Below are 121891 nucleotides of genomic sequence, written 5' to 3'. Positions count from 1 at the left end.
TCGTAAACGATGACTTATCGACTGTTTGCCAAGCGGAGGCTGGGGGAAATGTTTCGTGAAAAGCACTTTTCACGGTGTGCAATCATTAATAATCGGCTCATCTAAAAAAAACTCCATATATGTGTATGCTGTTAAAAGTAATTAATTTCTATATGTTTATTAATAAAACTAGCTTGGAATAATACACAATCGTTGTATGACCCAGAGTTCTGGTCACATCATGACGACCCAACAATATGTGCCGAGGTACATTTATTTATAAGCCGCGGTAGACGTATTCCCGAATAATGTTTCAATCGTGACACCCATTCCGCTCCACAAATGTTCACTTGTCCACAGTTTCCTGCAAAATATAATAATTACCCGCAATATTTGTGCAACAGACACGACATTTTAGGTCGTTAAAGAGTCTGTGAGAAACACAGCGATAACGCGTCAAGTGCAAACTTTAAAAAAACGCCATCTTGTAGCAATTTACTCAACTTTTCTTTTAATAGGAATTAGTTTTTGAAGCTTCTCACTGTGACAAGTAGTGCACCACTTGTATCAAGGTAAATGCTAGTAGTATAATGAGGAATAGTGAATGGAATAATATAACCGAACCGAGAGGTACAAGGATAACACGTTTGTTGGCGAGGCTGAGGAGTGAGAAGGCGGATGGCGCCGATTCTTCGAATCCTAGACTCCCAAACGAGGCTCCAAATCGGAAAACGGTTTTCGACGTGTTTGATCGGATATCGAAACTTTCACAGGTTTGGATGCTGCTGTCATTGTTATATCCAAAAAAGGTAAAAAAAAGCTATGTCACAAAATCATGTCTCATTGTCGACAAGTAGACATTTCCGATTTTAAACACCATTGTACAAACTCATTCCTCTTTGACGAACAAGGAAACGTTACGTAACTACTTACCGTGTTCTAGGTAAATGTTATTGCAGCGTTTTATTTTAAAAGGTGGTGTAAAGATGCCGTCACACCAACCTTGACTTCACCGTAACCCCGACTTGCACTTCCCGGTTATTTTTACCCGCCGCCCACGCGGCTAAAAAGAGCTACTCGCTCTGCACCGTGTCAGTAGTCGAACGTCGTCCGGGTCATACTAGCACACGGGCAGCCACTGTCTGCTTCCGGACTAATGTCATGTGGTTCTAGATAGATTTTCACGTGCTATTTTGGGTTGAACTTTTAAAACAATATTGGAAACCTAAAGCCCAGAAAGACTTCCCGGGAAACAACCTGAATTTGAAGACTCCGAGCGAACTTGGCCGACATTCAAAGTTTCGCAAAAAAATTGGCAGATTTCAAAATTACAGATTGTGAAATTTCGATGAATTTGTTACTACATTGAACCAGATTTTTCGAATTTCCGGGGGTCTGTAGTCATGTTGATGATGTTGTTAATATAAATCTTGGCATATTTCTTAGATTGTCTATCCTATTCTTTAAAAGAAAAAAGCTGTTTTCCTCTCTACAGATTTGAGACTGGTACATACCCCGTTCAGCTGGTCGTGTGCCCATTTTACGACGAATATAATACCCATGACGTACTTTCTTAATTAAATATAGAAACGAAATCCCATTATTTGCGATATTTTAAAAACAATTGATTCGACTTGTACGACCTTCTGGGACGGAGGTTTAAGCTTCCCTCTCGCAGGACAGTAAAGACTGAACTCGGCGTCAATATATCAAAATTGGCCGCTAGTATTTTCTGCCGTAGGCTTAGCGAACTTTCTGATTTATAGCAGGCAATTACGTTAATGCATGTAATGTATCGCGTGATGACGATATTAATTGTGTTTATTATTGTATTAGACTGAGAAAACGTGCTTGTATCCTAATTCGAACCAAACCAGTGTAGTTCATGACTTGAACAATGAGTTCGGTTGAAAAAGTTGAGAAACATACGGATGGTATATCTGCGTATTCTTTCCTGGATTCTGGTAAGAGGGCTGTGTGGGTGAGCCTGCCGCATTACGAATCATGACTCACTTCACCGTGGTTGGGGGAAAGTCAAAATGTCATATTCTTACTTCGAAATAAAATTTGCTTGTAGAATGGCCAGGAATTAAGTGACAGCATTACTTTTCATTTATGTAAAACATTTTATAGTTTCTCTTAACTCGCTGCCACTTGGACTGTTACCGAGTTCATAGCGTTCGTGTTTTCTGCATCCCGTCGTAAAACACACGAACGTTTTTACGTGCCCAATGGGAACCCCCCTGCAAAGGACATTGTTCTCGCTCGCTGTGGTTGAGAGGCTAAGTTAAAATTTGAATGTGGTGGTCATGTTGAGTACGAAAGATTACGAATAATGACGACGACGATGACGACGATGATGATGATGATGACCCACATACCTAAATGCTGAAATGCCTGTCCCTCATTCCCTCTCTCTCCCTCCCCCCCCCCTCTCTCTCTCTCTCTCTCTCTCTCTCTCTCTCTCTCTCTCTCTCTCTCTCTCTCTCTCTCTCTCTCTCATGTAAAACAAGTAAAATTCAACATAGCCAGACTCCGTATTTAACAAGCACAGCTATTGTAACACATTCCACTCATCAAGCATCCCAGTAATATCTAAAAGCTATCACGCATCTGAAATCAACTTTAATCCGGTATCAGGAAACATATTTTAATGCTTTGTAAGTGATTTGTCTAGCCAATATCAACAGGCAGCACCATTCATTTCGGGTGAAAATATACATTGATTGTCAACATCCTTTCCAAAAATCAAGAGGAGCTCTTAGTACAAAATTGTCTTAATAATACCCTTTTTTAAACAAACGGAAGTTAGTTTCTCACCAGGTGATGTAATGCTCGGTTTCCGGCATACAGGAAGGCTGTCTCATTCTAATTTCGAAGAAATACGCAAACTTATCTATGAGGTAAAAATGTCTGCAAATTCAGACGACAAACCTGACCAAGGGTTCAATGTAGATGCACGTGTGCGGGGTGATATGGTAAATATCAAATATGCAGCGAGGGAGGGGGGGCTTACTTTCGCACGGGGAGTATTGACTCTTCCGACGGAAGCCGGAAGATATGTTTCACCTGACACTCAATATTGCCGCTCAGAGACGGCAAGCCGTATTTGGATCGTTCGCCAGCGTCAGCAATGCGACGGCCAGCAGGAAAATAACTGACGCTGTGCTTAATTCTAATGCTCCGGTTTCAATATTGTAAGCACAGCAAAGGGGATAACAAAACGATTTTAAAAACTTGAATATCAAAATCTCTTTTTCATACCGGGGATAACACACACACACACACAGACGGCCAATATCGGAGCCGTAGATATTGAGACAAACAAAGACAGACAAACAAAGCTCGTCGCGATTCGGCCGGGAAGAGTTTTCAAGAACGCAGTTTCAATTATCGTTCGCAAATTTGCACTAACTAAGCTTACTTGTCATGGAAACTGTATGTATGAGGGAAACTAAATAATTTGCCATATTTTAAAAAAAAAACGTTTGTTATTCACAAACATTTTAACAGTTTAAACTTCCAACAATCTATTTCAGAGATTTATCGTGTTTGGGGAAGTATTTCTTGGCAGGAAACAGCAACATCTATAAATTGTGTAATTCGTAAGTTCAATATGTAAGCCTCCAACAACTTAACAGGAAAACTGTGAATAACGCTGTGACACATGTTATTCAACTTTTCCAATAACCTAATTAATTATAGCATATGGATTAAAATATTAAAAACGTAACAAGATCCGGAATTATATTAATGGCTTCATAGAGGTCTGACCTAGAATCCATAAAAATTTGTATGACATTTTCCAAAATAGCATTTCTGTTTAAGGTTTCTTCACTCTGTAACAACGCCGGTTTTTCTATTATCAAAACTGTATTGTACGCGGAACGCCGTTATTTGTGGTGGATGTGGTTGGGCATTAATATGTGCTTACTGTTTACCTTGTCAGTAACCTGCCTGTATCTTCACATGTTTGAAAGCAATTTGTCATGGAACATTTTAGAAATTAAAGTCAATCTCGATAAGATTCATATTCACTTAAAAGACTCAGCAATGTCAGTATTTTCCAACATTGCATCGCCCGCTCCAGTACAGGATCATCAAAATTCTCGCTGTCGTGATCAATAGACGCCATTACCTGTTGGGACCGATTCAAAGTTCGACTGTTGGGGGAATGGTTATATATCGAAGTACCCGACCATCTCCGAGTTTATCCGACCGAAGCACGAGTCGCCACGATATCTTCTGTTCTGCGGCTGTACTTTCGCAAATGTGCAATAATGGACGTTGAAAGTGCAAACAAAAAAATCTGTTATCCATTTCATTTTGTGAAATATTGGTTGGTTTATAATGCTACATTAACATATCATATTTTTATGTAATTAAGCCCGATATAGGAATTGTAGTAATTTCATGTACTCTGACATATATTTTATATGTCAGCACAGGAACCGCCTAATCACATGAATATCGTAAATAACACGAAACCACTGCAGATTAAAATTTGATACCTCATTGACAAAATTTAATTTTAGTTAACTACAAAAATGCCACTTTTGCGCCAATTCATTTATGTTACATGTACTTCGCCATTTGAGTGAAGATTTATATAGCAGGATGGCGTTTCTTCGACAGCTTTCGCTGCGGATGTCCACATGACTGACATGACAGCCATTTTAACATCAATTTTACCATTTCAATCGAAAAAAACGTCGCATTTCGCGAAATTCACTTTATTTTGCAATACTTCCGCCACACCTCTGCAGCTGTTAGCAGCTGAGTATTGGCATGGTTACGTTCCCCACTCTCGGGGCCGGCACCGCAGACTTTGACCGCCTTGCTGTTCCACTTGGTGCAAGAATCGTTTTCATCCGGGCCAACTTTATGTTTCGCAACCCGAAAATTGTATTTTCCCCATAGAGTTAACACAGGGATGGCAGCCATTTTGAATTTCAAATATCTGTAAATTTAAGGTAATTAGTAAAATATTGTACTGTGACCCCCGCCCCCTGGTTTTATTTTTTATTTAGCGACAGAATGATTGAAAATTTCACATAGGAAAGTTTTAGCAAGAGTTTGAGTATTTCACTTTCGAGGCGCATACGACCTTCAGTTATCCCAAAATGGACAAACATTGTCGGGTGAAAATGGTATTAAAGATGAATATTGTGAATCCTCAGACAATACTTGCCAAGTAAAGGTCAGTTCACAATTTTTGTGACTGTGTTTCTGCGTCATGAAATACTTTGTGCAAATCAACATGAGCTCATATAATGTTGATTGTGACATGATAGTGTAGCCCGGATGTAACTCGAAACCCTTTCTGCACTACATGTGTAGGTTCAATCCACCAATATATATTTTTGTTAGAACCAGACATTAGTCATTACTTTCCCATCTGTCTATATGTAACGAGGGTTAAAATTGAGCTTTTGTCGCCTACCAGAGCCGCACTTTCAGCGTATTTCAAGGCCGTGGCCTTCTTCTCAACGACATAAAGTTGACAAATGAAAATTTAGTCCCTTTCATTAGCTACCGACCGGTAAATATACTCTGAGAACAGTCTCTCACTCACTTGAAGATCAGACTTGAGAGAGATATGACCAGTGAAAAAATTATGACAGTGATCAAATTTACACGAAACTTTTGATTTTGTCTTCTTTTTACACTGTCATTCAACGAAGAAAGAGGATTTTTAAAACATGTGTTTACAGGTACACCGAAAGAATGTATATAACCGGGGAAACTGGTGTGTAGATGGAAATTAAATTGGGGAAATATTATTCGAGCTACAGAGGTTTGGTATTTACGCAGTCCCTCGTAGTTGGACATTGGTGGTGTTTTGAAGACCACACACGTATTTTCGCAGGCGACCCAGTTATCATAATTACAAGACTTTTTATGACTCACACCATTTATCATAACACAAATTAAAATGTGCGGCTGCGGTTTTCAGATGCTGCGCTTTTTCACAGCTGTAACCGATCAGTGCCATGAACTGCGGAGGGGTGACCCGAAATCCAACCCGCGTAACGGATACGGTGTCGTCCCGTCGCTGTCTCGATGCCAAGTGCCACGGTGAAAATTCCTCCGGCTCTCCTATTTTGAGATTTTGTTTGTGTAAAGTCACACACTGTTTCTTACACATGGGGATCGAATTCGGCCTATTTGTGATGTTCACGGGTTTTTTTTCATCCGTCAACTCGAAAAAAGGATACCAAGTGTTTTCGTTCAAGTTCGAGACAATCTATCACTGTCGTGGGCTGACCGGAAATATTCTGTGACGTCGCCAGACAGCGCCTCCCACGGTGAGATCTCTACTTAGGTTATCTTTACACATTTCCTATAGTGTCGCGTCAAGTAAAAGGTTCGGCGAAGCTTTATGATTACTAGCACAGTCACAGGGTGGGGATTGAGAATCTTGTTATTTGTACTTGAATAGGGAATTTTGTGGTACAAGATAGACGTTTAGTGAACATCAATTAGTGTTTCTATTCTTGCCAACGTCCTTGTTCATAATAGATATAACCGGTTCCACCGAGTCCCGGTCACAACTCACCAGGGTACCTCAAACCACACTCACCAATCCTTTGGTCGTATTTGAAACGCTGACCCTAAAGACGATTCACTCGCGACTTTTGTTGCGTTCCCTGCGCGGCGAAGCGTGGAAAAACAACGGTTCAGGGACAGACTGAACACGAACTCCAACGGCTACCTTTTGAACGTAGGGTTGATGACCGAACGGAAACCATCTGAACAGATACAGTAACAGAGATGACGCTGCACGAGAGCGTTACGTGGCATGATTGAAGAATCAGGCTAATAATTACTCCGTGTTGAAAAGACGATCTGTAATCACTTCCTCCGTTTTTAACGAGTAACCCAGCCAATGTTCGCACGCGTACACATTGCATAAATATATGCGTAAAGGGCGAAAACTACACCATACAAGGAAAGTTCGTGCGCATAGCGACGACTTAGAAGATACCTTAAGGGCGATACGAAGACTGGCCGGCCAGCAGAGACATCTTGTCAGCTCAAGCATACACGGTCCTACTATCGTCCATAGTTGATTTTTGCCTAACGCCAACTGCTTTCCGTTAACTCAGGCAATCACGAAGGGGTAAGTGACAGATCACCGTCAATTGTTTCCAGCATTGACAATCGGCCAGTGAATTTATAGGGCTGCTTTCTTTTTGATAGGTTTTTCTTTAAAAAAACACGAAAAAGTTGGTTCCAGGTAGAGGAGTAAATTTTCAAAATTTATTGCCTGAGGAGTATGATGTGCCATCTTTCTTATTGTGTTACGCGCCATCGACTCAAACATGATTTAAAATAGATAACTCGTTCTTTTTGCTGTTAAAATATTTTTTCCGTCAGATCTCGACAAAGTATTATTTTGTCGGTTTTATTGGAAACGGCCTACTAGAGTTTGTGTTGCATATGTCGTAAGAGGGAAACGAAACAAAGCCGATGTACATTCCGTATCTAACTCACGTGACGTCATGAAATCCATTGCGTGACGTATAGGTTATCATCGCGCTCGTGGACACACGTTAGGGTTTACTTATTTCCCTTTCCCTGTTGCGGCAAATTTCCATTTCTAATACTGTCTCCGTGAAATATCGCCAAACTGTTTTGCTCTTGGTCCATACACGTATGTATGTACTATGTATGTATGTATGTATGTATGTATGTATGTATGTATGTATGTATGTATGTATGTATGTATGTATGTATGTATGTATGTATGTATGTATGTGTGTATGTGTGTATGTGTGTGTGTATGTGTGTATGTGTGTATGTATGTATGTATGTATGTATGTATGTATGTATGTATGTATGTATGTATGTATGTAATCACATTGTATGTATGTATGCAGGTATCTATGTATGTATCTATGTATGTGTATACGGTATGCATGTATGTTTACGGTATGCATGTATGTATGTGTGTGTATGCTGGTGTCGATCAGTAATGTAAGTACGTTTGTATAATTATGTGTACTACCATCTATACGCGTCTGTAATCTGTCAAAACGTGAAAGTTATGAAGGAAAAGGACTTAAAATGCTACCACTGTGCTTGGCTTCGAATTCTCCTATACATATTTCAAAGTAAACTACTTTTAACGTGGAAAATGATACCGCGGTACCCGATGCTGCAACATTTCCACGACAGTTTGTGTTGTCTGTGTTATTGTCACGGAATTAATGATGATAAACATTGAAATGATTCTAATGATACAGCAAATTTATGTGTCGTTCCTCCAGGCTTTCAAAAAGATTATAATAAGGCCTCGGTTCCAACTGCTTGAATTCAGAATATTATTGCTATGCAGTTCCCCTTGGTAAAATAATAAACTCAAATGTGAAAATGTATCCTTTTGATGGCAGAGCTTCTCGGGAATGATACCTATACAGAACAGATGACTTTTCTGTTTCACCCGGGCAACGAAGGGTATTGAAGTGCGCATGTCACTCCATGATAGCGTAATCGCCTCTTACCGGTGGCATACCATGGTCATTCGAGCAACTTCGCGTGTGCATGATGTGACCGCAGGCTCGTAACGTTTAATAGTCTAATTAACGGCGACGGGCCGCAGCCTTTGAACTTCTGCTTCAGGTTACCGGCGTAACAAAGGGAAATCTCCACAAATAAACAATGTACGCAACAGTTTAAACCGCTACAGATTGGTGTCAATTTCACCTTTTTACTCACTTGGGAGCCGGTCACCATGAGATGAAGCATGCCTCTGATGTAGAACTACACAGATGTTGAGGTTCGGCACTTTTGACAAGTAAACCGCAAATGGGAATCCGTTAATACCCCAACGTGTCTCGATCGGCCGAAGAAAGTGTTTTGATTGTTTATCTCTAACATGACTGGATCAATTAGCAAGATATTTTTCCCCGTGAACGACAACAAATATTAAGTGAAGGGGGTCGATGCTCCGTGGAGCAGCACTCAAGGACAAATATCGAGGGATGTGACGATTACGGTGTCTAGAAACTGAGATTGTTAAGAGACGTCAATATCACGACAAAAGTTGTCAGTTTTCCTTCTTTACAAGTGTGTTTTTGGAACAATTGAATGACGTTTATTAGACTAGTTCTACGGTATATTGTGTAATATGAACTTGTTATGAACGTCAACACATAACGCTGGCCACCCAAGATGCAGAATCGTAACCACCGTCTGACGCAAATGCCAATTTTCGTAATTGTCTAATTTCGGACGTAACTTGCCCTCTTTTTACCAGTTCTATGTATAATCGAGAAAAAAGCCATTGTATTGTAACTTTGAAGACCGTCATATATCTTATTTTAGCTCCCCGACGGTTTCTGCCAGCAGATCAGCCAAAATAACACGTTCTCACATTTCGGAATGATGTAATGAGGACGTCACAGACAGGAGGCTGTCAAGGCCCAGGCGACGGCATTAACTGCGCATGCCTTCATCGAGTCCGTGTTTCAGATAATGTGTTGCCCTGACCGAGTAAATGGTCACAGGAAATGTGCTACACACGATTACTCTGGCACCGGAGAATGGCAGATAACTCAACTAATGTCATCGATGTATCAACAGATTATATGACAGGCAACTGTGAGCAGTATATATGCCTACATTGGACGAGAACGTAAGACTTTTAGGAGTGTAACATTTGATATCTTGGGGGTCTTAAAGATTTTATTTGGGGAGGGAGATTCCAAAAGGATACTTTTAAAAAAATCTAGCCAAGGGCGACAGGAAAAATAAAGAAAAATTCGAGCAGATATGAAGTAAAAAAAACTGGCTGACAGTTAGTCTCTGCCATTGCTTTCATTTCGGTGCGCCCGTCTACATTTTCAGAAGACCTCGATCATTTGTTCGTATTTTAACCCACAGTGTGACCACACTTTCTCTGGGTTTTTTCTCGCGTATTTAGTATTTCGATTTGACATTTTAATGGTATTAGTTGCCTGGTGTAGTTCTGCGTGTACAGTTGCTCTTCCTTACTGCCTAAACATGCTGGAATATTGAATTCAGCTTGCTCACATAACCTGCATCGGAGATATGATGTCCGTCGTTGTTGATGGGCCAAGCTTATCATGACATATCCACAAAAGTTTTCGTTGCACATCAAGGGGTTCCTGCACAACCTCCAATACTGAATGTTTCCAAAACTTCCCTTTTTTCAATTTCAAAGTTAAAACGTAAAGAGGATGGTAGAGAAAGTTACAAGAATTTGCCAGCTTGAAAAAAATAATTCCAAGTGAATCAGGGGAAAACAAATAATACTCATCAGTCAATCTTCCAAGGACCCCCCCCCCCGGAATATCAAATGGTACACCCCTAAGCTGACATGTTTTGACAGCGAACGGCAAATGCTTGTCGACATCGGGGCGAAACAATAAAAATTCTGCTTAATGCAACGAAATTACTTCGATTTCATTAGAGTGGATGGCAGGCTAGTCGGACACGATTGAAGACTGTGAGGACGCTTTTAGTGAATTACAAAAGGGATGGAAGGGGAGAATGTGGTTTGTGTATGTCCTCTAAAATCCGCCAATCTACTGTCCCTCTTTGTAAAATGTGCCATCCCCTCTCTCCGCAAGTTTGCAAACCCTGCACAGCCATTGCAATGACTATCAGCATAAGTTAAGCGTCTGGTACATTCCGATCCGGTTTTTTTTTTCGCAGGACAAAAACTCTTATCAAAATAGTTTTTAAAATCGAAGAAAAATTGTCCGTCATATATATGTGTGGCATGTTGGTCTGGATATCCATAAACTTTAAGTCAGTTGATCTATCTACATCATACACCCTGTGTCCGATCGATCATTACGTTTCCATTGAAAAGTAGGCTATCATTTAATAAATTTGCATTTTACCTTCTCAAGAAATTGTATATAAAATGGGTAGTTTGCGTTTGAAGGAAAGGAGGGAATAGTCGGAACTGTGATCAAAGGTCGTAGGGGACCCATACGGCCAATGAAAACACCGTAAAGCCAAGGTACGTTAGGGACTGATGTCAGTTTAAACATGTTTGTTATAAATAGACATCATAAAATTTAAATGTTGCAGCCAAGTCGACTTGATGTGTCTAGATAACGTGCATGAGATACATTGTAAATATGACAACCCTCTCCCTTTAAAACTATACAGTTAGCTTGTGCTAAAGTGACCCTCCTCGCTCAAAAAGTCAGGTGTTTAACAGGTGGCCATCGCTCTGAGTCAGCTTTCTGGAAAGGTGACCCATCGACTGACCCGTCCCTTCGTAATTACTGAAGGCACCCTATCAAAAGGACGGAGTCCATATCAAACCAGCGCCTTATACCATTTTAACGGAATAATGGCTGATTGTACTACAGTTTGACCTTTAAACGGACAGTGTTGTGTGCGAAATGTATAAAGTATTTAAAAGACGGTCTTGTATCTCATTTCGACAAGTTACCTGTTGTGCGGCCTTTAATCAAGTTCTCCCTTGATACAAAACTTTGTAAGACGGCGACGACTTTGAGCTCTACCCATCAACGGGATCGGAGCTCTTTCACGAGTATAATAGCACGTTACGCGCGATCAGTATGACTGAAATATTTAGAGGCTAATGAAATGACTAGTATAATTGCAGCGATAGACGCAGCTCGCCATGAAACTGCGACCGTAGACATGGCAACGGAACGCATAGCGTATATATTTCCACCGTCTTGAAACGCCAATTGTCCGCTGCGCACTAATTTGGTCAGTCGGTCGGATCATTCACCAATACAAACGTTTTGTCGATGGTTTCTCGACTTTACAAGAAAATCGGTCGACAAAAGAATCCGATAACTTTTTACTGCAGCGTGTCGGCGAATTCTCACATGAGAACTTCGATTTGTCTGAGGACATCTCGAAAAAGTTGAAGTTTTTGCTAAACAGGGCGCGAGGCGGCATGCTTAGTATTAAACTATACATTGCTATTTCATCAAAGAACCCCAGTTTTTCAGGGTACAGTTATTATGTCTTGATATATCGCCAACCTGTGTTCTGTCCGAGAACTCCCCCCCCCCCCCAACCAAACTACCCATTGATTCCGTGTGCATGCTCACTAACACTGTGAAGGAATTCAAACAGACGCTATGCTCATCAAGACTATGTACCATACGTGTGAGAGTGATATATTACCTCCGTAATGATGAAGCTTTCATCCGATGATTCCGGACAGATTGTGGATGCAGCACGTGAATATTTTTGACTTGCTGTTAGAGTCTGGTATAGTTGCTTTCTCGTCGGCTTTGTCGAACGAAACTGAGTCGCTCCGTTTTGTGAAACTAGTCTCTTCTATGGTCGCGTGAGCGGAAAGCGTCACCTTATCCGGCTCTGCTTTTATTTTCAGGGGAGTTTGTTTAAATATTTACACAGAATGGTCCTTTCGCTTTGTCAGTTCAGGACGGTTTTTACTTTGCCTTGACTTCTTACTTGTCACTGTGATATATTAACTCCTAAATGTCGACGTTTTTCATAACTCTTTGAGGCAGTTTGTATATGTTGTTTGGCGTGCGACTATACTATGCATGTGTGAAATTAATACAAATCGTCTTTCGTACGACCAAAATAAATGGCTCAGATACGATACTATACGGCACGATGCATGCATCAACTATCGTCGTCTTTGTCGTCAGCTATGTGTTATTTTCGATATCGTCGCCCTTTACACCATCATCATTGTCACCATTATCATCATCATCATCATCATCATCATCATCATCATCATCGTTCGATGCTGGACCAAAACCAATCGCCGTCGCCTTCTTGATGTCTGTGACGCCAATAATCGCTGTACGTGCGCGAGTGAAAAGATCAATGTTTTATTCGTATGGCACACAACGTTATGCCATGGGAGTGTATTATGGCCCCAACGAGAAAAGGTGATCAACAGCTCCATTGCCGGCTATCAGGACACCATCTATCATATGTAAGAATTGTCTCCGAGAGATATTTCATCTCTTTACGACTGTCGGGGGCATCTGTTCCCACGATGACAGCTGTCCAATGTCCATGTACTCGGTACCATACACACACGTTGTATACATTTTGCATTCAACAGCTGCTGCGACGTTCTGTCAAATGTCACTTTCAAGGACGATCGTTCCGTGTCGGCTCTGCACAGAGAGAGAGAGAGAGAGAGAGAGAGAGAGAGAGAGAGAGAGAGAGAGAGAGAGAGAGAGAGAGAGAGCTTCGTTCAACTGAAGCAATCCTTCGGCGCCATCCATCACTTGGTGTTTGCAAGGAGTGAGAATATTTGCCGTGGTGGTGATGATGATGATGATGATGAAGATGACGTGAGATTCCTGTCGTTGTTGTTCTGATGATGATGAGGATGGGTAGGAGGGGAGGGGTAAGCAGAGTTAATTATACTTACGATGATGAAGATGCACTGAAATCAGTCTGCTCAATATTCTTGGATTGTACCGGCATGTACAAGTCTCGTGAAATTACAAAAAAACCAACTGATATACGGGCCATGAATTCGACCAGTCCTTCTTGACTGTTTTCACGATCCCCGCCAGATTGCATGCCATCATATCTCATCGTGTCGCTAATTGCATTCAATATCTTGTATCATTTCTGAAGTGTACGTCTAGACTCGTCTGGCCAACCTTGGCTACTTTTATTGGTATCATGTGAAATAAAAGAAGTCATCGATTCGGACGCACTTTCGTTAGCAATCGATTTATTGAGTCCTCTGACGTCCTGCATCGCGGACGATCACCTGCTCTGTTTTTATTGAAAAAAGAACACCTTCGCAAATTACCCGTTTGAGATATTGTCAATAGATTTCGCGCGAGGAGTGGCATTTTCTTTTTCTTAAAACTGGCAGTTCTTAATAGCTGCCGTAGCCCGCCGGAGGTCATGTAATCAGTAATTCGAGTGAAAAAATTACGGTGAACTATCATTTTTACGTTTTTCGCTAAGAATGAAGTAGCTATACTTCTACAGTGCGATGGATCACACTACGTTTTCTGAAGGTCCCTTGTAATGCGGTTGATCAGCTGACTATATGCACTTTGTCAAGGTTGACAAAAATGTGCAGCAATCCTGAGCGATGAATGTGAAACCTTACCGTCATCCTGTTGAACTTTAACTGTCTAGCAAATGCCGAACAAAAGCTGACTTTCGTTGCGAGACTGTTCAAGCGGGCCTATCAGTAAAAACGTTGGCGTTGAAATACTTTTCCTGACGTACTTGAGGGTTTCGTCTTACAGTAGAATGTCTTGTCTCACGCCTTTATCGCAGTAAAGGATGCAGAAATCACATGCAATAATAATGACACATTTTATTGGGGGGGGGGGATTCACCTTTCTCATTTACGGTCAAAATGAAAATAAAACTAGCATTAATGTAAGACGGTGTCACTCTCGAAGCAGTCTCAACCACGTGATTTCGCACAGTGGGGAAAGGGGGAGATTGCAGCTTTCCGAAACATTGCCTGTTGATCTGTATCATGGCCAGTAAGGTCATGACGCTCTCGGTCGGTTCACTTGCGTCAAGCCACGCTATATATATATTGTTATGTAGGTCATTTACCCCACACTCATCATGACCTGAGTTCAATTAGTCTAGAACATTCTCAAGGTCACTGCCCTTGATGACCTCACAACCTTGAATTCAATTAGTCATGTTTGGAATGTTCTGGAAAGTTGATTAGTTGTGTAAGGGAGATAATTTTAGAACAGTAATTAGCATGTCAATAAAAGTTCTAGATTGTTCTTATATGCCTTTATAAAAGGGACGTGCACAGCTTCCAGTCAGACTTTTGGGATCGTGTCTCTTGTGTGTTACTAAACTCCAGCAGTAGTCATTCTCAAGACTTTTCAAGACCTTCACTGCCAACGCTGGATTTATACTGTGGACTTTGTGCAGCTTCAAGCCTGCAAGCCAAAGGACTGTTCATTCATCCAACTGACTGTTACAACTCTGAGACTGGAGCTTTGCCGTCCCAGCTGAGATAAGTAGTCTGTACACTTTTAAAGCTTGTATCCTATCCCTAACTTAGCAATTAGTTTTATTTTCGTAATAAATTTTGTTTAAACGTTAACTGCTGAGTTCACCCTTTTGTTCGTTTTCTCTGCACGTAACAAATTGGGGGCTCGTCCGGGAGTACGAATATTTTGAGCCGTTTGACAACATTTTGCCTGCCTTTTCAAAACTACTGTATACTGTGAACTCAGCGAAATTCAATCATGGCGGAATTTAAGCCAGACGAATTTATGGATGACCTTGATCAGGACACATTTAATCCCTCAGAAAAGACAACCTCATAGCACTGGCAAATTTCCTTAAAGTAGATGTCAAAAGATCTATGCGCAAGCGAGAAATACAGTTCAAGATTGCAAAACATTTAGTTAATTCTGGCCATTTTGAGGAGTCTGCCTTAAAAGATTATGAGCCTGAGTCTTCCTTCGAACTCAAAAAATTAGAATTAGAAATTCAGGCAGATTTGGAGCTTAAAAAATTGGCATTAGAAAAAGAAAAAATACAAATGCAATTACAAATGAAAGAAAAAGAATTGCAAATGGAAGAAAGACAGAAAGAAAAAGAAAGGCAGGAAAGATTAGAAATGGAAGAAAGACAGAAAGAGAGGGAATTGGAAATGAAAGAAAAAGAATTGCAAATGGAAGAAAGACAAAGGGAGAAAGAAAGAGAGGAAAAAGAAAAGGAAAGAGAATTAGCTGAACACCGACTGCAGTTAGAAATGAGACGTTTAGAGCTTGGAAAGTCAGGAAAATTCTTCCCTTCAGACAATTTTGACATCACTAAGCATTTCAGGTTAGTTCCCCCTTTCCAAGAAAAGGATGTTGATAAATATTTCCTTCATTTTGAGAAAATTGCTCAGAGTCTGGATTGGCCTAAGGAGTCCTGGTCTATGCTTTTGCAGAGTGCTTTGGTGGGTAAAGCCAGAGAAATTTACATTCAGTTGTCAGTAGAGCAGGCTTCAGATTATGATTCTGTGAAGGAATTAATTCTCAAGGGTTATGAGTTGGTGCCTGAAGCTTACCGTCAGAAATTTAGGGATTGTGAGAAGGTGAAGGATCAAACTTACGTTGAATTTGCTCGAACAAAAGAACAACTGTTTGATCGTTGGTGTTCTTCGGAAAAGGTCAGTCAGAATTATGACAAATTACGACAACTTGTTTTGATTGAGGAATTTAAAAGGTGCATCCGGAGTGACATCAAGACGTTTATCAATGAACAAAAGGCAGATACATGGAGGTTGCTGCACGTTTGGCCGATGATTATTCATTGACCCACAAATCTTCATTTCTCAGCAAACCATCCCAGTCCTTTTCATACAGAAACAATGCAGGTAAATTTAACTCGTCCTTTTCATCCAAGAATTTCTCAAAGGACAGCAGAAAATCAAATGTCAACAGTTCACAAAATTCAAGTAACACTCCCACATCATCAGATCCCAAGTCTCAATCTCCTTCTGAAAAACAGTTTGGTACACTTTCTTGTAATTATTGTAAGAAAGACGGCCATTTAATGTCAGAGTGTTTCAAATTGAAAAGAAAACGTGAAGGTCAAAGTGGTCAAAGTGGATCTAAGCCCACCGCTTTATTTCTTCATCAACTCAATTAGAGTCTAATAATGTGTGCAACACATTTTCTGAGGTTAAACCCCTCTTATCCCCAATTAATGAGGTCAAGGTCAATTCTTCTCAAGATAGCATTATGGGTATTTTCGAACCATTTATTCATGATGGTTTTATATCACTTTCTAGTGATTTCTCTTCCGCTACCCCTGTCAAAATTTTAAGAGATACCGGGGCTTCCCAGTCTCTTTTGTTGGCAGATACCCTGCCGTTTTCTGAAAAGTCATTTTCAGGTTCTAAAGTTCTTATTAAGGGGGTAGATTGTAATGACTACATTCCTGTTCCTCTCCATAATGTCTATTTGTCTTCGGACTTTGTTTCTGGACCTGTGGCTTTAGGTATTAGGCCTTTTTTGCCTTTTGAAGGGATTCACCTTCTTCTTGGAAACGACCTTGCTGGGGACAAGGTCATTACTAATCCACTTGTGACTGATAATCCTAGTTTAGATCAAAATCCAGAGCCAATAGAGGAAGACATTCCCGGCCTTTTCCCATCATGTGCCATTACTCGAGCCATGTCAAAGAAAACTTCTGAGAATCAAAATACTCTCAAAAATAATGTCACAGATGTTGACTTAAATGACACCTTTCTCAGTCAGGTGTTTGACACGGAGCATTCCGTTATCCCTCGTGGATTTGAAACTTCCAGTAAAACTTCTGCTGACCAAAGTCAGACATTTTCTAGATCAAATCTCATTGCAGAACAACACAAAGACCCAGATATTTTGTGTTTGTTTGACAGGGTAGATGATGAAGATAAAACTTCAGATAGCTCTGTTTCCTATTATACAAAATCTGGTATTCTCATGCGTAAATGGAGACCTCCAGATGTCTTGGTTGATGACGACTTGGGCTATAAAACATCAAATTGTGGTTCCAAGCCCTATCGTGCTGAAATATTGCGCCTGGCCCATGAAACGCCCTGGGCTGGTCATTTAGGAGTAAGGAAAACTTATCACAAAATTCTCAGTCACTTTTATTGGCCTAATCTCAGGCAGGATGTAACACATTTCTGTAAAACTTGTCACACATGTCAGATGGTAGGAAAGCCGAATCAGACCATTCCAAAGGCCCCTTTACAGCCAATTCCTGCATTTCAAGAACCATTTAGTAGGATTCTAATAGACTGTGTTGGGCCCTTACCAAAAACAAGATCAGGAAATGAGTACATGCTGACAATAATGTGTACATCAACTCGGTTCCCAGAAGCCATACCACTGAGAAATATAAAGACAAAGACTATAGTGAGAGCTTTAGTCAAATTTTTCACTTTATTTGGCCTCCCTAAATGTGTCCAGTCCGATCAAGGCTCCAACTTTATGTCTGGTATTTTTCAACAAGTAATGGATCAGCTAGGCATTAAACAGTATAGGTCATCCGCCTATCATCCAGAAAGTCAGGGTGCTCTTGAGCGATTTCATCAAACTTTGAAAAACATGATTAGGACCTACTGTTTTGACACAGAGAAGCAGTGGGATGAAGGAATTCATTTTCTGCTCTTTGCTGTTAGAGAGTCAATTCAAGAGTCTCTTGGTTTTAGCCCATTTGAGCTTGTATTTGGACATACAGTCCGTGGCCCACTTAAGCTCGTTAAAGAGAAATTCCTATCAGACGATGATGATTGTCTGAATATTTGCAATATGTGTCAGATTTTCGTACAAAACTCTCTAAAGCATGTGAATTAGCCAGAGAAAATCTTGAGTCATCTCAGCAGTCAATGAAAACCAGATATGATAAAAGCACCTCAAAACGGAAGTTTGAACCAGGTCAAAAAGTTCTTGTTCTACTTCCAATTCCTGGCAAACCACTCCATGCTCGTTACTTTGGGCCATATCTAATTGATAAGAAATTGAGTGATTTAAATTACATCATAATAACACCTGACAGGCGAAAACAAAAACAGCTATGTCACATAAATATGCTTAAGCCATATTTGGATAGGGATAATCCTACTATAACTCAGCCTGTCAGTGCAGTCAGTTCAAACCATTATGAAGATAGTGATACTGAAACTGACTTGAGTGAAAATACTCTAAACTCAAAGCTGGGCTCGGTCAAGCTTCAGAACTCAGAAATCCTGGAGAAGCTGGAGTCTACAAAGTTGGCACACCTCCAGCCAGAACAACAACAACAGGTAAAGAACTGCTCCACGAATATAAACACCTGTTTCAAGATGTTCCAACGAGGACAAACGTCATCTATCACGACGTTGATGTTGGGGACAGTAAGCCTATAAAACAACATCCATACAGACTGAATCCAACAAAAGCGAAATATCTCCAGGAAGAAGTCAAATACCTGCTGGACAATGACTTTATTGAACCCAGTAAAAGTAACTGGAGTTCGCCGTGCATACTTGTTCCCAAATCAGATCACAGTTATCGTATGTGCACGGACTTTGGAAGGTCAACACTTTAACAAAGACAGACACTTTCCCAATCCCGAGGATTGATGACTGCATCGACCGAGTGGGAAAAGCCAAGTATGTGACAAATTTGACCTACTGAAGGGATTTTGGCAAGTCCCTCTGACGGATCGTGCTCGTGAAATATCCGCCTTTGTTACACCAGACGGATTGTTCCAGTACAAGGTGATGCCATTTGGAATGAAGAACTCTCCGGCAACGTTCCAACGGATGATCAACGACGTCATATCCGGGCTAGACGGGTGTGCAGCTTACGTTGACGACGTCATCCTGTATAGTGACACCTGGGAGGAACACATCAAGCTCATGCGGAAGTTCTTTGAGAGACTGAGCTAAGCAATGTTGACTGTCAACCTTGCCAAATCTGAGTTTGTATGGGCAAGGGTAACTTACCTCGGACATACTGTAGGACAGGGTGAGGTAAAACCTGTTGATGCCAAAATCAGTGCCATTTCAAGTTTTCCCATACCAAACTGCAAACGACAACTGATGCGCTTTCTCGGTATGGCTGGTTACTACAGAAAATTCTGTCCAAATTTCTCCACAATTACTGAGCCTTTGACTAACTTACTTAAAAAAAAGTAAAGTTGTTTGGTCAGAGCAATGCCAACAGGCATTTGATACACTTAAAGCCATACTGCAAAGTGCCCCAGTGTTGTCTGCACCAGATTTCACTTTGCCATTCAAATTAGCTGTAGATGCTAGTGATACGGCTGCTGGTGCTGTTTTATTGCAAGAGGATAGTCATGGTGTAGATCATCCTGTTTGCTATTTTTCACGCAAATTTAACAAATCCCAGAGAAACTACTCTACAATTGAAAAAGAGTGTTTATCTTTGATATTAGCTTTACAGCATTTTGAAGTTTATGTTACTTCTTCAAATCAGCCAATAGTGGTTTATATTGATCACAACCCTCTTGTTTTTCTGCAGAAATTTAAAGGCAAAAATCAGAGATTGCTAAGATGGAGTTTAATGTTACAGGAGTTTAATCTTGACATTAGACATATCAAAGGCAGAGACAATTTAATTGCAGACTGTCTCTCTCGTATTTAGAAATTATTGTTGTTCACTTTCAAGAAAATTTATTGTTGTTCACTTTCAAGAAATTTTACTTTAGAGTAAAACAAAATTTTGAGTACTTAAATCCTTTTCAAGATTACATTTGCAAAAGAAAGATTTTTCTTTGAAAAATTTTCTTTTTTTTGAAGAGGGGGTGTGTTATGTAGGTCATTTACCCCACACTCATCATGACCTGAGTTCAATTAGTCTAGAACATTCTCAAGGTCACTGCCCTTGATGACCTCACAACCTTGAATTCAATTAGTCATGTTTGGAATGTTCTGGAAAGTTGATTAGTTGTGTAAGGGAGATAATTTTAGAACAGTAATTAGCATGTCAATAAAAGTTCTAGATTGTTCTTATATGCCTTTATAAAAGGGACGTGCACAGCTTCCAGTCAGACTTTTGGGATCGTGTCTCTTGTGTGTTACTAAACTCCAGCAGTAGTCATTCTCAAGACTTTTCAAGACCTTCACTGCCAACGCTGGATTTATACTGTGGACTTTGTGCAAATTCAAGCCTGCAAGCCAAAGGACTGTTCATTCATCCGACTGACTGTTACAACTCTGAGACTGGAGCTTTGCCGTCCCAGCTGAGATAAGTAGTCTGTACACTTTAAAGCTTGTACCTATCCCTACTTAGCAATTAGTTTTATTTTCGTAATAAATTTTGTTTAAACGTTAACTGCTGAGTTCACCCTTTTGTTCGTTTTCTCTGCACGTAACATATATATGTGTAAACTAACTTCTACCGTGATGCAGCATCGAAAGCTCCTGGTCGGAGTCGTATTGCTGGAAGGCAGTGACGCAAATTGGAAGATCCATGCGGTCAAATAGGATGACAGTTCGCTCGTATTTATTGCTATCATGGTCCGGAAGCATTGGGTTCCTCGCGTAGCGGCCTTTGACCCCTGCCGTCGTAAATTTTCGGTGTGCTCAATCGGCTCGTGTAGCAGGAGGGTGTTTCTGTCAATTTACTACTACAGTGAAGGTGCGGTGAGCTGCGGCGTGGTTGCTCTGTGTTTGCCGGCCATTTGGAATCTTTTTTTCATGCAACGAGTGCTGGAGCCAAGTGCCTTTTATTGAAAAACATCGGATAAGTTTTGGGTGCTGAAGAAAGGAAAAAATCTTCTCGAGCCGGTAAGGTGAAGTGAGTAAGATATACTCCCTTGAAAGTCACCCTCTGTTTATGTGTGTTGTGTATATATTATTTATAGTTCATTCGCAGATCTACCAGCATTTATATAACGTTGCATTTGAACAAGAAGTCCCATTCGGTCGATTTTTACAAGCTTGCAATGTGTATTGGCTTGACGAATACCGCCATCCCTTTGACACTGATAGTCAGGGATAGTTGCTGTCAGATTGAGCGGGCATCTAGGAATGTCAAGACGTGTATCTTAGCAGACACTTGGCTGAAAAAAACGAGGTGTTCGGGCAATTAAGGGTTGAGTTGATTTCGTATGCATGGAATTCGGGAGAAAATTCAGTGACAGCATTTGCTTCGGCTTTGCGCCGCAAGTTGAAAAGTCGTCGTGCTGGAAAGACGAGGGCGACTACCTCGATCGTGCTGCACGTCGTCCAGAATGCAGATTTACCTTCGCCTGAAATTGATTTGTTTGATCTGGTAAATTGCTCACACGAGCTCGAGAATGCGCGGGTCTGTTATTATTTAAGTTAAGAATGGAAGTTATTTCTGACGTCACTGGCAGGCTGCGCGCTGCGAATGGAGAGCGTCAACCCCGGATTCTCCATGGCGCATGCGACGAGCCAATGAACTTGGCTGGTGAACGTGCGACTCGGGGCTCTTACGTCTTCTGTTTGAAACCGTTATCTCCCTCTTAGTATGTATAGATGAATAGGGTATATACAGTTTAATAACCCGGAATGTTTTGCGAGCCGCGGTTTTGCTAAAACGCTTAGGCTGTTTTGAAAGGCTAAGCCGTTTTATTCGACGAATGCTAAATATGTTTGCGACCCCGCGTGTCTCTGATAACTTACAAGGGTACCCTTCTTCTCAGCTGTTATTTTTTTTTCTGAGCCGGTTTGGTTATTTGTGTGCTCTATACACGTATACCATTTTGATCCATACAAGCCTGTATCATTACTGCGGCCCTGTCTATTCTGAAATGTCCCCGAACTACTTTTTCCGGGAGGGAGTGCAGTGAATCAGCTATAGGCCATAATCAGCTATCTACCCTTGTTCATAGTTATTATCTGCTAAATATTTCTGTGCTCTTTTACTTTAGGGGGTTAGACGAGACAACAGCCATCATGACAATCATCTCTTTTCCGCTCCATGTTGATAGCCCCAGTAACTTTAACTGTCGGCAATTTATACTTCGCTATTTTTTGTCCACTGTCATATATTGCAGGGACACGGAACAAAACTACTGAAAAACGCTGTCAAAAGTTACCGAGCAACACGCCCCAACTCTTTGAATTTGCCAGGTACGCTCACAATCAATCTTTACAGACCATTTTTGTCCACCAGTTCTTGTTTTGTTGTATTTTACGTGACTGTGAACTCTGTTCCCTGTTGCGGGGTTACTAGACCATTCTGTCAGTCCAAAGATTTCGCTCAAAGTCTGGGGTGCTGATCGGCAAATGCGGGGCGAAGCGTTTTCGTCACAGTTTTGTGGCCGACATCACCCACCGCCGGCATCATCATATTTTCCTTCAAAAAGTAACCCTTGAAACGCTAGCAAGTTACTTTATCTCTTGTTTGCAAAATCGTCTATCAACACTTGAAATTGAATAAAAAGGTGACGATTGTCTAGTCTTGAAAAAAGTAGTGATTTATTCTTGCTCTTTCAGTCCTATTTTAGATGCTAGACCAGTGTGGCTCGACTGTACGGAGAACTTTTGGGTGGAAAATTCCCACCCAGGGATAAAAAAATACATAAATTTACCAAAGTAGAGACAAACTGTGTGTTTTTAACCAAAAGGGTCGGCTTGCATGGAGCCAGTCTCCATGGTTACGGATGTTGCGTTGAGTCCTGCGCAAGACGAGCCAGTACTGACGTTCATTCATCCCAGGGTACGTTAGAACAACACTTTGGCATTTCTCATTTTAAACTGTGACATTCCTTTGTATAAACTCTACGCTATCGTGTCATCAAAATATTTCACTGTGTTGTCGGACAAGTGTTTAAATGCCGCTATTCAATCGTACATAGGATCTCTCAGGGGTGGACGTCCGAAATACCGAGTCAGCAGAGCACGTTCGCAGCGTTTTCTCGGTCTCTCCACAGAGGCCGAGGGTTAACTCCGGGGGTCCTTCTCTGCGTTAACTCCTACCGATGTGAATGAAATATGCCAAACGTGCACAAGACCACTTTTTTGTCATTGTCCTTTTGCGGCTTTTGGCTGCAGCCTTCTCCCAATCAAAGGTATTCGGCCTGACAACAGACTGCGGGGCATTCGGAGCGTACGTGCTGATGGCCACGTTCGGGGCACACACCCCGGACGGGAATTATCCCTGACAGCGGCACGCGGGAATCATTGCCTGGGAATATTTCCTGTCAACGTAGACCTACAGTCGATGAGGGGAAAGTTTACACACAAACGTCTCAGCGGCGTGATGGAAGTGTCGTGTATTTTTCTTAAGTTCCGAACGGGGTTTCCGGTTTATGTTCCGGCTCGTTTGCGGCCATTGCGTTCCGCCGTGTCTCCGGTTATCATTTGCCCGTGTTTAAAAAGACCCCAAATATGTGTTTGGATCGAGAGTATCACGTGCAGAAACTCTCAATCAGCGTGAGAGGAAGCGAGATACTTGAACCGTGGCAAGATTATTCCAATTATTCCATTTCGTTTCTGTTTACGACGTATTCAACGTTAAATGTGTGCGTGTTTGAGATCTTGCGAGCTGGCAAATGAAAAATCGACAAGTGTCCTATTTCGACCAATGAAACGTTGTGTTCAGTCCCCGGGTAAAGTCGCGATGATGATTCACGGTATAGAATAGGGTTGCCCAAAAAAGTGACCTTTACCCTTTGCGATGGTGTGAACGATATAGACCCAAACTTGTCTAACCAGGTGGTTTTTTTTCGGAGTTAAATAAAGTTCACTTTGACGGAAACTTGGATTACACTCGTGAACCCTCGAGGTGGCGTTTCCGATATACAAACAAAACTTGGGTGAAATTCCAACTTTGTTTTCTATACTATGCGTTACATTTGAAATTGTTGGTGAAATTTAATACTCAATTGGTCAGCATTTCGACTCCTGATTTGCAGAAGTGTTCAAATCGTTTTGAGTACTGGGTTACGTCAGTTTTTAGGGGTTTTTTGTTTATTTTGTTTGCCTTTTTGTTTCGGAAGTATGACACGATTGTCACGGCAGCTTTATACGTTGGGGCTGCAACGTACCGGTGCGAGGCAGACAGACTGTAACTCACGCTATCACTCATCTTGATCATAATGGCAAACGGCAAAATTATGATGTTCAGGAAGGCTGAACACTCCTCGTGGAAACATTTTCAGAGATGTATCGTCAAAAGGATCTTACCACTTTTTTGTCATAATAGCCCATCTAAAGTCTTGCCATTTTTTTGCAAGTACAAAAATACGACAAGGTTAGAGTTTCAATAAACTCTTTTTCATGAAAATCGATTGAACTCAATGTTTAAAACGGAGAATGAACCGCAAGTTTCATTTTATATGCATGAAATCTAAGATGATTCTCCTGTTTAGTTGTACTTGATAATGGAAGAGAAAAGTTCCTTGTGCAAAACGTGAGCAAACAGCCGCACTTGATCATACCCGCAATCGTATAGATAGAACCACTTTAGAGGGTGACAAACCAATTGATTGGTTGGTTATTATCAATCAAAGAAACCGGGTCATAACGCATAGTAAGTCATTATATATATAATATATATATATATATATATAATATATATATATATATATGGGACATATTCTACGTTGAACACGCCGTAAAAGGCCGTGTGAAGGGTGATCCATACGCGTTCAATGACTTTTCTACATGTGGTACAAATACTGCAGAGTGGAAAGGTAACCTGATTCTGTTGAACCCGTTCTGCGAGTTTTCAAGTATTGCAGAGCGGAAAGGAAGTTCAATCCTGATAAATACAACAAAACTAGTTTTATAACTCATATTTCATGATTTTTAATATATATTTTGCGTGGACCGTAAATGTTTCATTAGCCTGTGTCGGATACCGTAACCAAGATCGAGGGTTGTGTACGTTGCAGTTTGAAACTAAAAGCTGGCGGTTGGTAATCGGTGGACTCGAGGTTAGCTGGCCCAGTTTGAATTGGGACGTATCACTACAACTTAGCCACAGTTTCGTGCTCGATTGTGAAACTGCAGCTAGATTCTGGGCCAGGATATAACAAGGCAGCAGTCTCCTGAGACTACGCAAATTTCAATATGTAATTCAAGCGTCTCAGAGTTTTGAAAAGTAAGCCAGAGTCCTGAAACGATTGCTCTTCAGACTTTTAATCAAATCATTCGATGAGGTCTCATACATTTAAGCCATCGCAACTCTGGAACGTAGGCCAGTAAAACACAAAGAACTCGCTTTTATTCCTGTACGTATTTGCAGATCTGGGAAGTGCAAATTCCACTCAGTACACGTTTTACACGTACCATTTTACCATTTTCCGGTCAAAGGAATGTAAAACCATGTTGAACCCAGCCACGCAAAGGATGTTGCCTTTATTTGTTATTCGGTATTTCGTGCACGGCGAACATTCTGTAACATTAGTCCATTACGGTCTCGGAGTTGGCTTTTCGATCGGCATGTCCAGCTTGGCTCGGGTCAGCTCGGTCAAGTTCACTTTTGCCATTAAAGAAAAGGCTCGGAGGACCCGTCCTCATTGATATAGGTTCGCTCTTCGGCAATGCTGTGTACATACCGAGACGACCAGTCAAAATGCCGAAAGATGCACAGCATGTGATTCGCGACAGAAGAACACGCAGTACAGCACAACTCGTCACAGCATAATATAATAAAACATGACCGGCCCAGACAGCAAGGCATAGCACAAACACATAGCGCAATATCTTCGTCCTCAGTCTGTTTTGCACTACACGCGTCATACGACATGGGACACATTATTGGTAACATGACACCACAGCTCGTCTCATCGCGATGATGTACGGTCTGGTGACATCATCCATGTTTTCAAGGGTGGCATCATCCCAGCACTCACTATAAACACCTCAAAGACACAAAGAGATGGGCACAGAAAACAACATTACATCGCATTACACAATATCGGTACAAATCTCTCCCTCCCCCCTCCCCCCCGTCATTTACGTGTCAGGAAGCATTCTTTATTTTCTGGAGGGGGCCGGTGGGATTTAATTAACGTAAGACATGTAAAAGTTGACCCCTCAAATATTCATACTAAAATATGACCCTGCTCAATTGATAAAATGTGATCCCCCAGTTAAAATTATTAATCTGATTAGATTAAAATAAAAATATTACTATAACCGTGGTAACGGTGATGTGTCATCAAGATGCGGCGCTGGAATTTAACGGCACAACCACACACAACTTTGCACCACTATATATCTTTTTGCTTATTTTCATCATTTTGCTCTGTCTCCAATTTCCTGTTCTACAGAATCCTAAAATATCCCGCATATTGATGGTAAACAAAGTCTCCACATGTGGCACGACCATTGTTATTGTCGACAAACATTAATTAACTCAAGATCGAACTTGAATACACCTTTGAATCTGCTGAAAATCTATACACTTGGCCTTTCATCCTGCTGTTTTGAGTTGATCGAGAAACTGAAGCTGATACACAGAACACAGAAATACTGAAACTAGCTGTACGGCACAGATACTGTGTAATCTGCTTGTGCTTGGGTTTATGATATAGCCGGGATTTGTGCAGTTTGTTGTTTGTTTATCAATTCAACCAGCCCTGTTGCTGATAGAATCCTATCTATATTGTTTCATACTTCACACAGACTCAACCATATTCTGTTCCATTATTTTAACATTTTCGATTCTATTTTGGTCATGTCATAGTTCCATGAAAATCTTTCGGAAAATATAATCCCTCACCAGACTGTCTTTTGTAAAATTTGACCCCCCCCCCCTCTGTAACCGTTCGTTTTGTGAAACTCAATCCCCGGATTCCCCCCTCCCCATAAAATGAAGGCTCCCTTACGCGATATCTTCATCTCTAAAATACACCCGTATTGCCAGTTGGAAAAAAATATCAACGATCAACATGCGTTTCCATCGCGAAAACCTCCTTACTCACTCAACAGTGTATAAAGAAGACTTCATGTCGCTGAACCTGGTTTATGATTATTCCACCGGAAGGAAACAAATCAATAATTTATCGACTCGATAGTTTAAACGCCGCTCATGACATTCGTTCCTCACTTTCGTCCTTGCGAGGCCGGCCTCCACGTTTATGACTTCCTCGTCTACCCGCACATCAAAGAAAACACCGTCAGATGTTAAAGACGCCACAATATCAATAATGTAGGTAAACTTGGCCAATGAACTTATAATAGTTATTGTAAAGTTTACAAGCATAGACAGTCTTGCTACTGTCTATGTTTACAGTTACGACAGGGGAGGGAAAGAGAGAAAGAGAGAGAGAGGGGGGAGGGGATTTGCACTTGCTTTCCTCTGACAGTATTTTTCTTGAAAGCAGCTAGCTTTTGACAAGGACGTGGGAAAGTGCATGTGTGGGAATATATGAGAGCGCTAGAAAGCTTTGGTGATCAAAACAAACTCTTTGTTCCGGTGGGATCTTGGTTTTCTTTCATCCCATTCAATCATATTCGAGTTCATTCAACATTCCACGGTGTTGCCCCGCTGGGAGGAGACAAATGCGGTTTACCTTACGGGGTCATACGCATACTCTGTCGCGCGTCGACGATGTATTTCGTCGATAACGCGGCGTGTGTACTCTTATCCCGATTAAGGTAGAACGCGCCTTTGGGACAGATACTCGGGCTCTCAAACCTTTACAGTTCTTTTCTGATCTACCACTTTTGGGGGTTCATTTTAAAGCTCTTGGCATAAGAAAACGAGCTCACCGTCTTAGTTAATTCGAAAATCGAAAATTGTATTTTTCTCCATAGAGTTAACACAGGAATGGCGGCCATTTTTAATTTCAACTAGCTGTAAATCTTGGGTAACTTGTATCTCTAGTAACCAAACTTTGCACGGTGACCCCGTTTTTTATTCTTGATTTTGAAAGAGAATGGTTGAAATATCCTTGAGGAAAGTTTGAGCAAAAGTTTAAGTCTCTTACTTTCGAGGCGCATACTACCTTAATCCGGCGCGCACGACGCAAGACTCTCATTCTCTTTAAAGATATGGTCCTGCCCTCCAAATACTCTGTTCAAAAAGTTCATGAAGTGCTGATTTGAAAACATTTTCGATAGACTAAGGAATGTTCTCTACAATGGCAGTTTTTATGGCGTTTTTTTTTTTTTGGGTCCTCTTCGGTGACCTTAAACACGCAACCTGTAACTGGAGGTTGTTGGCAACTGACACGGGTATATGCCTACGTACCCTTGTTACTAGGAGACGATGTCATATTAGAATTTATTGACACGCTTCCTTTTCGATCTGTTCAGCTCATTTTGCCCTTCACAAAGACCGTTCCCGGACAATGTTTTGCTGTTGCTCTGGTCACCAAGGTATGTTGAATTTTACCCTTGGTCTATATTTGCATCTCGTGAACGTTGTCGACTTTCTTCGACTTTTGGTAACACGTTTTTGTGTTAGCGTTGTGGTCTCAGCGCTTGATCTCTTTTCTTTCATTAACGAGCAGAAAGACACATTTTAGACCACTGTTAAACTATTTTCTCGAGACTGTTTTAATTTGAGCATAAGTCGGAGCATTCATTGTGTGTAGCCATTGCGCATAGCTCTCTCTCTCTCTCTCACTCTCTCTCTCTCTCTCTCTCTCTCTCTCTCTCTCTCTCTCTCTCTCAGAGAGGGATTTTTCGACACAGGAATACGTCTTCCATTGTAAGTGGTTTGCAAGTGTACTGCAAAGTCATGTGTTATGGCTGAGCAGTTCTCATGGCTGAACTACCAAATACAACTAATATTTTACCCAATGTACCGATAACAACTGAATCCCCTTTGAGCGAGGTCGCTTCTTGATCGGATTTAGCCCACTCTTTAAGTTGAACCAGTATTAGGGAGAAGGGCTCTTAGAGATTGTGCAGACATTTGCCAGGCGCGAGTGTCTTTAGTACGTTTCCCTGTAACATTCCTTCCAAATAGAGCTTTTTAGGATCTGTAAAACAAATGACTTTGTAGTATCGACGATGGACCAGAGGAACTTAAGCGATATGCAGGGCGTGCGCGAACCATACATTAGGTGGGGCGATGGGGTATGGGGAAACTCGTTCTTTGGTCGCTTTCGAAATACAGTTTACTGTAGAATCGCAGGGTGTCGAGGTGAAAATCGGTGCAGTATGGCCCCATATTTCCTGGACGACATAAAAAGGCGACAATGTCACCGAAGTCTCGAATATAAATAAAGTTTTCTGCAATGTTTATGAATACGAATATTTGAGTGACAGGATCGCCATACTTTTATAAGCAAGATTTACATCCCGCCCAAACATTGAAGCGTAAATATTTTCTTCGGATCGCCAAGTCATCTGACATATTTCGATAACGACTGAACTACAAATTCCAAGACCAGAAAATGATTGTTAAAATAGCATGACAAATGTCCGGGTCGCCCTTAATTTGTTATTGTACTCCGGAAAATAAAACAAAACGCAAAAAAGGTAAATTTATTGCCGAGGAACTGCAAGCATACACCGAATTCGAAAATATTGCTCGCGATATTACGTAATTATATGGTTAGTACCGCGTATTAGATAACAGACGAGTCAAGTATCCACGAACAATTAAAAGGTTATTATCGTTTGCAAACCTAGCTTAAATATTCTCGATCACGTTTCTGACATTATCATTTCTGGTCCGCTTACTCAACTATCTCCGCACAGTTCCAATCGCTTAATAGTAGATCACAGTTTTTTTTTATTGCGCGGTCGTGCATCATGGATAGTCATCATGGATCGTTTCAGGATTCGGTTTTGGAACAATTTTTACTCTGTGTCAGCAAAATGTTTTATCGGTGTGCTTATTTTGTGTACTCACAAGTTCATCATCATGAACGTCGTGTGCAGTTTACAAGAATTCAAAAACAAATAACGATTTGTATGATATCGGTGTTTTTTTTCAACCGTTTCTCCAAATCACGTTTAGATTAAGTTTTGAGAGGAAAACTTTTTTCCCTTCTCTAGCTCTCTACAGTAGTTTTGAAATCCATTATGAAACTGCCAAGAGTCCACCATATTTTAATTTTCAAGAAAACAAAACTAAGAAGCCCACGCGCCTCGAATTCGACGGCCATCTCGATTAATAAAGAACTGTAAATATGCCATCGTTCGCGCTTTTCCCAGCGATAAAGGAGGAACATGCACGGTAATGTAACGGTGTTTTGTCGATGATTTCCAAAGTGAGATATTGTGAATTTTTAAGTCACAAAACATCTCTCAATTTCATTCAGTTTTTTTGTAATGTTTATGGTCCCATGCGTAGACATTCGATTTTGACTTGGTTGCGTCACGGTTGCAAAGAGGCAATACAACCTTTAGTGGAAGGGATGGCCGGCCAACAATGGGAAAAAAAATGGCCGGTGATTGTCAAAAAATCTACCGTGTCTGCGGGAGAATGTCGTCGCGTCTGGAACAGAGGCAATGTAAAAATTCTCTGAAAAAATATTATGCGCCGGTAACTATTGAAAAATGGATGCTCTGTTCCCCCCTACAAACATCCTCATCCCCAGTGGCCTGGATATACCACGGTTTGCTGTCGAAAGAGACCGAGAACTACCGAAGAGGTAACTGTTTCAGTGTGATTGATATTGTCCAGTTACATGTTATGTCGATAACGTGTCAGGATAACTGTTATGAAAGAGTTCACTTTGAGGCACCGTGCAGCTTCCAGTGTTCGGATCGCGATGAGTGCGTAATAGGGATTTCAATGAGATTCAATCTATGACATCCCTTGGGCAACATCTGTTTTGGTAGCGGGGCATGGCAAGAACTCAATATCGGCAGTTCTAGTCGCAGTGACTATATGATGACTAGCGCCAGGGGATTTGATGCCAGAAAATTCATACTTTGCCCAGAGACATAGGAAATAGTACCGTCAATGTGTCAGGCACATTTTTCTTTTCTGTACACAACATACCAGTTCATCTCAGTTATCATCAGAGAGAATCGGAGACGGGCACGGTCGTACATAAATCAAAGTAAATGCTACGATAAACGACAATGGACCAACCCGACCGCATACACAATTTCCGGTTATTTTTGTCTGTTTATTTTCTCTTTTAACGCTTCTGTTTCCCATCACGGTCCGGAAAATATCCAAACACCTGTTGCAGCCTCGCTTTGTCCAGTTGTCGTTTTCGTTTGGCGCCTCGCGAAGGGGTGATGCATGGTTTGGTGGGTTTAGCAACGTGGTTGCTGTAGTACGTTGCCGCAAGGATAATCTCTCTGCCCGGTCTCTCTGTGACGTGTCAGGTTGAAACTGTGTGAGGTACATCCGCCGGTTATCGCGAGACACAAGTATATCATTCGGAGCGGTCTCCAGCAAAACGCGTCGCACGCAAGTCTGACGCGCGCACCGTTTGTGCGCAGGCTCGCACACATTCCAGACTGGACCGACCCACCCTTGTGAGACAGGCGCAAAAGCCAGGAGGGCAATACGGTAATTTTCACGAAAAATCGACTCGACAAGTAAAGATTATAACTTTTCAGTGGCACTCCAGACTGGACAACACCTAACCAATAGGATAACCAGGGAGGGATGAGTCCAACGGCGATTTTTTCATGAAAGATTCTCCTGGGCCCTCCTAGCAGACGTGCCTTGATATAGCGCTTGGTCTGTAGGAAATGCTCCCCCCTGAAATGCGCCGAAAGACTGTATTTCGGTACAGCCGATGTTCACTGACAATTTTGCACATTCCGATTGCTCAACCGTCGTTTGAATCGTCCAACACCAAAAACTAATAACAGTCGCTATGGTATAAACCCCAGGTCGCAAAATCCTGTCAGGGCCATGGCATTGTACAAGACTAATCAGAGAAATTAAACCATTGATAAATCCGATCCGTTCATATTTTTAGGAATACTGCTTTTTCCGAATTTCAAAAGTTTATTTTTCCAAGAGAGGCAGTAGATTGTTGAAGACCATTCATTACAGGTTCATGTACTTCATGACGATACTGTTTCAAGTTGATATATCCTCTTGGGGGTGACATGATGATCATGGCATTGCGCTCCTCTACTAACGACGATTCATGATGATTCACAAGCTAAGCTGCATTATATGGTCACATAACTTTAAAAAATTGTGATTTTGAAAAAAAATGGCGTTTTTTTTTCTTGTCACATTCCTCCGGAAATTATAGGAGTCGATCGGAATGCATTCATTGTCATGGTATATGTACGCATTCGCCCTGACCAACCGAAAAAAAAAACAAACAAATTTTTGAAAACGGTGCTTACAAAATGAATAAGGCTCGACCCTTTTGAAATAGGGAAGGCTACACATTTAAACTGCATGGTATTTTCCAATGTAGAGTTTTGCTGCGGATAACTGTCAGCCAATGCCATTGATTTGGTAATTTCCCGTGTGACAAATGACGTCACATTTCTGACGGTGTAATACAAGTTCTGATTTCGATGCACCGTATGTTCCAACAATTGCATCCTCTAAACACGATCTTATCTTCAAACTTTGAGAATGCAAGGTATCTGAGAATGTATAATTATAAATTTGCTGTTTTTTCGGAAATGCCGTTCCGCGTTGTACAACTTCCAATTTTAGGGCCATTAAAACTGTAATTTAAAATGTCTAAACTTTAAAAAATACTTATCACCTTGAAACAGTCAAACGAATCGGAGAAAAATTCGGCACGAAAATCTCAAAGTTTGAAAGAGAAGAACACAGTGTCGTTAAACTAGGAAGAAGTTCCGAGGACTGGGCCAATATTGATATTTATTTGGAAAATCGGGCTTTGCGACAGCACTTATAAATTACCACGGTCACCCCCTGACAGCAAGGATCTCCCGGCACCGTGTAGCGGTACGTTAAAAGTCGTCTGCAGCTGCAAACGAGAACGGGTCAACCTATCCCGGTCATATAATGTGACATAAACTGTCAAGTACTTGCTATTTTCAGAGCCCCGATTGCCGTCTTTTTGCTCGGACCTTTGCGCCCTGCGAGGACAAATTAAAATTTCACCCCCGGTTTATGGCTCTGTGTTTTTGTAAGGACTGACCCATACTCGACCCGAAATCTTCAGGACTCCTTCCTAGGAGAGACAAATTGCCAACAACTGCTGAAATGAAAACAGTTCGACGTGCTCGGAAGTTTGCGACAAGCCTATAAATTTATGAAAAATCGATAATCTTGAACATTTGTAAACTTTACGTTGGTCACACGTGGCGATCCAAGTGATATTATTAAATATTTAATTTGACCATATTTAGGATGTGTTAGACAGGATTGAAAATTATTGAAGTTAAATACCGGTATTTGTGTGTAAAAAGATGATTTACAACCCTCGCCGGTGACTTGCCCGACCCCTTTTCACCCAGATTACACCCAAGCTTCTCATTTGTGAAATTCAACTCTAGGGGGCGCACTTGGGCGCCCGAATTTCCACTGCGCAACTTCTGCAGGAGTCCAAGTAACTGGGCAACCAACGCGCTGGCTATCACCGTCAGCCATTAACTGGATGCAGCTCAGGGTGTAGGTTTGCATAGATAATCCACATAATTGTCCAAGGATCGACTTAATCATTAAAATTCTTGTGCGACCGAAAATTCGCGCTGCTACAAAATGGTAGCGTAGAATTTGATGTGGGGATCATTTGAAAAACTCGGGAGTACATCAGGCACCAGCCAACTCCTGACATTACATAAACCCAGAGCGGGATAATGTTACAGTTACACGCGCGGACGAGAATGCCATGCACCTAGTCGGTGTGCCATAACACGGACACTGCGTTGGATATCCACCGATGGAAAGGGCATGTGATATCATACAGCTTTCGTTGGAGCGGAACAGAGATCTGAAAAACACTCGAGTTTTAAACCTTACCTTCGTTACCGAGTAGAGAGATTTTTAACTTTGTGGAGATACTGCGCTGCGGACGAGTTTCTTGGCAACATGAGATGATTGTTGCATATAAGTCGCAATGAATTACAATGTGTGGTTTTGTTTTTTTTCCACTGCAAACAAACCCATATTGTAGTGTCAAACCATGGCGATACGTATGGTTAAATGAGAGAGAGAGAGAGAGAGAGAGAGAGAGAGAGAGAGAGAGAGAGAGAGAGAGAGAGAGAGAGAGAGAGAGAGAGAGATCTTCAAACAGTTTCAATAATAGTTTCTTTTTTGAAGTTTCGGTTTGAGCTCACTGTCCAGACATCGTCTGTGGCGGAAATGTAATTATAGGGGTAACGCCCCCGTGTTATTCCAGTCAACTGCCCACAAGTTTTGAGAGACTGGGTATTTCACTAGTCCAATGGGCAGTCGTGTCTGTCTTCCTCAGTCTCTCCAAGGGCCCCCTGGATATGCCAATCGTCCATGGCACTTCTCACTTTGCCGCTATCTCTCATCCACCTCATAAAACTGCCCACCGACGATAGTAGTGCGAAGGAAGTCGCCGGGAAGACCACGAGACGCAGGACAGAGATAAAGTCTGCCACCGAAAGCAGAAACACGGTATCTATAATCTGTTAGTTTAGGAAATATTGACTGATCAGCACACACAACGCATCTATTTTCGGGTTTCCTATTCCTGCGTGAGACCGAGCTCAAATTGTCGTATCATGAAGGGGAAGTCGCTAAATATGGCTTGATCGCCATGGAAACCGGCCGGTCAACGTCATCACGCTGGATGCAAGGTGCTATTTATACTGGCGTAGTTGGGGGAAACCGGAAGCATTGTGGGTGATCGCATTGTGGTTTGATGTACTGGTCGGAGAGCCGGTCGGCATTCCTGACGTGAGTCTGCATCCTTCTCACAGCGATACCAGTCGCGTGATGCTGTGTCTTCTTCAGTCTGGGACGCATCACTGTTGAAAGGAGGTCGTCTATAAACCTCGGGTCACCGTATCTCCCGGTGACAAAAAACTCGCCGCATCCTCCACTTGAGAAGCTCCGGTCGGACCAAAATAGCAACTTTTATGTATTTTCTTCCTTGCCTAAACATGGTATCCTGTTGTTTGTTCTCCGGCGAACCGTTTTGTCATCAGCACGATCGAAACGAGACAAACCGTGGGCATCGCTTCAGTCCGCAGTTCTGTGTATAAAAGGATATACCGACACAGGTGGAGCTAGCCGTGTGCGTCGTGTGTGCCAGCAAGAACACGTGGGACACCGAGTCGGACAACATGCACAGCACAGGTCGGCACTCCAGTGCCTTACAGGTAACATCGCCTTTCTTCATTCTCCGCAAAATTTCGGGGACTTCACTCCTTGGTGCGGCAAAAGGAACTCAGAAAGAATAATTTTGGACATACATGTAATAAGCCTTCTGTGTGATAATGATTCATTCGATATACGGATAGGCTCGATATACGGATCGGATCATAGTTCTGTATATAAGCTTATATCTGCATATTTTTAATAAGGACTCCATGGAGGTACCTGAAAATGTCTACATTTTTCCTTTTCGTCAGCTTTGTGATTTCTTACTTCCCATGAATTTTTGTCTTTCTCGAAAAATCTTGTAAAAAGCCCCGGCCCCAGCAGCCCGTTGGCTATCCTTCCTCTACAGCCCAAATCCCGGGAGAAGTTGTTTTTTAAAAAACTGCATAGCAAATTTTAAACCCCGCCGCGGTCCACTGCGGTTCCGCTGGGAATTCCTTGCGCCAATCATCCAACAATCCGATGCGGAGCAGGAAAGAAAGACAACGCGGTTCGCCCACCCGGCACGCCAGTGGGAAAACTACGAGCGACTTCCACGGTTAAATCAAATTTGCGTCGGACAAACGCTCATTTTTAGCACTAGCGCCCAGGATCAAACATCCGTCTGTCCAGATGGGTTACTCAGCGGCTACCCAGACTTCACATGCCGTTCATATCGAAGCCCACCCTCGCACTTTGCGGTTTTTGTGGAGGGCGAGCCATTTCCTATTCCTTAATCTTATCTGGAACATGCACTCACACAGTCGTTAACACGATCTGGGACCGTTCTGAATCGTTTGTAACGTGCACTTTTTTGAGCTTGGAAACCCGATCACTGATGTTCGTGATGTACTATGTCGTAATAGGCTATAAATCTGGTTACAGAGTTTGAAAGCCCGCGGTCTGTACCGATATTTCTTTCCCGTTGGTCATGTGTACACCCGATGATAGCAGCCACGCCGCACTTTTTATTCCGCAGAGAGAGAGAGAGAGAGAGAGAGAGAGAGAGAGAGAGAGAGAGAGAGCGCTTTGTGTTCGGATAATCGGTTTTAAAAAACACATAATTGACTTGTATAAAGTTCATATTTTCCTTTGGGTTACTCCCATGCACGGCTTGAATATATTTTTGTTGCTGTTGTTTCCAACATATTCCATTTGAAGTTATGTCTCTTTGTAAAATAGATTGTTTCTGAGATATTCTTTAGCAGATGTCGCCACGTAAGTTTTATTGAACGTACCAAAAGTTTCATTTGATCGGGCCATGCCACTTGAAAATGCCTGAAGACATCTTTCATGTAAAACCAAAACAGAAATACGTCTTGGCGAGTAAATGCAACTGAATTCTAAGAATCTGCTAATACTTCTGTAACTTGCTGACTTCTTCACTGTCAGGCGCTCTCTCTCTCTCTCCCCCCTCCCTTTCCTGCAGGTCTCGCAGTGCGATGAGATGTACAGATCCAATAGCATGAATGCAAGAACACGTAACGCCACACATTCTTAAAATAAACGCGTGGCTCGGGCCCACATTCCTCGTGTCATGACAGGATACAACGTATTAATAGCGCACTTTCTCACCGTCGTCAGACTCTGGTCAAGTCCCATAAAGTGTGGGTACCTGGATCTCTATATTTGGTGAAGAGGGGTGTCCGGTTTACAGAAGTGACACCCTGTCCTACCAGTGATAGTAAATTTCCAACCCGACCGAAAACCAGTCTCACGCGGCGGCGTGCCGTAATCTTTACGTATGAATGCCGGTGAGGCATAATTAATACCAAGGATTTTAATTGAAAGTAACGTTACGCATACCACGGCTCGTGTCAAGACACGAACTTTGTCATGCATAGTATGTGGAACCATTGTACCAGCATGCAAATAGATTTTTTTGCGAATAAAATCATGATTTTTTCCCTTCCCACATTACTTTGCCGATCAAACGAATATTTCTGCGCAATATTCGGTTTTCTGTCACAGTCATTGCCAAATTCCGCTTTGAAATCTTAGTGACCTGGTCAAAAAACTCGGACAAATTTTCGGCTAGGTATACATGGAATTATATTCAAAGTGCTGCGAAATTTATCTAGTTATGCCGGGAAACAAGCTGAGAGACAGAAATTTAACTACCAAGGCCACTTCCTGTCCCCTATTGTTCGCGTAGACAGATAACATTCGCCAGCCAGGCACGTCACGGCAGAGTAGCGTACCTAGGCAAGGAGTACACACACACTTATCTTAATAGACATGCAACCAGGTCACCTGAAAAACAGACGAAGATTGCCGGTTCACCGTTGAAATCAGGAATATTTTAGCCACGCGACACTGACGCTCAAGAAAACGGCCGACACGCGTCCGTCCTATTGCGGGGGAGATAGCCACTGGCGAAAACTCGTTACACCTGTGGACAGATGGCCAGTGTAAATAATGAGGCTAGCAGAGATATTTTCTCTTTCAATCGCCTGTTTATGTGCTGGCCGCAGTCGACACGGCTTGTGTAGTCGCACCCACCTCCACGAACATGCCATGTGAGTTTTTTTGAACATCTGTGCCGGGACTAAGGATGTAAGTTATTTTTCGTACAATTTTTACACTTAATTTACCCCGCAAGGACGAAAACACTTAACGCTATTACGTTATATTGTTTTTTTCCACGGATATTGATAATATTTTACACATCATCTGCGGAAACTTGCAACTATCAAGACCACTTGTTGCACGGCATCGCTTTGACGTCACCCTCTTTTGCGCGACGCGTCGCATGCGGTGGACATGAGTCACAATGCACAACACGCGTTCCTCTCCGAGTCCGTGCGTCGGATGCTTTTTTTGTTTTAAGGAAATTACAGCAATACCAGAAGACAGTGCAAAATCTCGTCAACTTTGGATTCTTTCCCACGACTTTGTCGGGTACGAACGCTTCTCTAACCACGCGCACGCTTGACATGAAATATACCGGCCTAATTTCATGGGAGGGGCCACGTACACGTCGCACGCAGTTGGGGCGGACATGTCGCTGACACGTAATACCGTCACGTGATTTAAAGTCACTTTCCTGAGTTGGCAACATGGTATCGATGTTCACTTGGATAACTGCGAAGGATTTTTTTGCTAAATATTGCCCACTTCGTTGGTCGGTCTCATGATCTGAGTCGGCTCAGTCAATGTTGTTGACGGTTTGCGGCGTAGTATTTTATTTCACTTGTCAGGCCGGTCATCTCAAATGTTGCATTACTACTTCCCTTCGCCGTTTCTTGTGTCGCAATTGTTGATGGGTGTGTTGTGGGTCCAGATCTGGGCAGGGGGTGGCGTTCCCTCTTTGTGCTGCGTGTGTACGAATCTTCGTGTAGGTCGTCGTCGCCGCGGCAAACTGCAACCAGTCATTTACATACGTAATTAATCAGCCAAGTCGGAGCAAGTTGGAAAAAACCTGAAAATCTGTTGACAAATAACCAAAAATTCCTTAATTCCTGTGTTCCAAGGTGACTTCCATGTATTGTAAATTGTGAAGTTTCGACCGATCTAAATATTATAATACTCGGGGAATCGTAACGCTACCTTAATTCACGAATGTGTTTCCCTGAAACTAGTTAGTAATTTTACAAGGAAAGTATTCAATATTTTCTTTGAACGTAGTGAACGCAAATGTGTCATTCCCAAGTCTGATACGGTTATAGCCCACGCGGTGGGCGGTCGTATGGCTTCATAGTACGCCAGCATACGAGTTGGACTTCTACAAAATAATATTAAAACGATTTGCTAGTAATAAGCAAAGTTGTCATTCATTGTCATCAAAATTGATTTTCTTTGCGTCCATTATATATTAGTTTATATGTTACCATTTTGAAACCATTGACTTTCATCTGTATAGGTGGGCCATTCTTTTTTCTAGCACGACACGTGGGAGAAACTTCAAAATTTTGCTAACTTAGACAAGAGTTTTCCCCTCTCTCCAACCAGCTACTTAATTCTGATTTCTTCGATTATTGAACTTGCACACACGAAAAGAAGTGTTTGTGCAGTCGCCATGTGCATGATGTGAGCTTGTCTGTCTTCAAATATCCAAGTCAAGATTAATGTTTCTATTGAGCCGGAGAAATCTTGCAATGTCAATCACTGTCAATCACTCCAGGATAATGCTAATTGATAATTAATCATAAACTGACCTGAACTCGCGTCGAAACAAGATAACACACGATGAAGAAACAGGCATTTCCTCAACGATGTGGTGTGACGCCGGTATGAGAAATGAAATGGACACACGGACATATTTGGTCATACTTTGTTGAGTGTCGTGACTTTTATAAAGGAAATGATACCCAGCCTAGGCAAAACCTTTGCAAGGCAGAAACTGAATGTATGAACAAATTCTCCGCCGATTCAATAAGCGTTTATTTTGTCTTATCGATGAAACTTCATATTCTTAGAAAACCTTGGCAACGGAGACGCGAATTTCCGCAATATATCCGCTCAGGGGGGACTGGACAGCACATCTGAAAAACCAAACAATTAAACAGTGCAGTGCAGGCAAAGCGGTAGGCCCTGTAATGGGCCAATTGTAAAACCCAGTATATGTAATTTTGATACATAGTTACCACATAGAGAAAGTCTTTCAAACTCTTCATGGTGACATTGTTGCACTATAAGCAGACCCAACTACATCAATTTCACTTCCAATTCCTGTTAGGGTGACATATATATATATATATATATATATATAATATATATAAGCTTATATATATAAGCTTATATATAGATAATATATAGATTATATATATATATATATATATATATTCATCTGTCTGATGATTGCAGGATGCATGAAACTGAAGTAACAGATACCATTACTTTGTACTTGTAATTTGTATTATATATATATATATATATATATTGTAAGTTATCTTTGGTACAATATTTCTGAGATGTTTCGTGGTGATAGAATGGAAGCTAAATTGTCCATTACAGAGTGAAATATAACATTTGGCAAGGGCTGACAATTTGTTTGCCCGAGCCACGTGTTCCAATTGATGTAACTGAGGGCGTGCATAGCCGCCTATCCGGCCGCAGTGCTGTAACCTCGTGTGATGTTCAGGTTCTTCCGTGTCCGCCGAATAACCCCCCCCCCCCCCCCTCACTCCCTTGTACTATGCATTGCATGGGAATGTCCATTATTCGATCATTTGTAATTTTAAAAATTAAACATCTGAGAAATAAACTGATTCGTCGGTACTGAAGCGCGTTATTTTGCAAACGTACTCGGAATTCAGATTTTGCATGTTTTTCTTCGAAGTTGAGTATCTTCTCAGCGTAGTCGGGACCATATCTCAGGGCTGCCGACTCGCTGCAGCGGCAGTTACGTTGACATGGGTGATCGCATGCCCCACTGGTTTTAAAAACAAAATTTATATCAACAAACATATCGCCTTCCCCCGTGACAACTCCGATTTTTAATTAACACGCCAGAACCAACTCCCTCAACGCTATTTTTGCAACAATTTTAAATGTCCCGACCTTTCCGGAGACGTTATTTCCTCCTTGCCGTCACAGGAGTTGCTGCGGTACAGCTAGCTGTATGAATCACAGCGAGTTCGGGAGCCGTGATTGCTCGCCATGTGGCATGAGCGCGGGAAAGATTGCCGTGTGAGTGGCACAGTTTCCCATACACAGCGGCGGCCGGCAGCACCGAGGGTAAACATAGCCCTTTTGATAAGCTTGGCCAATCATGTTACGGTCTGTGCTATGATAAGAAAAAACGGAACAAAGAGCCACCGGAAACAGGCCTGAGATAACTAGATCGTGTTTACAAGTGATTGCATTCTCAAGTAACTGCCAATATCGCCATATATGGGCAGGACGCTCCGCCCCTCCGTCAAATTGTGCCAGTGTAAAAAGCGTCATTAGTCACAGAGCCATACAGGAACCGACCAGCGATGGTGAATCGTTAGGGTATTACCTGGTGAACAGAACCCCTTTTTCGGTGACCATTTTCGTTGGTTTCCCGTTTGTTTGCCACCATCATATTTCTGGATTATCTAGGGTGTTTCCGCCTGTGCGGCAGAACAAGGGAATGTAAAGTAAGTGCTGTCTTTTTCACGGAATACTCGCGACTGCGGGTCGCCTTGTGCCCATTCATAAAATCTCGCCGTTCGCCTTTTCACGTATGCGCACACACGATTCTCGAGGTTGACCCACCTTCTTCGTTGCGAGCTTCATGTTTTTCTCTCTTGCTATTCGCTCCTTGCTGGAGAAGCTCGCCGTAATCTCGATCGGCCGAAACGGGCGTTACGAGTCGCTACCACCGAGCACGTGGGCCGTGCCCACCGTTTAAAGGTTTGCCGTGATTTTTCGAATCGTGTTTCACACAAGTGTATATACATGAGTGCGTGTGTGTGCTCAGTGCGGTGAATGGGAGGCTGATTTTCTCATGCCATGGCTGCCCACGCCTTCGTCAGATGGCTTGCTTTTTCAGCTAGGTGTTCTGCGAACACGGAACTGGTACAGGGGAGGGGGAACATTTTCAATTTTAACCACCGACTCGAAGGACGACATTTTTAATCAGATTTCTCATGGACTTCGGTCTAGCCGTTGAAAGGTACACGGAGTCGTGTCGCAGTGTCTAAAAGTCGTCCATATTTGATCTGGGAATGTATAATGTATTCCGGTGTAGACCTAGGTGCTAATGCTATGTATTATGTATATTCTTTCTTTTACGCAGTGCTGAATAGAAATGGCGTATCGTCCACCTGATGGAGTCGTGACCCGACAACCGCGAACCGAGAATAATAACGAACTGTACGGTGGACCAGAAATATTGTCTATCGACCAATTCAACCAAAATAAAAAGGAAAGACCGGGTAACGAATACACGGAGGATCCGTGGTTGAGGCAACAAGTACCAAAGCCTCCTCCAATCCCTCCCCGTCGCCACCAAATGAACAGGGGAGGTTCCTTGACCGAACCTGCCATAATTCCATCCGGAAGGCTAACTTTGATCACAACAGCGCAGAATGGAGGGAACCGGTCGAGAAACGGGACTAGCACCATCACGCACATTGTCAGGTCTCCGCCGAGTTTCAACAAACCGCCTCCCAAGCTGCCATACGGTGATATCAGGACACCGGACGTCGTGAAACCAGAACCCACCCCGCGTTCGGATGTTATTATTGACGACATTGAGAAGTGTAAAAAGGAGCAGAGCCAGAAGAACCAGTGCCAATTCGGACAGTCTGCGTCGCAGCGCATTTGCCAGTATTGTGGACGCTGTAAGTGTGCCGGGTGTAGAAATAGTGGAAAGTTACCGGAGACGACGCTGTGCAACGACCGGTGCCTCCTCTCTGCGGACAATATTCTGGAAACATGTACGTGTCTTTGTGCCGTCAAGTGTACATTTTATCACTGTTCGTCCTGCTGCACATGTCTCGCGGACGATCACGACGAATATTACGTGTGTGCGGACAAGCCCTGCGCCATCTCGGCACCGGGACAGAACCATTGCTGCCTGAGGTGGACCGCGATGGGCATTATGTCACTATTTCTTCCATGCCTATGCTGTTACTGGCCGGGAAAGGGATGTGTGAAGCTGTGTCGAGCTTGTTATAACAGCACCCATTCAAGAGGGTGCAATTGCCCACCGAGGAGACAGGAACTCGATCACTTACTCTAGTATCCGGTCAAGTTTGTCTCAGACATTAACTCACCCACGGACGGTGAGTTTTGAACTCTTTAATATACATATTTAGAAACTCATATTTTTCTGTATATAATGTGCATAAAAGTTTCTTTAAAAAGACTGCCGTGGTTAAGAGACGGACAGCTCACGGTTATAAACTGCAGTTGTGTAGGCGTTGACAGCCTAACAGTTGTAGAAAGTTTTTCATTGTCGCTTTCCAGTTTCCACGGTTCCAGTAGCGTGTCTTTTGCCATTTTGGGCAGTCTCAGCGATTGAACATGAACTTTGCTAAATCTCCGCACCATACCGAGAGACTGTCTCAAAGGTTCAAAAGTCATTGTGATCCAGATGATATTTACATTGTGTATTTGTAGATCTCAAACTTTGAAACAAGTAGTTAAAAAATTTCCTGTCGGCAGTGCAGTGTGACCAAAGAGGAAAAGGCTTTGCTAAAGCGACGTCTAAAGCTTGTGCCACCCGATTTTATCACTTCATTTGCCAAAAGGGATGCAGGGTTAATACTTTTGGACTTCTGAGTTCAGTATCATAATCAGATCTCCAAAAGTCGACTACCCGTCCCCCTGTAAAATACACGAGGATTTAAGTTTATTTTCGATTCCACTTGTCACCATATATTTTTTTGCGTGTGGGTTTAGCACTGCAAGATCATACCGGCTGCTGCTTATAGTCGCACAATACAAAATCCTTTGGGGGGGGGGGGGGGGGGGAGCTCTCATTGAAAAGATTTGTTTAGTTAGTTCCGATCGGAAATGAATAGGCAGTGCATGCATAACGATGACCTACTCCTTTTGAGTCTTAGAGCCGGTAAGGTTGTAAAGCTCAAAAAAAATCCCGAGGAGCAAAATGTGGACCGCCCCATTTTGCTCGTTGAAAACCCTTTCACACACCACACACAAACATACAAACACATACGCATACGTGTGCATACTTTGTAAATATGTAAACACCCAAGGAAACATACGGAAGAAAGTGTTTTTTAATTCTATATAACATTAAAACTAGATCTTCCCAAGGCGTGAAGTTTGAACACTGCCAACCGTAATCTATATTTAACTGCGCTCATAGGGAACATTTCAGTTACAGAAGAGAATCGTAAAAACAGTATGGTATATATGTATATGTACAAGAAAAATCTCTATCGACAAAACACACGTTTCTGTATACAACTCACCCAAGATTATGTGTACGTAGATAGCCGAGTTGCATCTAGTATGAAATATTGTAGGACGTTGCAGAAGAAAAGACACGTCATTCTCTATATTGTATTCCCTATTCCCCCCTTGGTGTAAATTTCAAACATTTGGTTGATATGATTTTATTGATTTCGCAGATTTGTTTTCTGTAGTTATTTTGTGTTTTGGGTGACTGTTATAGAAGGAAACATGAACAGAAGGTAAAAAAAAAGAAACAACAGTTGCTTGTTTTTTTTTTTGAGAGTCAAAAAATTACATTGCACATCTCATATGTGTAGGATTGAAGTTATTTATGTATGATGACTTCATGAGAAAATATATTCACAGTTTTTGGAGTTCTATTTTATTATTATCTATTTATTTTCTAAGAGTTTGTTCGAAAAGAGTTGAAATATTGAGCAATAAACTTTCCTGAAATGTTATGTTGAAAAAACCTGAAGAAATGTTCTTGTATTTTATTTTGGGCTAATTCCAGTGACCTTGGGTTCTGTAGTATGTTAGTCATATTGTAGCTGTGTGATTGATTCTTAATCTGGGTGAGTTTTTGGAATCTGCGTCTCGACAAACCTACCACAAAGGGTGTATTTTTATTTTATGCATGGGTCAGTGGTAATCATCCATGTTGAATATTCAGAGGGGGTACTTTCACTGTTTCCTCAATGCCTAAACTCGGCCCCGCGATTTGCATCACAAAAAATACGGCCAGTTTGGTGTTCAATGTGCTGGCTTGTACATACGTGATGAGTTCAAACACACTGAATAGGACAGCATGTTTTTCCTCAAACACCGGCAAAAAAATAGGTCGGCGTGGCACATACATTTGTCCACTGCTGAATTCAATCTGAAAAGGGGAAAAGTGACATGTTTTATGCAGTGAGGGCCCTTCTCCATGCAGTTCTGGCACTAACTCAAGGGTTTCGATTTTTTTCCCACCGACATATGTTTTTCAAACTGTGGCTTCTTGTCCACATTCCTGCACAGAATTGCTTTGGACAGTGATCTGTCTTTCACTTTACTCAAGGGGGGAAGAAAAGGGGAGAATCCCAAAAGAATGCTGCAAGGAAATAGGTCTGGAGTATGGATATCTGGTGGCTTTTATCATTCAGGGGTTGTAATGCTACGGCTCCGGAACAGCTGTACACCCTCTGCCTCTGCGTGCCGGGGTCAAAATGTTAGCTGGCGCAAAGAATGCGGTTCTGTAAATATTTCCGGTCTGAATGAAGTTTTCATTGCTTAAGACAAACGGCCCCTGAAATACCATCATGGAAATTAGCCATAATAGTACAGCCGTAGTTCACGCATGACTGACCAACTGCTTCAGAGAACGTCCCAAGCGCTTGCCCAACTGGATTTTGAAGTGTAGTGAGAAATGGTAAACACACTTTGACTTCAGCACTGTTTTCCAAAAAAGGGGGATGTCAGTGAGAAATGAAAGGCAGGAAAAATTTGTGATCGAGATCACACGAGCAAGCGGATTTGGCCAGTTGTTAACTGTCACTCCGTTGTCAGTCCAGGGTTGATGTATGTGTCCCTACACACTCCCTGTGTTTAAATCCCTTGTGGACACCACTAAGGATGCAAATGGCCCCCCAAAAGCTAATATGTGTGTAGAACATGGACATAAAGCACACCACTGTACAGACTTTACCAGCTGTGCGATTTATGAACCGTGAGGGCAACCACAGACTGGGCTGGCTTCCCACACTTCTTCTTTCACCAATCTGAAAAGGCAGTTTGACGTCACAGCTTTGAAAAGAGAAAAGGGGTCCTGGTCAACGTTTTAAGTGCAGGGGCAGGGAGGGGTTAGAGACCCGGCCGAGAGATTTTAACTTTTTGATTTAAAGGGCAATGTCCATGGTATCAAAGCACCAGATTAGGAAATTTAAATTGGGACTCGGTGAAGGACGTTTAAGCCTGCTTGATGTAATTGTTGAAAAGTCCAACATTCACACTGAATTTTTTATAGCTCATTGCACTTACTCAAACCATGAGCAGGTGATTTAAAGTTTACAGATGTCAAATTAATGATTACGCTGAGGACAGTTTTGCAAAGGGGAAATGGTCATGATTATGTAATCCCAATTTCAGTGCGTGTTTGTGAGTGTGCATCATGGGCCTATGGTTTACCTGCGAAATCATCCAAGTGGTCTTGTTTGGTAATGTTGGGGGGGGGGAACCTGTTCCATGATTGCTGGCTGAGAGGAAAAAACAAGGACCTGCTTTGAGTATTGGGAGGGGGGGTGTGAGTGAAAAAAAAACTGAATGCAGAGTGGTGTTTACTGTGACAACATAGATGAAAAGACAACTGAGCAAACAGTTAAACTATGTCAAGAGGTTTCCGCTGTCCTTGGAGATGGGACCCCGGCTAGATGGCCCACGCTGCAAGCTAGAAGACAACCACGGACAGACAAGCCAGACTGAGTGACTGTGATAAGTTGAACCCGCTGCAGCCTATGGGAATTGGAACACGCCGATACCTGCCACCATCCAGCTGGAGTCTCGGTTTTCAAGTGTAGGATCCGGCGAGAGGGCAGAGGTCATCTGTTTAAATCTGCCAGGTAAGATCGCTCTTTCGTAACCTTATGTCCCTACTTGGCATGTTTACAAAATCTAGAGAGCTGCCCACCCCTTTTTGTGAGAACAGCTCAATTTTGGTTTAGCCTGCATGCTCTCTTTGAGCCGTGTATCAAATGATAGCTGTAGCATTACATTTGTCACAAGCTGGAATAGTTATAAGCTCATAACTGTTTCTTTGTTAGCATGGCAGAACTCTATGGAATGAAAGACTGACATGACCCAGCAGTCAGATTTGAACTAATGATGTTTTCTGTGATTCAGGGTAAACAAACAGAATCTGCTAGGAACTTTCAATGTTAATAGATTTCACCTGGCAAGCATATTTAACTAATTGGATATTCCAGCCGTAATTACTCCTCTGCACTTAACTCCCCCCCCCCCCCCCCCAAAAAAAAAAGAGAAAAAGGGAGGCTTCCAGATTGTTTGAAGCCCTTGACTCTATTTAATCAACTTACTGTCGTGTGGCCTACTCTCATGGAACTGGGAGTGGGTGAGTACCCGTGTCTGTTTTAATCTTGTCATTTACAAGATAAACATGGAAACCGCAAGTATGTGATGGTAAAACAAAGAAAACAAAGAAATTCGTTTTTCCTCCCACTCAAATCTCTACCTTGAGTTCGCAGGATTCATGGACCATTTCAAGGGACAATTTATCAGCTAGTTTTGATGATGCGTGATCACTTCATAAGTTTCTAATTTGCTGTGCATCATTTCTGCACTCCCAGCCCAGTGTTTGTGACATATGACATCTATTTCACAGTAGCAAAGAGGCCACAAAGAATTACATAAATGTCAATGTGTTTCACATTTGCTGTAGTCCTACTTCATAGCATGTCCACATACCAAACTGATTAGCCCAGTTCAGCTCTAATGGATACTGCTCCGGCTAGTGCAGTTTGAAGAAAACCGGATAATTGAAAAGATCTGTAGTTTATCTCAGCGTGGATGATTCAACGAATCATGTTTGTCACCAGTCCTCCCTGAACATACTCTAGCTTGCCATCAACCTGAATGTGCCAATTTTTGTGTAATATTGTTTTTTTTTCTTATAAACGGACATGAATTGGTATATAACCAGTTGTCTTCAGGTTTAGTTGATTAAATACCAGCCAATCAGTACAAACATGCAACCATCACATGGTACATGCCAATGCCACATCCATTGTACAAACCAAGTGGGCCATGCATGGTACATGCCAATGCCTCACCTGTGGTACACCAATGCCACATCTATAATAAACACCAATGCCCCACCTGTGGTACATGCCAATGGCCCATCCATGGTGCATGGAAATGCCACATCCATGGTAAACACCAATGCCCAATCTGCGGTACATTCCAATGCCAGGAAATAGGAAATGTTGGATCTTATTTAAAAACTTTGCCTCTGTGCTGAGGTGCCCTCTCAATCCCAATAAGCACTGCGTGCATAGTAACACTTGTCATTGACTTTGTAAATACTCTGCCCAGATTTCATCATGAGTGTCAGTGTCAAGCTGACAGTACTGGCATTGAAACTTGCAACAACTTAATTCTGGTCACATCGGCGTGTTTGCAAATGCTTCTGGAGTTCAGTATCATTATGGGAATTGTCAACACATTGTTGGGAAGTTTTGTGCGGCAAAGTTTATGAAAATTTAATCTCATTTTAATCTGCTGGTCTGCATTCTCAGCCTGAAAGTAGCATAATAAAAGAATCCATCAATTTGATAATTACAAAATATTTTCATCTGGACAAAAAATATCAATACAGCTTACATATGTTATGCCCAATAAAGATAGAGGCAGAAAGACTGTCTGCTGACTCAGCATATTTAGGTGTAACTGCATCAGGCTTAATGGCACCTCCGTCTCAATATGAAAAGTTCTGCTGCAGCAGAGGTTTGATGGATGCAGTAGTGGAAGTGCGAATATTTTATTTGACAACTTAAAAAGTAACTGAAACAAAATGTCCCTAAAATTATTGAGAAATCTATATTAATGGTGACTTAATGTAAAATGACTTGTGAATGCTTCTCCCTTGTTTGATCACAGTTTTAATATATATATATATATATATATATACATATATACATATATATATATATATATATATATATATATATATATTGTGCATGTGTATGTATGTATGTCTGTGTGTGTACACACATACACACACTAGTACAAACACATTCACTCAAAAGATCGATGAAGCAAATCATTTGCGTGACATTTACACGACAGCTAACATTTGAAGGGTGTGTGTTTTAAATCTACTGCTTAACATGGAATATGTTTGTGATTATGTGTGCACGCTTGTGTACCAATTCACGTTTGTAACAGTTCATACTAATATGAGTATTAAATAAATGCCTAAAATTTCTAATGCCAAAAAAACTGGTAGAGCTATTGTTCTTTTCTCGCGATTACATTTCAGTGAAAAGAAAATGATGAAATAATGTGTAGACTGTGAACGGGCACTGTTAACAATTAACTACCGAACCTTGACAATTCTTTAGTTAATTTGTGGGGCCAGCTGACATTGATTACCAGTGAGGGTCAGTCATTTACAGAATGCTGTACTAATGTGCCAGTCTTGGGGCACACTGACTGATTGAACCAAAGGCATGCCCGTATGTTTACACAAGTTATTCAAATTTGAGCAGCAAAGTTTGAGGTCCTCATATTCAGGGATTGAAACCACCTACACTGGCTTGAACACGTATTTTAATGATCATCAGGGTTGAATGAAATATCATAATGTTATTTTCACAATTCAAGTTCAGCTGAACACTTGATCCCTCTGTAAAAGATAATTATCTGGTCAGTGCCTCTTGCTAGCTTTGTCCTTCTTGTGATACACTCGCCGCAGCTCCAGAACAACACCTACACACACAGTTACACAACCTCCCCACCCCTCATCCTGTCTTCCCTCCCTCTCTCCCTCGTACATGTATCTCTGTCCTATCTCTGTAACTGATTTTTCACAAGAAGATCATTCCTGGTTATTTTCTCTTCAGATGTGAACATGGGCCAGGCAGGGGTGTGATCATAAAACAAACCCTGTGATGAATGCCGTGCTCTGTAATGCTTGTAACCCTTCTTTGTCTTTGTGGCTAGGTTGTGACCATTGATTTAATCAAACCAACAGTCTTGCATCATCATCATCATCCCTTGCAATCAATCCAAATGTATTCTGTGAATGCCAGTCACCGTTACCACGTACTTCACGTATCAGTCACCACCTGCAAACAACTGATTGACATAACATTTTGTAACCTGATTTGAACGAGCTGATGATTGGAAATTCCCCCAGTAGGTAATCCTGACCCCACATGAGAGATAAGGAGACATGGGGGAAGGTTGGGGCTGTTTGGGCAACTGTGTTGTATAGAGGGCTGTTCATATCCAGTATAAGGTACACAGAGTCACAGTGAGAGTGGAACATATAAGTGTGAGTATGGTCGGTCTGATGACGGGAGGTTGAAAGCTCTTCTAACATTTTTATGACACCCCGTCTCATGAAATGAGGCTAACACTCCTGTTATCAGGCACTATACTCTGTCACTCAGGATGCCAGGCTGTACCAGTCTGTTGCCACGGTAAATCATATGGCAGTGAAACTTACACCAAGTTTGTTCTGCTGTTAAAGTCACCATAGTAATTAGATTCATCAAGTTTAAATAGGACTATAATTTCAACAGAAAGGGAAGGGGGGAATCACAACACAATTTGTGTACTTCTTTATTTATAACAATTGTGCGCGTTGGGCCTTTAATTCCAGTGTATTGTATTATGACTGACTTAATGGAACACAGTATACTATCACAATAACCAAAAACAGGAACAATTTGCTTATTTTAGGACAATATCTAATGATGTATCGTTCATTCTAAACAGTTAATTTTCTAACTTGATTAATTAATGAGCTGAAGCAGGTGTCAGACTATGAACATATTTCAACTGCTGCTGCTGCTGTTGCAATCAGGGGCCCTCATAAAATATGCAAACAAGATTGTAATTACACTAGAAATGAATTGAGATTTGTACCAAGGAGGAGTGGCATTGCTCTGTCTAGGGTTTCTGATTTGTGAAGGCAAATGACTTCGTTTTGTAACAAAAAAAAGCAAGTTTCATTTCTGGTAACATTCTGAAATTTTCCTCCGTGCAATTCTCCACATGATACTTGTCTTTATACATAGAGTGTGCCTGTCCTCTGGGCATGTTGTTGTGACGTGCTGATTCGTCACAAATGTATACCGCGGACAGCTTGACTTTTGTAGCTTGGTCACTTTAAGCCTTCGTTCAAGTCCCCTTTTTCCTAATCACCCCCTCCCCTCCTCTCCCCAGTGCGTTGTTACCCTTGATTTCAAAGCCATCTTGAGTTTCACTTTAGACTGTCTCCAGCCTTTTACCCTGTTGACTGATACATGCTCAGTCACTGGGGTTGTGGCTGTATAGTGTCGCAGTGTCCAGATGAAAAGGCTGATATTTACGATGACATCATTCCTTTTATGTCTTTGTAGCGAAACTCTTTTAAAAAAAATGTGATGGCCTTTATGTCACACCTACCCCCACAAGGGCCGTGTGTGCAGCAGGGTTCACCGGGTCTGATGATCAGAGGTTCTGCACGTGGGCACACAGAAAGGCCTGGACGAAGCTCTCAAGCAGAACAAAACTAATCAAAATAATGTAGAGACGGCACACTTTAGCCATTTGAATTGGCATGTCATCATCTCATTTTCAACACAAGTCAATTGTTTTCAACCCCTAAGGATTATTAGACACCAGAAATTCCTTGGTTTTTTGACAGTACAGGCACTTCTGTTTGTGAAGTAAATAAGGGCAGTGCCGTTGTGTGAACCAAGGTGCCTTTCAGTGGAAGTGTGAAAGTTGCATTGATTTTCGTTTTCAATCGGAGAGTGCCCCAGAGTGAAACGAAGAAAAATCTATACATGTAATCACAGAAAACGCCCTGAGCGTGTTTACTGAACCCTGTCCACGGCTAGCGCTGGTATCGATAATGATGATGACGAAACTTTAAAAATAGCCCCCACACCCCTTTGATAGGCGAGCACTCACTGTGGATTGATGGCACCAAAGGTAAAGGTGATTTCCTCCGGTCACAGTACTCTGCTGATAAAACAATGTTTGCACCTTGAAACCGGATGGATTTACCGTCGCAACATGTTGCGACATGTTCTGCTGAGGAGTGAGGTGATAAAGAAACAAATCAGGCCATATCACAGGGGGGGGGGGGCACTTTACCCTTTAAATCAGGTCACTCGACTGCTGTATGCAATCTCTACCTTGCTCACCATCCTCCTTGAGCAATTTATCAGCCCTTCCTGCCTTCTTAGACAGTCAAAAATCCGTGCATTATCTCCACCTTTGACGTTGCTCACTTTTTCTCGAGAAATTAGCAAAGAATTGGCTAAAACTGGCAAAGGTTAGGAGGGGGGGATGTCCAGGTCACATGGTATGGACCAGACCGGCCAACTCCACCCACTTGTGTTTACTTAAACACAATGGGGAAAAACAGCAATATTTAACAGGTATATATGTAATTTGGTTTTTTTAACTATTTCTTTTGGGTCAAGACCCTCGTTTTATCTCATCGGGGGGTGAACCTAATAAAAATGAGGACTCCCATGACTTTTGTCTGGCGACCTTGAAAATATTCAAAATACGTCAAGGCTTTAGTTGACATTGAAGTTGAAATATGTCTTGTTGAATAAACCTTTTGATCGAAGATACATATTTTCAGTGAAGTGGCTGGAGCAACGCTGACACATGCTTGAAAAAAGAAGCCCCGATGGTGTCCAGTAACTGGCAAAATGTATTTGACCTGAGACTTGGGTTTCAGACCTGGGGAGCCGCTGCGGATGTTCCCTTGTGGCAACCTTGAGTGGGCTCCGCTCACAAAAATAGCCACAAACTCTTGACTGCAGGAATATTTGTGACTCCGCGCAGAGCGGATCAACCACTTCAAGCACAAACTCTGTGAGTTGCCTGGTAAATTTGGCACTCATCGCCCGTGTGTGCGCACACGCCCTGATCCGGCCCTCGGCTTGATCGGCTCACTTTGAGATCAGCAAGGGGCAGGATGCACGGGCTGCATGCCTCCATGATCCCAGGATTAGCCGAGATCGCCAAACCTACGCCAGAGCCAATTTTACTTGAATAACTAAGTCATCACTGGTGTATGCAAATATAAATACAGGCTTCACGCTGAGTCGTGGAGTATTACATGGCAACATCAGGGTAATTTTCTTGATTTATTTGCAGGTTTTTGCACCATGGAAACTTTTAATCCTTAGTTTTAAAGGCAGACTAAAAACATAAGCTTTATACCATATTTATCAAGAATGCACATCCTATGAGGATTTTCTTGTTTCTGTGAATACAAAATGACACAGATTTTTCTCCTATTTTGTATTTCCAGCAGCTTAGGTTTTTATTTTTTAAACAACTGATACATTCAACATTTTCACAGGCATATCGGTGTATTAATGTTACTGTCAGGAAATGAAAGTTATTTGAAGAATCCTCCAGACGTAGATCTGTACAAAGAGTAAATTTTTGTCTATAGCCAATACTAGCTGTAACTTCTGATGATTTTTCACTGTTTATCATTCTCTATGTCAATTGCGAGGTTATTGGTCGACTCCCTAAAGCATTATTAAAAAACCAACTGTTAGCTAGCTAGTCAACACAGCAGCTATACACATAAAATGCACTTATTGTTTAGATTCAATTCTAGTCCAGACCAGAATTTACCTGTCAGCAATAACGATGCAGTCTACAAATTTTGTAAAGCCTTAGTTGACGAATTCACCAATGTGTATTTATCCCAGCATGCTTTGGGGAGTAGAATAAGAAATGCAGTTGACACTGAAAACAATTATAATCCAGGGGCATTGGCAAATAAATTTGTAATTTAGCATTTCGAAATTTAGATTTCAATCAAGAGGTTAGGCAACTTTAAAATGCAGATTTTTTTCGATAATTGCCAAACGTTTAATCGTTTCAGCCAAAGCTAACTCTCATCTATTCTCATCATCAAGTCATATGTGGTTGGTCATATTGGGGGGGGGGGGGGGGGGGACGGAGGAGAGGGGGGGAGAGATGGAGTGTGGTTGTAGGAGCTAATCTGCTCCACTGGTTGGTTTCTCTGACTCATTGATATGTTGCTAAGTCTTAACTAACTATCAAAATTACTACAAGAAAATTGACATTTCTCTGGTTGTCATGGATACTTCTTCATATTCATGCCGCTAATAAAATTCATATCTCCATCAGTGCGAGGGGCGATACCCAAGAGGTTTAACCCCCCCTCTCTCTCTCTCTCTCTCTCTCTCTCTCTCTCTCTCTCTCTCTTCAATAATTCTGTCACTCATGTGTGTTATGGCAGTTAGCAATGCCATCGCCCCCAGAAAACTCTGTGAAAACCTCTATTTTACCGTAGCAAGACAGATTTTTCCAGTATGACATAATGTTCTGTGTGAACAAGGTTGAGCGAGTTCCTTGCAAATATTGAAACAGCAGTCAGCGTTATTGGGATATCAGCCCTCAATGCATAGGATAGTCAGGTGATTTTTCTTTTCCATTTTAATTAGTTAATCCATCAAATTAATTTGGTCTCCCGCACCTTACAGCACGTACAGTAGCATATCTGGTCAGTTAATTTGTTGAGAGATCTACACCACTTTGAATTTGTCATAGGCAACTCTCTTCATCCATGTTTCAACGACAGTGTGTCAGATTTCATATGTTGATGATGATTCTCATGGCGGAGGCTGAAGGAGATGTCTTTTTCGTTCCCCCAAGGGAGAGAACATTGAAAGAAGTGTCATTTTATTTTAAGAAGAAGGAAAATCTCAAGTCAGGTTTTCTTGTCGGCAGTTTATAGCATTGATTCGGGTCTATTCGTTCATTTGCTGGAGATGAGAAGGAACATGTACCCAATATGCATCTAGCATGGGTAAACATGCACCAGTGTTTTGTCTCCATTCTACGGCTTTGCACAGGAAGTTTCAGCACTAGGAGAATTACCGTAGCCTAACTCCATGGCACATTTTATCTGGAGGGTGGGGCCACGATTTATTGGGATAGAATTGACTTTCTTTAGGGATCTCTGAAATGTTCCTCAGGGCAACTTAACTTCCTTCTCTGTGCAAGCATCTCGTGTTAATTTGTCTAGCTGCTGTAATTTCTCAAAATTCATTTCCTTTGAAGTTGTCCAGTGTGTTCATAATGATTATCAGCGGCTGATGTTCATGTTCCCGCCGGGAAAACAGCCGGAGACTTTTCCTGTGCTCTCCAATAAATAACATTTTTGCTCATCGATAACCTGTTATCATTTGCTGACAGCCATCACTCTTAGATGTGTTGGTTTCGTGTCTGATTTTGTGACATTATCGGATCTCAAGAGACTGCGGACTTGTTTGTCTTATTCAGCTAACATCTATCTTTCCTTCTGAAAAAAATTCTCACCTAATAATTGGTCTTATTAAGCAATACAAGCACCACATCCATCATTAAGATGACAACAAGAGAAACATTTACAAAACAGATTCATTTTTTACTATCAGTTTGAATGTGATGCAGACAGTTTTTCAATCTTTTGCCCATTTCCCTTTTCAGAGCAAAACCTTCCTGTCAATTACAACTCTGTGGGTTTACTTGCTGATGGCACTCTGGAAAATAAGTCAAACAGGAGGTTGATGTATAAACAGTGATAAAACTCATCTGTGTTTTCCTGTTTTTAGCTCAGCTACCTGACCTTTAATATACATCTAGAAACACAGAAGACTTCTATTGAGATAGATTTTTACAAATGCAGGTGTGTGAACTCTATGCATGCTTCTCGTCCATGCAGCCGTAGCTCATGCCCCGTTACCCCGGAAACAAAGACCACAAGTTTAAACCCGTGAGAGACAAACTTATAACTTTGGCTTCCTCTTCATTTAAAAAAGGAATTCTTTTAATCAGTGTCCATTGATCAGCTCAGATAGGACATGACAGACACTGACTGCTGTTTGTTGCCTCCTGCGAAGATCAACATTTGCACGGCGCGCCATACCACTTCCTGCCTCCTCCTCCCCGGCCCAGGCTCTTTGCATCAACTCCACTTGTCATATTCATTTGTCGGCAAAGTGGAGTCCCATTGACCAGAACTCATTCATATATTCATGAGTTTACTTTCGCTCAGTGGTTGTTGTGTGTTTGCTCTGCATATTATGCACTCTTATCCCAGTAACTGCACACTTCCTTTCCAGTGTGTTCAGAACCTTTTCCCTCCCATTGCCATCCTTTCCTGTAATTCCAGTCTTCAGGTCAGTCTCTGTTTAACGACTCACTTCCACACCCCAGATTTTCGCACCCGCTGACTTCCACCATGCTTTCCTCTCCCAGGAGCTTGCTTTCATCCTGACATACAAATGAGACTGTTTCATCTCTTTGGTTACCTGCTGTACTTCAGCCAATTACAATGGATATGTAAATGAGATCATGAATATGCAAATACACTCAACTCTTGTTGCCTCCCGCAGTAGAAGCATACACTATAAAAAAATGAAATTCTCTTAACTAGATTCCAAGCAGACCTTTTGTTTGTATTTTAGAGCGTGTAAGTCCGTGCGAATGAATGGAATTAGGTAGTTTGCAAATATTTGAGACACTCTGGCTTTTAGAAAAGCTTGACTGTTGTCCAACTTTCCTTTCAAACATCTCGTTATCATTTGGAGCGCATTTCCCTCTGATATCCTGTTTACATATATGTAAAAGTGACTTACTAAAAAGAGACACTGATTTCCTTTGTAGGGGGTAGTTAAACTTAGAAAGCACACCAGAGTTCCTGTGCCTGGTGAGAGAGAGCAAAAAATTCCCTGATACTTTTTTCTGAAAGTGCACGTCAACCATGCATGCATATAATTGAGCGGAAGACAATTTTAATGAGTGTACGAAACCTTCAGTGAACTTTGCAAGTAATTGGTTTTTTTGTTCCAGTTTGGCCTTTGGAAAGCTCTCCATGAAATTTCTGCCTCCGACGTCACCTTTCCGTTTTTAAACCAAAAACTGCCGTTTTTTTTGTAGGCCTCAGACGTAATCTTTGTAACTGTGTTTGCTTGTGACCCAAGTGAGGCAGTGGAAGTGAGTTCATGACATTTTTTCATTTTATTTGAGTAAGAAATACGCCACGGTGAAATGAAAGATTTGTTGATTTACTGCCGGAAAATATAATATTTCATCAGGGCATGCAAAAAATCACGACAACTCTCCCATATAAAGTCAATTTGATAGGACTATCGCGTACATACTTCCTTTCCCTTCAATTCTCTGGATCAAATATTTTGACGTCAGCATTCAATGATGAAAACTACATCTCTCTTTTGCAATTCTGGTAAAATCAAGCTTCATTTTCAATATTGAAAACGTACAAGAGTCGGTGCCCAAGGACATTTAAGAATTAAATCCTTTTGTAAGGAGCAGCCTTAAAAATCTTGAAGAAAATTGAAAGAGCTCCAAGTTCAAAAATTGAATCTTAACCCTTTCATGACATGAGTTTGGTACATCCCTATGAATTTCAATGGAGAAGTTAGACCTCTTAAAGAGTGAAATGGGGGTGGCAGGGGTCAACTATTACCAGATGGAGACTCAGCTACTGCCGGAGTACAAGCCGGGCCCTGTGGCTAAAAGCTACCAGCTGGACAGTGGCCGGGATAATTAGCATTCCTCGGAACATAACATGGATCATAACAGACGTAATCACCAGACGAGCCAGCAAGGTCGACCAGCACCAATTTGTAAACTGTGTGTAATCCTAAAGCTTGCCAAAGAACTTCCTCAATGAACACTTGACCAACTCCAAAGTACCGCAGGATGGGAAGACCACATTATGCACAATGCCCGGCCGACGTCCACACTTTGCAAACTGCACGTAAAACCCCATCAGGATATCTTTTTCGCTTTTTGGGAAGACTTAATACCCAAAGGGCATTTAGGTCAAGTACTTGTGGCATCTCGGACACACACCGGAATCCCCTCAAAGAAGTAGAAAAAAATCTAAAACTGCATCTTCAAAGAAAAAGCCACTGTGACAACAGTAGCCACCATCTAGCTTTCAGGCCCTTCTGGGTGTTTCCACTCCACTAAGTACTTCATACATACAGAAAAACACACTGGGGCACTTTTTATGTAACTTTCATATACAAGTTTGTGACCTCTGACCCCTGCACGCTGGCTCGCATGGCCGGATTGGCACGGAATCTGTTCCCACTTGACGTTCTCGTCCTGGTGTGTATACACATGCATGCACATAATTTTGCTGTTTGCTGCGGAGCAAGCTATTTCACCCATTGCTGGTAGAGTTACACTATCTATGGTGTAAATGATTGAATCTAAAGCATTACCCAATCACAATGTGAGAAAGAGATGGATTTACTAGCAATGATGTGTTTTACAAATTTTTCAGTGTACTAGTATAAACCTCTTTGATATTCATTACATTGTGAACACACAAGCCATACATATCAAATGAGCAACTTTTTTACATTTTACTCAAATATGATGCTCCCTTTCGTACACATATCAAAAAAAGGGTAGCCGATGATTATACATTTACAATTATGACTACCAGCAACATTCTTTATAAATTCAAGAATACTTACTAAGTTACATGTAACACACAGGGAGTAAATTCCTTCCATAGTTTAATTCCCCCTCCCCTTTCCCCGTCTCCCTTCTATTCCATTGATTTGGGTTCTGATCATAACTTCCATTCAGAGTCTGTTACCCTTAAACTTCTCAATACCCTTATCCCTTTATTTCATCATTCTTTGTAAAAGTATTTTGCTTTTATTTTTCTTTCCTAAGAATGCCGTCTTAAGGTTTGTGTAGTCCTATTGTAGCCTGACTGAGGCACTGTGACATTCAAACTGTTACGACAGAACACAGTTCATTCCGTTCCAGCAGTATAAGTGGTCTTTCATGAATTAAGTTAGGCAGGAAAAAAATGATAAATTTGTTTCTCATCCTAGGTCTGCGAAAAATGATGACATGATATATGCAGTTTTTCTATTTTATTGTGATGTCGTTTGATCTCATCAGGTCCCCCTAACAGCGTGAAAAATCAGAAATATTTGACCGAAGCAAAAACTGTAACATATAATAAGATGGCATCCAACAAGTTCACTTTTCAGAACTGTCAGTACAGTGAGCGAATGTGTGTTCATGTAGATATTATCATCAGCAGAAGCCTGACACGTACACTATCAAATTTCAAACAATTTTTCCAGCAAATGGAAAAAAAGGCTGATACAGTCAGTCTACATTAATGTGCCTAAGAATAAAAAAACAAAACCCTTTTTCCTTTTCATCCTTTAAACAGAGCCACGAGAAGAGCAACATACCGACTGTGCTCATTCCCAAATGACTTTCTCTCATGAAACCCATTCCATCAACAGGACCAGGCAGGCAAGCTCTTCAGCAAGCTGTTAAAATGGTTGTTCTTTATAGCCTCATGCAGTCACATACCTTTCTCACACCCTGCAACAACCTTAAACATTTTGATGTCTTTTTCTCTCTGCATCTCACAAAAATGTTATATATATTTACGTCAGATGTAGATAACACTTCGCGTGCAGACGACGGCTAATTCTGCAAACAGAGACTGAACGAGTGTATTTCTAAAAGCTGACAGTTATTTATTGAAAATAATCATAGTTGGCGTATCAATTTAGGGTGAAGCTCCATGCTGCATGTTGAAGGATGGGGATGGGATGGGGTGGTTCATATTTCATTTAGCAAATTAAACACCTTGTAATTCATCATTAAAGATATTTATTTATCCTGGCCAGCTGTTATTATCTTACAGATCATTTCCAAGATGATTACGGCACTGAGATTGATGAGTTATCATGATCCGGTGAAAATCTGGCATTTAAAGAAATAAAAAAGAGAGCCACTGTTATCTTTGATCAGATCCTTGCGTAAACCATTCACAACAATTCTTTGAAAACACAAAAGTGGCATAAGTAACAGTGGACGACTTTTCCTCTCGCCACACTGGGATCTGTATTCAGTTCAAGTAAACAAAGGAGAGAATTATAATTTTAAGGGCAGGCAAATCCAAACAATTTATGCATTAATTTCCCTGACGTTATACTCATAGGCAATTATGATAGTTTGTGACGGTCCCGTGTTATAGGGCCCGGTTATTATAGGGCACCCTGATGGAGAATGTCAACTTAGATAAATCCATCCCATGGATATTCCATCCTAAGGGAACCTTCAATTATAATGAGGGGGTGGGGTGGAGGAATTTGGGGGAGGGTCACATTTTACAAACTTGGGGGTCACATTTTAGAAATGGGCATCAGATGGAGGGTCGTATTTTAGAAAGGGGCATCATGGGTGAGGTCACATTTTACATAATGGACCATCTTCAATTTCTCCCCCCCCCCTCACAATAATTGAAGGCGCCCTAATTACTCCAGCGTCAAGTCTGCTGTAACTGACACAGTCAGTGTAAAATGTACACTCATCTTGTTGTGAGTTATCTCCGAGGCTTATACTACGGGACAGTCCAGCAGTGTCTGTATAGTTCTTTCAAAGTTGAGACAGTCGCCTCTGGGCAACCTTGAAGTGGAAAAAAGGTGGTAAACACCACTGGTTGTAGTCTGGCTGTCGTCGCTAAACACATGATAAGAAACCGGCTACAAAGCAGATCACAGCCCACGGAGACTGAGATGGAGAGAGTGCAGTGTAAACTGAAATAGGCCAAGTTCAACAAACAAGAGGGCTATAAGTATTGGGTGTATTTTGCTAAAATGATATCCATGCCCCCTGACAACTACAGGAACAGTACAGTGTTCCCAACGGAGGATCTATAAAAAAATGCAAAGGCATGTGGGTATTTATTTTTAAAGTTCCATACAGTATTGTAACAAAATGAACCTCAGAATTCGTGCCCAAGATCATGATCTGTTCTTATTTCATGGTTATAATGCAAGGCAGGACCCCTGAAGGCAATTATGCAGGAAAATTTCAAGCCACATTTTCATTTTTGTCTCAAATGAATAAAAAAAGAAGAACTAGTCAACACATAGAAATGGCTGTAAGAGTGCAAAATGCTGACATACTGCGATGCCCAAGGGGGGTCAACAAATTGCATGAGTTATCATCACCCTTTTAACATATCTGGCCTGACCCTCAAATTAATAGAAACAGGTCCCTTACGGTGATAATGTATACATGTATATACGCATGCAGTCTGAGTTTTACAGCAAAGACTCTCATCAAAGCAGCCTTGTGTCAACTACATCACTGAGTAGGGTATGCGAGTTCAGTTAAAAATGTTACAGGGAGATAAGCATAGTCTACCATCATGGTGGTGGTAACCCTTTCAACCACCATGGTTTGGCCCAAGCCCTATATTATCAGTGGTGAGTGTGGGACATGTTTACTAAGAATTGGGGGTGAACAAGGTTAAGCTCATATGAATGAAAAAAAAAGAGAAGCGGATATATTTTCTTTAGGTCTAAATAATTATGTAAAGTCTGCAATGCAATACACAGGAAGGAAAGTAATTATTTTGATGTCCACTTTTAGTTCTGGGATTTGATCTCTCCGGTTCTGAGTCTATTTTCAGGCCGGGCATGAAAGTGATATTCCTTGACGGGAAGCTTCAGCAGATTGCTACGGTTGTACATGTAAGAAAATAGTGGAACGGCATAAAATAATGACGTGGATGGTATATTTACTGGGAATTGAATGACACTTGGCAGTTGCCAGTGGGTGCAATGAACCAAAGAGAAGACGGGGTATTTTCTTTCTACGTCCTGCGTGGCGAACGTCATCGGTCTGAAAGTTATCTGAATGTTAATTCATGTGTAAGAGATATATCACTGGTTGTGGAAAACCAAATCAAGCATTTCTCACACTTTCAAAATTCGGAAAGATTTTTGAGTATTAACTTAGGTTGTTTTGCTGTAGGATTAAACCTGAGGATGTGGCAAATGGGATATGGGGGAACTGATAAATTATGGAATGGGGAGGGGTGAATCAGGATCAAACCCATCAGTAACCCTGTATCTATTCACACAGCTATAAACTTACAGTCGATGTCAGAGATTATCCACATCACAAAACCGGATTTTATTGCATGTTTAAATGTGGAGGGTGATTTTTCTGACAACATTTGATATGTGCCTGTCAATATTATGACATTTTTATTTTGACTTGTTATACAGCAATAGGCTGGGGAGATTTTGTCAACTGTAGTGTATAAATGTAGACATTCCTAATCTCAGAATATCTTAACTTCAGGGAGGGAATGGATGATTCCTTCACGGTGAACTTGTATTTTTAGATGAGAATTGTATCCCAGTTTGCCAGCTGTAACGGGCATCAAATACCAATAACTCTTGCTGAGTTGGATTCTGTTAGCCCAAATATATTGAGTTGGCTAAACATTCTGCTGATTTGTGGGGGATGTGGGGAATGGTGTGCGGTGTTGAGTAAACTTGTACCGTCACACCACATCATGTCCATTACCACACAGAACGGGGCATTTCAATCGCAAAATTTAGGACAGTTGTGACATTTGAAAACCCTGACATATTTAACATTTCATGACAAATTGGAAGTTAGAAATGTTGTGGAGAAGCTAAATTTAAGAACACCAGACATTTTGGAATGGTGTCAAATTCTCAATCTAGTCTTTTGCCATTCCAATTGTTTTCAATCAGAGGTCACAGCTGCCATTTAACTTCTTTTTGAAACCTCATTGTCAATTAATATACATTTCCGCATCTGTAATCACACAAACCACAAAAAGAAAGGTTTTGTTTCTCATCTTTTGCATGCATCGGTGTAGACCAGCCTCAGCAGTCTTCTTTCACGTGAACGTGAACAGCTTTCTCTTGAGAAAAATTTATTGTAGAAAAAGGACAGTGCGCTATGTTTTGTAGAAAAATGCCTTTGTCTGTAGGATCACACACACTATAAACTGGCTGCAGATCAGAGTTTAATGCTCTTTTGAAACATTTCCATTTTGTTTTCATGTTAGCTAGTTAGCTTAGACTCTGAACGGAGTGTTTTGGCCTCAGAGTTACTTTTTGCCTTTGCCATACTCCAAAGGCAAAAAGAACTTCAAGGCCAAAACACTCCGTTCAGAGTCTAGGCTGGTTAGAAGTTGAATCTTCTGAGTTATAAAAACAAAAAGAATAAAACCTGCACTACATCATTTACGCAGGAGACCTATAAGAAACAATGCTACATTTTTTTCTTATGCCTAATCAGTATACATTGCTCTATGGTAACTGAGCGGATAATTTGGTGATCAGTGTCTGTATTGTCATTGTGATATGCAATGTGCCCAGGGTAAGACTGCCCTGAATTCTGCAACAGTTCCGTCTGACATTATCAGAGTCTGGGTTATGTTCACGCTGAGCTCAAAATATTTTGACTGGCAGATAGATGAAAAGGCAAATTTACATGTAAAGTATACACAATGGCTTATAGTTACAGCACTGCAGAGTGAGACGAACAGACACGGGGAGATTGAACTCCACTGCAATATTTGAGTTACTCCTCAAATTAACTTCCGTATATTATTGACACTTAATGAAATGCGCGGAGACCACCATCGAGGAGGGGAGGGATAAAAAAGGCAATTTCCACTCAAGTGTCTCTCAATGCACGGAAAAATGACACAAAATTTACTGCCAACTTGAGCTGAATTCGGCGTCAATTGAAATTGGCGTGATTGACAATCCAGTACTAGGTAATGGAGAAGTGTTTTATGGGAGCCGATTAGCACAGAGTGGCTCCCCACTCCTACCGGAAAGGTACCCTCTTTTTGCGCCACTCACCCATAATGCATTGTGAAATCAGCAGCTTGTTGACTTACCTTTTATGGTATTTACAGTAATGTCGTAAAACTGTACGAAAAAAAACTGGCTGCTTGAAAAGAGCATGATTTGACCAAGTCTTATTTCTGTGACTTTGGATCGGTGGATTAATACTAAGAATTCACGGACGATAACAAATGAAGCAAACTGAAGAGGTATTTATAAGCACATCAGTGCGGGTTTTCTTAGAAATTTCGCAATGTTGAAAGCTTACAGACTTCAGGAATTATGTTTCTCCTCTCCCTGATTTGAATTTTTTTGAGAGCCACTGAGTTTTCCATTTATTTTCAAAACTTCGTGATTATTTTTATTGTTTTCATTTACTATTTATTTCAGGTTGATTAATTTAAGGTAGTATGTGCCTCAAAAGTGAAAGACTTAAAACGTTTGCTCAAAATTTTCTCAGTGAAACTTTCAAGGGGAGGGCGTCACCATGCAAAGTTAGGAACTAGTGGAACAAACATTTGGGATATTTGAAAATTCAAAATGGCCGCCATCCCAGTGTTAACTCTCTGGGGGAAATAAAATTGTGGTTTTTTGAAAGACTAAGACGGAGAAACTTTTCTTTCTCCAAAAGCTTTAAAATGAGCTCCCACAAGTGGTAGATCATAAAAGAATTATAGAAATTTGAGAATCTGAATATCTGTCCCTGAGGCACGTTCTACCTTAAAGGAAGAGCTGTACCAGTTGACGAATTTTTTACTGTTTTTGTTTGTATGTCAATTGCAAGTTTTTATTCTACATAATTGTGAATCACTGCATGCCTATTTAGCTTGCCAAACCAACACTAACATGCACTAACATTGTTAACACTGAATTTCAGTCCAGACTAAAATTCACCTGTCAACGATACAAAATACAGTCTACACATGTACAGACCGAGTTGACAATCTGAATACAGTGTATCTGGACATGATTCGGGGAGTAGAACAGGAAACTGTAGTTGACATGTAAAAACATAATCAGAGAAACAAAAATGGATGATCAAAAAATGCATCTACTGGCCCTTTAACCCTAAAATGAGCGCCAAAGTCAATTTTTGTCGCCTTTACAGAACATATACCCAAGTCACATTTTTTTCAGAATTTTGCCAAAATTTTGATTGAGAACTGTAGCAAATGAAATGTGATGTCCATTTGGTCAAAAATTATCAAAACATTTTTAAAAAATTCCTAAAAAGTGGCAAAATGTTACACTAAAATTGTGGTGGGAAAAATTACAGCTCTCAAAGGGTTAATAGCTGATGTTCCATGAATGGATTTATGAACAGCTGGTGAAGTCATCATCAAAGAAATAATGTGAAATATGACAAAGAGCGTTTTCTTATGTAAGAAATGTCCAATCCCAATTGTACATTAGGTTTGTAATAACTCCTCATTCCATTCATACTGCCAGTTTATCATCTGTTTATTTTTCTGTTCATTCTAATCCAAAGCATGTTATTTCTATCCTTTGTGCAGCTACCATTGTTACATCAATGTGCCAGATCGTAACGGCTGTAGTGTTTCAGTTTCACCTGAAGCCCTTTTTTGAAGTCTTTTTTTTTCTTGGACAGGGGAGTCGGGATGACGACAGGGGAATTTGGAGTTGATAAGTCAGTGACAATGTCCAAGTAGTGACCGACGCTACAGCAGGACGCCTCTTGGATCTGTCAACCACTTATGCAATATATATATATCTTGCCACCTACACACTCACCTGTCCTCAATGAGAGAAGGTGTCTACAGGACTGTAATTTACATGACAGTCTGGAGAGCTCTTCAAAAAGTTTTTCCTCCAATTTGTGGTCAAATCAGTGTGATTATCCTATCATCAACGCCTGTAGGGGGCTTTTGTCTTTGATCACAGGAAAGATGCCATATCTGAATTTATAAAAGTCATAGTTTAATGATGTTTTGCAAGCACACTCCAAGTTGATACATAAGTGTGGCAATAAATCATCGTAATCAGCCCTCCAATCACCAACAACAAACAGGTAATTTAAACTTTACCAGGAACTCTCAGGTCAAAGGTCAGGTGTTTAAATGCATTACCGGCAAAAAAGCCAATCACAATTGACTTTGAAGAACGCAAACCAATCAGCGGGACCATAAAAATATTGAAGTGGGAATTAAATGAGGAGAGAGACAACATGAGGTCGCAATTATATTCTCATGCCTCAATCCGTTTTGACACCTGAATGTGCTAAACTATTGATAAAAATACACTGTTGATAATCCCCAAACCAAATAAACAGTGTGCTTTTTTTTTGCTGACGTGACTGCATACCCTGGAAAATACTTCATCTTTTAATTTATTGGTTGTGTTGTTTCCGCTGTGTCGTATATAATACCGTTAACATTTGAAGAATTTCTTAGAGGAAGTCCACCACTCTGAGAGACAGTGTTTTATTAACAATTTACTGGTTTTTTGTGTCGGTGGTACATCTGATATTTTACTACAAAAAAATAATTCTTGTCGACGTGATATTTGATCTGGTTAAATGCATCGGCATCAAATGTGCTTGTGGTGGAGAAAGGTTTCCAGTAGATTTTTGGCAAACTGCCCCATCGAATCCAGCAAGCTCCATTAGCTGTAAATTTCGATGGCTTTTCCGGACATATGTCGTGCTTGTAAAATATGCTTTCATACCACCCCTCCAAAATCGCATTGAAACTCGCAGTTTTCAACCTCTCAAACAATCAGCATTTGTACCATCCAACGTTATTGCTGACAACCTGAATTTTCAAAGTCCATCATAGAATTCAGCAGTTTTAAGACTGCATTTTGTACACTAAGTACACATATTAGTGTTATCAAGATTATATAAAAACTTTGTATTTGAACATACTTTTTCGAGACGAATAAACTTGTCACATAGAATGAAAACAAAGGAGAATTCTATCAAAGCTTACAGCCATTGTCCTTTGCAGGAGGCAATCAAAGATTGTGGACTAAAGTGCATCTCATATTTACACATCTTGCACTCATCTAATCCCATATATAGATCCAGCCATGACTGTGATAACAAAATGTGAAAATTAGAGTGTGGCTGTGACAGATTTTATCTAAACATGTCAAAATAAACAGCTATTATGATAGTTTCCTGTTGTTTATTCTGTGGAAAATATTTAAATGAATTGATCTTTCATTGGAATAAACATCACTTAAATGTTTACATCATAGAAAATAACTATACCGGTGATGTAACTGTGATTTTTCTTTTATGAAAACCAATTTTTGTCAGAAAGCAATGATTTATAATTTACTTTACAATAAATGAAAAAAAAAATTGACAGATAGTATTTTGAGAGATGGTATATAGGTACTAATCATCTCATTGTTTCACAATTCTTTGATCTGGCAGTGTTTCAGTGTCTTCACATTGACAGCTTCCCGTTCACCTCTTGTGTATTTCTGGTTTGTATCCCAGCATGCATCAGCCGTAGAGGGGAGAAAAATCAGATTGACATCTTTCAAATCCGTTCGAAACGTGTAGTGTCCCTGGAAAGCGGCACTTGAAACTGGCCAGTCCCAATATCCCCCCACGTGTGCACACTTGAAGGAATGTGCACGTAAAACAAAATGTTAAACTGCCCTGGGATTGAACTCTCAATGTATGTATAATATTGGTGCTCGAAGGGCGAAGTTTTACAAACACTAGCAAAAAACAGCTCCATGTGAATAAACTTTATTGCCTTCCATTGGCAAGGACAGTCAGCAGAGCATCTTGGGTACTTGCCCATCCCATAATATTCAGGCTGTCTGGGCCAAATTAGGGCACCTTGTAGAATCTGTGCCGACTTCTGTCAGATACAATCAGTGTGTTAAGCTTTCATGCACGCACAGCAAACACATACCATTCCTGTCAGCCATAACCTAAGGTTCAGTAAAAATAACATTTCTGTGTCTCCTTCATTGCAGTATACCAAGTCTAATTTAATTCTTCGATACCTCAATATTTTCTCAGCTTACAGAAGTCATTCATGGAGAGTTTTCATGGTAAGAATGTCCCTCCTTACAAAGTTTTCATGATTTTTAATGGCTATTATAAACAGCCAATAGGACCACCTGCTTATACAGGAATTGTCAGTTAAAATATTAGATTTATAAGCGTTGTCCACTGAAAGATCCATATTGAGAAAGTGTGCCGATTCTTTGAACAAAATGTTTTTCCTTTTTGTCATGGTGGGCAGGGTTTCTTAAAGCATACATGTTGTAATATTTTCAAGTGAGCATAAAAACATACACTATCAGATTTGCTCTGTTAATATCTAACGCATACAGTGGGCTTCTCATCCGTTGGCTGCCTTCAATCTATCAAATCTAGTTCCACAATTTCCCATGGATTGGGTTCAGTGATCAAGCCGTCGAAAGTCAAAACTCTCGATCTTCAAGGTGAACTTTAAATGCGCGTTTCCAGTGCAAAGTACGCGGCAATTTCTTTTGAGGCCCTTTTTGAAAACATGCAAATGAAAGAAACATCTGTTCATGAAGTTGTTTTTCATAAAAAATGAAGTCTGTCAGTTCAGGTCTACTCTTTTCAAATGTCTGGTCCCCGAGATCAACTCACTCTGGAAATATATTGCTTTGTTCTATTCACTTGAGTTTGTTGGCTGGAAAATAATCTCAAAGGCAGAATGAATTTTTCATTTCAAAATTGATAATTTTCTTCGGTAAAAGGTCAAACATGTATATATATATATATATATATATATATATATATATATATATATGAGGTTATATTATGAGGTTCAATTTCAATCCTGGTAATTGTATTTCTTGACAGATAGAGTGGATTTATTTTCCTTAGAAGTTGATCATTTCTGAAAAGTATTATTTTATGCTGAAGCATATCAAATGTTTGAAATTTGGTCAATATGTAGTCTGTGAAGATGAGCTGCAAGATTCTATTGAAATGGACAATAGCTCAATTTCGATAACGCAGTATTTGCATACTTTTTGTTCTATTATAAAACAAATATATTTTCTTGTTCTCCACTCTTCAGTGTATTGAAATACACAGTCTAAAGCCTTGTCAACATAAAAATAGTGTGTACAATAAGGATTACTCTCTTGACAAATGAATTCCAATCTGTACCAAAACTCAGTTCTCAACAGCAATATTGGACATTAAGTCCCTGTGTTGACAAAGTTGAACACTGGGGCATTACGACATGAATTTGGAGGTGGAAAGAGAAGCCGAATTTTACAAACCTCAACGGAAATGCAAGAAATCAGACCAAAAGTTACTGTTAATGGAGCTTTCAGAAGCATAAATTTCAAAAAAGACTTAACTTCCAATACAGAAATGTAGTATTCCCACAGCTATGCTGTCCAAAGAAAGTATTGCCCTAGTTGTGCAGCCTGCGCCTGTGAAAGTAGGTTACAAAAGGCGATTTCTGTATACCTGCCCACCCCCATGCAAAAAATGGTAACATCCGTGGAGTGAGGCTCTGAGCATATCAAGCTGAAACTAAGACAGAACTTTAATGATATGGTAAAGGGTATCTTGTAACAACTCAGAGATAGAAATAGTGTGACCTCTCTGTGACCTTGTAGTCCTGATGAAGAAAACACGGATCAAGGAATTTAATCAAGACAGCCACACATGAATGTTATGGGAAGAGGGGAAAAAAATACCAGGAACAGCTATCATTCCTGGGGAAAACGCTGATTCCGGTGAGAGAGTTTGATACGGATTGAAGAAAATCTGCCGGCATGATATTTACAGAGACACTCTTAAAATTGCACATCCTGTGCTTTTTATATCTCATGGGTCGTGCCGTGATCTTTCCTTGCACTTTTGAGTATTTTTAAAGTCTAAAAGTAATGTTCAAATTTTCATGCAAAAAATGCTTAAATTTCTTTTCAAAATCTCATATTGTAGAAATTCATTAATTACCATATGAAAAATATATTCATTACCATATGACAGGGAATATCAAATCATGATAAGCTATGAAGTGACATTTGAAAACTGAACTTCATCTTAAAAAATATACAGACCAATCAGAAGTCGTGTTGTTTGACAAGTGGTTCTTGGACCCATATCAACATCTGACAGAATGTCGTACCATCTTGATTGCATGTTGTTTTGCCATTTGCAAATTGATTAATGATCTAAGTTTGTCGGCAGTACCAGCTTGCATTTGGAAGAACACTTTACTTTCCACATTAATAGGAGTTTGCCCTGCGAAGTATTACGGCAACGGATCTTGCAAATTTAACATGTCCAATCAATCATGGATATGGAATACCAGGATGCTTGAGTTGAGTTATGTATTTTGTTTGTCGTCTTATGTGCTAATGTCCATCCATCCGTACAGTTGCCTTCGATACACACCAGCTGATTTCAGGCCTTTATAAATGGCAACAAGGGGTTAAAACGCATTTATAAGGGCAAGCGGCCGGTACCGCCATCAGGTCAAGGGTCAAACCGGTTAAATTTTGCACTCAGGAGATGTGTACAGCCAAACGTTGACAGTCGTTGGGAACACATTTTATCCGAGAGATTGATACCACCGCGGCTTGTCAATTTTCCACCAGGCATAGAAAAATAAACGAAGCATAGGACACTAATGAGTGGAAGTAGTTTTCACAGTTGAAATGCTAGCAGTCATGCAAAGCTGACTGACACTCTGTATAAATACAGATTTCAGCTGAGGCCAATCAAAGGCTGAAAAAAAGGGCAAAAAGCCCCCATATGATATTTCTCAAGAAGCGGTTTCCTTCTTATCTTTTTTGCCAAAAATGTTATTTATATCAGAATTGTTAGTGATATCTAGCAGTAAACTAAGACTGCTTAATGATCTGCATGAATGGAGAAGAAAAAAGTTTTACTTTGATTTTTTAATGCGTCACACATTGATCTTCAGTGCAACAGTTCACCCTACGACTGCAACTCCGTTATTCCCCACCCCTCACCACACATAAATAATTAAGTGATCTTGTATAAAGAATCCAGCATAGGAAGCTGTAAATTGTTTTGACATTTGAGTTGAATTTTTGCACAAGTTGCTGCGGGAGAAATTCCAGTTCATTTCTATCTCAGTAGGTTTTCTTTTTTTTTTTATTTCATTTCAATATATTCATGTGTCAGTAAAATAGAAAGTGCAAAAATACAATGATATAGTTTTGTCATAAATATGTGAAGGCTTTCAATATGTCATTATCTTAGGCTGTAAGTGTATTGGATAGAGTTTCAGAGTAAAATTTGTAAGGATATCGCCCTGCGCTTCACCCATCTATTACGAGATCATAATTGATCGTAGGATTGCGGTCACTGACTTAGCGTGTGTCGTTTTCAGTGGATGTGTGGCTTGTTTATTTGGCCAGCGAGTTCGGTCGGTATATTTAGTCCGGTTGTAGAAGGCAAGAAATCGAGATTGAGAACCGGCGTAAGCAATATCTGCCAATGCCAGTGGGTCTTGTCACCCAATCCACCTCGTCTTTTCCAAATTTAGTATTGCTTATTAGTCTACATGAAACACACACCGCCTCCCGCCGGCTTTTTTGTTACATAATATAAAAAGAGGCAGCACTCTTGTCCCCTCCCACCTCCATAAATTCATTAAAAATGATAACTTGCCCCGGTTCTGTACAAATATTTTCAGAAGATTAAATATTTAGCCTTGTAAAAGCGGTGGTATATTTTTTAGGTCAAGAGAGTCATTAACTGTGCTTTATAAATTTCCGGAAAGGACTTGAGTTTTTTTGTTTCACATATACACAGCTCACTCACAGCTACTACTAGTTTTTGTGTCCAGTTTTTGAGCAAACTGTAATGAAAGTTGTGACACTTCTTGGGATTTTTTGCAATGTTCAATTTAGGTACAGTGTAGCAATTCTGGCAGACATTTTGCCCAGTTTGATTTTCTTCCAGTAAACACTGAAGGTCACCTTGAAGTTATTGGCTAAAAAACAGATGTATATATGCACCATATGCACTGTTTTGATGTGTAAGTGTGCTGGCTGACATTTCAAAGTGGGTCTATGATGGTGATCTGACCCACTTTTTTCTCTTCTCTTTTTGTTGAGGAGTTGGGAGGGCCTTGAAACAAGGCTTTTCTATGAAGGTCGGCACGCATGGCTCTCATATAAATGTTGAAACTCATTCCGAGTCGCCTGGCTCTTCAGTACACTCCACTGTAAGTCACATACCCCTGCATTCACAAGATTCACACGCCAGTCAGCCAACTGTTGGACATGTTCAAACAACTGGTAGGAATCGGAAGCAGATATTAACAGAAAAAAATAACACATGCCGTGAAAACAACTCATCAAAACACAGCAAGGGAAGAGATCAGACGGACTTTGATGGAGCGACTCGGCTGAAGTTTACTAAGGCTAAAAGTTTCAACAGTATAAATCTCTGTAATTATCTTTTATACACTGTGTGAACTTTTCAGAGGCATGGCGCTGTTGACATCTTAAGTGAATGGGCAGAGATGAAAAGCATAAACAGGGATCGAGAATTGGGCCGCCAAATCTCAATTTGATCTGTGAAATATCGTGCACATCACCTAAAAAGGTCCGAAATGAAAATAAAACGGTTTGTAATCTTCATAGTAATGAACATGGAGTTTGAAGGAAGTCCATATTCAAAGTCGGCATAGTCACGGATGGAAAAAACCTCAGTACGGAAAACCATGGTAACCTGTGCACTGGCCCTCTCATGGAACACAAGGAACATGCAGAATCACCAGGGAAATCATTATCACATTTGCCAGCTCACAGAAAAAGGAAGATCACAAAACTTGTATCTGCCGGTTATGTTTCAAAAAATTCCACGCACTTTCATACGCTTGTATGGATACAGCTGCATGCCTGCATGGTGTTGACCCAAGCGATTTGACCTGTCATGTTTTATGGCTTATATGCTTTATGGCTGAACATATCGAGTGATGCACATGGTTTCAGTGATAAAAACAACTTTTCACGTAAAAAATACATCTTCATGGCTGAGGAAATTAAATCATAAAGAACCATCCTGAATGCTTGATTCTGAACTTGAAACCTTTATTGCCATCCAATATCCAATTGAAATGTATAAGACATGTCTACCTAGGCCCATTTTTACCTGCATATACTCATATATATATATATATATATATATATATATATATATATATATATATATATATATATATATATATATATATATATATATATATATATATATATATATATATATATATATATATATATATATATATATATATATATCAGTGTGCAATGTAACTGCACACATGCAAAGTTGATAAGCATTGTCACCACTACTGAACGGTTACTGTTGCAATATCCAGGCAGCCTCCAAGGTATTGACAAAGGACATTCCTTACCCAGCATGCAGTGCTGATATGTCACACATCTCTGACCAAGCTATCCAAAATTTACCCTAGGTCTCTGTCTGTACTACAGTCAGTGTTCCTGATGGCGGTTTTCCATTGCCGCCGTCCAGTGAAAGGCCACACATTGTACATTTTAAACTGCAAATGCAAATGTAATGGAGAAAATTTATCATGAACCTCATCAATCGCAGCCTGGTAACACTGCTGCACTTGATTCATGGAATTTTTGGCCATTGACAAATTATCTCGTCAGGTTCACTCCAGACTACAGCTGCACCACATTCATGGAAGCTGATTCGCAAGTATACAACTACAGCGTAATTACTATACTGCAATACTGCAGTGGAAACTGCTGCAGTATAACAGAGCTGCAGCACAACAGATTTCTGACAGCAGTTCCACAAATTATACAAGTCACCTTATACTCACTCTTTCGCTACGTAGGAATTTTGGCCACAGATAAACACACACTGCAACCGATGGCACTTCAGAACCTTTCCTCTTTCCCCCCCCCCCCCCCCACCTCTCACCCAACATGCAACAGCTGTCAAAAATTGATGGAGTACCAGTTTTCTGCCTCAACTTTTCCATCACTCAGCAGCTGCACATCGGCAGCGGCAATAAATCTGTTTCTGCGCTTTCATTCAGCTTTTTTTCCCCCTCGCACACAGTGGCATGTACATACACACACTCACTGTTTACAGCCACTCTGGAATTCTGATGGTAGTAATCAAGGCTCGCCCCTGGTGACCCTAGCGACCACGATCGGCTGAATTAATCCCTATCTTGTAACAAATCCGCCTTTGATAAGACCACTTAACTCCCCTATCCATCCATCACAGCACTTGTGTAGAGTCTTTCCTATACCGTTCCATACACAGCCACTGCTCTGCTGTGCTACATCCAGCTGACAAGACAAATTCTTCCCCGAGTGTTGTTTTTATTCGTTCATTATTTACTGTACTACAGTGGATAAGGTTTGACCCCTGACCTCCGATATTTCTTCTTCTCATATCTTTTAGCACTAAATTCAATCCTGTGAGTGCTCGAACACCTATTTTTCTGTCTCAAAAAGTAGTAAATTTTCTCTCTGATTTCATTTCCAGTTGTGTGATAAAGGTTGCCTTGTCTATGGTGGTTTTCTACAAGCATTCCTGTCTCCAGTATTCCAAGACACATGATTTCCCTACAGACAGGTTTCACCAAGATGGAAGACGTTTAAATCTTCTTGAACTTTATCACAAAATGCAAAGGTGCTGATACCCCCCCCCCCAAAAAAAAAAAACTGTTGCAAAAGAGTTATTTTTTTATGAGCCTGCTGCTTACTGCCAAACCTCGTCAAATACAAATTTGAGCTACTTAGGATTTCACAGGGGTATATCCCTCCAGAAGTCAGAAGTTCTGTACGAATCCAAATTGAGTGAAAAAGGGTCGTTTGAAAATTGGAAACGATACTGGAAAATGGCGACACTAATGGATGGTTTTTTTCTTGGTTTTTGTCTTCTTTTGGGCAAGTTTTTCAAATAAATTTGAACTTGAAGATACTTTGTGCACAATTTCAAGCTTTCACATTGAAATTCTATGCTGATTTTCTCGTCATTTCAAGATATTCTGTTGCAGAGTCTGTTTTTCTTTATACCACCTAAAAAGAAACGTGACCACCCGAATTTACCTTCAAGCATTTCAATACAGCAATTTCACTCTTTCCTCTTTCAATGTTGTACATACATGGTTGTGATGGACGAACAAAAGAAATAATTTTCATTTATTCAGTCGAGCCATGAAAAGATACTTTAAACAGACATTGCACATGACAACTCTATAAATAGCTATTCCGTTGTTGTTTCAGCCATGAGAAAGGTTTCTCAAAAACGGGAAAAAATTTTAATGCTTATTTAAACGTGTTCGAACCTGCTCGTATCTGCTCGTACTGGCCATGCTATAAATATTTGCAAACAAAGCAATTTCATATTTCATTGTTTGGGTTTCAGAATGTACTGTAGATTTTAATGGCAGGAATACTCCCATTTTTTTCTTCCTGTTTCACATAATTATTTTTTATCTAAACAGACTTTGCATACACAAATTGAGTTCCAGTTTGTTCAAATTACTCTTTTATGTCAATATTTTTCACAACCCTGCAACTATTGTCCCTACTTTTTGAAAATAAATATATTTAGAATACACTGGATTTCACAAAGTAGGGTGCCTGGGCAGAGTCTTATTGCTTAGTCTCTCCTCCTTTTGGTCAAAAAGCAGGTATTAAACACTCCTTTTTCAGATACCATGTACCATATGGTTCACTCAAAAGTTACAAAACCAGCTTTTGTAGGGCTTCTCTATGGTGTATAACCCTTTCGCCACCATGGTTTAGCCCAAACCTGTTGTTATCACTGGTGATTGTGGACCTGTTCAAAGAGAATCAGGGGTGAACAGGTTAAAGTTGGATTGTATGTGGAGGGACCTACAGGCTCATGTCAGCATTTCACTTTCACATCTGGTCAGTGGTTTTCAACCATCTCTTGACACAAGTCATGACTTTACGATTTTCCCAGAACACACAAAGAGCATAGCAACACACTACAGAGCATAGCAACACACAATGAGAATAGCAAAACTGTAGAAGGATGCAAGGGAAATTTTAAGGAGACTTTGCTTCTGATGTAAATTACATATACAGAGAAACCTTACAAAAACGTGTTTCTGGCAGTTCCACAAGACGGTAGGTTTCATCAGACTGTTTTAGAAATACCAATCAGGATGTGCACATATCATACATTTTTTCTTGTTCCCAGGCCCTCCACGCCAACAGTGTTTACAAGAACACCGAACCTTGCCATTATTCATTCAACAATGAGAGAGAGTGCTATAGCTCTTCATGGAGTTGTACTTTGATCTGCTAAAAAATTGTCCTCCCAAGGAATGAAGTGAAAGAAATAAAAAAATAATATTAGATCAGCTCTAGGAAAGACTAATACTCCAGAAATGTTAACAGTTAAAAAAAAATCCTTGCTGAAAATTTTCCTTTCACATTAAGAAAAATTATAACACAAACACTGCTGACATTACATTCTTCCAGAACAGTTTCTGCAAAACCACCATCGTTTAAAATTCCCACTTCTTTTGATTCAATTTCTCTGACCTTTCAAAGTTTTCATCTTATCATCTTAATTGTCAATAACTTGTCAATTATCATCTTATAATCTTAAAAAAAACCCGCAAAACTCACACTTGAGTCAGCAATTCAGGATGAGAGTCTGCCGGGGCAATCATGAAATTTCATAGCGGCCAACCTTGGCACTCTGCCACGATGATTACACAAGAATCATGATAGTAGATTCATTGTTATTCATAACAATGTCGTTTGTTTCTTTGTGGCCTGATATGGCACACATTGATGGAAATTGGCAGTTTTTTTATGACGGGGAGAATAGACAGCCTATTGTGTACGTGCACTGATCGTTGGTTAATTGGGGCATTTCTCTGGTCAAGAAGTACCATATACGTGATTAAAAATCAGTATCATCTGCCGAACTTTCTCACATGGGGTCCCCAGAAACTTTGAGCTGTTAATATAGCTATGTATACTGTCTATGAATGAGCTGATGGTGAGCTGACATAGACACTTAGTCCATCCCTCAACCGTGATTTGATTGGTCGATGTGAGTAATTAACATAATTGACATAATTGGCGTGGTTGATACATGTACTGGACACAGAAAAGATCACTTTAGAGATAATTAATGTCTTAAGAAGATCTTCCAATGATAGGATGTCTTCCTTTTCTGTACAATGATTTTTGTTTTGTTTCTAGCTATATTGTTTTCTTTTGCATAATTTATTCATAATTACAATTATGAAACAGCTAAATAATGAAAATCAAATGGACACACTTTATTCATCATCAACCCCTTTACTATTCTAAGGTATAAATCCCTTTGACTGAAAGACTTTTACATGCTCCTAGCACTGTTTTCAATTGGAAGGATAGACCTTTTAAAATACATAGCTGGGGTAAAAGGTTAAAATTTTGAAGCAATGTACCCGATATTAAAGCCCCAATAGCTGCAAATTATGTGAATATTTTTCAAGATTTTATTATCGAACCAATGTTGGTTCGTGTAAATGTGCTGACTGAAGGACATGTGTAGACGTATCTCTGCTGCCTGATTTCTTCCACGACTACATATTTTAACAAGTTAAATAATAAACGTAAAATGGTGACCCATAGAAAAGTACAAAAAATGCAACATTTCGTGCACATACACATAGTAATCATCCAAGAAACAAGCATGATGCCATTTACTTGAATGCACCCACACAATGGCCGACAGTATGTTGTCGTAATCTTTATTTTCTGTCAAATGATTGGTTTTTGAAAATGGCGGGAAATCTAAAAAGATGGTAAAAGGTTGAATTTACATGCCACTTGCGACACTTATGACAGTGTTATACACCTTTTCAGTCTTTAATGGGTCTTATTCAAAGTAACTCGTGGAAAACTGAGGATATTTTGATATTGGTTTATTACACATTCACAGCTACTGGGGCTTTAATAAATGCACTTTTATTCAGCTTCCCATTTAATCTGCAATTGTATGGCTTCACTGCACAGGGAAAGGAAGAACTGATGAAATACTTTTTTGGCAATGAAATTACGAACCATCTTTTCTAGCAGCTTCAGATTCCATATTTCAACTCGGCTGATTTGTCCAACCAGGTGATCACCTCAGGCTGTCCTGGTTTGTTGCCAGGATGCTATGTGTCAGCTAGTACTTTTTAAAGTCAAGTTTTGGCTCTTTAAAGAACCCAGCCCATGTGGCATATAATGAAGTTTGTAATATTTGTGTATCCTGGGCCAATCACAAGCAAAAGTTTGACATGCTGGTGAAAAATTTCAAATGCTGAAGTCATTCAAGCTGCAGATGTTATTGATTAAAAAACACTGCCATGGGAATTACTCATGTTTGCTGGTTCAAACAAGTCACCTGCACTTTAAAGCACACACAGCTTCATGTTTTGACGTTTTCTTTTAAAAGTACTTTTAGTTCTTGATACAAATCATAATTTCTTGTGTTACTCACAAAAGAATGTCAAAAATGGCATATAGTATGCTCAATTTGTCAACACAGTCTGTACTGTGTTATATCATACTGTCAACAATATTTTTTTAAATGTTGATGAAAATTCATTTGTCTTCAAATACAAATACATATTCTATGTAACGCATCATGTTTGCATGGCTAATAATGGTGAAATTAAACATGAGTTCAGGAGTACATTAAGAAACCGAAAAATGTACAGTACTTGTTTTACAGGACTGTCTACTAAAAAAACATAGTCAAAAGTTACAGTTGCTGTGCTGGGTTGGTTCCAATGGCACAGCGTAGTGGTGGGTCTTCACCGCGTCGTCTTAGGAAAAGCCAGTACACAGAGCTGTACCGTAAATTTGCAGAATCATTCTACATCTGTGCTGTAGAGATAGTATCGTAAACCTTGGGAAAACTTTACCCATATTTACACTGCTGAGGTTTGCAAATCTCTCGACATCGTATGAACATTCACATTATGGAGTGTTGACACACATTTAAAAGGATGTTTTCATGTTTCCCCACTTGGACTATCTCGGAAATATCATCTGTCAACAAACAGAGTGCCCAGGATTTGATAAATAATACTGTACGTGAGTGGTTCTCTGCTAAAGGAGACCTGTCTGTGTCTCCTATCTGCTTTATACATCAAGTACTCCAGGGTGCGTTTCCGTACCCTTTGTTTCCAAAGTTTCGCTATCTGCTATTTGTAGATCCTGTTAACCCCATTTCCTCAATTTAAATCCCAAAAAAACCCTTCTTCACTGGAGTTGGATAAGCTAAAAGTGTAGCAGGTCAAAACACCTACTCGTAAGCAGCAATGTTACACTAGCGGCCGTCGGTTCAATCATCACCATTTCATCACTTAGTGTTTGTCTGCCTGCCAGTTTATCTTCAATGATCAGCCAATCACATGTACAGGTAAAACTCAAGTCATGTGCATGTCCATTCCAGGTTAGAAATTTATGAAAATTCAGGAAAAACAAGATTTTTTCCTGAAAATCAGTTGAATATCAAGATTCACTTATTTGCTACTTTCTATTTTCAAGATGGTATGTCTATTTGACCGTTTTATTTTAAAAGGGACCTTGAAAACTATTGGTGATATTGTCATGATTGTCTATAACAATTCCTTATTTTCACCCCACGGCATATTAAAATATTAAAATACTGAGTATTATCCTTGCAAATGCAGCATTCTTTCTACAATGTGCAATGTGATTGTTGACAAACAAATTTTGGTCCGGACTAAAATTCGCTTGTCAACAATGACATTGAACATTTTTGCAAATACAAGTATATGGAGTGACAAATTGCACGACTTTAGGATTGAAAAAGAGAAACAGTGAAACTGTCTGGAAAGTAGACCGTGGAAATTATATGAAAATTAGAGCTAATTTTAAAACATTTTTTTGTTTTCCTGGGAAAATGGAATCACAACTTGGCGATTTCTTACTTTCTTTCTTTCTTTCTTTCTTTCTTTCTTTCAAATGCACTGTTGTCTTCCTTTTTGACTCATATCAGCTTCATTTTTCATGTTCGTATTCTTAGCAACGTTCTAAGTTACTCTCTTTCCACAATTTATTTTCCTTTGGAAATTGATAGTTTCCTTTCTTGATAAAAATGTTTTGTCGACTTAAAAAAAAACCCAACCTATCAAATAGCTCCATATCACCCTGCTCATTTGCTTATCTTGTCATGGGCCTTTAAAATTAAATTCCCTGATGCCAGTTGCCAGTCAGTCTGCAGTCAAGCTGATTAACAGATCACAGGATCACTGGCGGTCAATCAACATATCTTGTTATCATCGAAGAAAATTAAAGCATTGTCTACACATGTAGATAATCTGAGACCTGAATGTTGATCACAAGACAGGGTAAAAAATCCTGGATAAGAAATCACTGCGCTATCAGCTGGTGTTTGGTAATGGTTAGTTTGGTATATTAAAGTCAATAAGTGTTATTTTGATCTGATGTCAAAAACAATCCCAAAGTCAAACAGAGACCGGAAATTTGAAAAATGCTCTACAGGTGTTGTGTGTGTGTGATAATGCGCTGGTGTTCTAAAAATAGCCCAGATGTTAAGTAAAGAGAAAGATCACTCAATGAGACAGCTGTCTATACGCTCAACTTGTACAATATCTCCATGGTTTGGTTCTTTCTTTGGTCCTGTTACAAGAGAGCTGAGGTTTGAATGATAATATTCACCTATGGGGCAAACCATGTGAGTATACCATAGATCACTGATAGTCAGTCAGTCTGCAGAGTCCATGTGTGAGAGGGGAGATATCATAGGTGTGACAAGCTAGCAAGAGGATCAGCCTATGATAGCCTGATGGCCATATCTACAGTCTCAACCCATGGGGTGTTGGCCGTAATCTTTACCGCAGAACAAAGTCTCTAGCCTGATCTGGCCATATGTTCAAATACAGGGTGATGCCGAGTGAAAATTGCACAAGTACTGGGCAACCCACACACTCGTGAGCTCAGTGACTGTCCACAGTTCATGACTGTGACCCACTGAGCTGAGTGAACAGTGCTGCTTTTGCTTGTCCCAGATTTGTGGATGGACTGTACCACTTTTGTTTGGGGGGGGGTGAGTGGGACATTACTTTACAGGGATTACTTTTCAAATAAACAAAGTAGTCTGCACGGCTGACACTGCATCTCCTTTCCCCTCTTGAAAAAATGATGAAAAGCAATTAACTCCTTTTCCCATTTTTTTCTTTGATGGAAACTTTGTTTGATCTCCTGTCTTTAATTAATTTTGCACATTTTTGTTCAAAGTCCTTTGACATTGCCGCTGGACTAAGTCTATCAAGAACAGATGTCGATCATGTCTGGCTATTTCTCATGCTTTCTTTTTTACGTATTTTTTTTCTGTTTTGAATTTAACAGCTGGGAAAGGTATTTATCATACAAAAAAATACAGTTGCAATGTAAACCAGCATCTTTCTCATTTCAGTGAATATATGTCCAAATTTTCGTCCTTTTAGATCATAAAATTGCAACCATTCTAAAGAATGTATCCTGCTGAACTCAGATTTGATGACCATAAAAATTCCTAAAAATGGAACTTCTCCATAAAAGTAGGAAGGAGCACGAAAAATTGCTGTTTGTCTTTTCAGTTAATTCTGTCTTCAGGGGCAATTTGCAGGTGCTTTTTTTTCCCCTGCTAACTTCATCCAAATGTTGAATCCCAGCAACCAAGGCCACAGACAGACATAGGTACTTCAATGCATTTCCTGTTTGAGCAGAGTAAATGCCAACCAGATTGTCCGGGGATAAAGCTATTTCACGGACACACTGAAAGCTGGAAATGGGGGGGGGGGGGGGGAGTTTTGCGTTTCAGCTACTTTGACACGTCATGCTCAGTTTACACTCTAACATTTCCAAAATCGCAAAAAAAAAAATTGTTTCTTCTCAATTTTCGAAGCAGATGATGTTGATGGATTAGCTAATAATCAGTAAAAGGAAAAAGCATACAATTGACTTCCATAATGTAGATATTCTGTTGTCGCCTTTTCTATTTTGATGGTACTACTTGTCAGAGCTTCTGTCAATAATTGGAAAAATATGGTTAAGTGAATTTGTCGAGGACATCGTAGGGTATATTTGAAAGTTGTTTGGTGTTAATGACAACGTGGGAATGGAGAGATAATTTATTGATTTTCAAAGACTAGGAGTAACGTCCGTGCAGTTAAGTGACAGAATCCATTTTCTCACTCAAATCTTCTTTATTTTTTAATTTTGTTTTGTGACATATCGACACGTTGCAGGGTGTCAGTGAGCGATCCTATGTCAAGCATTCCGCATGATCTATGACAAACGTGCGTGCTACTAAGTGATTGGGAATTTTTTCCGCTTTTGTGCACTTGGCTATTTTAGACTTTCCCTAATTGATTTTATGGAAATGGGTAAATTTCTGAATATGATTGATGAGCGATTTCAGAGTGCATCTGCCACAGCGGACAAAATTTACGACGGGTGAGAGGCAGGAGGTCCGATGTGTAAACACAGAAATTGTTTTAAAATCCACGGACACCATAATCAAGGCACAGTGATACATACACTGTCTTGAAATTATTGCTCGTCAGCTGTAATTGTCCATACGCACAGTTCAAATGCCAGCTGTTTCAGGACACTAATCCTTGTCAGAGAAGTCAAAAGCGCAAATTTAAGCGCAAATTTAAGCTTTCACGTGACCGGGCAACATTTTCGCTCCGCACATGATTTGCTACAGAGCTGAGAGTGGCTGGTATGCACATCAAGGCTTTCAGTTCAAAGTGTCTCGTTGGCGTTTCCAATTTCGAATCTATCAAAACTTACAGTCTCATGGGGTCAGTTAAACAGCAGTTTACGTGTTACTGACCACGTCATAACCAGAGCCAGGGCCTTTCCCCTCTAGTTGCATGTCATCGCTGCTCCTGGATTTTGAGTTGTTTTAAATGAAACCTATTTCCATCAAACGTTTTTTTTATTTATTATAATTGCAAATTTGTCAACAAAAGTTAGGCAATTTTTTTGTGATATGAGCTGAAGCACATTGAGTTTGAAATTATGGGAAATGCACATAACATTCAAGTCTATATCTAATGAGAAACAATTGTAAAAGAATTAAATTACCACATGGGCAAAATAACTATTCTTTCAGTTGTCCGAAATGCTGCTTCACTATTGTCTCCCGGCAAACTTGACCAAAATGCATGCAATTTCATGGAGGGACTGTGAATTTATGGACAAATTTCGACAAAAATCAGTCAGTCTGCTATATCATTAGTATTACTCCGGGGGTATTACTTCTCTACATTTGAGATTTTAGCTGTCCATTAAACTCTGAGTTTCAGAATTAAAAACATGACATTATGTGTGATAATGCAATTTCTCTTCTTGAAGCATTGAAGCAGAAAACCTTCATGGGGGAGGTGGGGGGGGGGGGAAAAGAACCAATACACAATTTACATAAATCTTAGGTGTCACAGATTCATGCGGCCATGCACTCATCTCTTGAACAAATCACACTTTAGATTCTTGATAACTCTATCATGAAACCATACAACTTTTTATTAAATCCATGATCCGGCAGGCTTTGGTCTGTTTACAGGATACGAGATACTCACTAACCAATCAAGCAGTGAGGAGTGAAGTGCCCTTGCTAAAGGGCACAATGCTGGAGTCTTGAATGCACCCTCCTCTGACAGTAAGTCTGTTACACTTACTTTTTCAGAAGCATCACAGTACAGCTGATCATTTACAACAAACGTGGAGCACACCTTTTATCAAAGGCATACCGATTCTTTCTCTTTCACACAGTGACTGCCAATATAAAAACGCCACCGACAGCCCGCCCCGCCATCCTACATTTGTCCAAGGCCTTTATCTCACATAAAAGTTTTGTAATGTCAAGGCTTTTCCTACTGCCCACAATGGATCGTACAGGGCTGTAAAGAATTTTATGCAGTTGTTACACTGCACTGTAATCACTTTGGCATGGCAGAGAGTGCGGTCAATCACTCTGAACGTTAAATGTCACTCCACGATTTTTATGATTGTAATCCCAGTGTTTATGGCAGTTTGGGCAGAGATCGTGATTTTTCGATGGTCATACCCTTGCTGACATAAAAAAAAATGTTTCCTATTCAGACAATTTTTCTTTTAATTTCACAGTCTATCACAGTTTAGCATGAAATCTCATAAAAAACTGTAAAGATTTTATCCTGGATCACTTTTCAAAACAAACCCAGTCACAACGCAATAAATTAAATTTGCTTGGGCTTTTCACAGTGTCAGTTTCAGCTAAGCTGTCTGCGTACAACCTGTCATCGGCTGATTTTGCTGGTTAAATATACTCTCTTTAGTAAAATGAACTTATCGGCCGGCATCTACAGGTTTATTCTGTGTAAATCCTGGAAGATCAAACATGGCTACATGCGTTGAGCGCCTTGTCAATCAACTATAGCACACTCCGCACACCCCAGCGCCGGCACCATGGCCAAACCAAATTTCTCCAATCAGTGTTTGTCGGCTTTCTGGTGTTTGCTGCTGTTTGTCTGTAAAAAAGTCTGTCAACACACTTGATCCACATGCAAACAACTCTGTTTGACCAGTCAGATTGGGCCACTGTCAACACTGTTATATCACTTTTCAATTAGTAATCATAACTGGACTTGCTCTCTGTTTGCTAGAAAGCCTCAACTCGGTGATTCCCCCCCACCTCCCAAACGTAGTATAGTGAAGTTTACTTCTTCCTCGCAGCTCCCCTGCTTGTGAAGCTCCAATTACTTCTTGATTCTCAGAAGTTTTTCACAATTGCAACAAGAACTTATGTTGGTGTTTGTGGCATTGTTGTCTCCGTCTCTAAATTCTTTTTGCTGAGGGTGGGGGGATTGGGAGGAGTTACGATATAGATGGGGAGGGGAGGAGTTAATACAGATAAGAAGTGGCAGCATTAACAAACTGACTGCTGCTGTGCTTCATTCCCAGACACAATTTCATTGAATGTCAGTTCTTCCCACTCTACTCAGTTCTCAGATTTATGCTGGATGGTTTCTTGGAAAATTGAATCAAAAGTCAAAAGATTTAAATACCCTTGAATACATGGTAACCAAGGTTTACGTATTAATTACGACTTCCAAGGGATTTCAGTCCAAGTCTGAAGTTTTCCAAAAACATCGATCAGGTACAGTTCCAAGCACTGTAATCAAAATGTTGACATTGATACCATTAATATTGTGACATCTACGTTTTGCCCTTTCGCTACCAAAGTTTGGAAAATTCATATGTTAAAGTTGCAATATGGATCAGAATTGACCTTCATATTTCGAAGATTTAACTTTAGGCCCCCCTATAGAAAAATCCATGACAATTTCATTTGCAGATTCGACCATTAACAGGAACACGGGGATGGCTCTAATTTGAGTAAATTGATTTAATTACCGAATAAATTGCTGTTTTGGTACGTACTGATTGCGAGAGTAAAGCACAGAATTTGAAACGTCATTTTTACTATTTGAATATATACGCATGCGCATTTGGTGCATGGTAACGGTTTGCGAAATTGCAACATCGTGTCAACGTGCCTAGCTAGCCTTCCAACGGGAAAGCGGTCAGGTCTCTGCCCGCGCCCTGGGTCTCTGCTTACTGATTCAGCCAGGTAAAAATGGAAGAAATTAGCCAAACATGTCGGCAAAATAAACTTTGTTAACATTGTTTTGTCAGATCGAAAGATGGAACCAGAAAAAAGAGTGACACGCGACTACTGCACCACGTCGAGGAGGCAGACTGTGTCTACAGTTTCTCGCGAAAACACCAACGTCGCCACTGTGTGATGATCAACTTCGCTAGCCAGCGATGTTTCCTCGGGCAACGATTTGTAATGTGATGAACCGGGCCGTAGTCCCTCCGCAAGGAAATAACTTAGATCTGTTAGCATTCATTGATAATCTATATCCTTCAGGTCAAATACGCATTTTTCGGAAACGAAGAAAAACTGCAGTCTCCATCATTAATGGCATGGTCGATCGACGCGCTGACATGGCCATGCAAGACCAGTCTGAGGGGCAAGACAGCTGCCGAACCTTTGCAGTGGTGGATGATACCGGTATGCTGAAGTGGGCAAAGCTTTCAAATAAATATAGTGTACACTACGTCCAGTACCTCGCCTTTTAACATGAAAAATGTAACAACATACAACGGGGAGAGGATTGCGGAAACGCTGTCAGGTACGCGGTGAACACAACCAGATCGGTGTACGTGGTCTGGACGCTCGATCGATCGAACGTTCACAGTAGGTGCATACGGCGCGGCACTGAGATACGTGTATATCGGTGAGAAAAATCAATCTCACGATCTTTAGTCGAGCTGCACTTTATCATATCGATATACTTATATTTCTGAAAGACTGTGATGCCACCAAAGTTAGGCAAACGCAAAATTTACAATAAATTACTTTATGTATGTCCAGTTCTGTCATCGTGTCAACATCGTCCCTCCAACGTGCACTCTGAGACGTCATCACTCTCGGTGGTACTTGTCACGTGCACAGCAGAAAACGCCAATGTTTTTGTTTTGAAAGTTTGTTTACAAAACAGTTTTTCTAGGCGGCCGCAACATATCAAAATGAATGTGTTTGAATGCCGGGATTGGTAAGAGGCTTAGCTAAGAAGAGTACTTCAACGTAGTATGGTCTATTTGCTCAAGTTTTACGAAAAAAAATCGACAATTTTGATCCATATTGCAACTTTAATTTCCTGTGGTATTGAAAACTTGGACCCCTACAGATTGAAAAGGGGTGAAAGAGTTCAAAAACCTGCACGCCTGACTTCAGATTCTGTCCAGAAAATTCACAATTTTCACAAATAAATGTTGAAAGTTACTCTACATTTTTCCTTCCTTTTTTCACAGAATTTTGTGTACAGATCAGCATTGAAAGGTCACCGTTAGGTTTAACTTCAGTTGAACTTTGTTCCACATCACCGGAAAACCTTGGCACATTTGTCATCCGAATGCGATCCTCTTCATTCTTAGGTTGATCAAATGAGATTATCCCTAAAGAAGCCGTTTCGTTTGCAGAAGCTCAGATTTGCTTACAGTCTAAAGAAACCATTCTCGGAAGACCAATATTTATCCAATTTTACATTCCCCTGCTCTCAAGTGTGCCAGACAGGGTGTGTACGGGTCTCCATTTATCACGATACTCTCATCATGCTCACTCCTGCACTACTCCAACCATCTGCTGTATATCTTTTTAGTGAAGAGTATAAAGATTGCAAGTTTTGTGGGAATATGTGGGACTGAATTGGAGAACTTTGGTGCTGTTGCAACGGGTCCGGTGCAGCTTTGCTTCTGATCAAACAGTACCTTCACTTTACCTACTACCATATGTACCTGATCACGAGGGACAAGAATTCTAACGGTCTGAAGGCGCCCTAAGTTATCTATCACAAACAGATTTTTTTCTCAACGTGGATCGATCATCCTGGCCTAACCTTCTGAGCAAGGCATGGCAATTGGGAAATGCCAAAAACACAAACATTGGTAACGGTAAATTTGTGATAGTATGATTAGGTGTGGTTTAGTTTTGATATGCTTGACACTTGATTCGAGAGACGACAGTCCCCCAGTGAGAGGAAATATTCCATTTGAAGTTTTTCATATCCTATAGGTGTTTTTTTTTTCTGACTCATGCTGTCCAGAAGTGTTGGTGAGTTTCAGTTACGCTAGGGGGCCCAGCCACACTGGATGGGAGAGTTTGCTCTCTGCGCAGGAAGTAAAGCAGACTGGCTGTACACACCTGTCTCCATGCAAACTCATTAAAAGACATTCCAAAACGGAGGTAGAAAACCTCAAACTGGCGGGAATTTTTTTTTTTACACAAAGATAAAAGAAAAATTAAACATTGAAGTCACCTGTTTTGAGTTTAACGTTCCGCTTTATAATCACACTTCACTGTTTTAATTAAAAGTGAATTGTATGATTAGACATTCTCATGACCTCAATAGATAAAAGTAAGGTTAAAGCAGTTTCCTCCCCATAAAAGCTGAATGGTTTGGCCCGTTTACCTGCAGATTTTTTTATTCCAACAGCGTGCTTGATGCCACTAACAAACACTGAATATTCAAATTCTGGGGAAAGACATCCCTGAAGGGTGCAGGCCACAAGTATTTCAAAAGCTGTTGCTTCAACCATGGACGTAAAAAACAAATCAATCCAGTCATGCTAGCACACAAATCATCAACCACAGCCACACCAAAAAGCGGCAACCATGAGCGAGCAGAATTCCATGGAAGTGTCCTTCATAACGTTTAACTCCCCCAGAAGAAAAAGGTGTCTTCTGCAAAAACTTGATACAGAATATAAGAACCACGCTCAGGCTGCAATACTGCATATTATTTGAAGTCGGCAGCAGCAATCTACCATCACACCTACCTGTATATCAGATGTTGGGATTTTGTGATGTAAAACTATGATAATGCTAGAATGACAAATCTACATTTAAAAAGGAAAAAAAAACAAAGGAAAAAATCACCCACACAGAGAAAGTGACCGAGAAAAACACCCACAAATGCAGTCACAATACTTGGAGACAGTTATTTTCCTAACAGCTGACTTTGCTGGTTTTTTTGTCCACTATGTACTTGTGACCTATGATTATAACCCTTTGCAGCGGACATGTAATTACAGTGGTTGATGCTGTCCAGTACAAAAAAGACAGATCCACAGCTTTGTGGTCGAGTTGCATAAAAGCTATAAATAGCAGCCATTGACAGCCAGACGACGACATCTTCATGTTTTGTGTCTCCCCATCCGGAGTTTAATATTCCAACTCGCAAAATTTGAAACGGAGGAGCCCTGAACAATTAACCCACATGTACCAGTCGATTGACTCAGTGGAAAAGATGATCTGATTTGGTTCCCAATTCAGAGACTGAAGACTATATGGCGTTCTGAGGTACACAGAAATATATTACATGGCTAATGAAGTGACAAGGAGTCTGACAAGAGACTTCCGTATGGTGAATAGGGCGGACACAATGAAGAACTCCCTACAGGCCAAAATACCGGGGCTCTTTAAATTTCAATGGCACTCTTGAAAGAGCGTCCACCCTTTTCAGATGTGTCGTTTTTTTTCACATGGCTGATACGGCCTCTGATTTAAAAAAAACCAATATATATTCATTTCGCTGTTTGAAATTTGAAAAAAACTTTTGGCTTATGTTGCTCCAGAGAAACCCCATCACTGTTGAGCTTGGAAATGTTGAAAACGATTGAAACTTCATTTCACGTGCCCTGAAAGCATTCCAACGGCAGAATGACAATTTTTGACACAGACACTTTCATGACAACTGCTAAAGAACTGGCAGGTGAACTTGTGAAAATTTTACCGCAGATTTTACTAGAAAGACAGAAGAAAGGGGATTTGAGACTTGCAGTTTCATATAATGTGTCCACAACACTCTTTCTTTTGAAAAGCTTTACTGTTTCACTTTTAAACGGATGCATTGACATGCGACAGTTTCTGCATTCATACTCTCAGCGTTGGTGTCACAAATTGTACTGCCTTCCCTATGAGTCATATATGACTTGTGAGGGTCACCTTCGTAAAGTCACAGACCGAAAATTTCTGATGTTGTTCCGCGCTCTGGTCTTTTTTCTTCTCTCACTGGGGCAGATTATTGCTGGTTGAGTAATGGGGCTGATCTAGCCAACTGCCCTGCAATGAAAGGGCAGCACTGTGAATGTCTCCTTTCACTTGTGACCATTCCATTAGAAGTGGGACAGTTATAGGAAGTTCAGGTTGTTGATTTTTTTTTTCTATGCCTGGTCATGGCTGAGTGTATATGCGTAACACAGAAGCCACTTTCCACAGCGTGGCTCCAGTCAGAGGAACCTTGAGTATGTGCAGCCATGTAAAGTATTACCTGCAGCCGATAACATACATGACCTAAGACTCGCCGGTAATATATGAGACCCGAGACCCCACGATAATAATTACTTGACCCCAGACATGTGTACCTGCCATGAAAATAACCAGGGTCCTGCGCTGGTTCTCCTTCTCGGTCTCTGCATTGATTTTTTTAGGAGACAGGAAAGAAGACTTTAAATCCTGAAACGATCGTCTGTCTCTGGGGGGACTCCGAGCGAAACTTTAGACGTAATAACGATGAAAGTCTGCATTGAGAGGCTCTTAAGAACAGCGGAGAAAAAAATTGTGGTACGCGCTTAATTGGTAATGACGAACAGACAAGAAAAGGATGATTGCCTAGGTTAGAAGGCTTTTATGAGCCTGACAAAGGTTGGAAGGCCAGCGAATTAAGCCAGATAAACTTGTACAAATTGTTCCTCTAGAGTACACTCTCTCTCTCTGTATTCTGGGTTATATAATTAGCAAAATGTATTCACACCTAAAAACAGTTGACAAAGACAGGTCTGAATATACGTTATAATATGTATTTCTAAGGAATGTATGCATGCACACATACACACACACACACACACACACACACACACACACACAAATCTATCACTTCAACATGGTTTCTTTCAAATGCTGTTGAAACATAGTGGAACAGACTCCATCACTTTGTTCAGTGTATGGACATCAATTGACAGTGGATGAACTTCAATTGACAGACATAGGGATCAGACTGATTTGGCTTAAGTTCAAAAAGTGAGATCATTCGCTTGGTTTACAGTGTAAACAGACAATAGCAATTAGCAAGGACATTTCCCGAACTTTTCCTAAGGTGGTCTTGTTTTCATTTTATGAAAAGCTGCCCACTTTGTTCCCCTAAATGGGATAATCTAAATTACAGGGTAATCTGTTTGCACTGTTGGTAATTGAGTGCAAGTCGCATGAGTGTTTGTAGAGGTTGAGCGATTGAAGAAATTTTACTGAACACCATACAGAATGTGGTGTGTGTGCAATTCTGGTTTTTTTTGTTGAGTTTTTTTATATGGATCAAATCCTCAATGTTGGTTCTCAGTTGGCTTCTTGGTAAAAAATAATTTCATCAGGAACATTTAACCTTTGTGGTGCGTGCTTAATCCTCTCTCAGTCTATATTATTGAATGTACAGCTCACCAACAAATGACACATTAGCCAATGTGAGAGGGGGGTGTGTTAACCATGGAATGCTCCAAAAAGCAAGAAGAAAACCAGGAGGGATGGAATTCCTTCCTTGAAAAATAGGGTCAATGACACTGTCCTCCCATTTTGCAGCGATACTAACTACTAGTACACACATGACTAAGAAAATTCCATTGCAAGTCCAAATTAATCTTATACCCCAGCAATATGAAATGCTCCATCTCATAATGACTTTTACACGTCTGACAGAAAACAATCCTAGGATCAAGACTATCATGTTTTACAGCAATCCAACAAATACTTTGGGAGAAAATGATTTTTTGACAAAAAATTGGAAAAATTGCCCAAAAAAACAAATATGAAAATTTCACCACAATTTGAACAAATCTGACAAAGGTCAACCCTAGGATCATACATACAAGTTTTCAAGGCAATGGGATGAGTGCTTTCAGAAAGATTTTTTGACAAAAAAACGGGAAAATCGCCCAAAAAATACAACTTTCAAAATTTCACCACAATTTGAAGAAATGTAACTTAAGTCACTATAAAGAGCCTGCATACCAAGTTTCAACCAAATCTGGCCAGTGGTTACAAAGTTTTAGCAATTTGCAGGATTTTTCCTTTTTTCCCCTTCATTTGCATATTTTTGACTTTGACATGTTTATTTCAACAAATTCACATCTCCACCCCTCGATGCACCTGTCCATCAAATACTAAGATGGTAGGTGCTGCGATTTAGGAGTTTTTAATGTTGACAGACATACATCCGCACATAATAACTAACATACGTACATACATACATACACATACAGACAGACAGACCATAGACCCTCCAAAAAACGCGGGTCTACAGACAGATAGACAGACAGACAAACAGATAGACATGCATACATGCATACATTTATTTTTACAGCTTTTAAACTCCAACAGCCAACCAACTTGTCAATATTAGCTTGATCAACTTGATACTACTGCTTATAATAATATAAATGAGAGTTAATTACATTCTAATTAAAGTAAACAAGACTTGCTTATCAACATTTACGTCATAAAAAAACAGCATATCTGTCAGGTTATAAAGAATCTTTAGCTAGCTGGTTATCTTTATCAGTATTTCATCCTATTAACCAAGCACATTTTAACTTTCAAATTAACATTGCAAGTAAGTTCTGTTGAATAAGTTGAGCCTGTAGGTACTCAGAGAAAGCACACAGAAGAGACAAATGTTTGCAACTTAAAGTTCAAGGTCATCAAAAGCATTATAAGGAATCATGTAACACTTTCATTGCACTGTTTACACAGATTGCATAATTGCTATAAATAGCACATGAGGAATCTTACAGTCCAGCTTTACCATAAAAACCCTATCACTTTGACCACTCTTTTAATTGATCACTCTATTTTTTTCCTCAAAAAGTAATTTTATCTTATCCTTACCAAGTCAACCATAAATGGAAATTGGAACTTTCTCTATCTCTATTTATTTGACCAACCTATCATGACAAACTATTATGAGCAATTTCTTTTAGATAACATACAGGGCACAATAAATGACGGTTCAGAATATGTCAAAGTTGGGATTCAGGAAAGTTGCCTTTACATGTTTTAATGCTCCAAGATGATAAGCATTTCACCATGAACTGTCAAAAAAGTTGAACATTGTAATAATTCTACACTAAAATTATTTTGGCTTTGTTGATATCCTCATTAATTCAATTATTTAAAATCATATTAATTATTTTTTTCTGGGTGAATTGATAGGGTTTACACAGTACAAGAGTTACATACAATGTAAGTCAAATTCAGTTAAAACATCAATTACCGTCTAACATTGCATCATTCCTATAAATAGCACCTCAGCCTGGAACAGCACAATCATAATCTGCTCATTCACACAGGCAGTACTTGACTTTGAATGAATGACCTACTACATTTCACCTATGTACCAAATTTGAAAGCATGACAAAAAGTACCACAAAATTTGCAAATTTCAGCTTGAGTTCACAGAGTCATCTTCAGGTCACTCCTAGGAACCTGCACACCCAATTAGAAAGTAATGGCATACACAGTTTCAAAGAAGATTTTTTTAACCAAAAATGGCAAAAATTGCCCAAAAATACAAATATGCAAATTGTGCCATAATTTTGATGAATTCTATTTTGAGTTTTCACAAGGTACCTGCACGCCAAATTTTAAAGCGATCCAATCATTGGTTTAAGAGGAAAATTTTTACTAAAATGGCAAAAAAAGAAAAAAAAAATCATTAAAAATAGAAAGCATCAAATATTGACATCAAATCTACATGTTTAAATGAGTTGGGCCAAGGTACCTAAAACCCAAATATGACAATGATCAGATGAGTAGTTCCTGAGTTATTGATTTTTGACCATTTTCGCTTTTTTTTCTACCTCATTAGCATATCTATGGGCCTAAAAAGTTCATTTTAACAACGGCACATCTACATCATATATGGCATCACTACACCAAAAATCAGCTCAATACGTGCAGCGGTTTTTGAGTTTTTGCGTTGGACGGACAGACATCCATACATACATACATACATACATACATACATACATACAGACAGACATCTCACATACAGACTTTTTTCAACCATATAACCTCCCATTGCCATATATGTATGGCAAATGGGAGGTAAAAACCATCTTACAGTGCAGTGATGTGATCACTGGTCCAAGGAACAACAAACTGAGAGATTGCCGATTCATTTCCACTGAGGCAAAGCAATGAGGCTGTTGAACTGACTGACAAGAATGAGAGCAGCTCTTTGCAGCCACAAAGGGTCGGCCATTTAGATCTTGGGATGTGGGTGGTCAAAATTGGAAATAAATCTGCCACGGAAAATTGTAAAAATATTTTTTTTGCAGCCATGGTGATTTTTGGAAAAAAATTATTTACGTGAAGGTCAGCTAAAAGCATAATTTGCAAAAGAACTGTATGCTGTGAAAAATATGAAATCAAAAACTTAAATGTCAACCGTCCTGATCCCTTCCTCACCCATGATCTAATGGACTAATCCTTGAAACCAGTACACTCAGTTTTCATACTCTGAAGGCCAGTACACCAGACTATGCTGCAGAAGTTGTATAGAGGGGAGAGGAAATGAGGAGGGAGGGATGGAGAAATTAAGCTACACATGTAAATATAAAAGGAAACGGGAGCTCGCCCGAATGAAGTTCCCTAAAATCTACACACTGTGCACAGTAATTCCTAAACTGTTGACATCAACATAATAAATAGTGAATTTTTTTTCTCCATAAGTCAATTACTTGAACACTCGAAGGAATGTGCTTCCAGATTGTAAATGGTTATATTTTCACCAGTGCCGTAGAGATATACCCTCAATATGGTTAAAACACACTTTCACCTACATTTTTGGACATGCAACAAAACATCACCCTGTGTCAGCCACTGCAATTCGAAATTGAAAACTGATTATTTTTGTAAATCGTGAGCTGATATTATGCGTTTGCACTATTTTCTTCAGGTCAATGCTACAAATTTAATGACGACAATGAATAATACAGCCAGTAAATTTGAAAAGTGAGATTTTCTTATCTTTATATGTCTACAGTAAGATATGTGTGACAACAAGATTTCAAATGTCCAACTGTTTTTGAGTCCACTGATGAATTCCATGCTGAGAGACTTTTCACTTATCAACTTGACCTTGTGGTTGGTGAATTTATTTTCCTTGCGGAATTGTGTTTACAATGCGAGGACCGCAAGGAAATGATAGAATCACGGGGTCTGCGTTCCGCTCATACGGGAGGCAGGAAAACCCAGTCTCCCGATCGGTGCGATCGTCGACCCTTGGAGAGGTTTTGTCGAGGAAGGTGAGATTATACAGCGTGCGCCGAGGATATATAACCACGACGACAGCTTAGAACAGTTGTCAACACTCCCTGGGAGAGAGACACACGTACGCCCACCATCGAGCTTCTCCTAATATCTTCCGGACCCTGAAACCCTACGTTGTAACCGGCCAACTGAACTCTGTAACAGTGCCTCCAAAACCGGCGGTTGTTCAAAAAAAAAACAAAAAAAACCCATGGCCCTCTCAATGTCAGTTGAAGCAGCGGCACTTCTCAGAAAGGGGTGCACTCAAACGATACAAGAGCCCCGTAATATGCAGCAATTACTATTGGGAGCTATCAGATTGAACACTTGGTGTGAATTACTGCCCCAATTAACATCTAAATATGAATGTTGACTTTGCTAGCTGGTAGTCTCTTGGCATAGTAAATCACACCCCTCGACATACAAGGTTCCCTCAATGACTTTTCGTCCAGACAAATTCACATAATTTTGTGACCAACGACATAGCACTATTTTCAATATAAAAACAGATATGTTCAGGTTACACATTTCCCCAACTGCAGTGTGCCAATATTTGAAATATCAGGAATCTAACTGTGACTGGAAGAACATATAAAGACATTCGACTTACAGAGAGAACGTGCCTACAGACATACCAAATATCACGTTTTCTAGAAGTTCAGAGACTAGCTGGCATGGTAACATGTGAGAGTAACGTTCACTGTGTTAGGGATGCTGGGGCCGCCTAAGATTGCGGTTTACTCAACCCAGCTAAATTAACTGCTCCGCATGGGAAGTGATAAAGCCTGCACAATGTCGAGTATTTCAGTTATTTCCTGTCCCAGTTTACTCCGATGACAGAACTGGGGCATTCTGTGCATGATATACTAGGGGCCTGTGGGGTTGCCAGTCACCGGTCTTCTGAAGCTACATGCTGACAGCTGTTCAAAGCTTGCCGTGCCCGCTATCTTCTCAAGACACTGGACAGAGCACGGACCGCAGATGGCTTGTCCAAGGGGTACATGCACTTCAACGAAGCTCGAGAATCCATTCTCGCCTCAATTAAGGCAACAATTTTCTCACATATTTTGATTTTTTTTCTTTCTTGTCAGACGGAATGTCGGTATGCGTCGTGCATCAGAGACCGTTCGTCCCGTTTTCCTATCCAGATCAAAACCTGAGACGGAGGACACTAAAAGACAGAGGTGTTACCAACTTTATGTATTCACATATTATATGAATATCTCGTTACTTGGTGTTACTGTTATATCACACCGCGTATTATATTGTTGGGATACACATGCGCTTTAAGCCAGTGTGAAAGATCTCACATTAAAAATATCGTCTTTCCCCAATCCGCCTGGGGAGAATACTTCAGCGAAACAAATTCAAGTTCCTGATTAGGGTATGGATGACCGTATCCTTCGACCATGTTCACCACATACCACTTCCGTCTTAGAATTGTATATAGAATTTCGTCGAGAGGGTATTGTTAAGATTACGAGGAGCTTAATTTTAAGAAAGGCCTTTTCATAGTGACCATGCCAATAGGTAAACTTTGGTAAATTACATGAGTGCGGCACACTGTAATTGTGCATGAACTTCCGTCAGACGAAGTTTAATGTAGCTTTAGTCATGGTACCTCCATGCTCCAGTGGTTTAAAGGTCTTGAGTTGGACGTCACGATTCTGCACATTTTTCATTTGATTCACTTTAAGTCTGCTAGGCAAACTTTCCAAGGCAGAATCGCATATGCAATTCATCATGAGAAGTTCAACAGTCTTTGCTCAAGAATCATTTGATATGTAAGGTTTTTATGCCTTGTGTCTTGTTTTCCCTGCAAAATATTTTGTGCCTAACACACACCATGGTCCCTCCTTGTGGAGGGACAGTGCACACAGACACACAGTGCAGTGTGGATATGGAATTCTTTTATTCACAGCTTCTCAAGTGCATAGTTTAGAAACACGCAACTGGAAAATGTTCTTTAATTTGACCCCACGAGTCACTTTAACCTATCAGGCCAGTCAGATAGGTCCCGGCATATTATTGTAACTTCATACATGTATATTAATCTATTTGTGGTTTTATAATCGAAATGAAAGTAATATATTTAGGCAACTTGAATGAATTTTCAGAAGCAGTGGGAGAAATAAAATGATGGAATGAAAGGTTGACCTTTCAAGCATGTGGTGTGTATGGAAGCTTGACCCAATGTAATATTACCTTACTGATATGATACTATCTTTACTATAACCCTTTGAGAGCTGTAATTTTTCCCACCAAAATTTTAGTGCAGCATTTTACCAATTTTGATAAATTTTTCTGTATTTTTTATATTTTTGGACCAAATGGACATCACATTTCATCGGCTACAGCTTTTAACCAAAATTCTGACAAAAATAAAAAAAATGTGACAATGGTATATTTTATAAAGGCAACAAAAAATTAACTTTGGCGCTCAAAGGATTAATATGACAACAGTTTGCTGTGTTGCAAAGCCTGAGATATTTGAAATAAAATAATGACTCTCTGTTGGTAGATAATAGCTTAGGAATGAAAGCATCCCGTTTTAGAAATTTGTGAGGACAGATATAAGAGTATCAGACTTGGAATTCAGTGCAAATCAACATTGCAACTTGGACTTGGCCCATTTAAGTAAGCTTCGTGCTTTACTCATGTCATTGAACTAAACCTTCACTTCCTATCAGAAATAATATTTACGGGAAGATAAACACATCACTGTCGAAAATCACCACCATATTTATATAGAAATGCCGACCTTCCAGAGTGCTTTGGGGGTTATCTTGAATAATTTGGAGATAGATGAGGAATGGAAACTCTTGATGACAGTTGAGCGGCAGATTGAGCAGTTTGAAAACACATCCGCAGCAATTACCGGTACATGAACACTTTACACTAAACATGTCATTTGCTGCGGCCATTTATCTGCAAATAATGTGGCCAATCATTGGACTTTCCGGTGGAGTTCAAGAGTAAATCCTTGAACTTCAGAGACTGCATGTGCTTCACCTTGTTGTCCAGCAGATCCAATTTTTAGCTGCGTGTGGAATTGGTTGAAAGAAATACAACTGTCATGAGATGTCATCTTTGATTGCAGTGGAGAAGTTGCAGCAAGGTTTAGGACCAGTATGGGTCATATATGCCACCAATTGAGAAAGTAATTTTTTTTGTTTTTGATGCTGTTGAGACTGGCAAACATCTAATTGATATTGAAGGACGGACACGGCTTAATTGTTCAGTATTACTGCTACACGTACACATTGTAAACTGGCCAAAGAAGAAGGTTCAAACATCTTTCTCGTTTAGCTGAAGGGAGCTACAGGCCTCAAAAATCTTTTGCTTCAATTGTCCTAGAGGAAGCTTTAAACCATACTCATAATCAAGAATTAAAAAATCCAGGATCACCATGGAAATTTTGGTGTAAGGGAAACAAATTACCTAATGTCTACCAGTATTTGAAATTTAAAATAGCCAAATTGAATTTTCCATTTTCACATACAGATAATTAAAATTTCATCAGCTCCACAGATTTCAAGATTAGTTCATACAAGCGGACTACGGACTAGCATACAAGTGGACTAGCAAAGTGTTTCAAAACATTGAGTGTGAATATCTGGCCTCTTTACCTTGAAAACCAAGGTTGTTTTTGTGAAAGAAGGAAAAAAGGATTCATTTACGATTTTATCTACAACCATATTTCTGATGTACGTCATCGGCAATCCAATTAAAAGGTGATTGTACTTTAGATGATATCACAGTAACTCAATTGACCTTTACTTAAAAAAATAAACACTGCATTCATGTTAACCTGAAATCTCAACACATTAATGATCCATACATTCCCTAAGAACATCTACAAGGCAAATCCTGAAAGTGTTTTGTTTAATTCTGTCATTCCATCCCCAACTCTGTTATCGCAATTCTTCTGCCAATGTTCTGGTCCAGAAGTGGATAAGAATAAACCAGTAGACTCTTGTTATTCTTTTCCGTAGCTTTGCAATTACTCCTCATATAAACCACTTTGATGAAAGCCTCAACAACCGTAAATATACTCACACGAACAAACGATCGTTGACCCCTCCCTCCCCAGACAGTCATTTTCCATTTTAAATATGGAGCAATTATCTGTTGTCTTTTCCTTTGAAGAGCATGACTGGAAGAATATTGTCTGACAGGGTTTTACAACCGACTGCAGGACTTCCTCCGGGATTAGTAATATTGATTACAAATCTCTGGCGGAATCTATAACAATTGCCACAAGAGAGATCAAAAGAAATTTCCATGGCGATGGAGCTAAACCATTAAATTGGTAAGTCTGAGCCAAATCAGTTGTGAAAGTTCGTGTACATGGGATATCGGTGATATTCAGTGTGGTGCCACTGGAGATGACATACATTGTTTGGTTAGCAACTAGAAAATGTCCCATACTTTCAGGTTGATATCAATCCCTTTTTTTCCTCCTGGAAGCAACCAAAAAATTAGCTGGTGCGTGTCAATAATTCTAACTGAACCAATACTGTATGGGGTTTGTCCAAACTTTAAGCACTCTAAAAATTGAGAATGGAAAAGTGCTGCTTAGTTGTCTCTATTAATACAGGGGATTCGCTCTGATTTGGAAAACGTGCCCTATCGGTGAATGCATTTCAACAAGGTCTAAGAAGTTGGCGTTTTTCTGGATCAGCTGCTGACAAGGGCCAGGGTTAAACGGATGACAACAACAGCTGAGTACGGTTGCTAGTTGCTGTGCAGTGGCCATGAAATGGAACCACACACACACACATACAGACACTGCCAGTCTCCATTGGAGTGCTCAGGAACTCCGGATGTTACCTGTCAAACTGTTCCCGGGACCAATCAACCATTTACTTCCATGTGGCACCCACTTTTCTTTCCAGGGATGCCATTATTTTCAGCGTCAAACACAACACATGCATGCACACACACAGTCTCATGGTGTCCTACAGCCGCTTCATTCCGGAATTACACTGACCTGATCTGAAAAGATGGTACCATGCATCATGGAGAGTACAAAATTCACCAGGATTCAATACGTCACATCCACGCAGTACAGACAAGGCATATTGTACAACATCCATTTCTTTCACAGATTTTTAGCATTTCACCTACACCACACCACACAGAATTCTGTTCTCCACTGTCAGTATCTCAGCGGTCAAATGTATCATAATGTCAAGAAATCAGTATCATAATAGTTTGAAAGTTTATGGTTTTGGAAATGGGGCTATGAAAGTTGGCTTTCAACATTCTGCATGGTAGTTTATGGTATTTTAAAGTTGTATCACACCAATCAATTTCATCATCAAAATATTTTAAGATAGCTATAGCTCACCTTTTATGCTGTTAATGGAAAGGAAATGATGAAATCTGTTTTAATAAATAAAGCAATGAGCAACAACGATTGCTGTGTAAAAGGTATGACATAAAACATCACATCCAAACGAGAATGGTCCATCTATGGGCAGAGAGTATTTTTAGCTATTATTCTGAAACTTTTTTGAAACCCGAACACATTCCTGGAATTGGTAACAATAAATGTGTGAGTGATATTTTTTTTATGGACTTTTTATTTAAAATCAAAGTAGCCGTGTCTTATTGGGTGATTTTTGTTGGTAATTCACCGAGATCATATCAAATCGTTGATACTATACCTTGAGAAGAAATGTCCTTGATATGGATAAGAAAAGACATATTGCGTACTTGTTTATTCCAACTTATAAGGTATATTTCCCAGGGTGTATAAGATTTATGGACCAGACTATTCATCTAGCCTGTGTTGCATGTTACAGGTCATAAAAGGCACAATAATCCAGTTTCTAGACCATGCCAGGTACAGGAAAGCGCAGTTTTCTAATAGAGAAATGCCAACACCTTGAATTGCATGATCCGGAAGAGCTCTGCATGCCTGTTAGAGGGATATTTTTAAATCATTGGGCAGGCTGCCCAATGATTTAAAACAAACATCCCTCTGAACAAGGTTTTTTTGTGTGGTGCCTGGACTGTTGAAAAAGTACATCAACCCTTTGAGTGCTGTAAATTTTACCACAAAAAATTTTGGTGCAACATTTTTCTGTATTTTTTATAATTTTTAAGCAAATAGACATCACGTTTCAATGGCTACAGTTTTTTCATCAAAATTTTAGCAAAAATCTGAAAAAATTTGGAGTATATTTTGTAAAGGAAACGAAAATTGACTTTGCCGCTCAAAGGATTAAATCAAGCTCTAGATGATATTTTAATTGTTTGTGTATTTCATTTCAGAGGTTTATCGATCCATTTGATTGTCAAATCTTGTTAGGTTCTGCAAAACTACAGTAATTATTTGTCCATGGCAATTTGAAAATGCAAAACTTTTTCAGTCATATTAGCAACACCCTTGGAAATGCAGTTTTTTTTATAGACAGGTGTCCTTTATCCACGGCTCGAATTTGCTTCAACTTGTAACTCTTGGCTCAGAAGCTTTCCTTAATACTGGGTGTCTGGATTACAGAGGTTTCTGTGAGGACAGATTTCACTGTATTTCAAGGGTTGCCAGCATTGTGATTGGTCCAATGGCCATGGTATGAGGTCCTCTTGAGATAAATTGGAAAGATCTTCAGAAATCTTTTTGACCAATGCTACATGTCACTGGCAAATATCAAAGTGATGAGATGGTAATACCAGCGATATGCTAAGATTAAGTGATGTTGTTTCCCACTGTAGGTGTTAGGGGGAGGGGGAAGGGGGGGAAGAAGAGAGAGAAGAGAGAGAGAGAGAGAGAGAGATTTTTGAGTCGTTCAAATTTTCAAATCTGATACACTCAATGTTGAGTTTATGAAATTTTTTTAAATATTGCACGTTTTTAAGCCAATGAATATTCTAGATCGATAAAACAAGTTGATTTACATACTCAAACAAAGCTCGTTAATGTATTTCACATAAATGAACACATTTTACTCACAACATTGAGCATTAGATAAATTGATATCTCTAAAAAAGCGGTTAGAGACTGAAGGTTAACATGACCTTGAAGTAAACTACTAGTATTCCCTTACAGAAAACACAATAAACATTGACTGCATGTCAACACGCAATGAAATCACTGGAAAACGTGTGAGGTGACAGGCAATGGACAGAACATAGTGGGCTGTACACTATGCAGCGGTCAAAATCTCATAGAAGGACATCTTTTCCTTACATGTTTGATTTTTAATTAGCAGAGTTATCAAACTTGGCGATCGGGAGGAAGTTTGTTCACAGTTTGTTAAGTCATTTTGTGTAAACTATTTTTCTAAGTAGGGGGGACACTTGGATATACTGATCTTATCTGTGGGATGGTGAGGTCCCTGCTCATCAAAAAGTCATCATGCAAGCAGGATTACTACAGAGGGAGCTTTTTCCCAAGGTTTTTGCTACAAGGGAGAGATCTCTAGTTCTGTTCTCTGCATTCCTGGCTGACTAGAAACTCACCTTCACATCTTGAAAGTTAAACTTTGTTTCAAAACACTAGAATATATTTTTACAGTTGTGGTCACAGGTTGAGTAGGGAAAATTGTGTTATGTGAATTGTCTCTGAATTTTGGAAAAAAGGATCATAAAATGGGCTGACAGTGCTCAGCTCCTTTTCAGTACCAACTTTTCCTTTGATATGAAAGTAAACACAAGATCTGCCATTTTTTAAGTATTTTAATATCGACTTTTACAAAAATCGAGTGAAAATTGAAGTATGTGTTTCTTAATTGACCCTTCCCAAAACTTTCTTGGACAAAGCTGCAGAAGCAATGATCTTTGAAGTGGCACATGATACACTGTAAAATGAAAAAATCAGAAGTCAATGAAGTTAATTCTGAATTCCTTATTCCATTTTACTTTGGATGACATGCGTTGAATAATAGCTGTTTGCCAAGAACCATACAAAGTCCTTACTGATTACAGCACTAATTGGCGTAGCAATGGTAATTGGTATAAGAATAGGCAGCAGAAGGGAATATAGGATGAGAAATGATGTTGAAATATGCAGAGGAAATGCGATCATCTTCTCATTTCTCAGATTAGCCGCCTGTGTGTACACCAACAAATGAGGTGAAAAGAGCTGACTCAGCTATTTTTCCTCTCTTGTCTGATGTCTACTCTGTTGTCAACTGTTTATTCAAAGGCTTTATGACAGGTTTTTACAAAGAAATAACCAACGATGCACTGCTAAATGTCAAGCATAGGCCAGCATCATATTTTAACCCTTTCACCACCATAGAATCGACCCAAATCCATTGTTTTCTATGGTAAAGTTGGACCTGTACACAGGGAACTGGGGGTGAAAGGGTTAAGACATGAATAGAATCAACCATAATTATCCCCTCAATGGCACGCAACCCTCCCTCCCTGAGACACTCCTCTGCCTTCTGTCATTTTAAAATTTTGATATAATATTAGAATGACCCTTCCATTACTACATGTATGTGTATAGCGAAATTGGCACTTCTAAATTCTTAGTTGTTTTCTCTACAGATTAATATTATGGATGTAAACAAGTAGAAATGAAGTGAAATAAATACCTAGATAAATAATAAATAATACATGAATAAATAATATATAAGTAAAATTTATCCATCTTTTGTATTTCTATATGAGTTAGGTAATTGGTGTGTAAGTCAGTCTTCGCCAGCAGAGATACATGCATTGCAGACAGACAAGGGGATGTAGAATTCTAAAACAGAGACAGTTGTGAGTTTGTTTGAAGAGAATGACAAAGCCAGGGGACTGAGGGGACCACCAACCGCGGAAACAAAGCTCCCCCACCTCATCTCAACTCCCCCAGACTTCCAGTTGATCCATTTAACTCCCGAAAAAAACAATCTGTGTGTGGGTTTTCGGAATCGGCGGGCTTAAAAGCATCTCACTATCAAGTTCTCCATGGGATGAAATGACTCATGTCCACCGATATCTCTCTGGAGTAAAGGCAAATAGCCTGCACTATTTACTCTGGCCAGGCCGGACTTTGCAGCTTTCTCTAAATAAAAGAAGGAGCACACTCTAAATAAAAGACGTATACAAATAATTGAAGACTTGCCCAGGGGATAGGTAAGGTATGTCTGTGAAGGATGGAGTTAATTTCTGTAGTCTGCTTGGCTGTTATTTTTTTCCAAGAACACTTTTACTTTCCTGAGGTTTACTTATACAGCAAGAGACATTCTTGATGTTTTAGGCACCTACAGGGCTTTGGGTATTAAGAGGCGGGTGGGATGGTGGGGGGATTTTGTATCGTCGTGTGAAAGCAAAAGGTGACAGCAATGTCAGAAATGGATCAGACTGAAACGCCTGTTTGGTGCTTTGAAGGTCTTTCTCTCATATATAGCGTGAAATCCCTACCATCATCATGATTCAATTAAAGTCATCATGTTTTATGATGGTTGGATCCCATGTTGAGAATCCTGGAATTGTTACGGGCGCGGTTGTAGCGGTTGGACAAAGGGTTTGTGGGGAAAATGACTTTCTCTTGACAGTAAAGATAATTCTCAATAAAATTTAAAATGCAACCAGACAGGACAATATGCTTTTAAACAAACTACAGCAACACTGAAGTTTCAGAGTTTTGTATTCTGTAGATTTTTTGGGAAAGGGGAAATATTCAACTTTTGAATCTCCTCCTGCAAGTGTGTTGAACTACAAAGAGTTAGACCTGCAAAAAACAGTGAATGCAATGTTATTATTGATAAGTGAATTCCACTCAAGACTAAAATTCAGTTGTCCATCAGTAACATTTGATATTACGCATATATACACAAACAGTTCAAAAATTGAAATCTAGGCGTTGCCACATGATTTTGAAAGTAGAAAGAGAAACTGCCTCGAACAGACAGCAAAATTACTGGAAAGCATATCAGAACTTTAGGTAATGAGAGAGAGAGAGAGAGAGAGAGAGAGAGAGAGAGAGAGAGAGAGAGTGAGAGATAGAGGGGCCGGCAAACAGATTAAAACTTGCGAAGTTATAAATGATCAAAAGGGAACAAATAAACACATAGGATAAAAAACAAAATTACTTTGGCATGTGTTTTTCATCAGTGGAAGGAAGACGGATCTCAACACACTGACGTACAGATGGAAAAAAAAGAGGAAAGAAAAGAAGAATTTTTGCCAGTTGGCTTCAATCAATCTGAAGTAAGATTGCCTTGTTTGTGTCTTCCAAGGTAATGGTAATGTCCAACAGGAACCAAACACTCCTTGTGTTTGTAAAAACCATCAAAGTCATCCCTGCAGAAAACTGAAAAACAAGAAAGGCCGTATGTTGTATATAATGTGGAAGGAAATTAAAACGAGACCAACTTGTTCAGGAAATTTGGTTTTTTGTTGACTGATTTGGAATGTAAACAATGATTTGCAGTCAGGATATCAATATATAGATACATTTGCCCAGATTGAACTGTGAAAGTGCACTTTTTTTCTTCTCTCCCTCAAAACTGATCAAAAGATAATGCATTGTCAGAGAGAGAGGAAGGCATGTTGAGCCAATGACAACTGCCAATGACAAGTCACACGGGACTCCCAGCCAATCACAGTGGTCCTGGTGGGTGACTGACAGGTCGATTTGCTATCAGCAGAGTCCCTACTATGATACACAAACAGAAGCCACAAAAGTGGCCAAAGAATGACAATAACAACATGTCCAGGACACCACAGGCAAACACCCCTGCTGCAATTTAGTGGGCTCAGGACAAGAGTGGAAGTCGGTAAGAACAACACCACTAATAGAGACAGGAAATTGATCACATGACCAATTGGCCAAGCTCATTTTACACATGATAAAGTGAAAACATTGATTGCTAGACCAGGAGCATCGGGCAGAAGACAAGCAAAATGACAACAGCATTTAGAATCAAATAATCCCATACCTTCAATCTAAAACATACAACCCAGCATCTCTGCAATGAGAAAATGTAGAAGCTCATTTCCGGAAAACATTGACCAGAAAAAAACACAGCGACCAGAGGTCATCTTGCAGTTCAGCAGAAAATTGCTTTGTCAGCTTTTATCACAACCACTTCCATATGGGTAGTGTCCGTCAAGTTATACCATCAAAACATTCACCTCCACACTCACTGCCTGCAATGAAGATTTCTGAACAGTCTAGGCGACTTTTTTTTTTTGCAATGAATATTTATAAACAATCTAGGCGACATTTTTTTTGCATAATCTTTCAGATACCTTGGCTCTAATCTAGATAGAAATCATCAATGAGATTTCAAGACAGAAATTCACTCACAGATTGTTTTAGCCTTTCTTATCATTCAAGAACTACACACATGCTTCAAAAAGGTTATACTGTACTTCAATGCAAAGAATAAGAGTGGGGGACATATGCTGATCAGTGTACAGTAGTGAGGCCATATTGTGTGAGATGGAGGGGAGGGAAGGGTGATTGAGGTGTAGGCAGCAAAAAAAGAATATATTACACCATAGTTCTCTACATGTATTGGTATGTATGTTTGAAAGTCCTGTGGAACAAAGTTTTTGGGGAGAGAGCTTGAAAACAGCTAGAAACAACAGAAATGTATACAAAAGTTTTATGATGTGAACTAAAGTTTCACTTGCATCAATTGTTCCCACAGCATAATTTATGTAATTTTAGATGAGCTGATAGAATTTCCTCTCTCCCCCCCCCCCCCCCCCAACTCCTCCATCCACTTTAACTCGCCTGTCAGAGGATTTTGGCCTTTGGATTGAAGGGTGCTAATTACACATCTCCACACGCCTCAACTGTGGAAAATAAATATGACTGCAGAGCCAGCACTTAGCAACAGGAGGCTATCGGAAAGCATCTCCTGAGACGAAATCAATTAAAGGGGCAGAAACTCTGAAAGTGAATACCGCAAATCACCACCATATCTCATGGCTCCCTATCACAACCAGAGTCTGATTCATGGGCCGTTGTGGCACCCACTTCCTCTCGTTAACACTGGGCCTGTATCTTAATAGCTTTATGCCACCGAGGAGCTGGCTGATTAGCGCACGCAATATTATCACATATTTTTTTGTTGTGTGTCACTTGTAATTTTCTCGAGCGATATGGTAAACATTGCAGGGGCGGCCTCACACTGGCAGGTTGTCTCCACCTACAGGGTGGAAATGGACTGGGCTTGCAAATGTTACATCTGACAGCTGGTGTTGGCCATTCCAAATTTATTAGGGGTGGAGGAGGGGTGTCATATCAGTGCTGGGTTTGGAAGAGGCTGGAATGTCGCAGGGCATTGAACTTGCGATATGTTAGAATTCGAGCTTGCCATGCGGAAGCTATAGGTTCTAGTTCAGATATGTGTGACAAGAAATAATCAACTGCGTGATTAAGGATCATGCCAAATTGTTGCGGGGTTCAATGAACCAGAAAGAGCCAAGCAAGAAATGGAAGCAAAGATGAACAACTTCAGTTCCTCTGGCAAAAAATCTTGAACTCTCAGTGAGGAAATATACATAAAATGAAAAGTAATGAAGCATGTAATTAGCCGGGCAGAAACCAATGTTGCGGTCACTATCTTATGCCTCACACAGAGCAAATAACCTTTCTGAGAAATAAACTATCTGGCATTCCAAGTGGTCATGAAGAGATTCTGGAAGTGGAATTTATCGTGAGGGTCTTTCAAAAATCTGTGATTCTTGTTGTGATAAGACCGAACCCTGTGGATGAGTTGGTTGGAAGAGTTGAGTTAATTTCAGTGGAAATGGTAAGGATGGAGACTGGTAAGTTTGTGCTGAAATTGAAAAGACTTGGGCTATGGGCTGTTGTGTGCTTTTGTCATAAACTTTGAAAGTATTCTACAGTTGTCGTCTAGGGGTGTGGAGTTCATGAATGATCGATGGCTGATGTTGCAGTCATGCATATATTTAGAAAATATGGAAGTGAAATGGGAAGTGATCTGCGCGCAAGAACCAAAACCTACCTGCAAATCAAGTTCTAGTTAAACTTTTACTCTGCTACGAATAGTTTTTTGTCGACTCATTGTAAAATTTAGATTTCTTGAGTTTCTCTCAGTCATTACACTTTCGTTTAATTTTCCCGAGTGTAAAACGTTTTGAGCTGATTTTTAACACTGAACATAAATGCTGACTCCCGTTTCATAACAGTCTTCGAGGACACCGAACGTGACATGATAGTTTGACTTCCTGCAAATGATAGATTCTATGTTATCTCGCTTGACCATACAAGACTCTGAATCAAAACATTGAGTTTGCAATAGCATATGCTTTCCTACCATTGATATTGATATTTGGCATTTACCAATCAAATAGAGACAATCTAAACTCCTGAAAGCGGTAGCTTTACGGTTGATGATTTTTTTTACAATTTTTTGTTTAATTCGTATATCAATTCCAAGGTCTTGTTCTACTTTCTAAAACATCGAATCACCAACTTTTTAGCCAGTCAACACACAATCTATAGAATTATGTAAATCTAAATGCACTATTCTTGTTTACATTTTAGTTCTCAGAATTCACTTGTCCACAATTATAAACAAAGCAGTCTACACATGTACAGGCTGAGTAGACAAGCTGAATATTGTGTATCTCAACATGCTTCGGGGAGTAGAAAAAGAAACTGTGGTTGACATAAGAGAAAAATATGGTGAAAAAAAATCATTACTATTTGAACCTTAAGTGCAGGTTATATATGAATAGTCTTCAGAAAGAGAACAAGGAAGCTAAAAGGAACTTGGCATTCCTCATATACATCAATGTATTTATGAAATTCTTTTATCAAAGTTGAAAAAAAAGAAACTTAGTGAGCCAAACAAAACATCAGCAAAATGTACAAACAGTGTAAATGTGAAGAAAACTAAGACTTGAATGCACCATAACATATTTGTATGAAACATCTTCTGATGACATTTTCTTCCATTCTTCTCAACTGTCCTTTGCAGTGACTTGCATTTGTAACTTTAAGTCACTTGTATTTTACAACTGGTATAAAACTTTCATTAAACATTCTGTTGTCATTATTCTGCTGATATCAGTCAAATTTTCAATCTAAAATCTAAAATTCAGATTTTTGCATGCCTAGGAGGACACTGACCTATTGCCTTCATAACAGTCGATCACTGAACGTACTCATGACTGTATGAGATAATCCAATGCATGCTTTTTGCCATTATTTTTCTTCTTTTTCTTGCAAATGTGTTTTTTTCAAAGTAAATGCTTTCAAATCTGTCATCTCTGTATTTGCTGAATTCTGATCTCTCCATATATACCCAGCATGCTATGAAATTGCACACCTATATTAAAATGTGCATACTGCTCAATTGTACGTTTTGTTACTATGATGCAGCAGTTTCACCGATCATTTCCTAAATTTCCTACTTTGTTATTCAAAGGTCAAGTACACATTTACCAGATGTAACGCCAAGTGTACTTTCCTAAATGTCAAGTCCATCTTGGTCCGAATTATTTACATTTCCCGATAAACAAATCCCAAATATTCAGCAGTGATATATTTGATAAAAGTCAGTTTGGTTGGGGAACATTTTTTTTCTTAAGATAGTTAATCATCTTAAACAACATCTATCAAATTCCTTTGATCAGAAACTCAGAGTAAAATCTAATCTGTCTTGAAGACATCCTCCACGCATGCATGTACACACACAACCACGGCATGACTAACGCGATACCAGACAGCAATCTTACACACATTTAAATCGGTCAGGATATCAAAAAAGCAGTAAAACTTTTATTATTTCCTCATGACTGATATTTCCCAACCACAAGTGGTTCAGTTTCAGAAACACACAGAGGCTATCAGGTTCATGAGGAAGCCAAATCTTGGCATTTGTGAATGCCACAGCGAAGAAGAGGGTGAGGGGAAGACAATAATCCGGTTTATGGTCTGGAAAGGAGATCGACTTTTTAAGACATATGATGGCCTGTGTTTCATATGGTGTTACTCAGTGCCATCATCAGGAAATGTTCAATTGCTTGGAAGTGTGTCTGTTTAGTTTGGGTGTGGAAGCATGTTCTGTAAACAGAGCATGGTCAAAATGACCCCCATCGATGAAAAACAGGGCAGAGATCAAGAAGATGTCATGTATAAATGTGTCTTGAAATATTTCCAGTGCCAAAACTTTCTTTTTAAAATTTTCGGTGACATGTGTTATGTGTCTTTAAAAAAAGAACAGCCATATATCTCGCACAAGTTCACATACCATAACTTCTTTGGATCAACAGTGAAAACCATTTCTCTGAGAGTGTTTCAAGCTTTTTTGTACCATGAAAATGAATGGTATGATTGGCAGAATCAACCAGATTTGCCCGGTATGTAAGGGTAGCTCAAACCCCTAACTGGGACCACCAACTGGGACTCCCAGTTGGCTTAAAATGCACTCTGGGACCGTCCCGTTTACTTCTGGGACCAGTCCCAGAAGCGAACTGGGACCGGTCCCAGTTGGCCTCTGGGACCGGTCCCAGTTGGCTTCAAGCAGTTCAAGGACCAGTCCCAGTTGGCTTCAAAATTAACTCTAGGACCGGTCCTTGTTGGCCTCCAGGATCAGTCCCAGTACACTTCAGGGACACATCAAATTTGTGAACTGGGACCACTATGAAAAAACCCTGTTACTGGTACTTCATACTAATAATCTGTTAATGTTTTCATCTTTTTACTCTGCCATAATCGTAATTTAATTCTTTGTTTTGCATCTGTGTGCACATACCGGTACTAGGGTTTTTCTACTGCCAATGGTTTGAATAGGATTTTACTGAGTAGCTTTCCTGCCTACAATACGTTGTTTACAAAATTTCACATTTTATAGTATAACTTAATTTATGGTGATCACGATGAAAGGAAGTTTCTGATGACTTTTGTATTGACTCTTATGTTGTTACATGGAAATAATCAAGAAAATATAACGTACGTGTGTTTTGATTTTCTTGTATGTGTTTTAGTACTGCCTTCCCGCTCATGTTTTGAAACATTTGAGTGGGCGCTAAACAAAGAATTTGATTACTTTGGCCTTACTGCGATGTACTCATTCTTAGCACTAGTAAGTCCTGTGTGTTGAAATCTTACTGCACAGATCACGTTGATAGAGAGACTGTGTACTGAATCACATGAAAAATGGAGATGAAATAACTGTGCAAGACTAGCAACTCATCAAGGCGTTCAAATTTACATAAAAAACAGCAAACAAAATATTTAACGAAAACTCCCTGTGTTTTAATAGAATTGCAGTTCATTTGCAGTATATGAGTGATATCTTAATTTGGACCTAGTTATATTTCTGAAAATATAGACATGAATAGGAGAGGGGCAACCATTAGTGCATGCATGTACTGGTACAGCAGAATCATTTCATTGTTATGCGAGGAAAAAATGGACATCAAGGAGGTGATAATAGTCCATTACATTTTAAGACAAAGGGTTTTGAATATACAAGTTAACAACATGCACTGCTTCAAAACTTCATTGACAGCTAGTTGCTATGTAGCATATGCTGTAGTGTTTTCTATTTCAGTCTGTCTGTCTGTCATAGCTCTATGGAGCTACGAGTCCCAGAATTGAAATGAGACCTGACTGTCCTAGATGAAACTGGGAGATGTTAGCTTTCCCATACAAAAAACATAGATATTTTCACAGTATCACAGAGAATATGAATAAAACAAGTGCATACAATTGCTACAAAAGGCATATAGTGGGATGGGAAACTTCTTTCCCATTAATGTTATCGTTTCGTCATTACAGCATGGAGGTACCTTACCTCCATGGTACAGTTCAATTGATACAAGTGTGTTTCCCCGCAATCATATTGGTCCCAGTTACGTCGAGCTACGCTTCTGGGACCGGTCCCAGTTCACTTCCGGGACCAGTCCTAGAGGCCAACTGGGACCGGTCCCAGTTCGCTTCTGGGACCGGTCCTAGAGGCCAACTAGGACCGGTCCCAGTTTGCTTCTGGGACCGGTCCCAGAAGCCAACTGGGACCAGTCCCAGAGTGCATTTTGAGCCAACTGGGAGTCCCAGTTGGTGGTCCCAGTTGGGGGGTTGAGCTACCCTTACATACCTCGATTGCCATAATGATCTACTCAGTTTAAAATTTAATTGTCATGAACATAATCAGGAAATTCTATTTGAAGTTGGCCAGAATGGTGGAAAAGGTGGGGATATTGACTCACGCAGTATATTGCATGTACATTTCTGCACACAGGGTTCAAGTCTACACGGATTGTCACATTTCTTGATAATTAAACTATTTCATCCCTGTGTCTCATTGCAATCAAGCATTATATATTTATATTTCTGCGCAGGGGTCAAGTCTACATACATGTAAATGTATACTTGATATTACATTATTTTATCCCTGCATGTGTTACATTACAATCATAACTCCTGAGGCATAATTTAAGACCACTTACAGGGCTTCTGAAGTTTAATTAGAACATCATTAATTAAGTTTTATCCCCCTGTCATGCATTTACAAAAAAGCAAAATGCAGTTTTGCCACTTGCCTATACTCGGCCCACTACTATTATCACATTCCTCTGTTAGAGTCCATCCACTGGGTGTATGTATGTGCCAACAATGGCTAAACCTGTAAAGATAAAACTGCTGTCCAAGGCTCTTAATTAAGGTGGTACGTGCCTCGTAAGTGAAAGACTATACACTTTTGCTCAAATTTTCCTCATTGAAACTTTCAACCATTCATTTATTACATTGAGAATAAAATCATGGTTCACTATGCAAAGTTTTGTACTACAGACACAACAAAAATTTTTGATTTTCGACACACCAAGATGATAGTATTTTTTGTCACTTCAAGAGCTTCAAAATGAGCCCCCACAAGTGACAGATCAGAAAAGAATTTTAAAAATTTGAGAGTTTGAATATCTTTCCCTGAGGCACATTTCTAGTTCTACCTTTAAAACAATTTGAACTAATTTGGGATAATTGGATAGTGTAGTAATGTTTGTTTAATCTGCAAATGTAAGGTCATCTGCTTTTTGTTTGTTGCAGTACACTTGTTTTTATGAATAATGAGTAATATTGCAACTTTATAGGGCACCTGGCTAAAACTTTTGATAAATTTGAACAATCAAAAGATCCATTTCTCCCAAATTAGTTCCAATCGTGTTCAAGTTTAAAGATGAAGTCTTTCCATATGCATTAATTGTAATCCTCTTTCAGTAGAGACTCAGTTGTCTGGTCTATTTTCTGGCTTCCCCTTCACAAGATCGATGGCCTGGAAGCAATATTACGCTATTGTCTAGTCAACAGGCACATGTGTGTGTATACACATATGCTGTGACAGGCCATGTGGAATGTCACTGCCAAGACACAGGTGCAAGACTTATGTTGTGTACAAGTGCATGGTGACCAAATTACCCAGTTCAATTCTGCTATTAAAACTGAGAAATTTCAGATGTGGCTTTTCCCACCAGTTCTTACTTCACACATGGACTGAATTAGCAGCCAGAAGACATTAAACCGAAGAATTGCCAGTGTCTTTTTGGCAACAGTGCTATATATATTACCGGTATACAGGATGCAAGTAGGATAAACACAAGGTGCCTGCTGATTGTTACCATCAAATGCCCACAGAGATAACTTGGCTGTCAAAATTTTTCACGAGACTAAATTTAAAGTGACAGTCACATAATTGGCCTTAAGGTTGTACTTGTATATGTTAAACGTTTTAGTGGAAGATGAGATTAATGCCAATGATGAACAAATGAACAAACAGACAATAGTAATCATAATTATAGGAATTATGTATCATGTCTCTACATTGACATCTTGACGCTGCCCTCTCATTGCCAGGGCTTCACTTTCTTTCTGTTCGTTTCCGATGTAAATATGTCCATGTCTGTCTAATGCTCCTTTCAGGGAACACATTGAGTTTAGTCCACTTTCAAGCGTGCATCTTTGATGGTATGAATATTTATAATGTGTTTTAAGGAAACAAACCAAAACTACAGAGGTTCAAAACAAATCAATCCTTGGAGCTGTAGTATTATGAACTAATATTTATTATCAATTTTGTTGGAAATGGAGCTGTAATTTGACAAAATTAACAGAAATGATGGTGTTTTGCTGAAAGATGGCCAATTCATCACAGTGTGGCCATAGTATTGGTTGTCAGGTATCAAAGTCCATTGAAATAAATACTTTGACAAATCTGTTGATGATCTTCCTTGAAATGCTATTCTAATAAATTTTTCTCAATTATTTTCTTTATATTTTTCTGATCAGACACTTACAGGACAAGGAACAAGGCCAAATGAAGTTCTGAAGTGAAAGAATTTCAGTTCATCCACAACAACATTGACCAGTGAGACATGTCTGTTTGTTCAGGCTGCAACACTAAAATATGAATATTCATGAGGAAAGATGATGACATCACAGTCTGTGTACTTGTATAGTGAGTACATGTGTCTGTTTTAATCAATCCTGTCCCAGCAAACAAGATTTGTCTCATCTTGTTAACTTGCTTGTGATCACTTTAAGAATCTTTTTATCAAAACGGTGACTAGTTCTCATGACATTTCATAAAACTCCATGCCAGATGTTAAGAGAAGCGGAAGATAATTGCAACACAGTTCTCAGTTGTGAAAATTCCAACGGTAAGGCTGCATGATGTTATGAAAGTGGGAAAATGATGTCATCGGGAAATAAAATTTACTGGAAAACTTATCTGGATCGGAACATATCTCTCACATTGATTGTAGCATGATATAATGCTTCCTTTTCTTTCAGAAAATTCAGCTATGATCTCTTTCACAGAGTTTCTGTCACAAGATATGACCAGGATGAGGACACAGGCATACACCCCTCCCAAGTACACACACATCCGTTGATAAACATTTCAGACAATGCTTCCATTCTGTCAGCTGAACTCAAGTTGCCGGTCAAATCCGTTGTGTGTACTGTACATCATTGTGAGATGCTTAAATTCAAACACTTGTCAAGTTTACGATTGAAAAAATATGTTTTAGTTCACATAGAGAAAGAGTGTTTCTTGCTACCACACAATTTTCTCATTTGACAGGTTGGTTGCAATGGCATCTCATCTTTGAAATGCTACATTAAAACTGTAGTTTAAGGTGTGGACTCCCTGGCACGTCAGATTAAGCTCAGTCTCCAGGTTTTGGTAATTTCAAAGCTAAGCCTACTCAACAGAACCCTTCATCATGTTTGCTTATTGGATCTGTACGATTTTGAAGGGGATTTAACTGTCAATGCAGGATATGTCATGTTGAATGCTGACAGCTTTTGTAAACAACCGTCATGGTATAGTTTGGCCAAAAGAGCTGTCAAAAACTTAACCTTATGTGAATTATTATTTCTCGTGATTTTTTACTTCATTCTTCCTTTCAGGGGACTATTCATATTTACATTTTACATAATCAACTTGAATGTATTTGTTAGATTGTTTGGGTTGTATTTCATCTTCCAAAGATTAAGACTGAGATGTTTCCAAGATGAGGTTTATACTCTTTTAAGGTAGAATGCGCCTTGGGGACGGATATTCAAAACTTTCACTTTCTAAAATTCTTTTCTGATCTACCACTTGTGGGGGCTTGTTTTAATGCTCTTGGAAGAAGAAATATGTACTCCGTCTTAGTTTTCCTGATTGAAATTTCTTTTTTTTTCTATAGAGCGCATTTTGAATTTCAAATATCGGTAAATCTTGGGTAATTTGTTTGTCTACTACAAAACTTTGCCTGGTGACCCCTTATTTGTATTCTTGATTTGGTATGAAGATGGTTGAAGCTTCAATTGAGGAAAGTTTGAGCTAAATTTATGTCTTTCACTTTGAAGACGCATACTACCTGAGCCAGTTTATAGGCCAAAATGGAAGATATCCGAACTCTTCAACCTCAGATAAGAAAAACTTCAAGATGTATTGGTAGGTATAATAAAAGCTGTTATCATGGATACACTTAACAATGTCAATTCAAATTTGGTCACAGCAGATCCTGTACCGATGGACAAAGTATGAGACGACTCACTCCGTTAAACTCACTAACTCCTTCCATCCGCCAAGAAACAACGTGGAGCTCTTTTTCTCCCTCCCTCCCATGAATGAGTTTCTGTGTGTCAGATCTATCCGGTAACATGCAAACAATGTCAAGGCCATCCATGCAAGAATGACGTTTTTCAGTTCTATTTCGCTCCGAGGCCTGCTTATTTAAGCAACATAAGAACCAAATTCAGGACAATAGTTTTATGGGTCAGTGGCTGGCCACATAAAAATCTACTGTAGTTTCCATGGTCAAGCTGTTCTTGATTCCAATCACAGTAGATATGAACAATGTCTGCCAGGATGTGTACAAAGTCACTGGTGGGAAAAACAATATTTTGGAAAATGTCAATAGCTTGCCCAGCCTCAATTTTAGTTTTAACCCTTTCACCCCCAGTTCCCTGCATACAGGTCCAACTGTACCATAGAAACTATGGATTTGGACAAACCATGGTGGTGAAAGGGTTAAAGGGTCAGTGACTGTAACTTTTGATGATTATTTTCATTATTTTTGTTTTTTAATTTCAACTACAGTTTCTTGTCCTACTCCCCAAAAGCATGTTGAGATACACAGTATTCAGCTTGCCAACTCAACCTGTGCATTTGAAGACAAACATTGTTATTGTTGACAAGTGAATTCTGGTCCGGACAAGGCGGTTCAAATGTAAACAACAATAGCACACTTACTTGTATAGACACTGTGTTGACAAGCTAAATAGTGGCTTTTTCAACAGGCTTTGGGGAGTAGAATAAGAACTTGCAATTGACACACAAAACTTACAATGGGGAAAAAAAGACATCAAAATTACAGCTATTTTTCTTTCAAAATATCAAATGTATTATTTTATCTTTTTTTCTTTTATAGATACTCTACAGTCAAGGTTACTGGAGTATTTGAAGATTTCACTTATAACATTTATAATCATAGTCTAGTGTGAAAATTATGGTAGTTTCAAGAAATCACACTCGGCCATACCATTTCTCTTTTTACTAAAAGTGAGACGTCATTGGAATGTCTGCAAATTTGGAGATTGGTTCATAGACTGGATTTATAATGAGAACATTTTACGCATCAACCGGTGCTAACTCACCCAATATTAGCAATCTATATTCAGAAAACATGTATTGAATGATTAACATTAACTAGGATTAGCGTGGATTTTGAAGGGGAAAGTTGGAGGGAAGGAGGGCACCTCAAGGAAGGAAAGAAAAACAAGAAAAAAGAGTTAAATCTCTATGTTTTGACTAAACTAAAACATAGCTTAAGTTTAATATTTCATTTAAATTTATATATGGAAAGATGAAATATAGTCACCAACAAGTCGATCTATATGGGAATTACTTAAAGCTCATATGTGTTAATGGTTAAATTTACAAGTTCGTACTTTGTGCAGTTATGAGTTTAATAGATAGTTATACAAAATGGCAAAGTTTACACCAACACTGTGAATTGAACATTAAACTGTCCCAGAAAAAAAGCTTTGTCAAACTTTTAAATCCAAGTTTTGAAAGAGATGTTCCTCTTCTGTCAATTTTACATGTGATGGAATGAGACATCCCTTGTCATTGCTGTATCTGTGTCTTCATTGTTGAAGTACACCCCCCATTTCTCAATAGAACGGTCCAATTGATGTCACAAAACAACAGACCAATCCCCTGCCATGGTGAACATGCATTGATGACCAGTGGTATAATTAATGACCCAATATAGGCCGTCCCGTCAGTGTTGGGGTAGTGGTGCCCAAAAACAAACTTTGTGTTTAAAAATTTTTGTAATCATCAGAACTTATGACATTTTAATTACATTGTAGGATTTAATGGTTCTGATTTTTATGAGTGTTGTATGGAATTTCCACTCTTTTGGCATGATCAGGACCCCTCCACATCTACAACACAAATCACATGATTTAGGAGTAACTGTCTCACACCCTGCACCATGTGTAGACTGGCCGTCGACTTGTTCAAATAAACCCTGGCAAATTACATCTACAAAAGGGATCAAAATTAGGTGCACACGGTATGTCTTTTTTTTTCCAGAGCATTCATTATCACCAAATGAGAGAAAATCACTCATGGCTCTGCAACATGTGATAATTTGCTTGTTATCTTGAACAAAGTTTTGTGGGGGTGTGTACAGCACATAAAAACCTAGAAGACTGCCATCTGAATTCTATTGCCTCTGTGATGACAGCCGTGGCTAAAATAAAGTATGTTGTCTACTGTAAATAAGATTGCTAATATTGGATGAGTTAGCACTGGTTGAGGCATTAATTCTCCCTGAGAGGTTAGAAAGCACAACGTAAAATGTTCAATTCTGATTTATTTACTCAACACAGGCCGCAGTAGAATTCTAATTTATAATAGAAATGTATCTATTACAGTAACTTCAATATCCCAATGTCTTTTACAAGGATCGACCCTCTTTTTTCACTGAAATAATTGGAACTGTGATACCAGATCCTGGTGATGAAAGGGCCAGTAGCTTTTGATGATTAAAAGATCCACTATTTAGCTTGTCTATATCTGTAAAAAAGGCACTTTATTGTTTACATTTGAATTCTAGTCCGGACCAGAACTCACATTTCAACAATAAAAATGCAGTTTACATATGTAGACGCTGAGTTTACAAGCTGAATACAGTTTCTCTCAACATGCTTTGAGGGGTATAGAGCAAGAAACTGTAGTTGACATTAAAACAAAAATAGTGTAAAAAATCATCAAAATTACAGCTGGTGGCCCTTTAAAACTGGCCCTTTAAACAGCTATTGCTTAAGGAATGGTCACCTCAGTACTGTTTGAATTCCAGTAAATCTGCAACCACCAATCTGATTGTCCAACCGGCTGAAAATTGGACCTAGGCAGGCGTTAGAATGTTGGTGGAGACCATGTGTCCTGCTGTCTTAAGTTTAGGGAAAATGCTATCATAAGCGATAGGAAGAAAATAAATTCACAGAACTGAACTGAACTGAACAGAAAGAGACAAATGTGTTAAACTGTTGGCCATGGTTGTAATTTTTTACAATTTTGCACTCTTTCTGATTTAAAATCACAGCGTAAACAAGCTCAACTGATTAAAATGACAAAAAATTTAAAGGTTTTTCTTTTCTCTTATTCGTCCTCCGTTTTCTGCGAGTCTGATCAGTACAGTATCTGCACAAAAGACCGACAACCTCTGGTATTGTAGGGGAAATGTGACAAAGTTTTAGGTTGAAGGGAAATAAATTTGACCGGACAATGGGAACCCGGGGGCACTGTCCCAAGGTAAAACGGGCAATTTGGTTTACGTCATGTTGTGTCGTCCCGGTCGTCTGCAGTCTGCCGTCGTTATACAAACTGACTGGCACATACTTACAGAGTTGTGGCGATGATTTACAAATGAATGAGCTCTGAGTCACTGTTTTTGCACCCAAGACAACATGTCTGAACTCTGGCTGTTGTGTGATTTAAAAAAGAAAAAAGCTGTGTGCCCAGAGGGCTAAAGCAGATCTGGGAAAAAAATAAATCGTCCAGTCATGTTGAAGGAGGAGGAGACTTACAAGGCACAAAATTGCTGTTGACTGCAAGTGACATTGTGAACACCATCAACCAACCATCCGCAAAAAACAGCTACAGGTTGAGCGTTCACACTATACATTAATTAAAAAAAAAAGGAATTTAGACTTTTAGAGCAATGTTTCTATAAATTTTAGGATTATTTTGAAATGAATTTATAAGTTTAAGTTTAATGGGGCTTTCCCTGTAAACAACGCCACTGCCAGGAGTGTTTGCTGACAGTAACATTTTCTCATTTCTTTTTAGCTTTTTTTATACATTTTGTGGATTTTTTTTTTCACATCAATACTGACACATTCTAATTTACATTTACACAGAAGTCTGCACTGGAGTGTGTGATGCTTTCCTGTTTTTAATGTCTTTTTTTTTTTTTTTGGTGACCACACACTTGCCTACAGGCCAAAATTTTCTGATTAGGATCTTGGTCATTTACTTTTAATGGGCTGCAACAACATAATAGGGTCATAGCAAGATGTGTGCACATGTGCGTCTGGCAGAAGATCCCAGAGTATCCACTTGACTGCACCGGCGGCAGCCAACTCCTCCTCGCTCTCTCTCTCTCTCCACACACGGTTGCACAAGACAACCAACACACTCCCCGAGACGTGTCCTTGCCGACGGCTGCTTTTGCAATAATGGCCGTGCCTATACAGAGAGGAAGATAAGTCACAGACAATTGAAACAATCAAATCTGCTCTACGGGAACAAGATTTCTGACCAGCATTTGAAAAATAGACTCCTTTTTTCTCTTTTCACTTCATAAAGGGCCATTGAGAGTTACCAGAGAATGCCCCGGCACAGAGCGCACCATTATGGGAAGTGACTGACAACGTCATTGAGGACGGCTCGCTCACTGGCTCGCTCGCCTCACCGTCATGAGTCAGTGAATCGCTGATGAGGAAAAAGGGCCTGTAAAAATACCCGAAGATGAAGTAGCTCTAATTGTTTGCGAAGCTTGGCTGTCCATAAACCTAAACATCTTGGGCATGCTTGAATTGAAACACCTGCTTGCCTAAACACAGGGAGAGATGCATCATTTTGTCAATATCCAGGGGCAAAAAATATTTGAAGAAAAGAGAGAGGAAAAAAAAAACATTCAAATTTGTCTACACGTCAAAACAGTATCAGAGAGAGAGTCAGACAGACTTGCGAAGAACGGGTGACAGGTTTCTTTGAGAGTTGAAATCCTGCCGACTTGAATTTGCAGGATTAGCAGATTTACTGGGCAAAAGGCCTTGAGGTTGGTGTTAACAGTTGGTGGCTTAAAGACGGGGCTATTTAGTAAATAAAAGTGAACTACTCCCTAATTGGCTTAATTAACCATCAAGGAATAAACAGCACTGTATCTTATTCCACTGCCTCATTTACTAAGACCTCATTCAAGTTTTGTTGGCATCGTTGCAGATTCTATTGACAGCTCTTTTGTTGGGGGGAACTTTAAATTTTTATTGAGCGCTAGTTTTGGTTTCAATGGTAAAAAGGAAGGACTTGATGGGGATTTAGTTTTTTTTTCTCTGTGGAACTACTGCGATACTGAGAGACTGGGACAAAATCAATGAAAACAAGAGTCTGAAATGAACAAATCCCTGTAATGTATGTAATCTCTTGGCAATTAAGTCCACCAATGAGTGGTCTTGGACCACAGTACGCCTGCGGTTATGTTTTCTAAAAAATGGGAAAACTTCATCCTTATTTTTGCCTTGTGAAGAACAAGATGACACTGCTTACCGGATCTATAGGTATCAATACAATGAAAGTGAAAACTGGCCAATGTCATACGATTTCGACATGGATGAGCTTTGTACTTTTGTTCAAAAGTGGTGAGGGCACTTTTCAGAGTTTAAGTCATACAAGTTCTTCACAGCACATCATGCAGAACTTTCTTTGTTGGGGAGGGGAGTATGAGGAGAACCTACACTGAACGTTGCCCAGTTCTCACTTCAGAGGTCTCAACTTTGCCATCGATGGCAGTGGGATATCTTACCAAAATTTGGCAGAGAATGGAGGCACAGGGGGAGTAGTTTACCCAACACTCTGTCACCACTCTTGAAATTCTAAAGGTCTACTTGATATCTTGTCATTTGTTGGAAGGCAGCTATCGACTGTTTCCTGAAAAGATGGGCTTGAGATCAATTTTTTCAGAAATTTGGCCTTTTCTTCATATATAGTTACATCATGCATTTCATCAGACGTGAATTAAGCCTTTGCAAAAACCACACACAAAGGAACTTCAGTGAGTGATAAAGCGTTAAAGAGCTTGGCTATTGGCCCTGAGCTGAAGTAGGAGAGCTTTTTGGGCATTCTTTGATGAGCTAATGTAGGTTCGATGCACACACATTGGGCAGCGAAGCCACTTGAGCGTTTCACAAGAGAAAAGCAGTCCCATCAGAAGTTTGTTTTTGAAGGGATTTAAAACAGCCTTGAACACATCAATGATTATGTTCTAGCATGTACCAATCACAGAAGAACTTCTAATAAAGAGGAACCGTGGTCAGAGAAGTGCGACTGGCCGATGCACTCCAGAGAAAATAATGCCTGACAATTGGCTTCTTGAAGTTCTGTGAGTTGATCCTTCTCGCT

At 40.0% G+C, this 121891-nt stretch overlaps 1 protein-coding gene and 1 long non-coding RNA gene across 8 annotated transcripts; both read left to right on the top strand.

Annotated features, from left to right (window-relative positions):
• The first annotated feature begins 6307 nt into the window (after positions 1-6307).
• LOC139131026 (protein sprouty homolog 2-like) lies at positions 6308-44872 on the top strand. Of its 7 annotated transcripts, none has more exons than XM_070696932.1 (2): positions 6308-7102; positions 42262-44872. In XM_070696932.1, the coding sequence occupies exon 2, from the start codon at positions 42274-42276 to the stop codon at positions 43207-43209; it is 936 nt and encodes a 311-aa protein (XP_070553033.1). In that variant the 5' UTR covers positions 6308-7102; positions 42262-42273; the 3' UTR covers positions 43210-44872. The 7 variants fall into 7 exon arrangements, with proteins under 7 accessions (XP_070553033.1, XP_070553036.1, XP_070553032.1 ...); XM_070696935.1 differs by lacking the exon at positions 6308-7102 and adding an exon at positions 20998-21223; XM_070696931.1 differs by lacking the exon at positions 6308-7102 and adding an exon at positions 34670-35575.
• Positions 44873-46599: 1727 nt separating this feature from the next.
• On the top strand, positions 46600-115674 carry LOC139131025 (uncharacterized). The gene is made up of 2 exons (XR_011552036.1): positions 46600-46987; positions 113989-115674. It is a non-coding gene; the product is annotated as an uncharacterized lncRNA (long non-coding RNA).
• The last annotated feature ends 6217 nt before the right edge of the window (positions 115675-121891 follow it).

Source organism: Ptychodera flava, chromosome 4, assembly GCF_041260155.1.
Source record: "Ptychodera flava strain L36383 chromosome 4, AS_Pfla_20210202, whole genome shotgun sequence".
Taxonomy (NCBI): Eukaryota; Metazoa; Hemichordata; class Enteropneusta; family Ptychoderidae; genus Ptychodera; species Ptychodera flava.
Note: the sequence above shows the minus strand (reverse complement) of the source record. Positions and strands in the feature narration are given on the sequence as shown.

Excerpts from the sequence above, each read along its gene's own strand:
- LOC139131026 (XM_070696932.1), top strand. The coding sequence starts at position 42,274 with ATGGCGTATCGTCCACCTGATGGAGTCGTGACCCGACAACCGCGAACC.